General features: G+C 40.4%; 1 protein-coding gene across 1 annotated transcript; it reads left to right on the plus strand.

The window, feature by feature from the left end:
* Window positions 1–30,934: 30,934 nt before the first annotated feature.
* Window positions 30,935–119,284, plus strand: pamr1b (peptidase domain containing associated with muscle regeneration 1b). The gene is made up of 14 exons (XM_062035513.1): window positions 30,935–31,087; window positions 71,068–71,244; window positions 80,954–81,079; window positions 81,566–81,680; window positions 84,176–84,393; window positions 94,728–94,835; window positions 98,881–99,051; window positions 99,163–99,354; window positions 107,367–108,128; window positions 108,208–108,384; window positions 115,521–115,587; window positions 115,714–115,943; window positions 118,115–118,473; window positions 118,548–119,284. Exons 2-14 carry the CDS (start codon window positions 71,115–71,117, stop codon window positions 119,109–119,111), a joined length of 3,219 nt encoding a protein of 1,072 aa, XP_061891497.1. The 5' UTR covers window positions 30,935–31,087; window positions 71,068–71,114; the 3' UTR covers window positions 119,112–119,284.
* The last annotated feature ends 24,895 nt before the right edge of the window (window positions 119,285–144,179 follow it).

A 144,179-nucleotide genomic window follows, 5' to 3' on the forward strand; every position in this document is an offset into this window, starting at 1 on the left:
GTTCGAACTGTTATTTTTTGAAGCAAGAATCAAGAAAGAATGGGAAAATATTCCACCTAAAAAGCTTTAAAAATGTGTCTCCTCAGTTCCCAAACGTTTACTGAGTGTTGTTAAAAGGAAAGGCCATGTAACACAGTGGTAAAAATGCCCCTGTGCCAACTATTTTGCAATGTGTTGCTGCCAATAAATTCTAAGTTAATGATTATTTGCAAAGAAAAATCAAGTTTCTCAGTTGGAACATTACAAATATCTTGTCTTTGCAGTCTATTCAATTGAATATAAGATGAAAAGGATTTGCAAATCATTGTATTCTGCTTTTATTTACTTACGAACGTGCCAACTTCACTGGTTTTGGGTTTTGTATGTTAATTTATTTTTCATCAGTTTTTACGAGTCCCTTTTTTGCAGTATATTTGATTAGTACTTATTTTATAATCAGCTTGACCTAAGCCCTGATAATAATCTTTGTGATTAACGAGGAAACACGCACGCTCACTTTTGTCAGGTGCTATCAACGCATCTCAAGTCTGTTGTTTTGCCTTTTTGTCGCACTAGTAACAATGATGTTTAGGAAAGAAAGGTTGCCAACATTTAAGGAACACAAGTGTGACCACCTTTGGTAGTTTTGACCCAAAAGGTGGTGTATATTGACAAGACCCTGCACTGTAAAAAAAAAAAAATCCTATTTTTATGGTTAATTTACTCTAAATTTCTACTGTAATTTTTCTTTTTTTTTTTAAATAGTTTATAAAACTGTAGAATTGAAGACATCATCTGTAAATAAACAATCCCCCTGTTATTTTAAGTAGTATGCCAGTAATGACAAACTATGTATATTTCTATTTATTTTACAGAAAAATACAAAATTAAATATACATAGCATTTTCTGTTTTCTTAAATTACTTTCAAATTCATGTAAAATTACAGTTATTATCTTTCATTAAATATGTAGCTTGTTATATAAAAGTCTATGTCCATACTGACAATCTGTAGAATAAAGGTATTTTTCTGCAGAACTGTTTGCATCGTCACTTTATTAAAGGTGGTTGATCTTAACAATTCAGAAACAATCTGTAAAATAATGGTATTTTTCTGTGGAACTGCCAGCATTGTCACTTCATTAAAGGTGTTTGATCGTAATAATTTGGAAAAACTCTGTAGAATAAAGGTATTTTTCTGCAGAACTGTTTGCATTGTCACTTTATTAAAGGTGGTTGATCTAAATAATTTAGTAAAAATCTGTAAAATTACAATATTTTTCCGCAAAACGTTTCATGAAAATTTCTGTAAATATAATATTTTTGATCATTATTTGGTTTACAATGTTTTACTTTAATTTCATGGTTTTCGTTTGGCGGCCGTAGCTGCCAGTAGATGACCGTTTTTTTACAGAATTTTTTTTTTTACAGTGTGGCAGGGTGAGGGGCACACAAACAAACAAGCCACATGGAAAAATCATTTGACCTTCTCCACATAAATCTGTTCGGTCTTGTTGAAAAGAAATGCCGTTCCACATGATTTAAGCTTGTTCTGTTCAAATCTATTTCATATCTTGCAGAAATCCATATCTGTTATCTTTTCATCTTTATTCCTCTGAACTCTGAACCAACATCCCGCTTATATTTGCTGTATCAGTAAATCTGACACATTCCTATCATGCCATACAAGACCTATTTTTAAATTATGTGAACACTCAGACACAGCAGTCATTATGAATCTGCTTTATTTCACTCAAGGTTGTCTATGGTGGGTGGGGAGGAAAACTGATCGTTTATGGTGCTGGCCTTGTGGAACGATCCTTTTCCGTAGGCGTTGAGTGTATTTCTACTTCGCCATGCTTCACTGATGCCTTGAATCTCTCTTGTGATGGATTTGTGCAGCCCCCCCAGGGACAGGTTTGTATCACTGTTGGCTGTCAGAACATAGATTATGCTGTTTAAGCAAGAGTGATCACTCCTATTAACACCAAAGCAGACCCAATTGAATAATTCAATGTTTTGAAAAGGCATCGCATGGCTCGTTGCTGAGAAAAGAACGCAGGGGGAGAATTGATCAGGCTGCCTTTAAGAGATGTGGGAATATAAACAGAATTAATGAACTCAAAGTGATTAGATATGCTACCATTTCCATTTCACCCATTCTGATTGTTGTCTGAGTCTTAGCGCCGTTGCTCATGTGGCTTAAATCCGTTGGAACAGTGCAGGTTTTTATGAGGCGGGGGGGGAGTCAAGGCGTCTATTCCATATTCTTTACTGTCCAAGGTTACTCAGGATTCAGCTCATGCGCCCTTCAAAGACAGTTTATGGATTTATAGGCTCTGACTCCCTCTAGAGGGAGAGAGAGAGAGAAACCTCACAAAAATCTGATTCTCTGCACACATTCCACTGAATCTGAGTCTTTTTGGACACTAGCAAATAACATGTGTAAATGCACCATACAATTGACTGTAAAATAAAGTGTTTACCAAGCAAAGTGACCTGATTGTGTACTTAATACAAACAATGTATAACATTCATTTCAACTTCCTTGAACACTGGGAATTAAACTTAGACAAACTTTATTGATCCACCAGGGAAATTGTTCCACACAGTAGCTCAGTTTCAAAGGATGGAAAGGATAATGCATTTATTAAAGGCCTACTGAAATGAAATGTTCTTATTTAAACGGGGATATCAGATCCATTCTTTGTGTCATACTTGATCATTTCGCGATATCGCCATATTTTTGCTGAAAGGATTTAGTAGAGAACATCGACGATAAAGTTCGCAACTTTTAGTCGCTGATAAAAAAAAGCCTTGCCTGTACCGTAAGTAGCGTGACGTCACAGGTTGTAGAGCTCCTCACATCTGCACATTGTTTTCAATCATGGACGACAGCAGCGTGAGCGATTCGGAACGAGAAAGCGACGATTACCCCATTAATTTGAGCGAGGATGAAAGATTTGTGGATGAGGAAAGTGAGAGTGAAGGATTAGAGGGCAGTGGAAGCGATTCAGATAGGGAATATGCTGTGAGAGGCGGGTGGGACCTGATATTCAGCTGGGAATGACTAAAACAGTAAATAAACACAAGACATATATATACTCTATTAGCCACAACACAACCAGGCTTATATTTAATATGCCACAAATTAATCCGCATAACAAACACCTCCCCCCTCCCATCCATACAACCCACCAATACAAATCAAACACCCGCACAACACACTCAATCCCACAGCCCAAAGTACCGTTCACCTACGTAAAGTTCATACAGCACATATATTTCCCCAAAGTGACGTACGTGATATGCACATAGCGGCATGCACGTACGGGCAAGCAATCAAATGTTTGGAAGCCAAAGCTGTACTCACGGTTGCGCGTCTGATATCCAACTCAAAGTCCTCCTGGTTGTGTTGCTGCAGCCAGCCGCTAATACACCGATCCCACCTACAGCTTTCTTCTTTGCTGTCTTCATTGTTCATTAAACAAATTGCAAAAGATTCACCAACACAGATGTCCAGAATACTGTGGAATTTTGCGATGAAAACAGACGACTTAATAGCTGGCCACAATGGTGTCCCAATATGTCCGCACAATCCGTGACGTCAAGCGCAAACGTCATCACACCGAGACGTTTTCAGCAGAATATTCCGCGGGAAATTTTAAATTGCACTTTACTAATCTAACCCGGCCGTATTGGCATGTGTTGCAATGTTAAGATTTCATCATTGATATATAAACTATCAGACTGCGTGGTCGGTAGTAGTGGGTTTCAGTAGGCCTTTAAGTAGACTAAAAATGTACAATAGTAGCAATATAAAATATAACATATATGTAATACGTATACATTATATATACAGTTTATAATATATACTGTTCAGTTCAGTTCAGTTCAGTTTCAGTTTATTTCAAACATGCATACGATACAATGTAATGCATCACACAATTCCAGTTGTTTCATTACAGCACGTCCGAAAAGGAGTAGGAATGTCACGTATTGTTGGTGACGAACCCCAAGATGCAGAGAAAGCAGGCTTGGTGCAGGAAAACATGATTTAATGTTCAAAATAAAGAAAACACAAACCCGGAACTTGAAGACAAGAGACAGGAAACAGGATACCAGGAAAACAGGAACTATGGAAAAAACACACAGTCCAAAGTATTCAGCTTACAGCTACACTGACATCGACAATCACATCGACAATACTCCAGCACAGACTGGATGGCAAGGCAGGTTTAAATAGTAGCTGGCTGATTGACACCAGGTGTGGCCAGGGGCCAATCAGCCGCAGCTGAGGGAACACAGCGCTCAGGGAGACAAGCAGGAAACAACCAAAATAAAAGTGCTGACAGGAAACAAAGACAAACACAGAGGAAAAACCAAAACATAACCAAACTGTCAGGGACAAACCTGACAAGGGAAGCAGTGCTTATTTAATCCTACCCTTTTTCATACCATAGCAATTTTGTCTAATTTCCTTGTAACAGAATAGGGAACAAATACATAATAAATAAATAATATACCATAGTAAGCATACAAATATTATATACATAAATAATCTTTGTCTCAATAAAAAAAAAGGGTTCAAGATGTTCACCATAATTCTTGTTCTGCGTACTTTGTGAACACTTGTAGTTTGAACAGTCTCTTAAACTGAATTATATTGGTGCTTTGTTTGATTTCTCTGGTTAATCCATTCCATAATATACTACATTATGAGGTAATATATCAGTATACTAAAGTATAGTGATATATTATTATATTATATTATATTTTTATATAATAGATACGATACATATCATATCCCAATTACCATGTACAAATATAGCAGCTGCTGCTTATCCTTGCTTCCCAAACTTAGACTTGACCATGGAATACTATCATTTCAATTCCTCAGAAATGTAATCTTTTTGGGAACAGTGGTTTGCGCTCGTGCCTCACAGTGAGCGTGTCCTTGGGTTCGATTCCCAGTCTGACTGAAACTGACTGTTAATATCTGTGAGCAAAAATTGCACTTCAATAAATATTTAAAGGGAAACTGCACTTTTAAAAAAATGTTGCCCATCGTTCACAACCCTGATGAGAGACAAGAAGACAAAAGGTTTTTGTTTTTTTTGCATTCTAACTTGTAATAATTGCTCGTTGTAGGTGACTAGCGATGCAGCTGATGGAAGCAATCCATTCTGTCTCGAAATCCCTTTAAATATGCATCCAATCGTATAATCCAATCGTATAATAATCAAGCTGTTATTGTACGAGCCAACATTGAAAAACTGTTTTGCTAGCGTAGTAATACTGTACATTGCCATGCTATGGCTTTAGCCATAAGCTAGCTACGGCAAGGGGTAAGCTCGTTACTACGTCAACTACTGAGTGGCTTTTGAGTTTGGAAAGCACAACACAATGCGATAGGACACCAATCTGTTCTGATGTGCTGCATGTACCATGAATAATATTATTGTGACTTACTCGATGGACAGTTGTCTGTTTGGTCAAAATGGCCATGACGTTTCCAGTTGATTTGGGTAAGCACACTATTAATTTCGGCATAGCTTTGCTCCAACTTCCACAATTGCAGGGTGACCAAGTCACACCAACCTCACTCACTCGGCTTTCGTCTGCTCCAACGTTTCACACTCTCTTCGTGCTCGCTTCTAGAACCAGCAGTTCTTCCTCCGTATATTCAGGTTAAAAAAGATAAGGTTGTGAATCCTCAATTGTCCAAAAATAATCGTCTTCGTTGTCTATTACAAAGTCTGTCATGATTACAACACAGAAGTATAAACACACATTTGTTGCCGGGAGTCGGAAGTGCGCTGCTATGGAAACGAAAATAATACGTGCAGAGGAAAGAAGTTTTTATAAGGCATAAAATTACCAAAATACAGTACATTTTATACATATTGTAATGAACATGTATGTTACTACATTATATATATATATATATATATATATATATATATATATATATATATATATATATATATATATATATATATATATATATATATATATATATATATATATATACATACTCACATCAGTGACGTGCGGTGAGGCTCATGGCTGGTGAGGCACTGACTTCATCACAGTCAGATTTACAAACATATGAACCCTAAAGAGTCCAAAAATAATCGTCTTCGTTGTCTATTACAAAGTCTGTCATGATTACAACACAGAAGTATAAACACACATTTGTTGCCAGGAGTCGGAAGTGCGCTGCTATGGAAACGAAAATAATACGTGCAGAGGAAATAAGTTTTGATAAGGCATAAAATGACCAAAATACAGTACATTTTATACATATTGTAATGAACATGTATGTTACTACATTATATATATATATATATATATATATATATATATATATATATATATATATATATATATATATATATATATATATATATATATATATATATATATATATATATATATATATATATATATATATACACACATCAGTGACGTGCGGTGAGGCTCATGGCTGGTGAGGCACTGACTTCATCACAGTCAGATTTACAAACATATGAACCCTAAAGAGTGTCTTATTCACCATTTGATTGGCAGCAGTTAACGGGTTATGTTTAAAAGCTCATACCAGCATTCTTCCCTGCTTGGCACTCAGCATCAAGGGTTGGAATTGGGGGTTAAATCACCAAAATGATTCCCGGGCGTGGCGCTGCTGCTGCCCACTGCTCCCCTCACCTCCCAGGGGGTGAGCAAGGGGATGGGTCAAATGCAGAGGACACATTTCATTACACCTAGTGTGTGTGTGACAATCATTGGTACTTTAACTTAACTTTAACTTTACACATACAAACTGTAGCACACAAAAAAGCACATTTAATAAAAAAAACGTTATTAAGGTCTTACCTTTACTTATAAATGAAGTCCTTGCGCCGCTGTTGTGCCGGATAATGCACCCCCGCCGTAGAATGCACCCCCTGACGGGAGTGTTATATCAACTAAAGCCCACACTTAAAGTTTCCACGTGCAAGATTGAATCTATTTAAAAAAGTTATTTAATAAGAAGCCAAAAAGTGCAAAAACAATAATGTTTGTGTTGGAGGAGTTGTGAATGACTGAAATATGAAATTCGTGCTGCAGTCTGCAGGTGTACCTAATTTTGTGGCCCAGCAGCGACTGCAGCACGGATTTCATATTTCAGTCATTCACAACTCCTCCAACACCTCTGTTTGCTGAATGTATAGATCAAATACAAATCTGACAAATAAGAATGAGTTTGGACAACTACACGCACACGTCAATAAATGCAGTGTACCTCGCATCGAGGATGCCCTTGTACTCTGCCAGCTGTCAAATGAAACTTGCGTTCGGTCGTGTGATGCTCCTCTTTTCCTTGACAAAATTGTATGCCTTCTCTAGCGACCAGCCAAACTCTTTCATTGCATAAGCAATGACTGTGGAGGCGGATCGGCTAATGCCCATCCGGGCTGCAGTCTGCAGGTGTACCTAATGTTGTGGCCCAGCAGCGACTGCAGCACGGATTTCATATTTCAGTCATTCACAACTCCTCCAACACGAACATTATTGTTTTTGCACTTTTTGGCTTCTTATTAAATAACTTTTTTAAATAGATTCAATCTTGCACGTGGAAACTTTAAGTGTGGGCTTTAGTTGATATTACACTCCCGTCAGGGGGTGCATTCTACGGCGGGGATGCATTATCCGGCACAACACCAGGAGGCGGGATTACTGCGAGCCTCAGCTAGTGCGTCTTCGCAGCCGTTTTGTGATTACTCAGCACAAGACATACGTTACACACATACAGTTGTTGACAAAATACACTGTACATTATATGCTTCAGCTAACTAAACTATGGAAATGTATAATATAATTCATATAGCAATACGGTCTCACTGCACAGCAGGCCAGCAGTTAGCTGAGTCATTGCGCAATCCATGGTGAGGCTCAACTCAGTGACGTGTCTCAACTGTAATAATAACAGCTAGATCGACCTTGTGAGCATACATGCAACATATGCTCAAAGATGCAAACCTATTATTAACACTTACTATTTATTATTCTGTAAAGGGGCAAGTCCTCAAACGCCACTTTTCCTGACTTTCCACGGAGGCCAAGCTGCTCCAGGACTTTGTTTGTGGCAATTTTCCTCAGCATTGTCCTCACCGTGTCTGCCAAATTCGGAACGTTCAGGCAGCATTCAAACCATATCACTGACGGGGCAAATAATTGTTTAACTAAACTACAAATAAATCCACCCTTCTTCAGAAGTCATTCGTTGGTCTTTGGTCAGTTTGGAAACTTTATAACAGCCAACCTGCACGAGAAATGTATGCTAGTTAGCGCCGGCACGCATTTCTACACAACGCTAAAACCGTAAAATGGTCTGAAATTAATCATGTAGGTTGGAAATTGTTATACAAAAACATGCTTCGTATTTCACTCTTTCTATACTTACTTGTGATAAATGGATGGCGCACCAAATTGCTTTAAAATCGGGATTCTGGAAGTAGTTAGCCTTTGTCCTTCTTTGTCTCACGGAGCAGCTTCAATTGTGCATGCGTGCAGCCTTCTTCTCCTTCTTCTTCTTCTTCTTCTGATTTTTATGGCGGTTGGCAAGCAACCTTGTGTGTGCATTACCGCCACCTAGTGTGCGTGCAGCCTTGACTCAGCCGGCGTCAGATTGTTCACAAAACACAACACTTTCGCAGAAAGTTAGGGAAACGTTACAACATACTGTATAAAAAGTACATTTGCGAAAAAAACACTTATAAAAGCCTAACAGTTGCTGTTTCCATTGCAGGCAAATTATATTTGGTATATAGATGAGAACGTTCTAAGAACGTTCTAAGAATGTTCTTAGAACATGTAAAAAAAACAACATATTTTTTAATATGTTCTAAGACCGTTCTTAGAACGTTCTTAGAACATATCAAAAACTTTATTTTTTGATATGTTCTAAGAACGTTCTTAGAACGTTCTCATCTTGCATAACCAAAAGAGAACCATAAGGGAACGTTACGTTAACGTTAGGTGTTACCTGGGTCAACGCCGCCCACTGCGCTTCCCCCACCAGGAGCGGCAGCAGCTTCGCGCCCCATTCCTCCTCCGGCCACCTGCACGATGTCGCCGTGGCCTCGAAGACATCGAGGAATGTCTGGGGGTCCTCCCCTCCACCATGCGCTTCATGGAGGACATCCCTCCCGCCGCCTCTGCTCTGTCCATCAGAACCTGTAGCACCTGTGTCTGCTGCCGGTTCGCCGTCGACACCTCGGCCAGTACTTGTCCCAGCGCCTCCAGCGGGGTTGTTGTCGACATCCTTTCTGTGGTCCGCCTTGTTGGGTGCCACTGTGAAGACGTCTCTGTCTCGGGTTCCTCTTGGACCACCGGAAAAGGCACAACACTTTATGATGCCGCTTTTACAACTGTTTTAATTCTTTTCTCACACAAGTCTCTCACACAAGGATGAAATAAAGTTAATTGAGATGGGCCAATACTTATATTGACAAGTTCAATATGTGTTTAATCAGATTTAAAGTTTAAAAAAACAAACAAACACCAAAGTTTATTTTGAGAGAGTTAAAACTCGCCAATGGCACCGATTCAGTGAAATGGCCAATAAAGGTTTTTCTTAAAGCTACGTGATGCTGATTAAATGTGACCTTTAATTAACGGTGGCTCGACTCCCAGTGCCTCCTCATGGATATTCGCCAAATTATGTTTTCGAGCCTTCTCCACAATTTGTGAGAATGTCTATACATTTCAAAGAATCCATACTTCTGACTTTGTTTAATTATTTGTTCATTCTACTACTTTTTACAGTGGTGCTTAAACAGCATCCGTGACAAATAGCCACTTATTTCCGAGGGTAGGATGACGGCGTGCAGCTCTATGCATTCAAAAGCATATCTAAGCATCAGAGCACTCCTACTCTGCAGATGAGGTTTTATATGTCAGCCGAGCGTGACGTAACAGGTCTGTAAATGCAAATTTATTTGAGACAGAAGCACATTTCATCTTCTATCAAGGGTGTTCAGTTACTCGAGAGCAGTGTGCTATTTCCGGAGAACATCTGGAAATATCTCCATTTTAACAACATGTAGATGTTTTTTTTTATTAAGCATATGGCTGAGTTAGTCAAGGATTTAAAGAGCTGTCATTTCAATGTCACTACTTTTAATTCAAATGTTAAGTTTTTTTCATCCTCCCTAAAAGCACACATTTCACATTGTAATGATTTAATCTGACTTGGTTTGGAAATTCTGATATTTCTTTGTGATAAATTTATTAGGGCAAAGATGTATGCATTTCCATGCTTTGCCACAAGAGTCTGCTCTGTACATACATCAGGTGGTCATAACTTGATAGCTCATTATTTCTTATGAGTGAAGAAAATATTCAATAAATATGCCTCTACTGTAGAATAACTGTGATTATGCATTTATACGCTGACACATATTCTCATTTGGTACACTTGCACAATTTAATCAGCTCTAATACTTCATTTTTCAGCAGGGTATCACTTAACTAAACAAGCATTATTTTGTATTTTGTGTCCCATTGACATGAGTTGAAATCAATTTAATTGATGCTTGTCCCCACAAAAAAACTGCACAATTTTAACATGTAACATGCTTTTAGAAATATATATTTGGTATAAAAACAGTGCATTATCATTCACTAACAGCTACAGTATTTTTTTTATGAAGTAATGTACAGCATTTTACCTTGGAGAGTAAACTTTATTGGTATCTCCTTCCAACTGCTTTTCCGTCAAACACACCATCAGCAGCTTTTTAATATTTTTCAAGGATACATGTCCGCTGTTTAGATATTATTTCACCCGGCATTATCGACTCCTTCTGCTTTAGTATTGCGCAGACTCGCAGTAATACGCTGAAATTGCTTCACCAAGTTGGTGACACGCTCAATCATGTTTGTAATGTTTTCTTTCTTTAATTCAACAACGACCATCTACTTCTTCTTCCCAGCACTGTCCTTCACACTCACTTTCTTCCTTCCAACGGTTGGAAAAATTATGTCGATATCTCGCTATAAGCTGATGCTAGCAAATAATTTTATGTTTTGGGCGGATATTACCTGGTTTACAGTGAGATTTGCTACACCAACTTGATGTTTGCAGCTTAAAGCACAACAATTAGCAACTCCTATTTCAAAACACTCTTAAGTTGAGGTACCCCTGTATTAGAAATGCCTCTCATTATGATACATGTCCATTATATTACAAAAAACCTACCACCACCCTAAGAAGCATATTGTTGAATTATAAACATTGTCAATGTAAACCAAGGATTTTGATCTAAGACACTAATCTACTGAATTGAATGATATTGTCGGTGGTTCTCAAAGAACCATCTCAGAAAACACTCGGCTCTCCCAGTCCCACCATAATGACCAACATTAAATTACAGTAGCATAATAGACCTAAGTATTCATTAAAAATCACAAGTATATTTAATACGTTTGGCCATTGCAACATTACACACAATTTGAACAGTAACACTGTGTTTGAATATAGGAAAATAAAACACTAATGAAGTGATTATTTGACTATATGGAGTCTGTGTACTAGTGATGTGCGATAACACAAATTTTCTTTCCTATCCCATACAGAGTAAAATTCAGGCTGGTATTGACGATACCGATCCGATACTGATGATTTTTGAAAATGTGTAAGGTCAAATTTAAAAAATTGTGTATTTCAAGTGTTGCTGCTCTTGTTGAATCCTCCTCAATCCATATAAAATCACAGGGTGTTATTTTTTACTGAATGTGTTATCTTTATAATATTCAACTGTGTGTGTAGTGTCTCCATATAGCCTACAATAAAATAATACACATACTTGTTGTTTTATAATACTGAGTGACTCATTTTAATTGCAAGTCATTTTCTTAAACAGTTTTCAATGACTGATTTTTGCACGTGCTTGAAAAACAAATGACACCTTTATATTATGAATTATTTAGGATATTTAATCTCGTTTGAGTTTATTTTTTTGGCCTATAAGAGATTAGTGTTGTGTCATATATTGTACGTATTACGGTAGGGAAGGGGTTCATTTGGCCCCATTCTTGGGTGGATCTTAGATTACATTAGATTAGATTAGTTTATTTCAAAGGGGACAATGCAATTTCATAAAACACATGACTACACATGGTTAAACAAGCCAGAATTAGCCAGAGGGCTAGTTTTCATCTGTAGTCTTGCGTTCAAGGAAGAGGTGGGTTAATCCTTTTGCAATGCAGTCTGCTGAAAATGATGGTAAGTGCCACTCTAAATAGCAACTGACACTGTGGTCAAAATTGGAATTGTCACAAAACACATTATAGGATATTAGACACTCTACTACCATCTGGATAGAGCCGCATGGAGGAAAATCTATTCCCAAGTGGGCCGTAATGAAAAAATCATGGCACGATAACTTAAAAATAAAGACAACTCCAGGTTGTTTTCTTTGTTTTACTTTGGCCATAAAATAGAACAAGCACATTATGAAAATGTACATATCACCAATAATCCTCTGGACAAAACACTTCAAGTTTGTGGAAAATTCTGAGGAAATTGGTCCAGCTTCAGTTTTTGACCTTGGACTTGGTCTCACTCTATCTAAAGCCAGGATTAAACTTTAAGTCCCAGTCTTTCTGGGATTGAACAAAAAACACAACATGTAAACTCTTCTAGGTATCAAATACCTCCTTTGTCATGTCCACGTATCAATCCAGTGCTAACTCAACAACCGTAAGAAACGGAGGTAAAAACTATTCAAAATGGTTAATTTTTCTCGTGTTTGACAGAGACATTTTGGGGCAACGAGGGTTCCAAATGACGATGTGTTCGAAGCAGAAGACATAAAACGGCAGGTTTTAAGTTTCATGTTGGTCGAGGAGGAGGAGCCACAGTCCCCCTTTACTGTGTACCTCTTGCTTGGCCACGGTATAAACCGTTTGCTTGCCTAACAGAATTGCTATTGTGACATCCAGTGGACTCCTCTCTGAGCTGCCACCTTACCGTGGTAGAGGAGTTTGCGTGTCCCAATGATCCTAGGAGCTCTGTTGTCCGGGGGCTTTCATGCCCCCTGGTAGGGTCTCCCAAGACAAACAGGTCCTAGGTGAGGGATCAGACAAAGAGCAGCTCGAAAACTTCTATGGGAATGAAACAACAAGGAGGGGGGGTGAGAGCCGCCCGGAGTTCCTTAAGACTCTGGATGCTGTGGGGCTGTCTTGGTTGACAAGACTCTGCAGCATCACGTGGACATCGGGGGTGGTACCTCTGGATTGGCAGACCGGGGTGGTGGTTCCTCTTTTTAAGAAGGGGAACCGGAGGGTGTGTTCCAACTATCGTGGGATCACACTCCTCAGCCTTCCCGGTAAGGTCTATTCGGGTGTACTGGAGAGGAGGCTAAGCCGGATAGTCGAACCTCGGATTCAGGAGGAACAGTGTGGTTTTCGTCCTGGTCGTGGAACTGTGGACCAGCTCTATACTCTCGGCAGGGTCCTTGAGGGTGCATGGGAGTTTGCCCAACCAGTCTACATGTGCTTTGTGGACTTGGAGAAGGCATTCGACCGTGTCCCTGCTTAGGCTGCTGCCCCGCGACCCGACCTCGGATAAGCAGAAGAAGATGGATGGATGGATGGATGGATGGACATCCAGAGGATACATTTAGAACAGCAGTTTCTTCCGTAAAAAAAAAAAAAGTATACTTGGAAAACTCATCACGCCGGGCCGGAAAAAATCTGACTACGGGCCGTACGTTTAGAGCATAACGTTAAAGTTAAAGTACCAATGATTGTCACACACACACTAGGTGTGGTGAGATTATCCTCTGCATTTGACCCATCACCCTCACCCCCTGGGAGGTGAGGGGAGCAGTGAGCAGCAGCGGTGGCCACGCCCGGGAATCATTTTTGGTGATTTAAAGGCATACTGAAACCCACTACTACCGACCACGCAGTCTAATAGTTTATACATCAATGATGAAATCTTAACATTGAAACACATGCCAATACGGCCGGGTTAACTTATAAAGTGCAATTTTAAAATTCCTGCCACACTTCCGGTTGAAAAACTCCTTTGGATATGATTTATGCGCGTGACGTCACACAATCCACGGAAGTGTTTGTACCCCATCGACCTGATACAGAAACCTCTTGTTTTCTTCGACAAAATTCCACAGTATTCTGGACATCTGTGTTGGTGAATCTTTTGCAATTTGTTTAATGAACAATGGAGGCTGCAAAGAAGAACGTTGTAGGTGGGATCGATCGGTGTATTAGCGGCTAAGTACAATACTTACAGCAACACAACAAGGACTACTTAGTACGCCTAGCCGATGCTTGCCGCCAAACCCACGGATGAAGTCCTTCGTCGCGCCGTCGATCGCTGGAATGCAGGTGAGCACGGCTGTTGATGGGAAGATGAGGGCTGGCTGGCGTAGGTGGAGCGCTAATGTTTTATCATAGTTCTGTGAGGTCCGGTTGCTAAGTTGCTAAATTAGCCTTAGCGTCGTTAGCAACAGCATTGTTAAGCCTTACCAGGCTGAGAATTTTTAACCGTGTAGTTACATGTACATGGTTTAATAGTATTGTTGATCTTCTGTCTATCCTTCCAGTCAGGGATTTATTTATTTTGTTTCTATCTTCATTTGAGACAGATGCTATCACGTTAGCTCAGTGTGTCACCGATGTATTGTCATGGAGATAAAAGTCACTTTAAATGTCCATTTCGCGTGCTCGACTCTCATTTTCAAGAGGATATAGTATCCGAGGTGGTTTAAAATACAAATCCGTGATCCACAATAGAAAAAGGAGAGAGTGTGGAATCCAATGAGCCAGCTTGTACCTAAATTACGGTCAGAGCGAAAAAAGATACGTCCATCACTGCCTCTCGAGTCCTTCACTGTAACGTTCCTCATCTACGAATCTTTCATCCTCGCTCAAATTAATGGGGTAATCGTTGCTTTCTCGGTCCGAATCTCACGCTCCATTGTAAACAACGGGGAATTGTGAGGAATACTAGCTCCTGTGACGTCATGCTATTTCCGGTACAGGCAAGGCTTTTTTTTTTATCAGCGAGCAAAAGTTGCGAACTTTATCGTCAATTTTCTCTACTAAATCCTTTCAGCAAAAATATGGCAATGTCGCGAAATGATCAAGTATGACACATAGAATGGATCTGCTATTCCCGTTTAAATAAAAAAAAATCATTTCAGTAGGCCTTTAACCCCCAATTCCAACCCTTGATGCTGAGTGCCAAGCAGGGAGGTAATGTGTCCCATTTTTAGAAAAGATTTGGTATCGGCGGTATCAATGTTTCAGTATCGATCCGCACATCAGTGGTGTACCACAGTTTGAGCATCCCTGGTGTACGTCACATTATTGTTCACCACGAGGGCCCGAGAGAAAAATAAAATCTGCACAACGGAGTCGTGCTCCCAGTAAAAATGTCGCACAGTTTAAATATCCTTAGTCCATGGTGATGGAGGATGCACGGCGAGTTGTAAAATATGTTGTCGGCCACTAAAAAACTTTTTAAAGAGACTTTGCGCACAACTTTTATTATGGAGGCCATAGGCTGAACCCTCTTAAAAGTCACACATTTGCATAAAGTGAAACATCCACTGCTTACGTCGATGCACTGGTGCATTTTAGTGTCTCGCAATCAGATGTTTTGTTTTTTTTAATCATCACGTTGCTTGGTAACCACATACCCATGATGTACTGTAATAGTACAGTATTGCTCATTCACACGGTCTCATGATTAGGCTGATATTTACCCCATGCTTTACCCCATGTAATTACATTCAGGCACAGGGAAGGACACCTCCGGTGTTATTGTGGTGGCGAGGGAACAACAAAACCCTCCCATAAAATAAAAATGAATGCCATTATAAATACACACAGGAGGCCACACCCTGTATGCTGACATGCCTTTTACAGCGCACGCTCCCTCGCCTGTTTGTTTTTCCATGTAAGGCCTCATTAAGCGGCTTGTGTCCAATTTAAGTGTGCTTTTTTATTTTCTGTCGAGTCTTGCTCACACAACTCTTAAATTACAGAGCGCTGGTCGGGATCCTGTCTGGACAATCCTCGAGAGTTACAACCCGCTGATGTGGATGACAAAGGGAGCTCTGGGAGGGGAAACGATCCCTCGAAGGGCCACTGTTGGACAGGAGAAGAAAACTCCAACAAGGGAGGTTATGCGCTGTAAAATATGGAGTTTTTCTTCAGGGATGTTTTTTCATCTTTACAGTTGCTTAACGGGACCCGTTTTGGTTCATTTTGATATATGAATCGGCCCATTTCTCTCGTAACACGTTTGTCTTTCAGGGCAGTTAACACCTCTTTGCAACATAATGATGGAGGAATAATGCCCTGCTGCTGGAGGCCGAATAAAAAATAGATGTTCGTGACAGACTGCTGGTTGTCATCGCTCACAAACAACACATTGTCCGTGTGTGTGTGTGTGTGTGACCGTCGCCCATGTGGCTATTCTTTGCCCCAATCACCCGGCAACAGCATCTTCACAATAAACAAGGATACAGTGAAGGAAACGTGTGATAAACAACAGGAAGAGGTCTCATATCAAAGACCGTGTTGCAATAAAGGATCCATTGGAAATGTTTCCCCAGGTGACATTTAGTTCTCATTCAGTCCGAAATCCATTATAGGAGTGACATTTTTTTCCCATTCTTCCAGCTTGCTGATGTCTCTCTAGCAGGAAGCTTAGTCAGCAATCCGAGGATTTGTAGTTACGCTCATAAAACGCTGAGTATAAAACGTCATCTTATTAAACACCGCCGTCAATAATTTGAGTAAAGAGAATGAGCTTATAATGAAACTGTGGAGGGGGGCGTGGCCTGCGCAGGGACCGGCCTCGAGGACAGAGACAGGTGAATGGATGGCCCAGGTGGGCCTTGTTATCTAATCCCCTGTCGCCTTTATTAGCAGCAGCCTTAACGAGACACGGCAGTTGGAGTGGGAGCCAGAGAGAGAGAGAGAGACGGACTGAGAAAAGAGACATTTTGCTGGAAAGCAAAAGGCTGGCACAATTTATGAAAATAAAACAGTGTTGTACCCTGAAATCCGGGCTCTCGTGGCAGTGTGTGGTGGTCCGAGGAACCCACTAGAGCAGACCTGGGCAAATTAAGGCCCGGGGGCCACATAGGGCCCGTTGAGCTTTTCAATCTGGCCCGCCGGACATTCCCAAATATTTTTTTTAGATCTCTAAGATGGAAAGTGTAGCTGCCATTATGATGTGCAGGGATGTTTTCTAATGACCGTAAGTCTTCAACTATACAAAGTATTTCAATGGTTGGAATCTGCGCTTTGGGATGATATACCAGTTACTATGGTAATCTAAATAGTTACAATGGTAATCTAATTAGTTACTATGGTCATCTAATTAGTTACTATGGTAGTCTACGTCACAGCAGCTCAGACGAGGCACCAAGCAGTGTGGGCGGGAAGCGTTTCCACAGACGCGGAAGGAGATTTTCACAACAAAGTTCTAAAGCTTAGTGATGCATCAGATATATCAGATTGTCGGTGGGTTTATTTTGTACCCTTCACGTTCATATTTCACTGTTTGTTGCATTTTTGTTCCATTAAGTTTTTTAAGGCGGTCTGTCATAATGTTTTTAGCATTCAATCAGACATTATTGTGAGGTTTTGTATTAGTGTTCCTAAAAATAGATATACCGGCCCCCAGACACATTTTTTTCTCTAAATGTGGTCCCTGAGTCAAAATAATTGCCCAGGCCTGCCCGAGAGGGCAACCTCTACAGAAACATTATGCATTTTTCTTCAAGGGAGGAGCCTTACCGGTGGGTTTGACTTGGTTAGGGCTGCAACGATTAATAGGTTAAACAATTTAATATGAATAGAAAAAAAGCTTTAATTTTTATTGAGTTGCTTTGATTAATCCTTAATGAGTGGAACTGATAACAACTTATTAAATCTCGACAGCATGCAGTGCCCAGAATATTAAATACGCAAACATAGTTTCTATAATAGAGCGCACATGAGAGCGGTGGTGTGTGGCTGCTGCTAACTGCGGGGAGTTTTTATTTTTAATTGTTAATAAAGCACACACAGTAAAAGTGCAATTTCAATGTAGATGATTGTGGAGAGAGAGTGTGTTCAGCGCGCCTGCAGGAGCAAAGGTCACCGCCTCTGTCCATGGTGCTGAAGACGGAGCACCATCAGACGGGGCGTGGCAGTGCTGACGGCGAGACACAGCTGACAGGTGATTGGATTTCCCAGGTGGTACGAGTTGTCTAATCACCTGTTGTCTTTAACAGTAGTGGTCGGGAACAGCAGGAAGAGGAGGGTTGGAGAGTTTGAGAGGAAGACGACAGACCGAGAAGTCAAAACAGCAGAATATTGATGGTTAATAAAACCTTGTTCAACTCTGAACGGCAGACTACGGTGAAAGTGTGTGATCAGCGGCACTCGCTAGAACGCGACTTCCACAATGATTTACCTTTATTAGGAAAAAAAAAGAATGAATGCTAAGGCAGGCAGAACAATCAAAATACACATTGAGGCTGTGAAGTGAGTTTGATCTGTCTCATTTGCAAGTATTATATTGTAGACTTTGCCTACAGTTGCAATTTAAGACATTAGATAGCATTAGTGTGTAGTAGGGTTGTGCGGTATACCGGAATTAGTATAGTACCGCGATTTTAATGAATCATATTCAGTACTATTCCGCCTCTGAAAACTAACGATAAAGGTTGAAGTTATAACACTGCCCTCAGGAAGAGGTGCTTTAAGACATGGCTAGCTAGCTATCGGCTGAAGTCCAACCGCAGTCTGCAGTGTTTTAGCTACTTCTAAATCACTAATCCTCGCCTCCATTGCGACAAATAAAGTAAGTTTCTTACAAGTATCATCCCTGCAGGACGAGGAATAGTAAAAAATGCTTCACTACACACCGTAGCTCACCGGCATCAAAATGTAATCAAACGCCATTGGTGGATCTACACCTGACATCCACTGTAATGATACCAAGTACAGTCAATACTACTATGATTACGTCAATATTTTTTTGCATCACAACACCCTCTTTTGTTTTTTTTAAATTTATATTATGTTTATAAATTCAGGAAATATGTCCCTGGACACATGAGGACTTTGAATATGACCAATGTATGATCCTGTAACTACTTGGTATCGGATTGATACCCAAATTTGTGGTATCATCCAAAACTAATGTAAAGTATCAAACAATTAAAGAATAAGTGATTATTACATTTTAACAGAAGTTGTTAAAAGAGAAAGTAAGCAGATATTAACATTAAATGAACAAGTAGATGAATAATTAATTTCCTACCACTTGTCCTTAATATTTTTGATAAAATAATAGAATGGAAAATTACACAATATGTTACTGCATACGTCCGCAACATTTAGAAAGACAAGCGGTGGAAAAGGGGATGTATTGAGCATTTATGAAGTCGTTTTTAAAGTTTTTTTTGGTGATTATTTCCGTGCAGTTCGATGTGACCGGCTGGCTCCGTGTCGCCTTGGGAACTCTGGAGATAAAAGCGATGCCCTTTTCTTTGTAGAGGGCAGACTTTCTCACCTCCGCCAAAAATGTAATGATTTCGCCAGGGTTTGTTAGCAACACAACTCAATTACTTATGGATACATTTTGATGACATTTTTCAGGAAATGTCCACAAGAACAATTTTTCTCATCGACTGCGACGTTCCACGCCCCCACCTCGGAACCCAGCGCTGCACAGAGGATCCTGGGAGATGTAGTTTATTTTCAGACCCGGACAATGCTAAAGCACAGGAAAAAACTTTACACCAAGTTTTTGTTTGATACCGTCAGGCATCACGGTATTATTGTGAAAACTTTAAAACCGAAATGCTGCGGAATCTACTATACCATCACATCCCTGCTAATCAGTAACAAGTATATGGCAAAGCCAATGTAAATTAGCATCAAGCTAGCACAGTTTGAAAAGTGGAAGCTTACTTTACGTTCGAGCGTTTTCTATCAGGTAAACTTGATTGTTGGCATGGAAAATTGTAACATTACCCCCGATTTGGCTGAGTCCGTTATGAGGGCTGCTTGAGTGATTGTTTCCTCGCCAAGTGTTTGAGCTTGTGTTTAGTCTGCAACCGGACGTGACGTCATGTGCAACAAAGTTTTCGAAATATAGCACCATTTTATTTTATGTGAATCGATATCCGATAGTACGGACGGACTTCGATCGGTACCTATAAAAGTACTAGATTTAATACCCATCCCTTCGCAACGGTGTGTCTGAGGTTATTATGCTGGTTTGGTGGTGTTGCACCCTAATTCTAATTTTTTTGTGGTTACTGTATTGTGTGTCTTCAGGCCTGTACTGCAGCGACCTTATCCATTGTTATATGTGTGAGGTTTGATTACACAACATTTAACACTGTTTTTGTACAAAACACATATTTTTTGTTATTTTGTAACACTTACTTTGCAGTTTTATTAAACTGACAGTTGGGTGTATTTAGCATGTTTCCAGTATAAATCCAAGGGCGACGTTGTTGACTTTAATAATAAACTACTCTTGGTCGCTACACAGAGTAATTGAGTAAGTGATGTGGAAAATATTTGACCTGTATTACCAGTTGAAACACATCAAAGATGAATTCTGAATTCCTAATATGTTTCTAGTTTACCCCGATTTTCACTGGATGCGTAATGGCTGCGAAATGGCGCTGCCGAAGTTTCCATTCTTTCAGTTTTCATTCTGGTCAATGTGTGCCATGCAGGTGCCATACAGCATTTCTGTGCTAAATTAAAGTTAAGTTAAAGTTAAAGTACCACTGATAATCACACACACACACTAGGTGTGGTAAAATTACCCTCTGCGTTTGACCCATCCCCTTGTTCCACCCCCTGGGAGGTGAGGGGAGCAGTGAGCAGCAGTGTTGGCCGCGCTCGGGAATCCTTTTGGTGATTTAACCCCCAATTCCAACCCTTGATGCTGGGTGCCAAGCAGGGAGATCGTTTTTATAGTCTTTGGTTGGTACTCAAGACCTACCAATCTCAGGGCGAACACTCTAACCCAGTGGTTCTTAACCTTGTTGGAGGTCCCGAACCCCACCAGTTTCATACGTGCATTCACCGAACCCTTCTTTTGTGAAAAATGAAAAATATTTTTTCAAATTAAAGACAAAGTTATATGTTTTTTTCCTGGTGCACAAAATGAACTGCATGAACATCACCTTGTTCAAAGAACAAAACCAACAGTGCATTAACTCACAACAAATTACACACCTGAAAATCAGTGTGACTTCTGCTGTTGCCGTATCCATTATACGCCAATATGGAGAAGTTTTTATTTACACGATGAGTCGGGTGTGTCTTGACCGCCGCGGCGGGGGCTCCGCCGAACCCCTGAGGCTGACTCACCGAACCCCCAGGGTTCGATCGAACCCAGGTTAAGAACCACTGCTCTAACCACAAGGGCACTGAGCAGGCTAAATGTATACAAAGCTTCTATTTTTTGCCAGACTGCTCAACATGGTGGATCAATTCAGCTAAAATCTGCTTGTGTGGGACAGGAAGTCATGCACAAACACAAAATAAATCATCCGGTTTACTTTCAAAATAAAATACTCCGTGTTCAAGGCGGATCATATTTTTATACTTTGAAACGTCCTAATGGGCGTGGACGGACCTGACGTCAACTTGTTGAGTTGAGTTGAGTTGAGTTTTTGTCAAAGGCTTTCAGACATAATTTCGGCTCGCAGACACAAATGGATGAGGACATGCTGATTCTGGAGGTCCGTAATCAAAGAATCATGTTACAGGCATATCCCGCACCGCTATTTGGGGTCCTGTGTCAAACACCAGCTGATACAAGAATAGGAGTGGTTAGCGAGAGTGGAATGATAATTGTGTGTGTGTGTGTGTGTGTGTGTGTGTACAACACTTGCAAGGGATGATCTTACTGTTGTTGCTATTTAACAAATACAACAATTAAGTTGTCGTTCTGCAAGGCAAAACTGTCGTCTTTTTCACGAGTCAAGTCGAGTCAGTGCCATCACAGACGCCCGCCTGTTAGTATTGATGGACGGCAAAACTGGAGAGGTTTCTGCAATGTTGCCATTCAGCAGCCATTACGTATCTCTAATGACAGCACTGAGTTCATTTCATTCTGCTCCTTTGGAAGGACAGAATAAAGAGTTTGTAGTTCACTTTAGTACAACTCCACTTAACAAGTGATTACGCGCAGATTGACGAGATCTCACAACGCAGCCGCAGCAATTCGCGTCAAACGGCGGTGGGGATTGGCGGATGGCGGAGACGTTCCGTTACGCATCCAGTGGAAATCTGGGATAATGTGACATAACTTTAATATAATATGCACTTGAAGCAGGGCCAATTTTTCGAAGATTTGGATTGACCACGATGTGCAAAACCAATAGATGCTATTCTGCGTTGTCTTGCTAGAAATAACAAAACATGTTTTGGATACAAAAATTAAAAAAAAAGGAATTCGAAGAAAAAAGGGAACTATTTTCTTGGCAGTATTTTTCAATTTGTACAAGTCACGATCAGTTTGCGTTACACAACACTCACTTGAGTGATGACTAAAGGAACATCTGTTTTACTTATTCTCTCTCTCGTCTTTTCCTAGAGAGGAAAAGTCCAAGTCATTTAAAGGGAAAAACAAGATTAGTTGCAGACAAATATTCACACTTCATATCCAAATAGTTTCTAGTTAATGACTTAGTGAGTTGCCATCGCGAAACACAATAATGGAGTACAAACTTACACAATACCATCCCGTTAGACACGTCTGCTCTACAAGTCATAAAATAATTATATCACCGCTTCTGCCTTTCCTGTCACCTGACTGCTGAGTTTCCACCACTCCTGATGGGGACAGTAGGTTGAGCTGAGACAGGACGGGACATGGTTCTGTTTGTTCTTTGTTCAATGTGTCTCCATAGAAACCAGAGGGATATGACGCTGTGATCATTTTCCAAGACATTGGCATTAACAGTCCGTGAGATGCTTGCCACTGACCATGGAGACTAAAGGGAAACGTGGATTACTATGCAATGGAAGAATGCCTGCTGAAGAGAGTAATGAGGATATTTAAAAAAATGTCAAACAAAAAAATAAATAATTGTAGATGCCAAAAAGTGGACATTGCCTAGGCTAGGTCGGCCCACAGAGTAAGCCATGCCCACCATGAGCTGAAAGATCCATCCATCCATCCATCTTCTTCCACTTATCCGAGGTCGGGTCGCGGGGGCAGCAGCCTAAGCAGGGAAGCCCAGACTTCCCTCTTCCCAGCCACTTCGTCCAGCTCCTCCCGGGGGATCCCGAGGCATTCCCAGGCCAGCCGGGGGACATAGTCTTCCCAACGTGCCCTGGGTCTTCCCCGTGGCCTCCTACCGGTCGGACGTGCCCGAAACACCTCCCTGGGGAGGCGTTCGGGTGGCATCCTGACCAGATGCCCGAACCACCTCATCTGGCTCCTCTCGATGTGGAGGAGCAGCGGCTTTACTCTGAGCTCCCCCCGGATGACAGAGCTTCTCACCCTATCTCTAAGGGAGAGCCCCGCCACCCAGCGGAGGAAACTCATTTCGGCCGGTTGTACCTGTGATCTTGTCCTTTCGGTCATAACCCAAAGCTCATGACCATAGGTGAGGATGGGAACGTAGATCGACCGGAAAATCGAGAGCTTTGACTTCCGGCTCAGCTCCTTCTTCACCACAACGGATCGATACAGCGTCCGAATTACTGAAGACGCCGCACCGATCCGCCTGTCCATCTCATGATCCACTCTTCCCTCACTCGTGAACAAGACTCCGAGGTACTTGAACTCCTCCACTTGGGGGAAGATCTCCTCCCCAACCCGGAGATGGCACTCCACCCTTTTCCGGGCAAGCTGAAAGATGTTTATTCTATTTTATTTTAATTTTATTTACGGTATCTATAGAAATCAAATGATCAATAATCAAAACAAAAGGCACATAGACTAAAACGATAAAACAAGTACCGTATTTTCCGGACTATTTTTTTCTCAAAACTTGACGGTGCACCTTATAACCTGGTGCGCTTATGTAAAGAATACGTTTGGTTGAGTTTACCCACCTCGAAGCAATTTTATTTGGTACTGATAAGTGTGACCAGTAGATGGCAGACAAACATAAGTGATAAGTGTAGTCTGCACTGTTTGATGCGCTTCAACAAACGAGTATTATTATGGTGTGTGTATAATGTAAGACATATAACCTGGCATTTTGTTGCGCAATTTTATGCAAAAGCAACTTTTCATACCTTCTGGTACCTGCTGATCTGTATTTGGGATCTGCATAAATCCTGAAAAATTGCGCTCGTCCGCCTTTGTAGTCGATACTTTTTCTCTATCTTCTTGTTATGGGATATTCATCCTCTGCTGTTGCCATTTCTAATATAAAGTAGTGTAAAGTTCTTACTTATATCTATCAGTAAACTCGCCATGAAAGCGCTACATTGGTGTAGTGAGTTTACATTATTCACCCAAGGAATTTTAGTTATTAGAGAGTTCCGGTCGGACGTTTTTTCATGGGACACATTTCCGTTGTTGTTGTTTCCGGATGAGGAGATGCTGCTCCGTTATTGATTTAAGTAAAGTCTGAATGTCATTAAAACAGTTAGCTCCATCTTTTGACACTTCTTACACACCCGTCCTGGCACGCTACACCGCTACAACAAAGATGACGGGGAGAAGATGCTGCCGAAGGTGAGCCACGTAAATAAGACCGCCCACAAAACGGCGCATCCTGAAGCGACTGTCAGAAAGCGGCTTGAAGATGATCTGTAAAACATAATCTATGCAACATTTTGACCAAAGAACCACCATTACATATTATGTAGACCATAAGGACATGTTTTACATTTAGAAAAAATATATAATAAAATGACTCCTTTAATGCGCCCTATAATCTAATATATGAAAAAAGATTAAAAAAATAGACCATTCATCGGCAGTGCGCTTTATAATCCGGTGCACCCTATAGTCTGGAAAATACGGTGACTGACATGTTAGTAAAAGTATAAATACGAGACGAAAAAGTTGACAGAAACAAAATCCAATCACAATTAATTTCGTCTTGTCGATGGGTGGGACATATTTGGAATATATTCAATCACAGCTCTTAAATGGCGACATTGAATGAGGGGTGGGGATTAGGTATGAACGAGAGCCAATCAGATGCTTTTCCTTGCGGGATAAGGAAGTCACTGCTAAAAATATGTGTGGCTTTAACATGTAATATTTGTACGCCGGTGGGTACAAATAAGGACACATTTCATTTTTACTGCAATGATGCCATCAGCAGGTGAGTCATTGATTTTGACGTCGACACAAATGTAAGTCAAATCTTTTATTTGCGGCAAAAACAGATTCCTTGTCAAAAATGTATTTCCGCCAACACGCCGCGAAAGCGCATCCCGCTTTCAGGCTTCGACTGTTCACAACTGATTACTGACTACAATGTAGGACAAACACTCAGAGTTGTGGTTATCATAAGGATATGTGTTTTATCGTGTCCGTAAAATGACAGAGTTGGCCATTTCTGTGGTAATAGTGGTATTGTAAAGGACTGTTATTGATCCGATGTTCATGTGCTACGACCTCTTTCTTGTTTAGATGCTACATACAATAATATCTGATCTTTGTTCATGCACATAATACATATTAATGAAGTGTTTGGATGTATTCATTCAAAATAATTACACATATCATAATGAAGTACATATACTGTACTGTTTACGTGTTAATTTAAAAGAGTTATATATTTGATAATTAAGTACCTACTGTACTGTTTACATGTTTTATACCCACAAAAAAGTTACATATATGATAATAAAGTACCTACAGTACTGTACTGTTTACGTGTTGAACTACCCTTTAAAAAGCTCATATTTAACCTGAAACAACATCTTAGTGATTCAAAATATAATAATGATATTGACACGTCATCTGTACATCTCCTAAGGGTATTCTAGCAATGTATGCACAGATAAGATGTGTGAATATCAAAATATTACTTTGCATCAGTTTTTGGCAACCAAGAATATATTGATCAAAATCACATCTTAAGTGCACAGGAAGCCAGTGCAGGTGAGCCAGTAGAGGCATAATATGATCAAACGTTCTACATGTTCGTAGTATGTTAGTTAGCTTGTTTTTATACTTTTTGCACTTATTTTCTGCCTCTGTAGTAGGGTGTGGTTTCATTTGCAATATGAACACTTCCAGAATCGAACAGCTGGCAGACTGACTCAAAAAACAGGTTATAAAAGTGATTATGGAGCAACATTTACATAAAGCATATCCAAATACATATTATCTAGATTACAAGGAAGTGCTTTAAATGTACTTCGATTAAAATCATCATAGGTCCTCTATAAAGGGCTCACCTTAGTTTGATTGAACATTTCATGCCAGAGTTTTACCAAGACTCGAATTAGATTGTGAAAATGTACCGATTATTTTTTTGGAATTCAGTATACAGTGGAATTCTCCTGACTCGCCTGCAATTTATGCTGGATCAATCATCCACTTTTTTACGCGGTACTGACATTTTACTGTGCACATTGGCCAGAGGCTGTATCCTCTTTGACCAGTTGCAGCCACATTGGTGCCAGCTGACATGTTTCTACAACAAAGCTCAGGATGAAACTGAACCGTGGGTCATGGGAAATTGGTACCCTTCCATTGCTACAGTAACATGATGGATGACTAAGCAGCCGCGTGTTTGCCTGGCAAGGTGACCAAACCAACAGTGTGGTCAAGTTGGAACAACATCGGCATTTATGACAGTGAATGATCCAAAGTACTTTGGCGGACGTCATTTGCTTCCTGGGGGTTTTATCCATTTTAATGTTTAGGAAAATATTACGTTTATCTAAATAATAACTGTGCCGACTTGATTCGTGTTGTATTTCTTTCAACACATATCGCAACAAATGATTATATCTAGGTAATGAGTAGGCGCAGTAGTTATGCTCAATTAAAAAACAATAATGAGAGACATTCTCTGTTTACTCCTCTGACAGATTGGACTAGCTGGAGTGTTAAAAGATCTGTGTTTCACATAATACACTTGTTTGCATCTGGATAAGCACTGGAGAGGTGGTGAGAGGTAGACCTCATGGTGAAACCGCAATATTTTTCTTGACCTCACACTTTTCCCTTGTGTTTTGTTCTCCTCCCATTTCCTAACAATCCCAGTTACTGAATGTGCATCCAGCTGTAATCAAACATTTACACACAAAACTATGAAAAATACACATAACTAAGATAAAACATTAGTAGGAAAATACTAAGTACTTGTTGTGTTAACAAATCTAAAATGAATCTTAAACTACTAAGATAGCCTAAACCGTTCTTATGACATACTAGTGATTACCCATGTTTCAGTACTTCAGACAAAAGAGTACAGCCTGTCACTAAAACTTTGCGACTTTAAAGAAAAGAATGTAAGGCATTTCCATGCCTGATATTTGGGACCGGACTGGTCAGCAAAACTATTCACACCTGGGTTATTTACTTACGTTAACTCTCAATTATTATTCTCAATTATTTTCTGTTACGCCCCCTAGGAAGAAGAAAATATGTTGCACCCCACACGCTCCACCACGACTAGAAATAGTAAAATGTGTCTATAAAATTGTTATAAGTACACCTCTGCATAATATTGTATCATTATAATCATTAAAGAAAACAACGCACCAGTCTTTCCTTGTCTCCCACCATAGTCACAGTGAAGCGAAGCCTTACATAAGCTTTGCCGAATCTTAGTATGGCAAAAAATAATCATGTTCCCCGAGGTCTTTTTTCTTCTTCTTCATCACTGATTATTACTCATTGCAGACTTCATGAGAGCCATCAAACATAATAAAACTTCACTTACTGTGCAATGTCTGCTGTCATTACGATGCCGACTGCTGGGATATTCATATATTCCCATTTAGACGGGAATATATGGTATTCCTCACGAAGAAACGAGTGGGGGAGGGAGGCACCAAGCGTCTTTTTGTGTCGTTCTCGCCATTTCCGGGCCCTAAATGGCTGTCGAAGTGTGCCTACTTGCCGGACAGTGGCGTGCGGTTAGGTTAATGTCTGGTGAGGCACGACTGCATCGTCACAGTCAGATTTACAAACATATGAACCTGCAGTGCAGGTGTTCCTAATGTTGTGTCCCTGCGGTCGTTCGCGGCTCCTGCAGCGCGAGCATTGTTGTTTTTGCACTTTTTGGCTTCTTGTTAAGTGACTTTTTTTTGGGTGGATTCGGTCTTGCACGTGGAGGGTTTGGGTGTGGGCTTTGGTTGGTGTGGCCGCGGCGCTCCCGTCTGGGGTGCATTCTGCGGGGTTATGAGACGAGCCTCACACAGTGTGTCTTTGCAGCAGTTTTATGAATGCTCAGCACTTTACACACATACAGTTGTTGACAAAATACACTGTACATTATATACCTCAGCTAACTAAACTATGGAAATGTATAATATAATTCATATAGCAATACGGTCTCACTGCACAGCAGGCCAGCAGTTAGCCGAGTCATTGCGCACAATCCATGTTGAGGCACAACGCAGTGACGTGCCTCAACTGGCTGCTGATCACCGCACCGTCTCTTCTCAGTATTTGAACGGCAAATGTGAAAATAAAAATGAAAAATAATCTAAAACTGGTGAAGTTAAATGGAAAATAACTTTAGTATAATCACTGGATACATATAACAATTTAATTATTATTTTTTTCTTTTTACTTTTTTTTTTCTTTCCATGATGGCAGGGGAGGCCGTGTGCCTCTAGTGACTGCACGCCACTGTTGCTGGAATACCTCCTCAGACTTCTTCTGCCCAGGTGAGATGCATGTTTTATGATCTACAATAAACTTGCAGGGAGCAAGGAAGCGAGAAAGCAGCAGACTGCTCAATGATGTATTCAAAAGGACACATGGTATGGATCACGGCGCCGCTATTAACAGTCTATCTCCGTTAGTGCTTAAAATAACAATCTCACTAATACTTGGTTAACATTCAAGTCACAAAATGTAAATGGAGTACTGTTGGCGGTTTTTGAATGGTTATTTATTGGATTTTATGGGCAAAATAGAGGACCTACCATTGGCTCCGCTGTAATCAGGTTTTTATTTACCTCTGTAAGTTAGAATGCATAAAAAAAAAAAAAATCCATTCGTTGTCATGTCTTTCATAATCATTGTGAACAATAGGCAAATTCCCCAGCGGTGGTGGCAGCAGAGTTTGCAGCAGCAGCAACAGCATTGGCAGACTCTGCAAAGCCGAGGGGTAGTTTCTCTTGCAGCACTTCCAAGACCTATGAGATAGATGTACCACTTTGAGAGCCTGCAGAAATTGACCAAGCAGGAGCTGGTCCAGTAGTACCTGGAGGAGGAGGAGAACAACCAGCTGAGGCGTGCAATGGAGTACATGGGTCTTGCTTGTAGAAGGCTCCCTGGAACTGCTCTGGGAGCGGGAGCTGGAGAGACTGAGGGCCAAAAACATGGATGGCCTGGGGAGGACTATTGACAGGTTACCAGCAACTATAGGATGAGACTCTTGTCGGCGGGGCTCGATTGGTAGAGCAGCCGTGCCAGCAACTTTAGGGTTCCAGGTTCGATTCCCGCGTCCACCATCCTAGTCACTGCCGTTGTGTCCTTGGACAAGATACTATACCCACCTGCTCTTAGTGCCAGGCACACTGGTTTAAATGTAACTTAGATAATGGGTTTCATTTTGTAAAACACTTTGAGTCACTAGAGAAAAGCGCTATATAAACATAATTCACTTCACTTCACTTGTCAGTCTAGGGTACATCATTGACGTACAGAATCAGTCAGTGCCATTCTTTCTCCATCTGGACTTGAGTTGTTTGCTGAGAATGATGGGTTTCTTTGTTTTGTGGCAACAGCATGGTGTCTCTTTATTGTATCTTTTTTTCTTTTCTGGTTTTCGAAATGTCAAACTGTTTGGCGGCACATTTCAAAGCAGCGTCCACTTTCCAAGCTTGGGAACAGAGTACCGGGTGACAGGGAAACAGTATCTTGATTCTTTAATGTATGGAAAAAAGATCAATTAAGAATCTTTGAAGTCATTGGACTTCTCCAACATGTTTTCTTCAACCAAGGAAAAAACATTTTCTCTTCAACAAATCCTGCGCTGTAGTCAAGCACATTTTAATTTTTAATTCTAAACATTTACTGTGGTTAGAGGGTGAGTATATTATTTTTGGAATATTTTGGAAAGAACATGACTTTTATGCAAAGCGACCAAGATAACTGAAACTTTGGAGGATGATCGAACATAGACTGAAGTTTAAGGTCAGAATATTTCTTTAAATCATGGGTTCTGGTTTTCACCTCGTGTTATGAGAAAATAAACACATTGTTATTTTGTGTAACGTGGTGCACTCTAACACCTGTTATCAGAATCAGAACACTGCTGAGCTTGAATTGCTCTGACTAAGATGTTTCAGACTGCTCAAGTAGTCCACCAGACGTGAATTCCATCACATCATTTGGTGCAGTGTTCGACATACAGTTATTGTGTGTGAGAGAGTGTGTGTGTCTTTGTATGTGTGAATGGCAACCACAGTGAGTTTAGGACAAAAGGCCGGTGGATGCATTCATTCAAGAGTAATGCTTGTGGTACTGGAACTGGAGTTTTGGAAGTCTGAACTGTAACCTGAGGCCAAGGCTAATGAGAGAGGCAAGGAGACTGAGGGAGAAATGAGAGAGAGAGAGAGAGAGAGAGAGAGAGAGAGAGAGAGAGAGAGAGAGAGAGAGAGAGAGAGAGAGAGAGAGAGAGAGAGAGAGAGAGAGAATTGGAAGAAGGGGGCGGGAAGCATTGAAGGAGTTTAGGATGGTGATGTCAGCTGAGTTCAGAAAGTAAACAGAGTTCCAGACTGCAGCATGCTGTTGGCGGATCCAGAACTACAGCTGGGGCAGACCAACTGGGGGTCCCACGCAATTCCCTGGACTAGCACAATCACCAGTGGGAGGGAAGGCAGGTTCCTCTTCATTTCCCTTCTCTTCTTCATCTTCGTACCTCAAGGGACATCCTGGCCCCACAGTAAGAGAAGTTTACTTCTACAGTTCTCCCCTTTCTCTTGGGGGTGCTTCCTTTGTTCTCAAATGGCCAACATCTCTCCCTCTCTCCTAATCCAATCTTTTAATCCCTTAAGAGCAGAAAAGCAAGACATGCAAAAGAAATCCCAAGGAAAGCACTTTTCTTAACAGAAACTGACATATTTTGGTTATCGTTCATATTGTCTCTTGGATAGTTGAGGTAAAAAGCAAGGTTTCTTCTTTGCTTTAGACAAAATACATTGATGATGTTGTTGAGCTTGTTTATGGACTTTTGGATACTCAAGAACAGACACACATTCCTTCAGGTCTACCACTGCTCACATTTGGCAACAATCCTCCTTTGTTCAGCAATATCTCTTTGAAAGTCAAAGGTTGTTTTTGAGGAGCTCTTAAAAATAGCCTTGATGTGTTTACCCCATATGACCGCGTGCATTTCTGCAGGAAGTGGAGAGTCTGATTCAACCATGCTGACTGCGATAATGTCTGTGCTCCTCTTTGCAAAACTCTCAAAGAGTCAATATACTCTGAAGTCATGCTGTAGGAGTTCCCTTTTCATGAATTGTCGTCATCTGAGTCACCCTGGAGACGGCTTGTTGCATAATCGGGTGTAATTATCCGATGATGGATACTTTCTATGGCGTAAATAGATATTTTTATTTATTCATTTCTCTGCATGTTGTCAGGTCCCAAATGGTTGATTCCCAAGTGTGGGAATCAACAGCCATAAAACCTGAAAAATAAAGTTAGTGGAATTGTTCTTTTAGAGCAGGGGTGTCAAACTCATTTTAGATCGGGGCCCACATGGAGAAAAATCTACTCCCAAGTGGGCCAGACTGGTAAAATCATGGCATGATAACTTAAAAATAAAGACAACTTCAGATTGATTTCTTTGCTTAAAAATAGAACAAGCATATACATTCACTGTACAAGCACACATATACACATACTGTACATATACAAGTACACATGCACACATACACTCATGCACATAATCACGTTTCATCAAACATATATTAACGTTGTTGCCCTAGGGTAAACTGGGTATAACACATGGCACACTGACAAAGCTCAACCTATTGTTACTATAACAATCTACAAGGTTAATGTAGGTTGCTTCTCTTTCTTCCCCTCCATTTTTCTGCATTCTTTCATATCTCAAGTTATCATTACGTATATGTATTGTTACATTTGAACAATTGTATTGTTGATAATAAAGGTAAAGTATTGGTATTGTTTATTATCAATAGCGCTATTTCTATTGGTATTCATATTGCTTAATTTTTAATGTAATAATGCTCATTGTCATTTCTGTATTATTTTTCATTTTCACTAACTGCTTATTTGCTATTACTTTTACCATCATATTTGTACATGTAGTATTTGCTGATGTTGCTCTGTTGTTGTTGTTGTGTTTGCTGTTGTTGTTTTTGTCTCTCTGTCTAATCCCCCTCTTGTCCCCACAATTCACCCCTCTGTCTTCCTTTTTTTTATCTTTCTATCCCCTCCTGCTCCGGCCCGGCTGCACCAAATGATAATATAAATACATTTAATAAAGTCAAATACAAATAAGTCAACAAGAGAAGTATCCTACACTTCTCTTTTGTAAAGTAAATCTGAACAGCCGATATGGGCATCTACATCTACTATATGATTTGCCTGAGAAGCTGGGCAGGACATTATTTAAAAAAAATAAAATAAATAAATAAATAAATAAAAAAATAGAACAAGCACATTCTGAAAATGTATAAATCATAATGTTGTTTTTTTTTACACTTTTTTTTACACTTACATGTTGCGGTTAATAGTATTCTATCTTTATTTGTCGTTATTTATACTTTCTGAATAAATTGTGGCATAATGTTCATCAGTCAACTCATTTGGTGTTAATTTTCAATCTATCAAGATAAAAAAATTGTATCAAAACCAAATTACAGGATGTTATTTATGTAGTTTTCTCATTTTCCTTGGCTGGTGCACTAACATCATGTTTCAGTGTCAGTTTATTTCGAACATGCATACAATACAATGTTATGCATCACACAGTTCCAGTCGTTTCATTACAGCACGTCCGAAAAGGAGTAGGAAGAAGCAGAGCTTATTTAATCCTACCTCTTTTCATGCCATAACTATTTTATCCAATTTCCTTGTTATCTGTAACAGAACAGTGAACAGACAAATAATAAATAAATAATTTACCATAGCAAACATACAAATATTAAATACATGTGGTTTATTTTATTTTTTACATATGTAGCATAATCTACAAAGATACAAAGAATTGCTACTGCAGCATCTAGTGTACACATTTAGAACAACAGTTTCTTTCATTCAAAAATTTCCCCTAATTTTTATACTTAGCAAACTCATCCCGTGGGCCGGATAAAACCTGTTCGCGGACCTGATCCGGCCCACGGGCCATACATTTGACACCCCTGTTTTAGTGTAAATATTGTGGATCACTCTGGAAACATTTTTCTCCAATGCGGTATATTGCGCTCTTATATACAATATGTCTTACATACTGTATATATATCATTTATCAAAGTGCATAATTGGGTGATATGACACTTCATTAGTGGTTTCCTAGCAGGGAGAGAGGTTTATTGAGAGCAATCTGCAGGATGAGCCTATGCTCAGATGTGTTACCCACAGAGGTCCCCCGGGAGTTTCCCCCTTTTCCATGATGGCTAAATCACTCTGACCTCAAAATACCAGGCAGCTGCTGCTGTGGAGACCATGTAAAAGGAACTGCACACTCAAAGCTTCTATTCAAAATATTTTTCCACAATGTGTCATGGTTAAAAAAAAAGGCACCTTTTTGACTTGAGGAAATCATTTCATTATGTAAATATACTGTATACTGTAACTGTGTAATGGCACCCGCTTGGCAGGGCCCAGTTTGGAGGGTTATTTTTTTTTGCACAGCAGCAATTTTAACTCAACAAGAAAAAGAGCAGTCTCCTAATTGTGACACAAGGGAGAAATTGCATGTACTGTATACCATATTACATAAATTATCAATCACTCCACATAATCAAGTAAAAAAGGAAAGATGTCAGAGTGGGGGGCTATTCCGAATGTTGTCACACCCACACACACATGCCGCTGGGTTTGGTGCCTTGCCCAGGTGCATCATGGAAGTGAGCCAATAGGGCTTGAAAGTGTGTCGTGGAAAAGCATTGCATTCTGGGTCTTGCTGGACTCTGAATAGCTAATTTACATGGCGGAATACAAGACTCTGTGCTTAAGTCTTGTTCTTTTCTTTAACTACAATTAGGGATGTCCGATAATGGCTTTTTTGCCGATATCCGATATTCCGATATTATTTTTTTTATTTCAGTAGGCCTTTAATAAAAAACAAAAAAATAAAAAAAACAAAAAAAAACAGATAATTTCCGATATTACATTTTAAAGCATTTAGCGGCCGATAATATCGGCAGGCTGATATTATCGGACATCTCTAACTACAATTGTTGTCACGATCGCTTCAAGGAAAAAAAAAAAGACTTGGTGCGATATTTGTCATTTTAAGCATTACAGCAAAGCTGGAGGAAATTGAGTCAGTGAGCTAATAACAAGATGACGAATAACCTGGAAAGCAGCCATGAGATGATTACATTTGATTGACAGTGCTGTAAATTGTATTTTATTGGTTATTTAAAGAGGCAATGTTGACAATAAATGAATGAGAATAATGGTTATAATAAAAAATAAACCTTTTCATTAAGTGCATACACGCCGTGACCCCTGGGGGTGAGAGGCGAGGGGATGGGCGCGTCAATCCAATTATCAACAGTATCGATACAAAGAGCAGTATTGGATCGACACCAACGTGATGATATCGATATTTTTTGGTTCTATGTTTATCTTCACAAATAATTATTGTTTAATGCCCATATTATATTTTATATTGTTTACAAACTGTATATATATATATATATATATATATATATATATATATATATATATATATATATATATATATATATATATATATATATATATATATATATATATATATATATATATATATATATATACATACATATATAAATATATGTAACACTCTTTTTTTTTATGATATAGTGATTGGAGCACATACTTGTTTGTCACAAAAAACATTCATGAAGTTTGGTTCTTTTATGAATTTATTATTGGTCTACTGAAAATGTAACCAAATCTGCTGGGTCATCTGACATCACATGGACAAAGATAAGACCTTAAGATAAGGAAAGTTCTGTCGTCAGATGAAACAAAAATTGAGCTGTTTGGCCACAATACCGAACAATATATTTGGAGGAGAAAAGGTAAGGCCTTTAATCCCAGGAACAACATCCTACCATCAAGCATGGTGGTGGTAGTATTATGCTCTGGGCCTGTTTTGCTGCCAGTGGAACTGGTGCTTTACAGAGAGTAAATGGGACAATGAAAAAGGAGGATTACCTCCAAATTCTTCAAGACAACCTAAAATCATGAGCCCGGAGGTTGGGTCTTAGGCGCAGTTGGGTGTTCCAACAGGACAATGACTCCAAACACACGTCAAAAGTGGTAAAGGAAAGGCTAAATCAGGCTAGAATTAAGGTTTTAGAATGGCCTTCCCAAAGTCCTGACTTAAACGTGTGGACAATGCTGAAGAAACAAGTCCATGTCAGAAAACCAACAAATTTAGCTGAACTGCACCAATTTTGTCAAGAGGAGTAGTCAAAAATTCTACCAGAAGCTTGTGGATGGCTACCAAATATTAACATTATTGTATGTATACTTTTGACCCAGCAGATTTGGTCACATTTTCAGTAAACCCATAATACATTCATAAAAGAAGCAAACTTCATAAATGTTTTTTGTGACCAACAAGTATGTGCTCCATTCACTCTATCACAAAAAAAAAACAAGAGTTGTAGAAATTATTGGAAACTCAAGACAGCCATGACATTATGTCCTTAACAAGTGTATGTACACTTTTGACCACGATTGATATAAAAATATATATCCAGATCTTTCTGTGTGGAATTTGCATGTTCTCCCGTGACTGCGTGGGTTCCCTCCGGGTTCTCCAATTTCCTCCCACCTCCAAAGACAAGCACCTGGGGATAGGCTGATTGGCAACACTAAATTGGCCCTAGTGTGTGAATGTGAGTGTGAATGTTGTCTGTCCATCTGTGTTGGCCCTGTGATGAGGTGGCGACTTTTCCAGGGTGTACCGCGCCTTCCGCCCAAAATGCAGCTGAGATAAGCTCCAGCACCCCCCGCAACCCCAAAAAGGGACAAGCGGTAGAAAATGGATGTATGGACATATATACAGTATATAAATATTCGTTTATGGTCAGTGTGCATACATTACTCACAGAGAATCAGAGGGTACACCATGCTGTCAAATAATCCGCAGTCCTTAATTTGACACCACCTGACATACAAGATACATGTGAGCAAACAAATAACATACATTTTCTCAAACTCACATATTGGCAGTCAGCGTGACACCATGATGCTGGGACAGAACACGGCGTGCAGGGAAGTATGCTAGTTGAAATATCTTTGCAACAACAAAAACACGCAAGTATGCAAAAGATGGCAACACTTTGCAAACCACCATCACAACAAAACAGCAACACAACAAAACGTACACACGTTGGATTATAAAGAACTCCGATGGTGATAGTCAACAGGTGCGTGTCCTAATAACCAAGCGGAGGCGGGAGTGTCAATCAGCGCTCCACACTGGCTGTGACAAGGCAGGGGAAGCGCACGGGAAGTGGAAAAACAGGGAGGAAGGAGCGCTGACACTAACTAAACACTGCAAGATAATCCATAAACCCCCGGTGATGTCAACTTGTGAGCAGTGTAGGGCGGGGACAGGGACAGAAACACACTGTTTTTAAACTTTAATACGATCATCCAACAGCACACCTGTTCTCAATTCGTTACTAGGCCTATTTAAGGTTCTTCTATTTAACCCTTGTGTAATGTTCACATTTTTGTTACTCAGCCAGCGTTTGTGGGTCTGATGGACCCGTTGCATTTTGTTGCTTTTAAGGCCTCACAATCAAACACTTTTATGTTAAAATACTGAACAGATGTTTATTGGGATAAGGTTGCAACATTGTTTGTCAACACTGTCTGCTCTCATTTTCTCGCACATTTGACCCTCTGATGTTCTGTGTACCTACACTCTGTCCTCCTCCTGTCTAGGCCTGCTGTGTGTGTGTGTGTGTGTGTGTGTGTGTGTGTGTGTGTGTGTGTGTGTGTGTGTGTGTGTGTGTGTGTGTGTGTGTGTGTGTGTGTGTGTGTGTGTGTGTGTGTGGTACACAGAACATCCATTTCCACACTTCTATTAGCCCCGGGTCCAGTGGACCCGGACATCTTATATTTAATAGAAATGTGTAGGTGGGGTGTATGGTGTGTGTTCATTAAATATGTATTCTGATATACACTACCGTTCAAAAGTTTGGGGTCACATTGAAATGTCCTTATTTTTGAAGGAAAAGCACTGTACTTTTCAATGAAGATAACTTTAAACTAGTCTTAACTTTAAAGAAATACACTCTATACATTGCTAATGTGGTAAATGACTATTCTAGCTGCAAATGTCTGGTTTTTGGTGCAATATCTACATAGGTGTATGGAGGCCCATTTCCAGCAACTATCACTCCAGTGTTCTAATGGTACAATGTGTTTGCTCATTGGCTCAGAAGGCTAATTGATGATTAGAAAACCCTTGTGCAATCATGTTCACACATCTGAAAACAGTCTAGCTCGTTATAGAAGCTACAAAACTGACCTGCCTTTGAGCAGATTGAGTTTCTGGAGCATCACATTTGTGGGGTCAATTAAACGCTCAAAATGGCCAGAAAAAGAGAACTTTCATCTGAAACTCGACAGTCTATTCTTGTTCTTAGAAATGAAGGCTGTTCCACAAAATTGTTTGGGTGACCCCAAACTTTTGAACGGTAGTGTATGTTCTTCACAGAAAATGATCCAAAGTCAGTGAGTCTCACTTTGAAAAATTAATTAAATGTATCATTTTTCTTTTAATAAAAAATGAAAACGGGTCCCACAGACCCGAACACCACACAAGGGTTAAGTGCTGGATAGTTGTATTGTGTTACTTTTTGCTTTTGTGCTGCCTTACCTGGCTGCCACTACGTACTCTGCACTAGCCTGATGTTTTATACCTTTTGTTATTTTTACCAGGTTAATTCAACTTTTTTACCTGCACGTCGCCTACCGTCTCTGTATTTTGGGGATCACGACACATTCAAATGCGTAACAACGATTCCTCATCCTTGCGGCGGACCCTAAAAAATGCCGCCCTGAGCAACAAGCCTTGTGGCCTACATCCAAAACCGCTACGGCTGTGCCATGAGAGAGAACATGTGATATATTGCAATATCAATATGTTGTTCTATACTGCTAGCTACTAATGTATTTATCTACTAGAAATAATATAACACATGATGATGCAAAGTAACACAGGGAATGTTTGAAGTTGAACCCAGCAATGAGAGGAAAATGTCAAACTTGATAACTGTTGCAAATGCCACTGATAGCAGGGTGCACATGCAGACTTCAATTATGCAAATTGCAACTCTCGAGGCAGCCATGTTTTGTTATAAATGTCATCTGATGCAAAAGGCAATTTTCTAGCTTAGTAGAGAGCAGCTTGTAAATAGTGGCAGATTTAAAGTTGGGTGCAAGCTTGTGAAGCCCAACTCGAAACCTTTTGGATACACAAAATCTATTATTAATCATTTCTTATCAAGAAAATGTGATTAAAAGGAAATTACACTCTATAATGGAGCATGTATAATTTGGTTAGCTGGACCAGACTTAACAACCTGAAAAGAAGAACAACATTTTTGTCGCCAACAAAGGTCAGGGTTCTAAGATCGTTTGACACGTAGTGCCTTCCAGGTCAGCCTGGACTGATCCATGAAGCAAAGCGGCTCATTTCCATGACCACTTCCTGGCATGTTCAGCAATGATGTCATCGTCTGTATTTATTTTTCAAAGGTATGCAGCTGATCTACTGTCTGCTTTTTATAATCGGATCCTTGTGTTGTGTGGCACAGGACTCGGTGGAGAATGTGACGATGAGTCTTATTTCTATGGCTTTCTCAAATTTTCATAGAGAGTTTCCAAAATCTGGAAGAGGAAAAGCAAACACCACTTACAAAATCCGCAGCAGCACACACGTGATCTGCAGCCAAGATGAAGTGGAAACAATCAGAGGGGGGGAAAAAAAGAGATATTTTTAGTAAAGATTGCACAATGTTGAGTTGAGTTTGTGTTTATTTCGAACATGCATGCAACATAATACATCACAATTTCCAGTTTCTCTATTCAACATGTTCGAAAAGGAGTAGGTTTAGTAGTTTATTTAATCCTACCTATTTTCCTTTACATAGCAGATGGTAAAACTTTTGTTCACTTCCTGTTCTCAAAGTATTCACAATATACTCCATAAGTAATAACAATACAAAATAAATAAATAAATAATAATTAGTGAAATAAGTTATATTTCATATGGTGAGATAAGTACGATTATCTAGAAAATGAATGTTACGTTTACATGTGGGTGTTCCAACAGGACAATGACCCCAAACACACATCAAAAGTGGTAAAGGAAAGGCTAAATCAGGCTAGAATTAAGGTTTTAGAATGGCCTTCCCAAAGTCCTGACTTAAACTTGTGGACAATGCTGAAGAAACAAGTCCATGTCAGAAAACCAACACATTTAGCTGAACTGCACCAATTTTGTCAAGAGGAGTATTTGTATTGCTCCATTTGTAGTGTAATAATGCTCATTGTCATTTCTGTATTATTATTTATTTCGCTAACTGCTTCTTTGTTATCACTTTTACCATCATATTTGTACATATCGTATTTGCTGATGTTGCTCTATTGTTGTTGTTGTTGTTGTTACTGTTGTGTTTGCTGTTGTTGTTTTTGTCTCTCTGTCTTATCCCCCTCTTGTCCCCACTATTTCCCCCTCTGTCTTCTTTTTTCTTTCTTTCTATCCCCTCCTGCTCCGGCCCGGCTGCACCAAATGATATTATAAATACATTTAATAAAGTCAAATACAAATAAGGCAACAAGAGAAGTATCCTACACTTCTCTTTTGTAAAGTGAATCTGAACAGCCGATATAGGCATCTACATTAACTATATGATTTGCCTGAGAAGCTGGACAGGACATAAAAAAAAAAAAAAGACGAAAAAAAAGAGGAGTGGTCAAAAATTGTGAATGGATACCAAAAGCGTCTTATTGCAGTGAAACCTGTCAAGGGACATGTAACCAAATATTAACGTTGCTGTATGTATACTTTTGACCCAGCAGATTTGGTCACATTTTCAGTAGACCCATAAGAAAATCATAAAAGAACCAAACTTCATTAATGTTTTTTGTGCTCCAATCACTCTATCACAAAAACATAAGAGTTGTAGAAATTATTGGAAACACAAGACAGCCATGACATTATGTTCTTTACAAGTGTATGTAAACATTTGACCACGACTGTACCAACTGGGACCTTGATTTATTACACTGCTGAGTCTCATTTGCAAGTACTCTAGGATAGACTTTGTATGCAGTTGCAATTCCAAGACGTTAGATGGCAGTAGTGTATATGTTATGATGTGTTACCTGGCTAGGAAGTAGAGGTATTATCAGAATCAGAATCTTTTTTTCTGCCGAGTACATATAAACAAAGGAATTTGTCTGGTGTATTGGTGTAAAAACAACTAACGTGAGGAATAAAGCCAAAGTAGAAATAACTTAGGTAAAATAAAATATAAGAAGCAATTGACAATAAATACAATATTATATTTTTATAAAACATAATTACAAAAAAAACAAAAACACACAAAATGTACAAAAGTTGCAATGGGGTGCAAGTAAGTAATAATGTAAAGTCCAGTGAGCGTTAATGTAACACATAAAGGAAACCGTTTCAGCCTTCACATTGTTGGGATGTTTTGTGACTGTGGGGCTGATGAGAGTTGTGTTATGTGGAAGGAGAGGGACGTGCAGGGACATTGTTGATTAGTCTGATAGCAGAGGGAAAGAAACTGTTTTTGAGTCAAGAGGTTTTGTCTCTGATGGACTGCAGCCTTCTGACCAGAGGGAAGGGTCTCAAACAGTCCATGTGCTGGGTGAGAGGGGTCGGCCCACCTCAGGGTCCTGGAGGCGTACAGATTAGATTGCAGCCATTGACCTTCTCTGCAGAGAGGATGATTCGTTTTAGTCTCATGCACTTGTCTATAGCTGTGGTGCTTCATACCAGACTGTGGTGTAAGAGTGTGCCATCATGGTCATTTGCAAGTTGAACTTCTTCAGCTGCCGCAGAAAGTACATTCTCTGCTGTCCTGTTGTGATGAGGGAGGTGATGTTCAGCTCCCACTTGTGATCCTTGGTGATTGTTGTCCGCTGGAAGTGGAAAGACTCCACAGTAGACACCGTGAAGTCACCAATGACGATGCAGCTGCGGATTGCAGTGTTTTTTTCTAAAGTCCTCAACCATCTCCATTGTCTTCCCCACCAGAGGTGAGTCCAATGAGGGTGGTGTCGTCTGAAAACTTGAGGAGCTTGATAGACTGGTGACTGGCGGTGAAGCTGTTGGTATACAGGGAGAAGAGCAGAAGGGAAAGAAAGCAGCCTTGAGGGGAGTGTTAATGGTCCTGCTGTCCGAGACATTCTTCCCCAGCTTCACCTGCTGTCTCCTGTCAGAGCGGAAATCTGTGATTTACCTGCAGATGGGGTCATGCACGGTTAACTGAAAGAGCTTGTCCTGGAGCAATGCCGGCCGGGATTATTGTATTGAAAGCAGAGCTATAGTCCACAAAACCGATCCTGACGCACGTTTCTGCTGTGTCCAGATGCTTGAGGATGGAGTGGAGGGCCAATTTCACAGCGTCATCAGCAGACCTGTTTTTTTGGTAGGTGAACTGTAGGGGCTCCAGGAGGGGGTCGGTGACTTATAGACTCAGATTTAATCACCCCACAGGTCAGGGCGACAGGTCTGTGGTCATTAAGTCCAGTGATCCTTGTTTTTTTGGGGACACCAATGACGGTGGTGGACTAGAAACAGGCTGGCACGTGGCATGTCTCCAGTGAGGTGTTAAAGATGTTCGTAAAGACTTAAGACCGCTGACAATCACATTGCTTCAAGGCGGAGAGACAGAGTCTGGACCAATTGTTTTGCAGGGGGTTCTGCCTCTTGAAGATCAAGTTTCCATATCTTTCATTGACTGAAAGAGATGTCGCTGGAATAAGGTGTGTTTAGCATCCTCGGTGAAAACCAACCCTTCCCATCCAACCTCAGAGGAGTTGCAAAGAGATAACTGCCCAAAGATAGGTGTGCCAAACTTGTGGCATTGTATTCAAAAAGTCTTGAAGCTGTATTTCCTGCCAAAGGTGCATACACAAAGTATTGAGCAAAGGCTGGGAATACTTATGTATATGTGATTTCTTAGGTTTTTATCTTCAATACATTTGCAAAATAAAAAAATAAAAACGTGAATACTTTCCAGATGCACTGTATGTGGCACAACCAATGTAAATTAGCATATAGCCAGCAAAGTTTTGTATAAGTATAGCCTTACTGTACAGTCAAGCGTTTTCTATCAGGCATACTTGCTTTGTTTGCACTTACAATTGTAGCATTAGCTTTAGAGGCAATACGACTAAGAGCCTGATTTACTAAAGGTTTGCGTGTACTAAAACACGTGGAAACTTGATAGCACACGCAGACCTGATCTACTAAATGTGAGCAAAGTGGATTGCAATCCATTTTGCGTCTCTGTCTTTAATAATATGCAAAATATAGGCTAATTGTGTAAACACCCTCAATACTGGGAGGAGAAGATGCAAGTATACTATACAGCACGTGCAATGTGATTTATCAACACTCGTCACTATTTTGCGAGCACTATTTTGCGTTTTATTTAGCACGTGTCAGAAAGCCGTACTACCTGACACGGACGCACACCGTTATGAGACAAGAGGTGCTACCGCTGCAAAGACAGACGATGGACAGAGAATCTTCTGTAGTACGTGTGTGTTTCAACATATTTGGACAGTCAGAAAAAAAAAGACATATCGTCTATTCAGCAATTTCCTTTTATAATGTTATAGCTGCTGGATGAGTTAGGGGGCTAATTAAAATTAGTTTCAATTGATGCATTTTAAATGTCTGCTGTAATTTAATAAAAATTTTTTCAATGTTTTTTATTTAGGAAATACATTACTATAATATTTCTGCGTTATAAAAATATGTCTCTCATTACGTATTTTCTGCCCACTGGCTGCCCTGTCTCTAATACTAGTAACTGTAGAATACCCGTGTTTCCGAGACATGTGAGCAGTACTTGAGAATTTTAACTTGAAAGTATTTGTACAACTTTTCACAGCCTTCCGCAACATGTTCCTTCAAGTGAGCTATTAAAAATGAGCCTTAAATGCTAATGTAACACGCCCCAGGGGTGTGGCTATGTTGACAGATTATATTTTACAAACTGCTCTGCAGTGTTGTTCACCTGATAAAACAGGACAAAAAGGAGACAGAGTCAGCTTGTGTGTTGTTACGTTTCTCTTTCCTTGTTCATCTCATTTATTAAACAATTATCAACTTAATTCACTTTCTTTCTTTCTGTTTAAAGAGTTTCAGTATTCAATTATCACATTCACAAAATTACAATAAACCCATATCTTCTTCTTTTCTTACACATCATCATCAAAATCACAATAAACATCATTTCCTTCATATTCCCATATGTTTTATGTTCACAGTATCAATCAACTGGTTCTTAACGTTGGCATTTACCAATTATATTTTTAGAACGGAGTTGTCCTTTAACGTTCCACATAAACATGGACTTATTTATCCAAACCATGAATTGGCATTTATCATGAAACCACAATTCACAAAATATGGACCCCAAAAGGTAGGCTAAATACTGCATTGGCATAACACAATGGACTAGTAAGATTCATTACAAGGCACTTCAGTAGAGAAACAACTAACTAAATCAAAAACGAAAATATACTGTCTCAAATGCAACAGGCATCACTCATATAAAACACTAGAAAAACGGAGCTTCAAATACTGCAGGGAGCAACATAATACTGTCACAGAAACAAACAAAAGGACACGTTTTTAAGCAGCAGTAACATGGCTGCCATGAATCTGTATGTTTACACTGAGATTCACTTCACACATCAAAGTTCTACAAAATCACGACATTTCTGGTAAAGAACCAAGAGAATCTTTGCTTTACACCATAAAGTGCTCATAGAGAACATGTAGTATGTTCTAATATTGTATTTACCTGATAAAACAGGACAAAAAGGAGACAGAGTCAGCTTGTGTGTTGTTACGTTTCTCTTTCCTTGTTCATCTGAAGAGAAGACGTCACGTGACCACCTATACTACCTGTCTCACAGAAGGGGTTTTGCCACCTGGTGGCGAAAGGTGGAATAGGCCTGTGCCTGAATTATCAGTTCACTGCTCATTCTACTGAACACTGAGGCTCTTAAAAATACAAAAGCAAATACATAAAAAAACAAAAATGTGACAACACATTTGTGTATGTCACACACTCCCTGACAAAATAAGAAGTGGCTCCTGACATTTCAAACCATTTTTCTTTCAAAAGATCTCAAAACAAAACTTCAATAACTCAAAAGTGTTGTTGGTGTGCTGAATGCATAGGGTGTATGGGGGTAAGGGGTGTAAGGCGAAAACAGGAAAGGTGGTGGAATCTGGTAGGGATTGTATGGTGGGGAGTAGGGTGTTGTGTATGTATGTACTGCATTGACAACGTGGTGTGGTTGCAATGACGGTTCACCAAGTGTCTGGTATGTGAACATCTGTCTTGGTCTCCTTTCTCTTGCGGATCGCCTGACCTCATCGGGTGTGTCACGTACAGGGGAAGGCAAATCAACCTCTTCTTCCACAGGAATGACATGCTCATCCTCTTCACTTCCAGCTTCAGGTAACTCCGGATCAGGTAGGTATGCGTTTGGTTGTGTCTCCATCGGTCTTTGTTCTTCTCTTGTGAGTGTTTCATCAACTCTTTCTCTTCTTACTGGTATTGTCACTTGTCTCTTTTCCCTTGCAGGTACTCGGCTTGGACCACTGACTTCTTCACGGACTGGATTCCTTGGGGTCGAGGTAGTTATGGTATGGTAAGTATCCTCTCCTGTTTGTTCTCTTTCTCTTACAGGGAATCTCAACCAGTACCCTCCGTATTCTCCTTCAGAATCGGAATCACTTGAGTCGCTCTGGTGTTCTCTCACATCGGCATGACGTGGTTGACAGTGTTTCTGTTTAGCTTGTCTCTTAGGTGTGGGTTCAACTGGATGCGCTGGGGCTTCAACAGGTAAGTCATTGACGAGCAACAACAGGTTCCGATGGAGAACTCTGGTCCTCTGTCCATCACCACCTTCAGGGTGAACTTCGTACACAGGGTTGTCTCCTACTTGCTCTTTGACTACATAGATCTTCTTTTCCCAGTACGATCTGAGTTTGCCTGGGCCGCCACGCTCGTTGAGGTTCCTTACTAGGACTCGGTCTCCAGGACGTAGGACCACACCTCTCAGCTTCTTGTCATAGTAGGACTTGTTCCGCTCACTTGACTGTCTACTGTTCTCACTGGCGATCTTGTATGCTTCAGACATCTTTCCCGCCCACTTCTGTGCATAGCTTTTGTGGGACACAGTGTCTTTCTCTTCCATCAGACCAAACAACACGTCTACAGGGAGCCGGGGGTTGCGCCCGTACATGAGAAAATAGGGCGAGTACCCAGTAGACTCGTGACGTGTACAGTTATAGGCGTGTACGGTATGTTGGAGGTGATCTTTCCATCGCTCTTTTTCCTTCGCACCGAGTGTCCTTAACATCTGCAAGAGTGTTCTATTAAACCTCTCGGCCGGGTTGCCCTGAGGGTGGTACGGCGTCGTTCTTGAGTGTCCCACTCCAGCTTTCTGACGGAGGGTCTTAAAGAGCTCGTTTTCAAACTCACGGCCTTGGTCGTGGTGTAGACGACCTGGATATCCCCACCGTAGGATGAAATCGTCAAAGATGCGCTCGGCTGCTGTCCGTCCGGACTTGTTCTTTGTCGGATAAGCTTGAGCGAATCTTGTGAAGTGGTCCACAACGACCAGGATGTACTCGTACCCGCCTCGGCTGGTCTCCAGGTGCAGATAGTCTATACAGACAAGATCCAAAGGTGTGTTGGATGTGATTGCGCCCATAGGAGCACGGACATGGTTGACTGGCTTCTTCTCCTTTATACACGGACATCTCCTCGTCACATACTCCACCACTTCCTTCTTCATAGACGGCCAGTAAAAGCGTTCTCTTACCAGGGACAGTACTCGCTCTGTACCGACGTGTCCCATATCGTCATGAAGGCACTTCAAGACCTTTGGTTTGTATTTGGCAGGGAGAACCAGCTGCTTTCTGTCAGAGGTCAGTCTGAAAAGAAGTCCACGCTCCAGGTGCAATTTGTTCCATTCACGGAGGAGCTTACTTGCTGCTCTACTCACAGTATGTCTGGTGTCATTGGTTAACACTGCATTTGTCTCTCTCAGCTTAATGATTTCTGCAATCACTGGGTCTTCCCTTTGAGCTTCAAACAGCTCGTCTCGGCTGATGGGGATGCTGACAGGGGGTTCGGGAGCAGTATCTGTGGCGAGAGTGAGGGCTGCGATCCAGGCTACATCTTGCTTCTGGGCTGCTGTAGTTCCATCCCAGGTAGCACGCACCACTTCCTGTGATAGCTCCTCACTGCACTCAGCTACATACTTGTCCATGTCGAGGGGAAGACGGGACAGGGTGTCAGCATCTATGTTCACCTTTCCAGGTCTGTACTTGATCTCGAATCGGAAGTCAGACAACTCTCCGACCCAACGGTGTCCAACGGCATTGAGCTTTGCCGTGCTCATAACGTACGTGAGGGGATTGTTGTCCGTGTAAATGGTGAAGTGTGGGGCATAAAATAGATAATCTCTAAACTTTTCGCACACCGCCCATTTTAGAGCCAAGAATTCCAACTTCCCACTGTGCAAGCGATAGTTCTTCTCTGCTTGTGTCAAGGTTCTGGAGCCATAACCCAGTACTCTCAACTTGCCGTCCTGCCGCTGATAGAGTACAGCGCCGAGACCCTGTTCTGAGGCATCTGTGTGCAGTGAGAATGGCAGGCTGAAGTCGGGATAGGCCAGGACAGGTGGGTTGGTAAGTAGGTCAATGAGTTGTTCCAGTATCCTCTGATGTTCACTGGTCCAGTTCACAGGGGTTCTCGAGGCCAACTGAGGACCTTTGCTCTTTCCGCGCTGGGGCTGGACTGGTGACGTGACAGATCTTCCTTGGAGTAGCTCATACACTGGTTTTGCGATGCGTGAGAAGTCCTGTATGAAGCTGCGGTAGTAACTAAGGAAGCCTAGGAGTCTTCTTACATCACCAACAGTCTGTGGAGTCTTACTTTTGAGGGACTGCACAGCCTCCAGGTCTTTTGGATCAATCTCCACTCCAGCTGCCGATACAAGGCGACCAACATATCTGACTTGTCTGCGAAACAGTTCACACTTTTCGGGTCTCAGCTTCACACCATGATCTTGGAGTGCTTTCAGGACTTTGCGGACGCATTCCACGTGTTCCTCAAACGTTTTCGCATAGCAAAGGATGTCGTCCAGGTATGGTATACAGGACTCATCTCTGAGTGAGCATAACATCTCTTCCATGCTCCTTTGGAAGGCTGCGGGTGCGTTTGAGAGGCCAAAGGGTATTCTCACCCACTCATATAACCCCCAAGGCGTTATGAAGGCGGTGAGATGCCTTGAACCCTCGTCAATGAAACCTTGATGGTACGCCTTGCCTTGATCTAGGATACTGAACCAAGAATGGCCACCCAGTGTGTCGGTCAGATCTTGAATCCGGGGCAACGGGTGCCTGTCAGGAACAGTCTTCTGGTTCAGAAGTCTATAATCGATGCAAAGGCGCAGTGAGCCATCCTTTTTGCGGACGCACACGACAGGAGCTGAATACGGAGACTTGGATTTTACAACCCATCCCTTTGCTAGGAGATCTTGAATGTACTCCTTCACTTCAGCAAACAGGGGCTTTGGTATTGAAGAGTATGATCTCTGCACAGGAATGTTGTCTTTCAGGTTGATCGTCATCTGTAGACTTGGGATGCACCCGATGTCATTGGTGTCCCGGGCGAATGCTCCTGACTCCTCATACAGCATGCTTTTCGCAACCCTTTGTTGTTCCTCATCTAGGTGACTTATGTCAACTGGTGGTTCCCATTGTGGCTGTGACAGGCTTGCATCAGCAGGGGAGGAAGTGACACTGTGGACTCTCGTGTCCTTTCCAGGTGAGTCAGTTTCAATTATTTTCTTAATTGGCTGGACACTACCAATAGCTGATTTGCGCGGCAACGTAACATCATGCTTCCGGTGGTTTCCCACAGGCACAGCTACATATGGGCTCTTCTCATTCTGGATCTCAAGCAAACCCTCACCGACATCCAGCTGCTGCAACTGAACGTTACTCTCATCCGGCTCAAATAACACCAGGGCATCAGATGGGTCAAGATTAGGTGGGAGTCTGCACTTTACCCACATTACACTGCCAGCGGGGATGACCTTGTCCTGTTGACCTGTTCTCAGACGTCCCTGAAGCGTATTGGGTTTCTTTGATTGGACAAAGTGCACAATAGTCTCAGCGGTGTCATCAGGAATCGACATAGCTCCCCCTAGCAAACGGGTTAATATGGGGAGTAGTCTCTCTGGCTTCCCCTTGATCAGTTCTTCCACCACATTGAACCCAATTAGTGGCGTATCTAAGGGCAAGTGGCTTACAAGGAACGGGACTTTAATAGCCAAGTCGGGGTCTTTGTTTTCAGGCAAGCTCACAGTTATAGTGACCCATCCGGTGAAAGGAATGAGGTCTCCATTCACAGCATATACTTTGAGCTTTTCTTCATCCCCCATAAGCTCTGCCAGCGGTCTAATGTCAAGCTCAGGCAAGTAGGTCTCTTTCCAAGAATGGTTGATAATGCTCACCTGAGCCCCTGTGTCTACAAGGACACTGACTGCTAGGCCATTCAGGAGACAGTTGGTTAAGGCCTTCTTGCCTATCAGCTTGGCAATCGGTTCATTAGGGGGTGAGGGGTGGGGTGAGGACAGGGCAGTCGCCTTTCTGTGACGCCGTCCTCTGTTCACAGTAACTGCCTCTGCAGTTGTTCTCTGAGGGTTATCTTCACCACAGCTGTGGTTGTTGTGAGCCTCAAGCTTTTGTACATCTTCAGACTGGGACTTTGAGGTCGCTCCGGTTACTGGCTGTCCCTCTTCAGCAACCGGCTCTCGTTTCCCTGGCGCTTAGGTTTTTTCAAGCAGCCTACTGCTCGGTGACCCTCTTCGCCACAGTAAAAGCAGTGTTTACAGTCCTGTAGACCCTTCTCAAGACACTTTGGACAGCCATACTGTCTCTCTTTCCTACCTGCTTGAGGTTTAGGTGACGAACATCGACAGGCACGATTTTTCTCCACAGTTGCAGCCAATGAGTCAACCAGCTTAGTCAACACATCGATCCTCTCTGTGAGCTGTAGTACATTGTCTGTCTTGGTTTTACGATCAACAGTCTCTTTCTTCGGGTTAGACTCTTTTGCAGGTTCTACCTCCATTTGGGCACTATGTGCAGCTGTTTGCTTCTGCCGGGGTAGTGATCCCAATCTGCGTCGCCGCTCACTCTCATCGCTTGTTATTTTCATGACATGTTTCAGGATTGTCTCATCGGTTACTGTGCTGTCAGAGAGTAAGGGCTTTAGCTCTCTGCGGATATCGTTGTGCTTGTGTCCTATTCCTTGGTACACGGTGTGCAGGAAGACACCTTGGACTGTCTCTGGGCTGCACTTAATCTCAGTTTCAGCTTGTCTCGATGTAAACAGGATTCTCTGCTTCAGACCAATTACACGATACAGGAACTGTTGAGGGGTCTCATGTTCATTTTGCTTAGCACACATTAGCTCTTGGAAAAGTTCTGTGCTGCTCTTTTCTCCCAAGTGAGACTGAAGGAAACCCTTGAGCTCTGCTACGGTCATATCCTCCTTATTCATGAGCATGTCCTTGAAATCTCCAGGCTTAATGATCCGTAGTACACCTCTCACTATTTCAAGGTCACCGAAGTTCTCCTTTAATCCTTCGTCGATCTGCCGGCATACGCTAGTGTAGCTGATGTCAGAAGAATGATCACCGATCTGGCCCCCTTGCACTTTAAATTCACGGCGGTGAAGGTAAGACAAGTCTCTCAGGGACACCATCTTCTCGTGTGTATGGTGTGGGGTGTCAGGGTTCTGGGGAGGAAGCTGTAAAGGTGTGGGTTTTGAGGTAAGGTGTGAAGTGGGCATGGGTATGAATGGTGGGTTGTTCAGTGGAATGTGCTGTACAGGTGCAGGTTGTGGGGGAGGATGAGAAGTGGGCATGAGCAAGAATGGTGTGTTGTTGTTTGATGGAGGAGGGTGTTGGAGTGTGGGTTGTGAGGTGGGCACACTCTGGAGTGTGGGTTGTGAGGTTGGATGTGAGGTGGGCACACTCATGAATTGGCGTAGTTTCTTACTCAAATCCTCATAACTTTCAAGCATTTTCTGAATATCATCTGGCATAACATTTACTGAGTTAGCTGTAGTAGCAATACCTGAGGCAGTGTGTAACTGAGAATTATCATCAGAGGTTACACTAACTAGACCAGTTACATTAGCTGTGTCTGGCTGGCTGACCCCACCAGAGGCTAAATCAATGAGCTCTGGCTCTTCACGTGCATGTGAATCAACTGGTAAAGTAACATTACTGTGAGATTCCATGACCTTATCAATAGCATCCTTCAACAAAAGTAATTCAACCATACCGGTATCTTCAGACTCAAGCAGTCGCTTACTGTGCATGAACTCATGGATGTGGTCGAAACACCCATTCACGTCTTCACTGTCGAGCTGTGACGGATCTTCGTCTAGAACTGGGCCGACACCATTGGCAATTTGGAAAAGTTCTTCAGGTGACAACGAAAGCAGGCCTTTCCTGATCTCCCAGACCAGGTTCTTCCTCGCTCTGTCCGCCATGACAAGTCCCTTTCCCACCACTCGTCGCTCAGTCCAAGTCTCTCAAACAGTCTCTGCTCTCAGCGAATGACAGTTCTCCTTCGGCTCAGGGCACCACGTGTCGCATCAGCAGCTTTCCCTCTGGGCCACGCACTCAGCACGTCGCATCACCAGGTCTGTGTAATACAGGTCCGACACGTCGCATCGGCAAGTCTCTCTCTCTGGGTCACCGATGTAGATTTTGGGATCGACTCCAGGTCGGTGGGAGGAGCCAATCCCGGACGAGCCCCCAAGAATCTGTAACACGCCCCAGGGGTGTGGCTATGTTGACAGATTATATTTTACAAACTGCTCTGCAGTGTTGTTCACCTGATAAAACAGGACAAAAAGGAGACAGAGTCAGCTTGTGTGTTGTTACGTTTCTCTTTCCTTGTTCATCTCATTTATTAAACAATTATCAACTTAATTCACTTTCTTTCTTTCTGTTTAAAGAGTTTCAGTATTCAATTATCACATTCACAAAATTACAATAAACCCATATCTTCTTCTTTTCTTACACATCATCATCAAAATCACAATAAACATCATTTCCTTCATATTCCCATATGTTTTATGTTCACAGTATCAATCAACTGGTTCTTAACGTTGGCATTTACCAATTATATTTTTAGAACGGAGTTGTCCTTTAACGTTCCACATAAACATGGACTTATTTATCCAAACCATGAATTGGCATTTATCATGAAACCACAATTCACAAAATATGGACCCCAAAAGGTAGGCTAAATACTGCATTGGCATAACACAATGGACTAGTAAGATTCATTACAAGGCACTTCAGTAGAGAAACAACTAACTAAATCAAAAACGAAAATATACTGTCTCAAATGCAACAGGCATCACTCATATAAAACACTAGAAAAACGGAGCTTCAAATACTGCAGGGAGCAACATAATACTGTCACAGAAACAAACAAAAGGACACGTTTTTAAGCAGCAGTAACATGGCTGCCATGAATCTGTATGTTTACACTGAGATTCACTTCACACATCAAAGTTCTACAAAATCACGACATTTCTGGTAAAGAACCAAGAGAATCTTTGCTTTACACCATAAAGTGCTCATAGAGAACATGTAGTATGTTCTAATATTGTATTTACCTGATAAAACAGGACAAAAAGGAGACAGAGTCAGCTTGTGTGTTGTTACGTTTCTCTTTCCTTGTTCATCTGAAGAGAAGACGTCACGTGACCACCTATACTACCTGTCTCACAGAAGGGGTTTTGCCACCTGGTGGCGAAAGGTGGAATAGGCCTGTGCCTGAATTATCAGTTCACTGCTCATTCTACTGAACACTGAGGCTCTTAAAAATACAAAAGCAAATACATAAAAAAACAAAAATGTGACAACACATTTGTGTATGTCACACTAAGTACCTGTTAAAAAGATGCTTGCAATCAGTTCCAACAGTCTTAAACACACAGCGTGGTTCATTTCCATGCAGTTTGTAATGAAGCACAAAGACATAACCCCTCTATGTCTGAAACGACTAGTCACAAAAATACAAGAAAACATGTTGTTAGCTAGGAGTTAACTAATCTAATGCTTTAAAGGCCTACTAAAACCCACTACTACCGACCACGCAGTCTGATAGTTTATACATCAATGATGAAATCTTAACATTGCAACACATGCCAATACGGCCGGGTTAGATTAGTAAAGTGCAATTTTAAATTTCCCGCGAAATATCCTGCTGAAAACGTCTCGGTATTATGACGTTTGCGCGTGACGTCACGGATTGTAGCGGACATTTTGGGACAGCATTGTGGCCAGCTATTAAGTCGTCTGTTTTCATCGCAAAATTCCACAGTATTCTGGACATCTGTGTTGGTGAATCTTTTGCAATTTGTTTAATGAACAATGTAGACAGCAAAGAAGAAAGCTGTAGGTGGGAAGCGGTTGCAGCAACACAAACACGTAGCGGCTAAGTCGTAGCCGGTGTTTCATTGTTTACATTCCCGAACGATGACAGTCAAGCTGAACCATTGGCCTGTGGAGAACTGGGACAACATAGACTCTTACCGGGAGGACTTTGAGTTGGATACACATTGGCCTGTGGAGAACTGGGACAACAGAGACTCTTACCAGGAGGACTTTGAGTTGGATACGCGCTACCGTGAGTACGCAGCTGCGGCTTCCAAACATTTGATCGCTTGCCCGTACGTCCGTGCCGCTGTGTGCATGTCACATACGTAACTTTGGGGAAATATATGTGCTGTATGAACTTTGCGGAGGTGAACGGTACTTTGGGCTGTGGGATTGAGTGTGTTGTGCGGGTGTTTGATTTGTATTGGCGGGTTATATGGACGGGAGGGGGGAGGTGTTTGTTATGCGGGATTAATTTGTGGCATATTAAATATAAGCCTGGTTGTGTTGTGGCTAATAGAGTATATATATGTCTCGTGTTTATTTACTGTTTTAGTCATTCCCAGCTGAATATCAGGTCCCACCCGCCTCTCACAGCATCTTCCCTATCTGAATCGCTTCCACTGCCCTCTAATCCTTCACTCTCACTTTCCTCATCCACAAATCTTTCATTCTCTCTCAAATTAATGGGGTAATCGTCGCTTTCTTGGTCCGAATTGCTCTCGCTGCTGGTGGTCATGATTATAAACAATGTGCAGATGTGAGAAGCTCCACAACCTGTGACGTCACGCTACTTCCGGTACAGGCAAGGCTTTTTTATCAGCGACCAAAAGTTGCGAACTTTATCGTCAATGTTCTCTACTAAATCCTTTCAGCAAAAATATGGCAATATCGCGAAATGATCAAGTATGACACATAGAATGGACCTGATATCCCCGTTTAAATAAGAAAATCTCATTTTAGTAGGCCTTTAACACAAACCCCTAAAACAAGGTTTGCTGTAAAAGTAAATGTACAATCGACAAAATCTTTAATTTAGACAAAATGATATACTGAACAAAAATATAAACACAACACTTGTGTTTTCCCATTTTTCAGGAGTTGAACTCAAAGATCTTAAACTTTTACAATATACACAAAATACATATTTCTCTCAAATATTGTTCACAAATCTGTCTAAATCTGTGCTGGTGAGCAATTCTTCTATGACAAGAAAATCCAACACACCTCACAGGTGTGGCATATCAAGATGCTGATTAAACATTGTGATTATAGAACAGGTGTGCCTCAGGCTGCTCACAATAAAAGGCCACACTGAAATGTGCAGTTTTGCTTTATTGTGGGTCTGGGGGGTCAGAAAAGCAGTCAACATCTGGTGTGACCACCATTTGTCTCACGCAGTGCAACACATCTCCTTTGTGGCCAAACAGCTCAATTTTGGTTTCATCTGACCACAGAACTTTCCTCCAGAAGGTCTTATCTTTGTCCATGTGATGTCAGATAAAACAAACATTTAGCTGTTTGGCCACAATACGCAGCAATATGTTTGGAGGAGAAAAGGTGAGGCCTTTAATCCCAGGAACACCACCCCTACCGTCAAGCATGGTGGTGGTAGTATTATGCTGTGGGCCTGTTTTGCTGCCAATGGAACTGGTGCTTTACAGAGAGTAAATGGGACAATGAAAAAGGAGGATTACCTCCAAATTCTTCAAGACAACCTAAAATCATCAGCCCGGAGGTTGGGTCTTGAGCGCAGTTGGGAGTCCCAACAGGACAATGACTCCAAACACACGTCAAAAGTGGTAAAGGAATGGCTAAATCAGGCTAGAATTAAAGTTTTAGAATTGCCTTCCCAAAGTCCTGACATAAATGTGTGAACAATGCTGAAGAAACAAGTCCATATCAGAAAACCAACAAATTTAGCTGAACTGCAGCAATTTTGTCAAGAGGAGTGGTCAAAAATTCAACCAGAAGCTTGTGGATGGCTACCAAAAGTGCCTTATTGCAGTGAAACTTGCCAAAGGGACCAAATATTAACATTGCTGTATGTATACTTTTGACCCAGCAGATTTGGTCACATTTTTAGTAGACTCATAAGAAATTCATAAAAGAACCAAACTTCATGGATGGTTTTTGTGACCAACAAGTATGTGCTCCAATGTGACCAACAAGTATGTGCTCTAATTACTCTATCACAAAAAAATAAGAGTTGTAGAAATTATTGGAAACTCAAGACAGCCATTACATTATGTACTTTACAAGTGTATGTAAACTTTTGATCGCGACTGTATATACTTGCAGCTTGTATATAAAACGTTGATGGAGAGTTTTACAGTTGTTTTAGAGGGCTTTGAAGGCTGCAATGATGACTTCCATTAGTCGCATCTTGCAAGCGTTTTCCTAGAAAAAAAAAGATGTGTGTTTTTGTCACACATAATGATTTTGAACGATAGGCAAAACAAAACAAAAAACACATTTTGAGGTGGGGTAAATGTTTCGTTGTATTGCAAAATCTTTATAAATGCAATAAAATGTGTTGGGTTCTTGCATCTTACAACATGTAGCACTCCTTTACAAAGTTTTGTGAGAATTTGTTTTTGAGTATTCCTAATCATAAACAAACCCGGACTCTTGTAAATATTACTTCTTCTCCAAGCCTAATGCAAGAGTTCTCACTGAAGTATCCCAAAATGCAGCCTCTGGTCATCTCTCTGTCGGGACTTTAATGACATTACCAGGCTACCTCTTAAAAGCCTTTTGGCCTTTTCATGTTTACGTCCCATAATTCAGCTTTTAGACTGCTCTAGTGTCTTTTAGCAAGCTGAGGCAGCAAATCCCACGGGAAGACAAACTGTCTTCTCCTCCTTTATCCTCATGTGGCAGCCATCACACTTTTTAAACTGTTTTCATTCTGCTGGTCTTTGCTGCGTGTTAAAGGTCAAAGTCGACAGTGATTGTTGACAATGGCCAGTCACACGCTTAATGACACTTTTCAGATCACAATCTGGGTCTTATTACAAACATAACATCAGTTTGAACTGCAATTGGTAGTAGTATTATGCAACTGGTTTGATTTAGATCTGTGTTTTAAGCAAACAACACTTACTCCGTTACTGGGTCAATGCCAGGTTGAACATTTTCATCAGTCTTTTAGTCTGAAAACAGAAGAGAACATTTGTTGTACAAAAGTATTTTTTCCTAGCCACGACCTGCCTGACCAGATGATACAAAAATGACCATCTGGACAAAAAGCACAAGTTTGGTCAAAGGGAGACAGAATATTATAAATTCAATAGGACTACGCAATGACAGCAGTACAAAAAAATGATGCGGTTGTGAGTTTGTTTGTTGCCACAACAAGAATCTGTGGAGTGCGACCGCCTGGATAGTAAGTGTGTTGATGGTTGGCATGAATCACACATTCCTGAGAAGTCAAACAGATGGTGACAAAGACTGGTGGCGCTTTCAAGGTTAAAGTACAAATTCAACGGAACCCACATTGTCAAATAAATGTATGACTTCTGCAGATGGCGAAAAAACTTGAGACGGCACAAAATGCACAAAATCTGCTATTGAAAAACCTGCATAGAAATTTTACCTACTGGAACCACAGCACCCAATTTCCCTTTGATTAATTTCCTGTGCCTTTGTTGACTAAGACAGAGTAGCAGAACATTTACACGTCATAACATTTTCGATATAAATTTGCAATACAACCATCATAAAGTAGGGAATAATGGGTTTGGTTGTCACACTGTTTACTCTCGTGTGAATTGCTCATCATCAAAACATCTTTCAATAGTCATTCCTACATTCAGGAGTTAGCTTGAAATGTGTATCCGGCTCATTTTCTTTCTCATTGTAACAAAGAGGTAATACATTTTTAAAAACACTCTGACCCATCGTGACAACTAACCCCCGTCACTGGGTTGGTTGTCTAAAAAAGTGCTAAAAAAGCAGAAGTAAATGTGAAAGCTGAATTGCACAGACAAGTTGACAAATACATAACTTAATGCAACCAAACGCAACACAAGCAATGACAGGAAAAGACATCTTCAGGCCAGACTACTGTGACATGTATAGATACAGTATATGAGTATATGTGACACGTTTGACAACCAACCCCAGAAAGAATGTGGCGTCTAACCTCAACTGGAGATTGTAGCTAGCGTCAAGGTTTACCATTGTTCAACAACTAGTTGTGGTTATGCTCATACTTGCCAACCTTGAGACCTCCGATTTCGGGGGGTGGGTGGGCCGTGGTCGGGGGAGGGACGGGGGCGTGGTTGGGGGCGTGGTTAAGAGGGGAGGAGTATATTTACAGCTAGAATTCACCAAGTCAAGTATTTCATATATACTGTATATATATATATATATATATATATATATATATATATATATATATATATATATATATATATATATATATATATATATATATATATATATATATATATATATATATATACACACTACCGTTCAAAAGTTTGGGGTCACATTGAAATGTCCTTATTTTTTAAGGAAAAGCACTGTACTTTTCAATTAAGATAACTTTAAACTAGTCTTAACTTTAAAGAAATACACTCTATACATTGCTAATGTGGTAAATGACTATTCTAGCTGCAAACGTCTGGTTTTTGGTGCAATATCTACATAGGTGTATAGAGGCCCATTTCCAGCAACTATCACTCCAGTGTTCTAATGGTACAATGTGTTTGCTCATTGGCTCAGAAGGCTAATTGATGATTAGAAAACCCTTGTGCAATCATGTTCACACATCTGAAAACAGTTTAGCTCGTTACAGAAGCTGCAAAACTGACCTTCCTTTGAGCAGATTGAGTTTCTGGAGCATCACATTTGTGGGGTCAATTAAGCGCTCAAAATGGCCAGAAAAAGAGAACTTTCATCTGAAACTCGACAGTCTATTTTTGTTCTTAGAAATGAAGGCTATTCCACAAAATTGTTTGGGTGACCCCAAACTTTTGAACGGTAGTGTATATATAACAAATACTTGACTTTCAGTGAATTCTAGCTATATACTGTATATATATTTATTTCATATATATATATATATATATATATATATATATATATATATATGTATATATATAAATAAAATAAATACTTGAATTTAAGTGTTCATTTATTTACACATATACACACACATAACACTCATCTACTCATTGTTGTGTTAAGGGTTGAATTGTGCATCTTTGTTCTATTCTCTGTCACTATTTTTCTAACCATGCTGAACACCCTCTCTGATGATGCATTGCTGTGTGGAACGCACAAAAGTGCTTTCATCAAATGCACTAGAGTCTGGAATCTTCCATCTCTCCCTAGCATGGCCCAAAACCGGTCAATCTTTGCTTCCTGAGGAAGATCTTCACTGCTAAGAACCTGGTAGTCCACTACTTCTTCCCGGAGGCTATCCAGGTTCAATCGCAGCTGCGGCTTTGAACTTACAAGCTATTTCTTCATCTAACTCGTCGTCGGCGTCGCCATGGCTGTATCTTCCTCGTTCTTCTGCTTCGTCTCCTTGTTGTGTGTGCAGTTGTGCACTGCACTCTCTAAAAGCCGTAGATGTTATTGTCACATATGCATGTACAGTAGATGGCAGTATTGTCCTGTTTAAGAATGTCACAACATTGCTGTTTACGGCAGACAAACTGCTTTACGGTAGACGAAAACGTGACTGCTGTTGTTGTGTGTTGTTACCGCGCTGGGAGGACGTTAATGACACTGCCTAACAATAAACCCACATAAGAAACCAAGAACTCGCCCTCGATCATTCTACAGTTATAACGTGATTGGGCAGGCACGCTGTTTATATTGTGGGAAAGAGGACGTGAAAACAGGTCAGGTCCACATGGAGCTGGAGGGGGAGCGGCCCCCAGCTCAGCCTGAATTTCGGGAGATTTTCGGGAGAAAATTTGTCCCGGGAGGTTTTCGGGAAAGGCGCTGAATTTCGGGAGTCTCCTGGAAAATCCGGAAGGGTTGGCAAGTATGGTTATGCTTATGGTGTTAGTTTATTTTTAACATGCGTACAATTACAATATGATATATTATATATTTCCAGTTTCTCATTACGGCATGTCCAAAAAGGTTATCTATTTAATAACGCTCTAAAACAGGGGTGTCAAACGTACGTCCCGCGGGCTTGAACAGGTTTTATCCAGCCCACGGGTTGAGTTTGCCAAGTATAAAAATGGGGCAGCATTTTTGAATGAAAGAAACTGCTGTTCTAAATGTGTCCACCTGATGTCGCAATAGCAATTATTTGTATCTTTGTAGATTATGCTACATATGTAAACAAAAAAATAAACCACATGAAGTTAGTGCACCAGTCGAGGAAAATGAGCAAACTACATTAATAACATCCTGTAATTTGATTTTGATATTGTTTCATCTTGATAGATTGAAAATTAACACAAATCTGTTGACTGATGAACATTATCACATTATTTATTCAAAAAGTATACATAACGTCAAAGATAGAATACTATTAACCGGAACATGTAAGTGTAAAAAAACCCAACATCATTATGATTTGTACATTTTCAGAATGTGCTCGTTTTATTTTTAAACAAATAAAAAAATCTGAAGTTGTCTTTATTTTTAAGTTATCCTGCCGTGATTTTACCAGTCCTGCCCACTTGGGAGTAGATTTTTCTCCATGTGGCCCCTGATCTAAAAAGTTTGACACTTTTTAAGTCTAGTTTAGTTATAAACTACTGTGTGTAAAAGCCTAGAGGACAAATACTGAGGAGCTGAATATTTACAATTTGACATGAACAAATAAAAACGTCCTTACACCCCAAGTTTAGCTTTTTTACTCTCGAGCACGGGTCTTCAACGTTTTCCAGTCCTGAGAAACCCAAACTGATGGAGAAATGGAGCGAGTACCCACCACTTATTTATGCTGTATACATTTGTGTTGTAAATTAAACCAGTCCTAATGGTACCTTGTTATTGTACAAAACTAAGATATTTCAATAATACACTATAGCCCCGCTATTAACTAGCTGGAAAATAAAGTGCTTATCGTTACCTGGCAGCTAATAGTCTTGTCTCAAGATGGCAACTAGTATGCTAGTCGGCACCTATTTTAAACGCTAACATCAATATAATAATACTGTAAAACTATTTATTCATGTTTTTATTCTACAAAACTAACCCCACTGCAGTACTTCTGTGGACACCATAGGGGAAGACCTCTGATCTCATCTCACCCTTTTGGGGAGTGAGTGGGGGACCCTCAACTATACGCGACCGGGCAATGGAGTTGTTGTGGCTGGTGTGGTCATGGTAGTCATTGTTGTTGTGGTGTTGTTGTACTCGGGGGGGGGGGGGGGGGGGGTTGTGCAGGAGTTGGGGTAATTTAGCCGGGCTGTGTGTGTGTGGTTTTTTTTTTGTATGACTGGGTTAAGTGGCCGCGTGGTATGCTTTCTTGGAGAAGGGGTCATTGGATGTTGTTCTGTCTTCATGGGGGTCTTGGTGTTTTTGTCTGTGTTTGGACGTGTGTCTTTTTCCGTTTTGGTTTTGAAGTGTTATTTTTGTTTTTTTTAATGGATGTTTATTGGGCGGTCGCTTGTTTCGTTTACGGTTTGTGTGGCGCCGCGCAGTTTTGCAGAGTCCGTGTTCGTCTGTTTCAGCTTCGTGCTGTGGGGTTTGTATTAATGGCTTGATGCAGGGTTTTTTTTTTTGGTGTGGGGGCTGTGGTTCAGTTGTTTGGGCGGTGGTGTGTTTGTGATGGTCTGGATTGGGGAGTGGAGTTTCTTGGTGGGGGCTAGCGTTGATGTCTCTTGTTTGCATGTTGGCGTTTGGGCTGGCTGCCGGACTGGGGCTGGCTGGTCTCCAAGGTTTTGTTGGCATGTGGTTGTCGTTCGCGGTTTTTCAGTCGTTTTGATTTGGAATGATGGTGCTGGCTGTCGGTAAATTTTTGCAGCGATTGTCTTTGCTGCCGTTTGTTTGTGGTGCGGGCACCCATGGCTGCTGAGTCCGGTGCGGGGGGTGGTGGCTGCTATTGTGGTCCGTGGAGGCGTGTGGTGGTTGTCGGGGCTGGTGGACTTGCCGGCTTTGTTTTCGTTTGTCATCATGTTGGTTGGCTTGTCGTTTGTCGGCCTGGGCCTACCCTCGCACTCTGCCTCGCCACCCTTTGCGCCCTATGTCCTGATGTCATCTGGGTGCGGGCTTGTCAGGGGTTGTACCAATACCGATACTTTTCATTTTAACAACAAATCTATACGTTAAATATTAAAAATATGGTTCTTATTGCACTCATAGAACAAATTTAGAAGATTAACATAAAAATGTACAGGCATTAAACACATTGGGCTTTTCTTGTTGCACTCAAAGAACAATTTACAATTGTATATATTACATATAGTCTGCAATAATCTAGATTAGGTTAGAAGAAAATAGAAAGCTTTATTGACATAAAGCTTTTTGATTTGCGGTTGCCACTCTTGGTATGTGATTTAAGACAAATACAATCATTAGTATATACTAAAAACAATAATTTGGCTAAAACTACAGTTAAGACATGAAGCAGGTAAAACACACATTGTGAAGGATAAAAAACCAATTGAAGGAATTTGTTACAAAATTCAGTCGTTTCACAAGCATTAGTTTACGCTACATTGGCGGTTTTAACTCCGCTAATATTTTGCAACAAGCTAAGCAGCTGTGTGCGTGTCTACGTATCTGCATGTGCACAACAGAGGAGCCAGTTAACTATATTACCTGTTGATCTGACTGATGGTTATTTAATTCATTAGCTACGTTCAAAGCTAAGGTAATAATACCAGAATCATGCCACTTTTTGTAAGGCATGTATTAAAACAGCACTTACAGTGTGACGCTTCTGTGTTTAAAACATCATCTTTATCGATAGTTTTGAAGCCCAATTACCTTCATATTGCGCTTCATGTGCCCTCTTTATTAACCAATAGAATTGCCTTTATTTGCCAATTTTTCTTCTTCACACTCTCTTCTTGTGCGCTCTGTGAGTGTGTGTGTGCTAACACACTCAACATCATGCTCCTCCGTTCTGTACATCATCACCGCAAAACAGCATAGGGATGACAAAAATCAATCAATCAATCAATCAATGTTTATTTATATAGCCCTAAATCACAAGTGTCTCAAAGGGCTGCACAAGCCACAACGACATCCTCGGTACAGAGCCCACATACACAAATACCGGTATCTTTCAAAGGCAGTATAGTACCGTTTTCAATTCTTATTTCTTAGTACTGGTATACCGTACAACCCTACTACATACATCCACTCGCACATTTACTGTACAAACATATACTGTATACATACTGTACATACACATACATAAACACATGCATCAAACATATATAAACACTGTCACACGCTCTCAGGGGGAAACTGTGTAGAAACACAGCACACTGCTAAAGCTTAACCTATTTTTTTTCCATAACAATCTATAAGGTTAATATAGTCTTTCTTTTGTATTTCAAGTATTGATTATGCCTATGTATTGTTTCATTTGAAGTTATTGTATTTGTTGATAATAGAGGTAAGTATTATTATTAATTATCAATCATGTTATTTCTATTGGTATTTTTACTGCTTCATTTGTAGTGCAATAATGTTTATTGTCATTTCTGTCTTATTACTATCTATTTCATTAACTGGTTCTTTGCTATACATTTTGGTATCATATTTGCTGCTGTAGTTTTTGTTTTTTGTTGTCTTATCCCTCTGTCTTATCCCTCTCTTGTGCCTGCAATTTCGCCGTCTGTTCTATTTTTTTTTTCTTCTCCTTTCTATTCCCTACTGCTCCGGTCTGGCTGCGCCAAACATTAAATAAACCCATTTAATAAAGTCAAATACAAAGAAGGCAGCAAGAGAAGTATCCCACACTTCTATTTTGTAAAGCAATTATGTACAGCAGATATTGGCATCTACATCAACAATATGATGTGCTTGAGTGGATGGACAGGACATGTTAAAAAAAAGAAGAAGAAAAAAAAGATGACCCCTGCTCTAGAGAAGAGAATGTAGATGATTTGTGATCTAAATTGATGAGAAATAATGAGTGTGACAAGCAACCCTGTATGTATACATTACAGTTTAGTGTAAACTAAAATAAGCAAGGCAACCATACAGAATAAAGGTTGCATCTTAGGCCGTTAACTTAGATCCAAATACCACGCGATAATCAGCGTGTGTATACCATAAAATTGTGTGTACTATTAGGGGGCGTGTTTTGGTGATCTACTGTGCACAATTGAAATTTGGTGCAGATTGCGCTATTTAAATGAGAATTTGTTATGTACTATATGGTGCTTTCCCCATTGAGACACTCATTTACTGCACATTCATGTTTTCATGCTCATACCTGTGGCGTTTTCAAACATGCTGCAGAGATGTATCACTTTTTATGGGCATTTTAGAAGCAGTCCTGTGGTGCATCTACAATAGAAACCACTTGTTTTAGCACGCTGAAGTTGCACTCACAGGAGAGGCTGGCATTGACTGCAACTGTGCTCACCAGAGTTTACACACAAGAAAATGCACACTGCAATACTTTTTTTTTTTACATAGGAAATGTGTTAATAATATGTATTCTATATGAAAAAACGAATGTCATTAAAAAAACCTCCAGACACAAAAATGCGTCAATTTGTGTCAGCCCCTTACGTCATCCAGCAGCTATAAAATTATAAAATGATATTGCCAAAAAGACAATACATTTAATGCTTTTAGTCCATATGTGTTAAGCATATGTAGGACGGAGCTAGTCCACAACCGCCTACTTTCTCACAGCCGTGTGTGTAACTGTGTCAGTTTGCACGTGCTTTTCAGACGTGCTGAATAAAGACGCAAAATAGCATGCGCTGTTAAATTTTAGTCATAATAGATCACACTGCTTGTGCTAAATACCGGTAATTATAATTGCATTTTTCTGTTCCCAGTATTGTGGGTGTTCTGATGATCAGCAAATATTCTTCATATTAATGAAGACTAGGGGTGTAACGGTACACAAACATTTTGGTTCGGTACGTACCTCAGTTTAGAGGTCACGGTTCGGTTCATTTTCGGTACAGTAAGAAAACAACAAAATATAAATGTTTTTGGTTATTTATTTACCAAATTTGTAAACAATGGCATAACATACATATACACACAAGGTCCATTGCCAGGGTAAATGTGGTCAACATATATAAAATAAAAACTAAATAAGATAAGGCTCAGAATGGTTTCTTAACAAAACCTTTCTACATATAAAGTGCTTTGTTTGATTGATTGATTGAGACTTTTATTAGTAGATTGCACAGTACAGTACATATTCCGTACAATTGACCACTAAATGGTAACACCCCAATAAGTTTTTTCAACTTGTTTAAGTCGGGGTCCACGTTAATCAACATTAAACTGCCTCAAGTTGTTGGTTAGATTAAATAAAATGACAAAACGTTTCTTCTACATATAAAAAGTGCAACATTAAACAGTTTCAAGTCAACTCAGCCTCAGGATAACTCCCCCCCCTTCCCCCGGCCTAGCTAACTTGGCAGTAAAAGGATATATATATATATATATATATATATATATATATATATATATATATATATATATATATATATATATATATATATATATATATATATATATATATATATATATATATATATATATATATAAAAAGGGACGGCGTGGCGAAGTTGGTAGAGTGGCTGTGCCAGCAATCGGAGTGTTGCTGGTTACTGGGGTTCAATTCCCACCTTCTACCTTTCTAGTCACGTCCGTTGTGTCCTTGGGCAAGACACTTCACCCTTTGCCTCTGATGGCTGCTGGTTAGCGCCTTGCATGGCAGCTCCCGCCATCAGTGTGTGAATGTGTGTGTGAATGGGTAAATGTGGAAATACTGTCAAAGCGCTTTGAGTACCTTGAAGGTAGAAAAGCGCTATACAAGTATAACCCATTTATCATTTATATATGGGCTTATTGTTCTTTCACCATAGAAGTGGGTCAACATCTAGTTTTTAATGCAATATGGACTTATATCTGCTGCTATAAAAACATTTGTTATTGCTCTAGCCCTGTCTGACTCGCCGAGGAGAGGCTGCTTGAATGCGGTGGTGACGCTTCAAATGGGTTAGCATGTGTTATGAGAGTAGCGTGTGTGTGTGTGTGTGGCCCTTTAATATGTGACAGCATGTGAGGTGAGTGTGTGGGCGAGCGAGGTGAGGGAGCGGCTGCGGGGAGTGGCGAGTGTTTTGTTGGATTGGCTGTGTGCAAGACCTCAAAAGCCACGATTTGCAACTAATCGCCGGACTCGTCATTTACCCTGGAGTCCGGAGCTGTGGAGACCCACTGCCGGGTAGAGTGAAGGGTGTTGCCCCTGAGAATACATTGGCTCTGGAGGAGTGTCTCCCCTGCGCTCCTCGACTACGGTCTAGGAGCCGGAAGCAGGAAAGGTGCAACACATGTTTGACGTGTTGTCAGAAGCACCTGCTGATCAATGTCGGCAAACCTTCCGTCCTCCATTGTTGTATCGCGCAGCCAAAGTGTTCCCAAACGGGAGATCTTAACGAGGCAGGAGGGTCTTCCAGCTCTGGCTTTTACATGTTGTCCTAGCCCGGTCGCTGCTAGCATTGTGTACTCGTTCGGTACACCTCCGAACCGAACCGAAACCCCCGTACCGAAACGGTTCAATACAAATACACGTACCGTTACACCCCAAATGAAGACAGACTCACTAAATGGATTGCGCTCTTCTTGTACTCACTAAAGTGAGACAATCCTTTGCGCACACATTTTGTAGTATCGAGTTTGCACATGTTTTAATACATGCAAATCTTAAAGTACATAACTGGGAAAAACACGGCTTGTTAAGATTTTCAATAATTTTTGCAGAACATTTCGAAATTATTATATTCAAAACTTTATCATCGAAACTGTAGCTGCCAATACAATGTTCTGTAGAAAAGTGATATTATATCAGATTGGAGGTAGGGTTTTTTTATGTATATATTTTGCCTGGTTTGTTGCGTTTTGCTTGATTGTAAAAGATGTCAATCAAGTGGGTGGTCTGAGAAGTTAAAGATGAGCGACAATCATGTAATGAATAATGTTTTATCGTTCATAGCTAATAAAGTAAATATTTTTGTTTTGATGTATATTTTGGTTCAGTTTCGTTCAGTAATAAAAACGTATCATTCCATTCTGCTTTTTTAGGTGGTTGTGCATAACATTTTTAGTATTCTTTCAGACATCATGATCTGTTTTTGAATTAGAGTTCCTAAAAAAGGGGACCCAAGCCCACATACTGTACAGCAGATGTTCACATACACACACACCCCCAGACACATGTTTTTCTTTCAATGTGGCCACCGAGACAAAATAAATGCCAAGGTCTGCCTTAAAAGTTTGAAGTAATGTTGTGTGGGACTTGATTGCCATGATGGCAACACATATATTCTCCTGAAAGGTAACATGTTACCTTCCTGTATTGCAAAAGACTGAACAAAATGATGTCTGATTTTCTTGTTGTTGTCAGCCGCTAGCAAAGGAATTCATGGGAAACACTGAATAATTTAATGTCACAGTTGTTTTCTGCCGTGAACTGCTTTTAAATATGCAGAGAAGATAAAGCCGTATCATTCGGAGGGCATACATATGGTCTTCCCGGTGCCACAGCGAACCAAAACAAGCCTTCCTTACAGAGGCTAAACCGGCAAGGAGCCAGTGTTCATGGTAGCAATTGAGAGCATGTCATCCGATATAAAAAAGAAAAAGCGGTGAAAATCAACGACGCTGCACTCAAAGCCGGTCAGCGCAAGCTTACAACAAATAAATAAGCTTCATTAATCGGATAAAATCAATCTAGAGTACACCCTGCTGACACACCGCGAGTATGTTTGCCAAACATGCTGGTGACATTTAGTCATCCAACAAAAAGAAAGCTGTCAAAAACTCTGAGTCGCCAACCACGAAGTGACCATCTGGCCACCCTGTCGGTTTAAAGCATAAACAAAAACTGCCAAAAACCATAACCACAGATAACAAAGTACACAATGTTATAGTATAGAAAGCCTTTTTTTCCGTACCTGATATTACATTTTCACTGCACGGACGGAATTGGTTGATAAAGGTGCTCTAAGGTGCTCTCTTGCCTGTTTTAAAAGATATATTTTAGTGACATCTTTTGAGATCTTTGTTAATGTGGTCAAATTAAGTTCAAGCATCCTCTGTCCCATAGTCTGACCAACTGACAAATAACATGATAGATGACCAGTTAATACATTTTTCTAGTAACGAGTAATTTCAATTATTACTTTTACGTAGGCTACAACTCCATTACCGTTACATATGATGTAATGTGGCATGCTACTTTTGACAAGACAGCTTTAGAAAACCAGCAAATTCACTTTAGAAAGTACTGTAGTTCTTTTTAAGTAGAAGCGGCGCACACACACACACACACACACACACACACACACACACACACACACACACACACACACACACACACACACACACACACACACACACACACACACACACACACACACACACACACACACTCACGCACACTCTACTACTAATACGGTGAATAATAAAGTGACAATCATCAACAATAATAATCTTACAATATCCCGTTTGTGGACAAGGAGAGACCCTACCTTTGGCCCCGTTTACACTGCACACCAAATCTGATTTTTTTGCCCTCGAGTGACACAGATCGGATATTTTTTTTTGCCAGTCCAAACGCTCCAAAGTCCTTTTGGCATCAGATTCAGGCCACATCCAGTGGTAGTCCAGAATGCGATTGGAATCCGATATTTTTAAATGTGACTTCAGTCTAAACGCAGTGCAACCCGAATCTGACTTTTTCGTCAGGTTTGGGCGAGAAAGTCACAGTCTCCAGCAGAAGCGGACCACATTTTCGGGGCATCACTTGTCAATAGTGCGCAAATATTAGGCTATATGTAATATATGAATATATTTTTTGATTCTGAAGAAATTGCGATTGTTGAAAGACCAGAATTGACGCTGTGGCGTATTTGCTTACATGTCAGTTGAAAAATCCAATCTGTAGATCCACACTGATGTCCGTGTCTCCTCTACTTAACAGCTATAAAAAGATTACATCCCTCCCAAATATATTACACTGTATACATTCATTCACACATTATAATACTTACTATTTATTTTCACATAAAAATCACTCATTTTAAGGTGTTGCAACTTTTAAATTCCTTGTGTTGCGACCATTCAACTTCCTTTGTTTTCACTTTATGGAAGGGTGCATGCAAGTGATGTTGAGGTCTGTGCGCGTTTACACTGGAGTCTGATAAAGCAGTCAGCTAGAAAAAATCTGATTTTGGCCACTCCTGCAGTATAAACGTAGTCATTGACACTCGCTCAATCACTTTATTTACTATTAGTGAAAACATTCCACAGGTGCTACCAACAACAATCTACATCCAGTCCATTGACTACCCATGCTGAAATGAGTGCGCCCTCGCTAATGTCAGGCTCCATTTGCCAACAGGCAAATGCCTTTTATTTATTATTATTATTATTAAAACATTTTTTGTCCTGTCCAGCCACTCAGGAAAATCATATTGTTGATGTAGATGCCCATATCGGCTGTACACATTAACTTTACAAAAGATAAGTGTGGGATACTTCTCTTGTTGCTTTATTTGTATTTGACTTTATTAAATGGATTTATATTATTATTTGGTGCAGCCGGAAGGCACCGCCTTTTAAAGGGCCGCACTCACACACTCTTCTCTCATGAAAAATCTCTTGACTGCATACACCGGATGTACTGTATATGAAAGTTAAAAAACTAACACATTATTTACTTTTCTCACTAATTAAGTACATATTTTAAAGAATAATTCAGTTAGTAATTTAATTACCTTTATTGGAAATGTAACAAGTAACTGTTGTCAATTACCTTTTAAAGTAATTTTCCTAACACTGTAAATGAGACACCTGCTTTCTATCCTGCCATTATGGCGATGCCGGGATGTGTCTCCTGCAGCTCTATACATTAAGTTACTGTATTTATGGGACTATAAGGCGCACTTAAAATCATTTCATTTTCTCAAAACTCGACAGTGCGCCTTATAACCCGGTGTGCCTAATGTACAGAATAATTATGGTTTTGCTTACCGACCTCAAAGCTATTTTATTTGGTACATGGTGAAATAAGTGTAACCAGTAGATGGCAGTCACACATAAGAGATACATGTAGACTGCAATATGACTCAAGTAAACAACACCAAAATTGTATACATTCCATTGAAAATATAGAACATTATTTTCAAAAATCTATCAGAATGTTTTAGTACGACTTTGGTAAGCTATGAAGCCACACCGCTTGATGGATTGTACTGTGCTTCCACATACAAGTATTATTATGGTGTATGTGTACGGTAAGACATATTATCTGGCGTTTTGTTTTGCAATATTATGGAAAAACAACTTTTCTTACCTTCTGGTACCTGCTGATCTGTATTTGGGATCTGCATAAGTCCTGAAAATGTGCACGCATCCGCTTTTGTAGTCCGTGGCGACACCGTAGTCGATAAGCTTCTTCTTTTTCTCTATCTTCTTGTTATGGGACATTCATCCTCCTCTGTTGCCATTTCTAATATAAAGTAGTGTAACATTCTTACTTATATCTGTCAGTAAACTCGCCATGAATGCGCTAAAGCATCCCGGTGCAGTGAGTTGACATTATTCACCCAAGGAACTTTAGTTATTAGAGAGTTCCGGTCGGACGGTCTTTCACAGGACACATTTCTGGCGTTGTTATTGCACTAGTGAGCCATGGATGAGGAGATGCTGCTCCGTTATTGATTTAAGTAAAGTCTGATTGTCATTAAAACAGTTACCTCCATCTTTTGACACTTCTACCACTCCCGTCCTTGCACACAACAAAGATGACGGGGAGAAGACGCTGCCAAAGGTGAGCCACGTAAATAAGACCGCCCACAAAACGGCGCATCCAGAAGTGACGGTCAAAAAGAGGCTTGAAGATGATCTGTAAAACATAATCTATGCAACATTTTGACCAAAGAACCACCATTACATGTTATGGAGACCACAAGAAAGTGTTTTACATTTAGAAAAAAATAAATAATAATATGACCCGTTTAATGCGCCCTATAATCCGGTACGCCTTTTGTATGAACATAGACCTGACTAGACCCGCTCATCGGCAGTGCGCCTTATAATCCGGTGCGCCCTATGGCCCGGAAAATACGGTAGTCCAAAAGAGATCTTCCGCTTGCATCTACTTTTGTAAAAAAAAAAAAAAAATGAATGTCTGTTTTTAATGTGAAAAGGAATATAAGTCCAGAACTGAAATGATGAGCTAAATGCTGGCAGAACTCTCTGCCAAGTTCGAAAGTGCTGCATCTGTTAACGCTTCTTTTGCCACAAGGAATTTCCACTTCTCAGTTTCAGCACCTAAATTCACTAATGCATAATCTCGCAAAATGCTCAAAGGGTGTGCGTGTGTGTTTTTATTTAACCCATTTAAACAGAAATAAAATCAAACATTAGCGCATTGTAATTCACCAGATTCCATTTTTTTTTTTTTTTTTTTAACTTTCCTACTGCTGCCTGTTGCTTGATTAATTAAGTTTTAGCAGAATGCAAACACAGAGATGACGACCTGCTGTGAGACTTGTGATTCTAAAAGAGGAGCTAGAGGCCATATGGCTGCAGAAATAACCAAAGCACCAGTAGGCAGACGCTCCCACAAACACAGGATGAGCAAACACAGCATCCCTCTGCGGACATTAAAGCAAGTCTGCTCACACAAATATTACATCTTTCCTCCTATTCACCCACTCTAATCTTTCACTCTATTTGTGTACACATTTGTACGTAGATATATATTTTTACAGTGTCAGTCTGAAGTATTATCTTTTTTAGATTACAGGTATTTGTACAACGACTGCCCCGGTCCTGAGTGGAACGCTATGTGTTCGGGCTGTTGTGAGTATGATGTGATCCGCTGCAAATGCCCCCTGCAGGGGACTTCGGTGGGCTATTCTGTGCCCTGCTGCCGCAACGCCATCAACGAGTGTGACCCCTGCATCATCCATCCAGGTACGCCATTAGGAATGAGTATCAAATTGGATACTTTTATAGGCAAATTTAATCGGTACTACTGGGTATCTATTCACATACACCCAAACAGTGCAAATTCTACCATATAATACTTGCAAATGAGATTCAGAAATGTAATAAACAACAAGATATAACAACCTTGCAACACACTTATCACAATCAGCACACAAACACAAAACTACCGAACATTGGTAAAAGTGGTACCGTTGAGTATTGATTCTCAGGTATCATGAATTGGTACTGAATCGGTTCTAATGTGTAAGGTACCCTTCGTATACGCCATGTATAAAAAGTGTCATTTTGCTATAATTGATTGATTGCTTAGGTGATTTTTTTGTGTGGAAATAATTGTTTAGTAACTGTGTCTTACAGCAATTGAGGTACAACTAAATGCAATGCTTAGCTGCTACCAGCAGAGGTGCTGCTGTTTCATTTAATGCATCCATCCATTTATCCATACATCCATTTTCTATCGCTTGTCCCTCTCTGAGTCGCGGGGGGTGCTGGAGCCTATCTCAGCTGCTAATGCAGTGACTCGCAATTACTTTTCTGTCATGTCCCTCGACTGCAACCCTAGACTTTATAAGAATGTAAAGAGAGTAAGTGTAGTTTACAAAGTTAGCACACAGACTAAATAGGCTAGCGTGCTAGTAGCATGTCACCATAACTGTTTAATGTGGAAAATGTGGAAAATTATTATTGGAATACAAACATCTATATAAAGTAGGGGTTCTCAAAACATCACATTCATATCTTAATTGTGATTCTTTTTTAACACGATTCTAAACAGATCAATAATTTTTGAGAGTTGACATTTACATTTTCAATACAACATTGTTTAGACCATCTCTGCGCTTACTTGCATGTATACGCCAGGAACCAAGAGAAGGTTTTGTAACCTGTCGTAGGTCAATAAAGAGTTTTGAAAAGGTTTTATATGTTTTTTATTCCAAAGAATAAATTGCCCAAATTGTTTCGATTCTGAAGATAATCGGCACCCCAGGAATCAGAATCGGATGGTGAATTGTAGTAAGATTACAACCCCCAATATACAAATATATGTCCAAAATATAATATGAGAATAATATTTAGGGTAAAATCCCACTAGACAATGCATAGCAGGCCTTAAAATAAGATACTATTCACAATACAGTAAACAAATTTCCGCAAAGTAGGATTTTTATTAATAAATTGAATATTTTCATTGTTATAGCATTAAATAATGACCTTCTAAATTAGATATTTTTAACATAATTAGAGCCCTATATACATGAAGTAATACCCATATAGTCACCTTTACACTCGTCTCACCCAATATAGTAGCTTTGAGTGTGTTCTACTGCGATTACAGTACTCATCGGTCGCCTGGAGGATCCGTCAAGCTTCTTTGCTATGGCAGTCGCCCGGCCATTAAAACATATTAAAACATAGCCACAATGTATAAATACTTGGGTAATTCCTCTATGTTAGAACTGGGTGTGCTAAGACCATGTGCGTAAATTGTTCTGTCAAAATTTGGTCAACTTCACAGTGACAGCTATGAACATTTGCTGTGTTGTTAGCATTACGTTGTCATTCCACATTGTTTATGCCAAAAGCTCACCAATGTCATGTGGAGCTGATAATGTCGAAGACGCAGTGCATCAACAAAGTTCATCTCCACGTAGCAGTCTTGTAAGCATTCATTGACGCGCCAAGTCCTGGAACGTCTTGCGTCTCGTCTTTTGATATCGTTCACGTCAAAGTTTCATCAGTGTGGAAATGTGGTATTGATGAAGCAAGAAGTGAAGATTAAGTAAATTAACAAGTTATTCTGTCAAAAGTTGGTCACAGTGGTGGTCACAGTGAGGATACAGTAGCAGCAAGATTGGCCGCCGTGTTTTGGTTAGCATTGTTCACTCTTAACCCGGCAACAGAAGTCCTGCTTGGTTGAATATCTGTATCGATCGCCACAACCCTATAATTCAAAATAGGACAAATACTGCACTGTAATACATATAAGACATGAATAAGATTTATTTTAACACCTAATTTACAGCATCAGTTTATATCCAAAAATCACAAAGCCAAGCAAAATCACAGTACACTGTGCCACGCTTATTGATAATATTTTTACCAATGAGTTTGACAATAACACTACAAGTGGTCTACTTATAACCGACCTTAGTGATCATCTGCCAGTTTTTACAATATATGATGGACACTACAAGAAGAACATGGAAGACAAAAGGACATTTCGAAGACTGTGCACAGAGAAGAGGATGACTGCTTTCAAATTGAGCTACAAAAGCAAGATTGGGACAATGTGTACAAGGAAAAAGAGGTTGATGAAGCATATGCACATGTCTTAAACAAGTTCATAATACTTTATGACAAACATTGTCCATGGATACAACTCAGTAATAAACAGAGAAAGAATAATCAACCATGGATGACAAAAGGACTAAAAAATGCTTGTAAGAAGAAGAATACACTATATAGAGAATTTATAGCACAAAGAACTATAGAGGCAGAAATTAAGTACAAAAAGTATAAAAACAAGTTAACAGACATACTACGATCATGTAGAAAAGAATATTACAGTGAATTATTGGACAGGAACAAAAATAATATGAGAGCAACATGGGGCATCCTCAATAGCATTATTAAAAATGGCACAAAGAGGGACTACCCTCAATACTTTTTAGATGGAAATAAAAAAAATGACAACATAAAGGAAGTAGTTGAAAGCTTCAATAATTATTTTGTAAATATTGGACCAAAATTGGAAGAAAGGATTCCAGACCCAGTTCCAATTGAGGACTATAATGATACCATAGAGCGAAATCCCAACTCCATGTTCCTCAGTAATGTGACACAGGAGGAAATAGTTACAATCGTGAAAAAATGTAAATCTAAGACTTCAACTGATTGTAATGGAATTGATATGGAAACGATAAAAAAGGTTGTAGAAGAGATCTCAGGACCATTAATGTATATTAGTAACCTATCATTTCAAACAGGTACATTTCCAAACAAAATGAAAATAGCTAAAGTTGCACCAATTTATAAGACTGGAGATAAACATCAATTTACAAATTATAGACCTGTTTCTTTACTTCCACAATTTTCTAAAATCATTGAAAAACTGTTTGATAACAGATTAGAGAGTTTAATAAATAAAAATAGAATACTTGAAGAGAACCAATATGGATACAGAGCTAATTTCTCAACTTCAATGACTTTAATTGAAATTACAAAAGAAATTACCAATGCAATAGACAGTAAAAAATGTGCAGCAGCAGTTTTTATGGATCTAACTAAAGCATTTGACACAATTAATCACAATATTTTAATCAAAAAACTAGAACGATATGGCATCAGAGGGTTAGTCTTAAACTGGATAAGAAGTTATCTAACGAACAGGAAACAATATATGAAGCTAGGCGAACACATGTCTACAACGCTAAATATATCCTGTGGTGTACCTCAGGGATCAATATTAGGACCTAAATTATTCAATCTCTATATAAATGACATTTGTAAAGTCACAAAAGATTTAAAGTTAGTATTATTTGCGGATGATACAACAGCGTTTTGTTCAGGAGAGAACACACAGGAGATAATACAAATAATAACAGAAGAAATTAACACATTAAAAAGATGGTTTGACAAAAAAAGACTATCGTTGAATCTCAGTAAAACTAAAATAATGCTATTTGGTAACAGTAGAAGAGAAAGTCAAACACAAATACAAATAGACGGAATAGAAATTGAAAGAGTAAATGAAACCAACTCTCTAGGTATAATGATTGATGATAAATTGAACTGGAAATCTCACGTAAAAAATATACAACATAAAGTAGCAAGAAACACGTCAATAATGAATAAAGCAAAACATGTTCTAGACAAAAAATCACTTCATATTCTCTACTGCTCACTAGTGTTACCATATCTGAGTTACTGTGTAGAAATATGGGGAAATAATTACAAAAGTACACTTCATTCATTAACGGTGTTACAAAAAAGATCAGTTAGAATAATACATAATGATGGATATAGAGAACATACAAACCCTTTATTTATTGAATCAAAGATACTGAAATTCCACGACATAGTGAATTTGCAAACAGCTAAAATTATGCACAAAGCAAACTATAACCTGCTACCCAAGAATATACAACAATTCTTCTCAACAAAGGAGGAGAAATATAATCTTAGAGAAAAATGTAATTTAAAACATTTGTACGCACGTACAACACTTAAGACCTTCAGTATATCAATATGTGGAATTAAATTATGGAATGGATTAAGCAAAGCAATCAAACAATGTACTAATATGATACACTTCAAGAAACTCTTCAAACTTAAAGTGTTTACAAAGTACAAAGAAGAAGAACCATGACAAACATTCTCAATTTATTTCATCCATCCATTCATTCATTCTTAAAGTTATCTTACTTATCTCATTATATGAAATATGACTTTCTTCACCAATTATTATTATTAAATTCTTATTATTATTTATTTATTTATTTTTATTGTGATTACCTATGGAGTTTATTGTGAATAAATTGAGAACAGGAAGTGAATAAAAAAGTTTCAGCAACTGTTATGTAAAGAAAAGGGGTAGGATTAAATAAGCTCTGCTTCTTCCTACTCCTTTTCGAACATGTTGAGAAGAGAAACTGGAAATTCTGATGTATCATGTTGTATGTTTGCATGTTCGAAATAAACTCAAACTCTAACTCTAACTCTAATTTTGGCCAAAAAATATGTGGAATACGCTTTTTAAAAAATCTGCAAAATAGTGAAGTTACATTATTTGAAGCGCAACAATTATCTGATTATTATTTTCGCACAGTGGTTTAAGAAAGTATAGTCCATTAGGAAATAAATAAAACAGAAAAATGTGATATTGTGTAAAAGCATATGTATCCCATCCAACACCGTACAAGCCAGGGGTATCGTCGTAGTCGTTTGATTCGTGTGAAAGTGGCGGGCAAACCATTTCGCCACCGGTGTGATTGCCTGCCAAAAATTGATTTCCTTTGCGGGAGCGCGCACCGCTCGCTAAACCTGCATTGCTTGGCTTCGTCTGTCCACAGCGGTTTACTAGGTGTAGGACAAACACTTCATCTTTGTGGTTATTGTACCAGTGAGTTTTTTGTGGCTTTCTATGGCTCGTATGGTTCCGGTGCCACTTCCTGTTTTCACAACTTGTGATTGGATACTCACTTGGGACTCCCAATCACAGCGTTAGGTAGGGATGATGTTCGAAAACCGGTTCTCCCGATGCTTCGATAAGAAAAGAACCGATTCCATGCATTCAAATCCCTTTTTGAGAACCGGTTCCTGTTATCGAAGCCACTATACCATATTTTTGCGACCATAGGGCGCACCGTATTAAAAGGCGCTGTGTCAGTTACGGGTGCTATTTCTGTATTTAAGGCATACATAAGGTGCAGCGTATTTTTGGGCGCAGGCATGGTTAAACATACCCTAGCTTAAAACATACGCTAGCATGCATGGACGCTGTTTTAAAAAGGCAGCAGGAGCAAAGCGGAGTTCGGTTGTACTTTATTGAAGTATTTATCAATGTACTCACATTATTTTTTGATCAATCCTCATCCACAAATCCATCAAAGTCCTCATCTTCTGTGTCCGAAATGAACACGCCAGATTCCCTCTCGTCATTTTCAAAGTCTGTCTCGTTGTCCATTAGCATAGCAAGCTAGCACAACAGTAAAAGCCGACTTCTCTTGCCTCGTTGTGCTTATCGATTCGCTACCGTGCTAGTCCCCTTCTTCTCTACAGTGTGCTTCACCGGGATGTTGAAAGTGAGCAGCACCTCGTCCATGTTGGTGATGTGTTTGTCGGCAATTTTTTTAATTTACAACGCACATAGCAGCACTTTATGCTTACTGGGGGCATGCCTTTAGCGTCCTCTCTCACCTGAAACCTTCACCCCTTTAACTTCCGCATGCTGTCCTCAGTCACGTACGCTTTTCCTCCATATAAACAGCGTGCCGGCCCAGTCACATAACATCTATGGCTTTTGGAACTCAGTGCATACACAACAACCTATCTGGATTTGATAAGAGATTCGATAAGGAATCGGTCCGATAAGAGGATTCGATAATGGCATCGACATCGATAATTTCTTAACGAACATCATCCATAGCGTAAGGCCTGACTCACAACAACTCGTGATCTGATTGGCTATCGCAATTCTCTATCACCTCTGTGTCCGTTCACTTACAGTGCATTGTTGATTCTGAAGGCTCGGGGCAGATTTGGTACAGCATGGCAACATAAGCTAGCTGAATTCTGATTGGATACAAACTCTCAACTAAAAACAACAGCATTGGAAGGAGTATAATATGACTTGAAGAGAATATGATTATGTTTAGATATTTAGGGGAAGAATATAAAAAAATTACTTTTATCTTTAATCATGATCATAATTTCCGGTTATGTTAGGCCAGCAGAGAAGGCCTTTCTGGCCCTGACGGCACACCACTGGGTATTTATCTTTCAGAAACAGAGTGGTGGTTCCAGCTGCAATGGCGCCCAGTGCGAGGCCCCACTTGTGTGCATTTGGCCAAGAAGTCTGAGTAAGATAAACAATTATGAGTCTGTGGAATTTTAAGGTTCCTCCTACATCCCTCACTGATTGATTGATTGATTAGAAGGTGTGTCCAATTGTAATTCTTCTTAGTGTACTTTAAAGAATGCATCCAAAAGTGCCAACCATCCAACTCTGGCTAAAAACAAATATTATACAATGGAAACTGGATTTTTCAACAGTTTATCATTGGAGATACTTTAATTTGGCTATTCTGTAGCACAGCATTAGTCATTTAAGACACTTTGAAAATAAGCTAAACTTAACAGTGTACTCACATAAGTCAGACTGAGTCAATGCACCATGACCAGCTGTTTGACTTGTGAGTTGCATGTTTTAATGCAAAAAAAAAAGAAAGAGAGAGACTGAGAAGCTTTGTGATTGTAGACAGCTTCAACATCGAGTTCAGTCTTTCAGGACTGCCTGCCATGTTCTTGGCTCATCCCCAAGAGCTGTCTGCCTCCTTGCCTGCCCTTTACACCGCAGAGAGACGAATAAGTGTGATGGAAAACCTGAAAAACAACTTCATTATGTCTGATCTCATTTGCTTCCAGGGCAACCTCACATCACAACATCTCTTCACGTATGAATCTTTACTGGTGAATAGGAGTCAGTGTGTTTATATTTTATCTCACACAGAAGGAACATACTTTTTTATACAGGCGCTTATTTCACTTTATAGCTAAAGTTTTGTTTTTTTCTCCATGTTGTTTTCTAAACTACTATTTTCCCCCAGAATATCAAGTTTTTTTGACATAGCATTAATGCACTCACTTTTATAGAGGAAAACAGATGTTTGGAATTAGGATGGCTAACTTGTGTTTAACTGTAAAGCCCTCAAAAATACTAATAGTCTTAAATCCCCATGTGTGTCCGCATTTGCTGTTTAAATTAGAATCTGGGATATTTTGACCTCTAGCCCCTCAATTGATTAAGCAGCCGTTTGAGTGTCGGGAAAACATAATGGTTTAGCATTAAATAGCAGCGGGAGATGAGTGTAAAATATTTAACAAGGTTTATTTAAAAGAAGGAAGGAATGATGTCCAAGTACGGTCTGGGTCATTTGTATATTGTGGCGTTTATTGTTTTTTTGTTTTTTTTTATGGGGGGTTGGCCCACAGTGCATTCTGAAAAAAACAATTAAAAGAGAAAACGGGGGGGAAAAAACCAGCAACATTTTAAAAGCTTAAAGGGGTACTGCACTTTTTTGGGAATTTTGCCTATCGTTCACAATCATTATGAGAGACAAGAACACACGTCTTTTTATTTTTAGGATTCTATCAATCAATCAATCAATCAATCAAAGTTTATTTATATAGCCCTAAATCACGAGTGTCTCAAAGGGCTGCACAAGCCACAACGACATCCTCGGCTCAGATCCCACATCAGGGCAAGAAAAAACTCAACCCAATGGGATGACAATGAGAAACCTTGGAGGGGAACGCAGATGTGGGACCCCACCCCCCGGGCGACTGGTGCAATGGACGTCGAGTGGACCTAGCATAATAATGTGAGAGTCCAGTCCATAGTGGATCTAACATAATAGTGTGAGATTCCAGTCCATAGTGAGGCCAGCAGGAGATCATCTCGAGTGGAGACAGGTCAGCAGCGCAGAGACGTCCCCAACTGATGCACAGATGAGTGGTCCACCCTGGGTCCCGACTTTGGACAGCCAGCGCCTCACCTGTGGTCGCCGAATCTGTGCCCCCCCTCTCCACAAAAGAAAGGGTGCAGAGCAAAAAAGAGATGGCAGATCAACTGGTTTAAAAGGGGGGTCTATTTAAAGGCGAGAGTATACAAATTCTAAAGATAAAAAAAAACTAAAATGTTTGCACGATACAGCTAATGGGAGTCACCATTGTAGCCTTCAAAGTCCTCTAAAACAACTTCAAAACCCTCCATCACTGCAAGTATATATATAATGTAGTAACAGACACGTTCGAACAATATGTAATATGTTTAATATTGACCGTATTTTGGACATTTTAAGCATTACCGGGACTTATTTCCTTGGCGCATTTATTTCGGCGCTCATAGCAACTCACTTCCGACTTCCGGCAACAAATGTGTCTTCCTACGTCCGGAAACAAACACGAGTGTTTCTAATCGTGGCAGACTTGGTAATAGAGGATGAAGATGGATATTTTTTGGACAAATGAGTATTCACTACCTTATCTTTTTGAACCTGAATATACAGAGGATGAACGGCTGGTTATAGAATCTTAGCAAGCGTGAAGAGAGGGTAAAACGCTGGAGCAGACGAAAGCCGAGAGAGTCAGGACCGGCGTGACTTGATGGTGTAAATGTGGAGTATGGAGCCAAGCTATGCCAACAGAAATTTAGTGCTTACCAAAAATCAACAAGAAAAAACATCCCCTCAGCCAGCTGAACCAAACAGACAGATGTTCATCGAGCGAGTCACTATAATAGTGATCATAATACATGCAGCACATCATGCTTGTTTGTACAATTACACACGCTGTCGAGCAAGCCGTTGACAAACAAAACATGAAATGTGGGATAATACTTTACAGATAATGTAATATGATTGTCCATGTTTTTTAGTCAGTACAGATTGGTGTTGTATCGCATTGTGTTGCGCAGTACAAACTCAAAAGCCATCCAGCTGCTGACGCAGAAGCTAGCTTAAGACTAATACTGTAGCATGCCGTCGCATGGCTATGTGTTACTACGCTACAAAAACAGTTCCTCAGTGTTTGCTCTTACAATAACAAACAACTTGGTTATTATACAGGTTACAGAACATAAATGAAATATTGTCGGCGGTTTTTGGATGCATTTTTAGAGTGATTTAGAGGCAGAATGGATTGTTCCCATTAGCTGCTTGCTAGAATGTAGAATGAGCCCAGTATTACAAATACAAAAAATAAAAAAAACATAGATGTTTTTGTCTCTCATAAAGATTGTGAACAAAAAACAGATGAATGGACATAGCATAGTTAACAATGCAGTTAGCTAGCAAGGTTATACAACAACTTCTAATAAGCGGAATGTAGTTTTCCATCCAAGCCGACTCCTTAGAGTCTTTTATGGTGTGATGTCATGGTTGTTTTCTATCAGGTTGCAGCATATTTGAGAACTGTAAGCGGTGCAACAATGGAACGTGGGGTCCCAGGGATGACTTCTTCGTCAGGGGCCAATTCTGTGCTGAGTGTCGTCCTGGATGGTCTGGTGGAGATTGCATGAGTGAGTGAAGTCATTTTCTTCAAGATCCCTTTGTGTATGCTTGGGGCATTGAACTGATTGCAACTGGACTGTCTGGGTTTTCTGAGGGTCATCTGAGTAGTTCCTGCTCATAGACTAGACAGGACTGCTCTATTTTGTATACTTCTCCTGCATGTGTATTTCTGTAAGATGTAGTCAATGCGCTTTCTTTTCCTTTCCAATATTTTTTTGAATGACTATGCCGACTTGGACCAATGCCATGCCCAGGGGGCTGTCTACATCGAGCTGACAAAGAGTGTCAGTCAATAACCTGGATACACATTAAACGATTGGAAACAAAAACAAATGGGTTTTATACATGTAACTGAGTCTGTTTGGGGAGCATACATAAACAGTTACATACATATAGACCAGCATGCTGTAGTAGTTAGGGTGTAATTAAAAGGCTCTAAAATGTTAAAGGCGAACCACCTAATGCTTCCTAACAGACTCTGTCTGTTCTGCCAGAGTGCGGTGGGGTGATCCATAAACGACAGGGCCACATGGTGCTGGAGAGCTACCCAAACAATGCTCGCTGTGAGTGGACAATACAGGTGGACCGGCCTTTTACGATCGAACTCAGGTAAGATAGCACTGGAAGGGGCTGATTTACTAAAGTTTTGCATGTGTTAAAACACATGCACACTTGACAGCGAATCCGCAATCTGCAAATTATATGCAGAATATTAGAACACCCACAATTCTGGGAGAAGATGAAAATATAAAGACTAAAACTGTTCTGCGTCTGTGTTGCGTCTATATTTAGTCTATTTGAAATGTGAATGTTGTCTGTCTATCTGTGTTGGCCCTGCATGAGGTGGCGACTTGTCCAGGGTGTACCCCGCCTACCGCCCGAATGCAGCTGAGATAGGCTCCAGCACCCCCCGCGACTCCGAAAGGGACAAGCGTTAAAAAATGGATGGATGGATGGATGGATGGATGGATGGATGGATGGATGGAAATGTGTGCTCAAACTGGCACAGTTACGCACAAATGTGTTTGAGAAAAGAGGTGCTCATGCTGCAAAGAAGGACAATGAAAGTGAGAATTTTCCGTCGGTGTCCGTGTTAACGAATTTGAACTGTCTGAAATTAAAAAAAATATTGGACATTGTCTATTCATCAATATCATTTTATAATTGTATAGCTGCTGGAGGACTTAAGGGGATGGTTAAAACAAATTCAATTCATTCGTTTTGGTGTCTGATAGCATTTTTTATAATGGTGTTCGATTTTTCATATAGGAAATATATTACTAATAAATTACTAATTAATAAATTACTAACAATATGCATTTTCTTGCATCTGGATCATTTTACACAAGCCTCCCAGAGCGCACCTTCCGCGTGCTAAAAATAGGTTATTTTGTCTAGATCATGCTTCCATATAGCCCAAAAAAAGGTGGTACATATTATATTTGTATGCTGCATGTCAACAACATGACGAAACGCCACAGGTTGGCCCATATGATGCTATAAATGTGGAGGTAAATGAGTGTCTTCATGGTGACAGTCAGGAGTACACACAACAAACACATTTAAATAGGGCAGTCTGCACCACTTTTGCACTTGTTATCACTGCAGTTTTAGTAGATCACCCACAACACGGCCATTATTAGTACACACAATTGTTTTTGTTTTTAACATATTTAGCACTTTTTTGGGAGGGTGATCTTAGCAGATCAGGCCCTAATGCTAAAGCTAAAAGATTAAAAAATAATGTCAACATAAAATAATAATAATGAAACATATTACCATTCAACAAGATTCAAACAGTGCTCCTCTGGTTTAGCAAGCAAGCATCATCAGCCATTGAGCTATCCGACCACTCACAATAACATCCTCCATTAATGAGCAGTTGAATGTAGAAACCTCATCTGGCATGACACCCCACCTTAAAATATTCACCGCCCGTCTGTAATAGTGATTAACAGCTGGTGGTGGCTCAAATGTCTGCTCGACTTTACGTCTGTCATTAATGATGGCAAGTCTACAGCAAAGTTAGGAAAAACTTTTTTTTTTTTTTTTTCAATAATCACTTTCCAGCTCAGTGATAACCTCCTGAGTCTGTCATTTTCTCCATGACACATCCAAATATTTTCACGGTCAAGTATTTACGCAGGCTTTGAGGGATAACATGTAAATTGAGGAATGGTTTGATTCAGAACACTTTTAACAATGTGTCGCAGCTTCAATGTTGACCTTTACCATGTTAAATGAGGCTTGCGGCGATTTCAAAGGCCATGCAGGATAACTAATACATAAGTATATTTTATTTATTTTTTCTGTGGCACGGAACCTACAAGAACTAAATGAAAATATAGTATCAATGAATTCTAAACATGTTTAGTGTATATTTCTCTGGATGAGGTTTGAATGGAGTGCAGCTTACTCGCATCAGACAACATCCTTTGCATATTCAGTGGGTTAAAGCCAAACTACTGGCTACAAAATGTGTCCGGAATTTACTGTCCAAGTTTTATCGACATTTAACAGCCACTGATCAGATGTAATTAAGAAGTTTATCCAGACTGGAGCCGTGATGCTCGTTTATCAGCGGTCATTATCGTCAATCAAACAACTGGAGTTGTATTTATGAGTGCATTCTTCCTGTTTAATAGGCACACAAGGAGCGTCCGTCATACATATTGTTGTCATTTTTAGGGTGATAAAGTTCCGAAAGCTTTCCGAAGCCACTGCGCCACAACTGGGCTTTGTTTTTCGATACGTTCATTCATGGCATCAACTGACAAGAGAGTTGATGACAGAATAGAACAGTCAAGTGAAATATAATGCATTTAAGTATTTAATTTTAGTGTCATGTAGAAAGTGAATCACAGCAGCAAACCGTAATTTAGCAGTGCCAGTCACCCTCCGCAGCTGTTGGAGTAATTACCGTCATTCATTGCTGTTTGTTGCCCGTTTCCTTTCTGAGTGTTCTGAAGCGTCAGAACTGCGATGGCAGCTGGTGGAGCACTGCCAGATTACACAGGTGCTCCCAAACGACAGTAGACCGCAATCTTTGCAGTTGCTAAGGTGTTTGAGTTGTGTTTGTTTTCCCTGCATTTTCATGCCCACAGGTTTATGATGCTGAGTTTGGAAGCACATCCCACATGTCGCTATGACTACGTGGAGGTCAGAGATGGCGACAGCATCAACTCTCGTGTCGTGGCTCGGTTATGTGGCAACAACAGACCTGCTCCCATTCAGAGTTCTGGAAACAGTCTACACATTCTTTTTGAGTCGGACGGCTACAAGAACTTCGATGGCTTCTTCGCCACGTTCCAGGAGAGCTCAGGTATGTCTTGTGTGTATAAACGCTAGAGGTGTGACGTCCGCAAACAAATCAAGTGTTTAAGTGAACGATGAGAACCGATTCACTGCAGCATTACTGCTAAGGCACAGGTGTCAAACTCAAGGCCCGGGGGCCAAATCTGGCCCGCCACATTATTTGATGTGGCCCGCAAAAGCCTGGAAATAATATGCGTTAATAAAATGCTTCATCTTATCTTACTAAGTATATTTGTTCTTTCTCTTTTGACATTAAAAATCATGTACTGCATGCAATTGCATATATTTTGAAATTCAATATTATCAAAATCAAAATATCATGTTATCATGTATTCCAAAAATATTTTTTGTTAAAATAAAGATAAATACTGTACTTAAATATCTGCTTGACTTATGATTTCAAAACAAATTATCAATCAAATTGTAGACTGTAAAATTGACAATATAATTTACTGTTAAATTCCGCCGACTGAGTTTTTTACCGTAATATCAACTTTGGTCCTTTTTTTTCCCATATACAGTAAAACACTAAAACATAAAAAACAAAACAAAAGAAAAACATTAAAACAACAAGAATTTCAAAAATAACAAAAACTGGCAGCTCTGTTGCTTGAATTTTACCGCTAAAAACAATGGTATTGTTTCATCATTCCATTCCATTTATTTGTATGCTGTAAAAAATCCACTGCTTTTACTGTAAAATTCTGGTGACTGAGCTGCCTGTTTTTAAAGTAAAATTTTGATATTTTTTTGCAGCTTTTGTAAAAAATATATTGTCAATGTATTATTTATATATATATATATATATATATATATATATATATATATATATATATATATATATATATATATATATATATATATATATATATATATATATATATATATATATATATATATATATATATATATATATATATATATATATGTATATATATATATACATGTATATTCATATATTACTCATTGTTAAAAGGGGCCCTCTGAGGGCAACCATAACTGCGATGTGGCCCTCAATGAAAACGAGTTTGACACCCCTGCTCTAAGGTGTGCACATGCGCAAAAGCGCACTACCCTCGTGTCATCTGCGCACAGCAAATCTATGCCACGCACAAAATCAAATCACATTTGAACTGTAAACAAAATTAAAGGCCTACTGAAATGATTTTTTTTAATTTAAACGGGGATAGCAGATCCATTCTATGTGTCATACTTGATCATTTCGCGATATTGCCATATTTTTGCTGAAAGGATTTAGTAGAGAACAACGACGATAAAGTTCGCAACTTTTGGTCGCTGATAAAAAAAAAGCCTTGCGTATACCGGATGTAGCGTGACGTCACAGGAGGAAGGACTCCTCACATTTTCCCATTGTTTACAATGCAGCGAGAGAGATTCGGACCGAGAAAGCGACGATTACCCCATTAATTTGAGCGAGGATGAAAGATTTGTGGATGAGGAAAGTGAGAGTGAAGGACTAGCGTGCAGTGCAGGACGTATCTTTTTTCGCTCTGACCGTAACTTAGATACAAGAGTTCATTGGATTCCACACATTCTCCTTTTTCTATTGTGGATCACGGATTTGTATTTTAAACCACCTCGGATACTATATCCTCTTGAAAATGAGAGTCGAGAACGCAAAATGGACATTCACAGTGACTTTTATCTCCACCACAATACATCGGCGAAGCTCTTTAGCTACTGAGCTAACGTGATAGCATCAGGCTCAAATGCAGATAGAAACAACATAAATAAACCCCTGACTGGAAGGATAGACAGAAGATCAACAATACTATTAAACCATGAACATGTAAATACATGGTTAATAATTTCCAGCTGGGCGAAGCTTAACAATGCTGTTGCTAACGACGCCATTGAAGCTAACTTAGCTACGGGGCGGCGGCGGGCGTTGTAGCTTTCGACGACACCCCGGTCACCATCAGAGTCGGCAAGAAACATATATTTCCCCAAAGTTACGTACGTGACATGCACAAAGCGACACGCACGTACGGGCAAGCGATCAAATGTTTGGAAGCCAAAGCTGTACTCACGGTAGCGCGTCTGCTATCCATCTCAAAGTCCTCCTGGTTGTGTTGCTGTAGTCCGCCGCTAATACACCGATCGCACCTACAGCTTTCTTCTTTGCAGTCTCCATTGTTCATTAAACAAATTGCAAAAGATTCACCAACACAGATGTCCAGAATACTGAAGAATTTCGGGATGAAAACAGAGCTTTTTGTATTGGATTCAATGGGTCCGAATATAGTTCCGTATCAACCATTGACGTCACGCGCATACGTCATCATACATAGACGTTTTCAACCGGAAGTTTCCCGGGAAATTTAAAATTGCACTTTATAAGTTAACCCCGCCGTATTGGCATGTGTTGCAATGTTAAGATTTCATCATTGATATATAAACTATCAGACTGCATGGTCGGTAGTAGTGGGTTTCAGTAGGCCTTTAACACATAACACATTTTTCTGTATTATTTTGCAACACAACTCTGTGATTAACAGGTGACGACAAGCGGCCACAACAGGTAACATTGCTCGTCAGCACTGTTCAATTATTGTAACGTTTGTCGAGACTCTTTTAAGGAGGACAAGAATGCCATTGATCACTTTATTTAGCAAAACTGTTTATATTTAGTAGTAACCAAACCAAACTTTAGTAAAAAAACGTATATTTAGCCAAACTGGTCATCGTCTGTTGTACAAAACCAGACCACGTCAAAGCACCTTCTGTCACGCACACACACTTTCAGCTTCACCTCACATTCGGTCCAACTGCGCCAACAAAATTAAAAATGGCTTACATTTGTTTAAACAACTGGTTAAACTAAGGAAGAGTAAATGCAGATGTAAATGATGCACTATGTAAAATTTGTGTGTCTTTATTACATTACTTAATAATATAATGTACATCTGGACCTAGTTTGCAAATACTTTCAAAATGTGCACTTAATTCTTACTATACTTACTGTCACCAAGTTTTGAGCAAATCAATGACTTGCAGTTCAGTAAAACATTTAAAAAACGTTCCTTAAAGACATCCTGACTACATGCATTTGTGTCTAAATATTGGGGTATTTTATTAAGCATATTGTATTCATGCTAGGAAATAATAACCTGTGACTAATCATGATTAGTCCCAATTCAAAAGTGGGATTTTTTTTTAAATTTACTTTTCTGGTTCATTTTTCCTGATATGTAAGGTTAGTTGAATCATACTCCAGCAGGTAGGGTAGTACACTTTTGTATTTTTATTACACCATATTTTTGGTTCTACTTTGATTTATACTATATATTATAAATACATACATTTTATTCTAAAATTATTACTTGTGTTGCGCTACAAATTTTTTTTGGTGAGGGAAAATTCAAAATAGTGATGTCACTGTCAAAGCATGGGAATATGGCATGTTAACACTAAAAACGCAACAAAAATAAAATTATTCAATCAATATTTTAGAAATATTTCCACTAATAGAGTAATATTTGTATAGACTTAAATTAGTCTCATCCACATCCTGTATTTTAACCGCTAAAAAAAAAAAAAAAGATTGCAATAATGAGCCAGTCTTCTGAACGACTCTTTGCAAGGAATGGCTCCTTTCAAAAATTCCATCTCTAATGCCCGCACATCTGGCAACAACAACAAATGCGACATTTAAAAGGGTGCACTTGATTGATGAGTCAGTTAAAGGGAGATGGTTTTCTTTTTTGCAGAGTGAGCCATTTTAAATATCATGTTCAGCAACAAAGATCATCCCGAATGGCTTTCTAACAAATTAAATTACAGCCTGTTAAAAGCTCTCTTGTGAGCCAGTTTGTCACCCTAGATAAATTGGGATGACGGGATTTTCACAATGATTGTGGTGTCTTTTCCTACTTTAAACATTGTGAAGATCTCCATTGAATTGAATGTGATGTTTGAATATTCACATTGAATCACAACAATCCCAAGTGGATCCCTCCTGTGGGCCAGTAATTAGTTGGTATCACGTTGGCGCAAGGTGAATAAGTCAGTTGTCAGATTCTATGAGTAAATGTTCCGACTTGTGCCCGTCCAAGATTATTTTGCTCCAGAGATTCAATCTAATGAAAAAAAGAGGTATTTCAATGGGAACACTTTACTTTTTTTAAATAACGTCTGTTTTTTGTAAATTCCTTTGGTGATAGGACTGTGGCCAGGGCAGAGTTTCAACTGAGGCTTAAGTAGAGTTTATGTGTTTTCTCATACTACTTTCACACTTTTGTTCCAAGTTAGTTCAAAACAACTACTTTTAAATGTGTTTTAAACAGCAGATTAAAAATTGAAATTAGGTTTTGGAAATTCCACCAGTGCCATCCATCGACATGTTATCTTACTACAGTTCTCAGACCAAACAGAATCTCACAAAAGTGAGTGCATTTTACATTCTCAATACAGTGGTACTGTACCTCAATTTCCGCGTACATTTAAATACAAGCTATCTATCGAAACTTGGTAATACCTTAGTAATCAGCTTACAGCTCTAAAATCAGTCCACACACAGCCATTATTATCTGAATAGCTGGCACCACAACTGAGTTCACTTCACTGTAAACATGTTCCAACTGGGCCAAACATATGAATATTTAGAGTGAGCACCATTGACATCTGGCACTACCTTTGGCATGGAATTCCATCACCTTCCCCTTTCTCACCAAACATGCTTGACTGTAAGCAAGACAGAATCATCTTGGTACTCATTATCTTGGAACCCATGTTAACTTCGGTGACTAAAAATGTTTGTCTTCGTTATCGTCAACATCCTATTTACTCCTGACAAAAATAGGACGATAACTAATGAAAACAAATACACGTTGACTAAGACGATGACAAAATTAACTGACATTTTTGTCGACGAATATAAAGAAGACTAAAATGTTGACGTAAATGAACCCAGCACGGAAGAAATATTCAAGGCGAGCCGTGGGTGTTTGGAAATGTTTTGAAAAGAGGAGCCGTCATTCACAGCATTGGTGCGGCATGCTCAGACAATGATGCCGCTTCAAGGATTTTATCGGCAAAGAGGGCTTTCTACCTTAGCAAGTTTTTAACTGTGATAAGACCGGACTTTTTTGGAAAAACATGCTAGAGGGCAGTGGCGTGCCGTCACTAGAGGCAGGGGAGGCACGGCCTCACCTGCCATCATGGAAAGAAAAAAAAAGTAAAAAGAAAAACAATTAATTAAATTGTTATATGTATCCAGTGATTATACTAAAGTTATTTTCCATTTAACTTCACCAGTTTTAGATTATTTGTATCTTTATTTTCACATTTGCCGTTCAAATACTGAGAAGAGACGGTGCGGTGATCAGCAGCCAGTTGAGGCACGTCACAGCGTTGTGCCTCAACATGGATTGTGCACAATGACTCGGCTAACTGCTGGCCTGCTGTGCAGTGAGACCGTATTGCTATATGAATTATATTATACATTTCCATAGTTTAGTTAGCTGAGGTATATAATGTACAGTGTATTTTGTCAACAACTGTATGTGTGTAACGTATTTCTTGTGCTGAGCGATCATAAAACTGGAGGCTCGTCTCATAACCCCGCCTCCTGGTGCCAAGCATCTCCGCCGCAGAATGCACCGCCCGACGGGAGCGCCACACCAACCAAAGCCCACACCCAAACCCTCCACGTGCAAGACCGAATCCACCCAAAAGAAGTCACTTAACAAGAAGCCAAAAAGTGCAAAAACAACAATGCTCGCGCGGCGCGCCGGAGGAGCCGTGAACAGGGACACAGCATTAGGTACACCTGCAGACTACAGCGCGGATTTCATATTTCATTCAGTTACAACTCCTCCAACACGAACACTACTGCTCCCGCACTTATAAGTAAAGGTAAGACCAGAATAACATTTTTTTAATTAAATGTGCTTTTTTTGTGTGCTACAGTTTGTAAGTGTAAAGTTAAAGTTAAGTATACCAATGATTGTCACACACACGTTAGGTGTGGTGAAATGTGTCCTCTGCATTTGACCCATCCCCTTGTTCAACCCCTGGGACGTGAGGGTAGCAGTGGGCAGCAGCGGCGCCGTGCCTGGGAATAATTTTTGGTGATTTAACCCCCAATTCCAACCCTTGATGCTGAGTGCCAAGCAGGGAAGAATGCTGGTATGAGCTTTTAAACATAACCCGTTAACTGCTGCCAATCAAATGGTGAATAAGATACTTTTTAGGGTTCATATGTTTGTAAATCTGACTGTGATGAAGTCAGTGCCTCACCTGACATGAACCTCACCGCACGCCACTGCTAGAGGGGTACCCCGCCTTCCGCCCGATTGTGGCTGAGATAGGCTCCAGCGCCACCCGCGACCCCGAAGGGAATAAGCGGTAAGAAATGGATGGATGGATGGATGGATGCTAGAGGGGACCTTTATTACAGCGAAGGAGAATGCAGTACCTGGACATAACCCAATGGATGATTGACTTACACCGCTTTGCTTGTTTACCACTCCCAAACTGTTGATCAACTGCCACAAATATTCAAAGACCCAAGGTAAAATGATTTTCCATTTTTGTGTATTGTTTTGTAATGTTCTCCTTTCTGAGCTGCCACCTTATCGTGGTAGAGGAGGTTGCGTGTCCCAATGATCCTTGGAGCTATGTTGTCCAGGGGATTCTATGCCCCATGGTAGGGTCTCCCAAGACAAACAGGTCTTAGGTGAGGAACTAAACAAAGAGCAGCTCGAAAACCTCAATGCAAAGCAAACTCAAGGACCCAGATTTCCCTTACCCGGACTTGGGCCACCGGGGCCCCCCTCTGTAGACAGGCTCAATGGCAAGCACCATGTGTCCGAAGAGGCAACGCAGGTCCCCCCTCCAATAGGCTCACTACTCATAAGAGGGGGCATAGAGGTCGTGTGGAATGTGAGCTGGGCGGCAGCTGAAGGCAGGGCCGTCGGTGGTCCGATCCTCGGCTACAGAAGCTAGCTCTTGGAACGTGGAACGTCACCTCCCTTGGGCGGGGAAGGAGCCTAAGCAGGTGTGCAAGGTGGATAATTTCTGGCTTGTAATAGTCGGACTCTTCAGCACAGCAAGGGCTCTGGGACCAATCCTTCCTTGCAAAGAGTTGTTCAAAAGACTCACTCATTATTCCAATATTTTTTTTCCCACCTCCGGAAGAACTTTGAACATGTCAGGAGGGAGGCGCTGGACATTGAGTCCGAGTGGACCATGTTCCGTACCTCTATTGTCAAGGCGGCCAATTGGAGCTGTGGCCGCAAGGTAAATGGTGACTGTCGTGGCGATAATCCCAGAACCCGCTGGGATGCCGTGTAACTAAAGAAAGAGTCCTATCGGGTCCTTTTGGCTCCTGGGATTCCGGGGGCAGCGGAGAGGTACTGACAGGACAAGCGGTGTGCCACTTCGGCAGTCGCGGAGGAAAATCTTGGATATGAGCGGGGTTCAGGGATGCCATGAAAAACGACTTTCAGACGGTTTCAAAATTATTGTTGACCACCATCCGGCGCCTCAGTAGGGGCAAGCAGTGTACTGTCAACACAGTGTATAGCGGGGACGGTGTGCTGCTGACCTCGACTCAGGATGTTGTGGATTGGTGGAGGGGATACTTTGAAGACCTCCTAAATCGCACCTATAAGTCTTCATATGAGGAAACAGTGCCTGGGGAATCTGTGGTGGGCCCTTTTATTACTGGGGCTGACGTTGCAGAGGTAGTTAAAAAGCTCCTCGGTGGCAAAGACCCGGTGGTGGATATGATCTGCCCGGAGTTCCTCAAGGCTCTGGATGCCGTGGGTCTGTCTTGGTTGACAAGACTTTGCAACATTGCGTGGACATTGGGGGCGGTACCTCTGAATTGACCGATTGGTGGTTCCTCGCTTCTCAGCCTTCCTGGTAAGGTATATTCGTGTGTACTGGAGAGGAGGCTGCTACGAATAGATGAACCTCGGATTTGTGTGGGTCATCCTGGTCGTGGAACTGTGGACCAGCAGGATCCTTGGGGGTGCATTGGAGTTTGCCCAACTAGTCTACATGTGCTTTGTGGACTTGGAGAAGACATTCGACCGTGTCCCTCGGGAAGTTCTGTCGGGAGTGCTCACAGAGTATGGGGTATCGGACTGTCTGATTGCGGTCCGCTCCCTTTATGATCAGTGTCAGAGCTTGGTCCACATTGCCGACAGTAAGCCGGACCCGCATTCAGCGAGGGTTGGACTCCGCTAGGGCTGCTTTTTGTCACAAATTCTGTTCATAACTTTTTTGGACAGAATTTCTAGGCACAGTTCACGAGTAAGGGATGAGTGGATCGTGAGATCGACAGGCGGATCGTTGCGGCATCTGCAGTAATGCGGACACTTTATTTATCCGTTGTGGTAAAGAAAGAGCATTAAATTTACCGGTTGATCAACGTTCCTATCCTCACCTATGGTAATGAGCTTTAGATTATGGACCAAAGGACAGGGATCACAGGTACAAGCGGCCAAAAATGAGTTGTCTCCATCGGGTGTCAGGGCTCTCCCTTAGAGATAGGGTGAGAAGCTCTGTCATTCAAGAGCTCAAAGTAAAGCCACTGCTCCTCCACATCGAGAGGAGCGAGATGAGGTGGTTCATGCATCTGGTCAGGATGCTCCCTGGACGCCTCCATGGGGATGTGTTTGGGCACGTCCGAGCAGTGGGAGGCCACAAGGAAGAACCAGGACACGTTAGGGTTGGCTGGCCAGGGAACGTCTCGGGATCCCCCGGAAGGAGCTGCATTAGCGCTTATTATAAGCATTAATGCAGACCCTCTATGTATTTTACTTGTATTTTAAATTGCTTATCATTATGTAATTTCAATTTTGTTGTGTATTTTTAATCCTGTGTAATAATTGTGGATGTTAAATGCGCCATAAAAGGACTACAAATGGAAATTAGCATGGTGCTAAATCTGGTGCAGCCATCTTCTTAATGTAACTGCACATTATCCTTCAAATAAACAAATACAAACAAACAAACTATTTATAGCGGCGCCGTGATCACAAAGAGCTAACTAGTTTATGTAGCTATTTTGACATTATCGGCCGGTGAGCTGCTTTCTCGCCTCGGAGCTTGTGAAAGTTTATTCTTGATCATAAATAATGCCTCTTACCTTGATAGTAGAAGGATGAGGACATAATCCGACAAGTTGGCCAACTTTTGGCATCCAACTTACACTTAGAAACGGCGAGAAAGACACAAAAAGACGCTTAGTTCCACTTCACTTTTCTTTGCGAGGATTATGAATCATTCTTTATCTAAACAATAATACATCAACATCTAATCAGTCGCCATTCCATTGACAGCAGACATTGTACAGTAAGTGATGTTTTATAATTATTTTTGTCTCTCATTAAGTCTGGAGTGAGTAATAATCAGTGATGTGTTTGTGAAATGAATGCGCTGCCGTATGCTTAAAATAAGCAAAATTCGTAAATATTAAATGTTATAATAAATGTGCCTGTTTTTAGCGTACATATATATATATATATATATATATATATATATATATATATATATATATATATATATATATATATATATATATATATATATATATATATATATGTGTGTGTACATATATATATATATATATATATATATATATATATATATATATATATATATATATATATATATATATATATATATATATATATATATATATGTATATATATATATATATATATATATATATATATATATATATATATATATATATATATATATATATATAGGCAGAATAGAGCAACTCCTTTAGGCTCCATCATAAGCGAGCTTTTGCTCGCATTTAAAAAAAAAATGCATAAAATAATAACAATATATTTGTTCTTGTTTTAAATAAGGATTTGGAATGATGGGTAAAAATAAAATATAAATACAGAAGAAGTGCAGTTTTCCTTTGAGATTAAGTAGTGGGCGTTGTCAAAAAGCACATCATACTAGCACTAGATTGTTCAGGTACTGAATGATACCTTTTACCAGAACATGGCTGAGAGCTGATTCTATCACAAACTTCTAAAAACTCATGTACTAATTCCATATCATGCTGCCAGCTTGTGTTTGTTTGGCTTCAATACAGACACACACATTTTACTACCTGCGTTTACTAGCTGCAAAGCCAGATATCATAAACTGAGCGTTGTGTCTTTCCAGACATGCCCAAACATTTAAACTGAAAGTGAAAATGACATTGTAATGGTGCCAAATTTGAGTGCAGCTCCCTTCCTAACATTACAGGCTTTTTTTTTTTATTGTGAATGCTGATTTTATGTTGTTCCTTTAAATCGATTTTTTTAATGTACCCTGATATCATATATTCTTTTCTTACAGCCTGCAGCTCCTCTCCTTGCCTACATGATGGAACTTGTATCCTAGACAGCTCTTTCGCGTATCGCTGTGCCTGTCTGGCTGGCTATGCAGGAAAGAGGTGCGAAAATGGTGAGTGTCGAAAATAGTGTTCGTTGTGACAACAGTAGACCGAACCCAACAACATCGGCTTTTAATTTACGATGGGTGGGTACAGTCGGCATTCATTCCCAGGTCAAATGACTCATTAATAGCCACGGGGCATCCCAGAAACTATAGCCCTATTATTGAATAATATTATATCTTGTCTGCACAAAGACACTAAACACCTGCCCAAGCATACTGCTCAAACAGAAATACAGCAGCTATCCTTAATTCTCAGTTCGTATACGGTATATTGAAAGCCAATATTGGGGGATTGCACTTTGTAAAAAAACAAATTACAAACATAGGGTTCATCACTTCTGGGTAATTAATTAGTTTGGGAAGGATTTTTCAGGAGCTGGGATGTTACTCACTTTTCTTTTCCTTCCCTGGAAGACCTCCTGCCTTACCCTTTTTGTGGCCTTAAATAAAATGTTATATGTGGCCCCATTTTGGCGCTTTAATACAGTGGAACCTCAATTTACAAACTTAATTGGTTGTTGAACATGGTTTGTAAATAGAAAGGTTTGTATTGTATAGCGGAGTTCCCCATAAAAAACAATGTAAACATGGACAATTGGTTCTAGCCTCAACAAAAGTTCCTATTTTAGGTTTTAGGACCTGGGGCGGCGTGGCGAAGTTGGTAGAGTGGCCGTGCCAGCAATCGGAGGGTTGCTGGTTACTGGGGTTCAATCCCCACCTTCTACCATCCTAGTCACGTCCGTTGTGTCCTTGGGCAAGACACTTCACCCTTGCTCCTGATGGCTGCTGGTTAGCGCCTTGCATGGCAGCTCCCGCCGTGAATGTGTGTGTGAATGGGTGAATGTGGAAATACTGTCAAAGCGCTTTGAGTACCTTGAAGGTAGAAAAGCGCTACACAAGTATAACCCATTTATCATTTATTTATAACTATTTTACACACACACTCACACACACACACACTCACACACACACACACTCACACACACACACACAGGTACACAATCAGTACAATGCAGTGTTATCGTTTTTGTATCTAAAACTATTGTACTTGATCAAATGTCCTAACTTTTTGTTGTATGCCTACATTGCCAAATTTCTACAACAGCATCACTCGGAATAAATAGCAAAGCATGACAGTGTCAATAGTCTGCATATGGACTAAACCCTACGCAGAGCAGCTGCAGCTGGTAGAAGACTAGGGCTGGGAGTGAGTTGATTGGCCGACACAGTATGGGCAGTGTAAGCTAAGGAGACCAAGACAAACTGATAACACACCAGCACACAACACAAATAGAGGGAAAACATGTCCGGTCAGTCTTGAAAGGGCTATTTAGATGTAATTGTTTCAATAACTAATTTTTCCAATAAAGGACACTTTTCAAGTGAGATTGTTTCAATTGGAAACTGTCATTCAGTGTAAAAAGGGAGAGGCTCAGACTAGCCTTTTTTCGTTCTCCTTCTTTTGTTTTGGTAATATCACCAATAGTTTCCCCAACATAGAGAGGAAAACATTATTTATGTTCCTTCAGACAGGCCAGACTCATTTTGGCCCTTTACGGTCTTACATTATTACGTGTCTGGACCCTAACTGGTGTTTTTCGTACCTTATACATCTTGAACATTTTGGAAAAAAATGGTTTGTTATGTTTTCATATTTGATGCTATAAAAGAAAGAAAAACAATTTATGTATCCCAAGACAACCATTCATCCTATAAAAGTTGCTGTTCATTGAAACGTTTTCCCACAGGGAATTTTAGGCTGTTCATTTTATTTCAGCAACCAGAGTAATGCTACGATCTAACATTCTGTCGTGAAATTGGAAAAGTGTCTACCCCAAAGAGAAGTATGTGAAATTTGTGTTATTTACTTGCTTTAATAATGACTCTGATCTACTGGCAGCTTTTGTGTGTTAATATGACTTGCTGTCGTGGAAACCTCAAGACACTGTGGCTTCAAAGTGTTGCAATTATGACAGGAATGTTGAGCTGCAATTGCTTAACTTCAAGTCGTTGATTTTCAGTAGACAAAGGGGAAACTCTGGTCATCAAAAGATATATATAATAAACACCCAAGCCTTGAAACTACAAGTATATTTTTATTTAACTACTGGTCAGGTTACCCAAAAACATTTACCTTTCCTGGAAGAAAAACGCAACATTGCATTGCAACATTCCAAATTAGGGATCTTAATTTTGGATCTGTAAAACCACAGTAATGTGCCTGGTGTACATATTTTTGCACGCCAAACTTGAGATGTATGAAGAGTGAACTGAAAGTGGAAATGTGCGGTGCCTCACGCCAACTTCATGGCTGCCGTACAAACCTTTCTTCATGCTGTGGATATTTGGGCAACACATGGAGGTGGTCGTTCGGGCATTGCCAACATTTGATTTCAACAATCTAACAGATCGAGGCAAGGACACAAAATTCACTTTGGGGCGGCATAGCTCGGTTGGTAGAGTGGCCGTGCCAGCAATTTGAGGGTTCCCGGTTCGATTCCCGCTTCCACCATCCTAGTCACTGCCGTTGTGTCCTTGGGCAAGACACTTTACCCACCTGCTCCCGGTGCCACCCACGCTGGTTTAAATGTAACTTAGGTATTGGGTTTCACTATGTAAAAGCTCTTTGAGTCACTAGAGAAAAGCGCTATATAAATATAATTCACTTTACTTCACTTTTTCGCCAATGCATTTAATGTTTCATATTCATATTTGTGAGGACGTCTAATAGTTTATCTACGTGATCATTTATGCCACAAATTTTATAGCTTGTATCCGTATTTGTGAGGATGTTCTCTGAATCATTTTAGGTGACCATTTGCCACCTATTGCTGTCTAAATATGTTCTTAAGACTCCAGCATAGCTTAGCCAATTTGGTGTACAGCTACAGTAACCGGTGGAGGAATGGCCCGTCTTTGTGTCACTTGTCTGCTATTGCAAGTAGCTCTCCTGGTTTATATTAATACATTGAGTAACCAAACAAGGGTCAAAGTATTTTGTATCCTTTTTGATATGTTGGCATGTTTGAATTGAAAAGATTTCAAACAAAATATTAAATATTGATCAAATAATATTATAATCTGGCTGTGAGCAGGCTACTGTATAAACACATTTTGTCGTAAATTATACAAATTATATTTATCATTGAGGTACTGCCATCTCTTCTAAAGTTGTATGTACCATTGCAACAACTATCTTTTCAAACTGGATAAGCTCTACTTTATTGCCGGTGCCAGTCTTTCCAACATGTTCACTCAATTCCACGTTTGTTGGGATGTACAAAAGAAATGTGTTTGGATTAATGCATATTCACACTTTGTGTTTGTGCCTATAATGTTTTCTGGATTTGAGCCATTATTTAGTAAGAAATCCCTGCAAGCCTTAACACTTGAGGCCCCTGTTTCTAATGCAAATGAAAAAGTACTCATTGACACACAGTAGTAAGTAGATTTAATTTATATTGCACTTCATTGGGGAGTGCATTCCACCATTATGAGCAACTAACAATAGGTAGTAAAAACAGTTAAAACACTAAATCAGAACCTGTGTTCATAAGATATTTAGCAGCCATTGCATTTTAGATTTCAACAAAATTTCACTCTGTTAACAGCCAAAATGTCGTAATTATTTAAACACATAAAAGATATCATCCTTAAGCTGTACACATAATAAACTGTTCTTGAACACTTAATAAAGTCTGCGTTTACGACTGAAAACTGGAGGAGTTCGGCTGAAATACTTTACTCCATCTGCTTAGTTTAGCATTTAAAAGCCATGTGTTGAAGTCCAGCTGTGAGTCGCTCATACCATTCAATAATAAGACTGATGCTAAGTTTTAGAATCCTCCATCTTCTTGAACTAAGATGAATAAGTCTAAAAGTGATAGCTTCCTGTGTGTAGAAATCAGCATTTGAGTGCAGGGGAGGTACACCAAATTGATGCGGTGAGGGATGCTGCCGATGCCTCCACACCATTTTATGAGCGAGCATTCTGTTTACAGACAGAACATGTGTGTTTAGAACTGAGCATGTTCTTTTTATTTCCACTCAGTGGTAGGATGCCATAGGCCACCTGTGCCTACCCACGGATCCACACAGGGAGTGTTTCATCACTCAGGGGCGCGCGTCACTTTCCAGTGTGATTCAGGCTTTGAGTTGCGGGGGTTTTCTACTGCCATCTGCTTGACTGATGGCACCTGGAGTGCGCCTTCCCCGCAATGTGGTAATACTTGCTTTGAATTATTTTGTGCAAAATCAAAATCTAAAAGAAAAATAAACATAACTTCGCCTAAGATTTGCCATTTGTTGATTTCTGCTCTTTTTCTGTTCCAAGTTCCAGTGGAAAGGGTCTGTGTTCTACCACCAAAGCCAGCACACGGGGACCACTTCTTGGTTTATGGGCCCAATGATGTTTTAATCGCTCTTCAGTACCTTTGCCACCAGCCTTATGAACTCACTGGAGTCTCTCAGAGAACCTGCCTATCTAACAATTCCTGGAGTGGAAGTCCACCTGATTGTAGGAGAGGTCAGGCCAAGTATTTAAAAATACTCTCTTTATTACTCGATATGAATACCTTAAAGAGCCCCTCTAATGCTGACAAAATTGACACTTACTATTTCTAGTTCTGATGTCTACATGTAATTTCTCCCAAAGTCAACACAGTAGTGATTTCAGGCTTGTTTTCTAACGAGTTTCAGCACATGTTGGAACGCTCACTTTTAGCTCCAAAATGTGGGCGGGCCTGTTTCAGTCTGCTGACGTCACCTTCAGAAGACTGGAGCCAATTTCATAATACGTAGTATGTGTTTTGGTACGATTTTCATCCCGAATCACGATATTTTCTCAGAAATTTAAGATATAATCAAATATGTCTGCCAGATGCATTGTTACAGGTTGTAGCAATACAACTAAATCCCATCATTCCATTATTTCCAAATGATGGGAATAAGAGGAAAGTATAGACCTCTCCAGTCATATTGACTCGCGGAAAATGGAACAGACCAAGCGGGAGGAGTGTCATTTCCAGTGACTATTCAATAATTCTGACTTTGAAGAAGAAAGGTTTTAATCGGAATTTGGAAGGAAAACATTTTTAAAACTCAAATAGAATGTGATCCTGAAAACCAGTAGCACCCTCGGTGAGAGAAAAATGAACCCGCGGAACAAAGAAGGGGAGACCAGGTGCTCAAAACAAGATACATTTTGCGTCCTCTTTTACTGATGTTTCTTCAAGATGCATGAGTAAATTTTGAAAAAGCATGAGGAAACACAGGCTATGGTGTCTGTGGAAGAGAAAACGGAAGTATTATAATGTTAACCATATCAGTTTTGGAGTAATCATGGACCAGGGCGACATAAACATTCAATGAAGTGATCAAAATAAGAGTTTTACATGGATTTATCCACACTGCCTTTGCCGGGAAATGGGCTCCAGTTCTGTAGATGACGTCACACAAAGAGGGGAACTCTGGAGATGGAAACGGGGCATTCCAAGTACAATTAGTTATCTACCAATTACTCGAAAACATTATTTATATCATTAGAAATTACGGACAAATTCGTTTTCAGGAGCAAAATATACATAACGGGAGAGTGTGTGTGTGAAATGTCGGTCATCTGGACACAGAGGGTCATTTAAGGGCACATCGACTGTGCTATGGAAGCAGACAAGGGTCACTCAAATAGCAATTCCCATTTTTATACTCTAGTCTAGGATTTAAACCTTTGACCAACCCCACTAATGCTGTATTTAGCCTTTAGTGGGTCATGAAAATCAGGAACATCATGAAACTGTTGAAAGTTACCTGCACATATTATATGACGTGCAAAAGACAGAAACAGCTAAACACCAACAAAAGCCAGGCATAACCAGAAATAACAAACATTCATCACCAAGCAACTAAGTACAAAAGTCAAAACTTTAAAAGCCTTGACAACTAAATAACTTTTGTAATTCACATTCACTGACTCCATCCATACTTGACAGCTAAAAAATCAAGTCCTAAAAGTCTCCATTTTACTCATCACAATCTGCCACCCAATCCTGGGACCTTTTAGAAAAGGCTGGCCTCAAGTATAAGTTTTTCTTTAAAGGGGAACTGCACGTTTTTTGGAATGTTGCCTTTAATCCACAATCTTTATGAGAAACAAGAAAACATGACTTCTTTTTTTAATGCACTAACTTTTAAATAAATAAAAGTCTACTTACAAAGGAGCCAATAGGAATCATGAAGTCATGACGCCATTGCGTCTATTCTGACCCTAAAAACCACTACTAAAACATCCAAAAAGCGCCTATAATACTGAATTTACATTTCATGATCAGATTATTAACCAAGTATTGGCGATATTGTTGTTATAAGCGCTAATGTAGAGGACTTATTTTTGGCAGAGCATTGATCAAGAAAGGTAACTTCCTTATGCTGCTGTATTGACATTATCAGCTGGTGAGCTGCTGTCTTGCCTCGGAGCTCGTAAAAGTTTATTTTAGATTATAGATAATGCCTCTACCCTTGATAGTAAAATGATGTAGAAATATACAGCGAAGTTGGTACACTTTGACAGCCAACTTAGACTTAAAAAACCTGAAAAGACTCATGGTTCCACCCACCTTTTTTCCTTGTGTGGCTTGTGAGTTATTCTTCATCTAAACGGGAATATATGAACATCCTAACAGTCGGCAGTGAGAGAAGACATTGTATAGTAAGTGTGGTTTTATTATGTTTGTTGGCTTGTTTGTCGGAAGTCTGCCTTTATGTTTTAAAATTTAGATTTTTATTTATTGTTTTAATTCAGACCTGGGCATTCTTCGGTCCCTGTCCGGCCCGCGTGAGGCCAATCATAAATTTCAAAATACATTTAAAAAAGTATCTATGTCGACTGTGCAATACAACAGTGCTGCTTTTTTTTGAAAAGCGTTATTTGTATTACTTCCGTGTTGACGTATACGCGTGAGTGAATGTGAACAGCGGCAATCACTAATTACAAAATAAAGTTGAAAAAACATCTATGTCGTGCGCGCAATACAACTGTGCTGCTTTTAATTAGAAAAGTGTTATTTATGGCCGTATGTCCGTGTGTAACCTGTGAGTGAAGGTGCACAGCGACAAGTGATGCACGGTTTACACCCGAGACGCTAAAAAGAGAAAAGTTGATGACGAATGCCGTGTTTTCAACAAGACATGGACTGCAAAGCAACGTTCCCTCTAAGGTGCGCGCCTGCGCAATTGCACACTGCTCAAGCGTCCTCTGCGCACAGCCAATATATGCCGCGCACCAAATCAAATCCCATCTGAATTCTAAACAAAATAAACACATTTATTCTGTGTAATTTTGCAATGCAACTTTGAGTGACAGTGACAACAAGCGGCCCTAACGGTGTTCGTCAACACCGTTCAATTGAACACCATTTAATTATTGTAACGTCTATCGAGATGCTTCAAGGACAGGAATTATATCGATCACTTTATTGAGCAAAACTGTTTATATTCGGCCATAACCACACCAAAAACATGAGTAAAACACTTCTATCTCGAAAAACTAGTCATTTTCTGCCGTAAAAACCAGGTCAAAACCAACTTGTCATCTGTCACCAACACGCATACCACTAAACCACTGGTGCGTTTATGGCCACACAAAAAGTTGGACAACTCAAACACCACACAAAGTTACACTGCGAGCTTATTTTACTGTCATTTATTATTAATGTTAATTTATTTATATTAATCATGGAATGCTGTTACTAGAGAAAGTTACAGGAATGCACACTTCATCCTATGCTTACATTTCATTGTGCAACATGAGGATGTTAAAGGGGAACTAAATGTGATCTCCGAAAGGGGTACAAATGATTTCCAAAGCAGTGCTTTTGGTATAAAGTTAAGTTAGGTTAAATGAAAGTATTATTATTATTATTATTATTATTATTATTATTATTATTATTATTATTATTATTATTATTATTATTCATTATTATTATTATTATTTATCTTAAGGTATATAACAAAAATAATATTGAGCAAAATGTAATTGAAATATTGTTGATGTGGCCCTCCAGCAGTGCTCGGGTTGCTCATGCAGCCCCCGGTAAAAATTAATTGCCCACCCCTGTTTTAATTGGTTTTATGAATGAATGAATGAATGAATGAATGATCTTTATTGTCATTGTGCATGTACAGGTACAGGTCCAACGAAATTTAGATTGCTTCCCTGAGGTGCTTTGCATTTTTTTTAAAAAGAAGAAACCACACAATATACAAAAACAACACAATATACACAATATGCAATATACAATGTGGCCTAAGACCACTCTAGGAGGCAATGTAAAAGAAAACGAGACAGTAAAAAGTATAAAGTGACTAGAGAGGAGTAATGCTGAATCCCAGTGTGCTAAGGGGGTGGGAGTCAGCATTTCCTACCTCCTATGCTGTGCAGGCTTTTTATTGTGGATTAATTGTGTGAATAAATATGATAGATATTGTCCAGTTGGCATGTAATCGCTGATTGCACAGTCCCGGATCGTGATTGACCGGTGGCTTCCTCATGTTGCACGTGAGGGAGTTTTTTTTTTTTTTTTTTTTTTTTTACAATTTAGCTGCGTTTAGTGCAGTAATGTTCCTGAGTCTATTTGTGCGGGTTCGCATGGTTCTGAAACGTCTGCCGGAAGGCAGCCGATCGAAGTGGCTGTTGCCGGGTTGGGATGGGTCCTTGAGTATGTTGGCTGCCTTCTTCAGGCAGCGGGAGTTATACAGTTCTTCCAGGGAGGGGAGGGGGCACCTGATGATTTTTTGGGCCGAGTTGACGACCCTCTGGAGAGCTTTCCTCTCTGCTGCTGTGCAGCTGCAGAACCATACGCAGATGCAGTATGTGAGGATGCTCTCCACAGAACAGCGGTAGAAGGACACCAGCAGATCCTGTCTCAGGTGGAGATTCCTGAGTACTCTCAAGAAGTAGAGCCTCTGCTGTGCCCTCTTGACGATGGCCGTGGTGTTGGTCCTCCAGGACAGGTCCTCATCCAGGTGAACTCCCAGGAAGCGTAGGGATGAGACTCTTTCCACACAGCCCCCGTCGATGTACAGGGGCTGTATGGTAGTTTTTCTCCTCCTGCTGTCCAAGATCACTTCCTGGGTCTTGAGCTGGTTCAGCTTCAGGTTGTTCACCCTGCTCAACACTGCCAGCTGCTCCACCTCGTCCCGGTATGCCGTCTCGTCGACCCCAGAGATGCAGCCCACCACCGTTGTGTCATCGGCAAACTTTATGATGTGATTGCCGGGGTGGGTGGCTGTGAAGTCGTGGGTGTAGAGTGAGTAGAGCAGGGGGCTCAGCACGCAGCCCTGAGGTGAGCCGGTGCTGAGGCTGAGGGCTGTGGAGGTGTGGGTACCCATCCTCACCCTCTGATGGTGGTCAGTCAGGAAGTCTTTAATCCAGAGACAGGTGGGGTTGGATATTCCGAGGTCTGCTAGCTTGGTCACCAGTCTGTCAGGTAAGATGGTATTAAATGCAGAGCTGAAGTCTACAAAGAGCAGCCGTACATAGCTCCCCCCCCCCATGTGGGACATGGCGGAGTGGAGAGCCGTAGCGATGGCGTCCTCTGTAGACCTGTTGGCTCGGTAGGCAAACTGATGGGGGTCCAATGCGGGCGGTAGGGATGAGAGGATGTGGGTCCGGACCAGTTTCTCGAAACACTTCATTGTGATGGAAGTGAGTGCTACTGGCCGGTAGTCGTTCAGACAGCTGACAGTGTATTTCTTTTTGGGGACCGGGATGATGGTGGAGGTTTTCAGGCAGGATGGGACGGTGGCCTGGGACAGGGACCGGTTGAAGATGTCGGTGAGGACACCAGCCAGCTGATCAGCGCAGTCTCTCAGCACCCGTCCGGAGACGGCGTCCGGTCCCGCAGCCTTCCTCGGGTTCACGGCTTTCAGTGTGCGTCTGACCTCGTGTTCCGTCACTGAAAGGGTGAGGCTGCTGTGGTCTGCCGAGTGAGGTGTGACTGCTGATTGAGGTGTGGCTGTTGGGTGAGGTGTTGCTACTGAGTGAAGTGTGACTGCTTCCGATGGTGTTACCTCAAAGCGGGCGTAGAAGGAGTTCAGCTCCTCTGCCAGCCGGGAGTCTCCCCTGCCGGCCGGGAGGTTGCTGGGCCTGTAGTTGGTCATGTGCTGGACCCCCTGCCCTACCCTCCTGGAGTCGTTGCTTTGGAAGCAGTCCTCAATCTTCGTTTTGTAGTCCTCCTTAGCCTCCCTGATACCACGCTTCAGGCTGGCTCTGGCAGTGCTGTAGAGCTCCCCGTCGCCAGATCTGAACGCGGTGTCCCTCTCCCTCAGCAGCCTCTGCACCTCTCTCGTCATCCATGGCTTTGTGTTGGAATAGACTCGGACGCGCTTATCCACAGTAACAGAGTCTGTGCACTGTTTTATGTAGCCCAGTACTCCTGATGTGTATTTCTCCAGGTCCTCGTCTACAAAGACCTCCCACGCAGTGGTGTTAAAGCAGTCTTGCAGCTTTTCAGTGGCACCTTCAGGCCAGGTTTTGATGGACTTTGTTGTGGTGGGAGCACTTATCCGGGTGGGGGTGTATGCTGGGATGAGTAGCAGGGATGTGTGGTCTGACTGGCCCATGTGTGCTAAAGGTTTAGCTCTGTAGCCCAGTTTAATATTTGAGTAAAACTTGTCCAGTGTGTTTTTGCCTCTTGTGGCACATTTTACATGCTGGTGCAGTTTGGGGAGCACTACCTTCAGATTAGCATGGTTAAAGTCTCCTGCGATGATATGAGCAGCCTCCGGATACATGCTTTGTTGCTGGTTGATTGTATCATGCAGCTGACCTAGCGCCGTGCTAGCGTTAGCATCTGGCGCTATGTACACTGCGGTTAGCAACACAGCATTGTATTCCCTCGGCAGGTAAAAGGGTTGACATTTAATAGTCAGATATTCTAGATTAGGGGAACAGTGGCTACTCACAATGCTTGTGTGTGTTCCCCATGTGTCCTTTGTGAATATTAATAGTCCTCCTCCACGCGATTTCCCTGTAGCCTCTTTTGTCCTGTCCATGCGGTGTAGAGTGTAGCCTGTTAGCTCGATAGCTAGGTCCGGGATGGATGAATGGAGCCAGGTTTCTGTGACTATTAGCACGCAGCTATTCCTCACAGTGGTGTTCGTTGCTACCTGTAGCCTCAGTTCGTCCATCTTGTTTGCAAGTGATCTTGCATTTGTGAGAAATATACTCGGCGGTGGTGGTCTGTTCGGTCGTTGTCTTAGCCTCTCCAGCAGACCAGCTCTGCAGCCTCGTTTCTGTTTACGTTCTCTACGCCGCCTGCGGCGCTTTGTTCCGGGTATAGTGTACCATGGAGATCCGGGTTGTCTCGCAATTTCTTCCGGGATGTTGTTTACACGGATAAACTCGGCCGTGACGGCGCTTTCTCCGGGAGATCCGACTTCTATGAGATCCTGCCTGGTGTAGACGTTGTTTGCCCGACAGGATGTAAAAAGTAAAATAACAAAAACGTACATAAATAACATAAAAAAGCACCGAACGGGAGAGCGTTGAGCCTCTGCGACTAGTCGCGACGCCATCTTGAAATATGTATTACCCTTAAAAATCATTTTTAAACATATTTAATTTTATATTGGTTTATATTTGTTTATTTTTTGTTTTCATTCAGTCATTGGTGGAGCTAAGGATAATATTTGAATATTGTTTTTAATATTGTTGAGCAGCACTTTGGAAACATTTTTGTTGTTTAAATGTGCTATACAAATAAAGTGCCATGATTAATAGTAGTTGTTGGGGAAAAAAAAAGCAAATGTGATGCGTTTTTTAAATCAGTGCGCTGCGGTATGCTTAAAATGAGCAAAATACGTATATATTACATGTTATAATGAATGTGCCTGTTACTAAATTAAATATATACACAGCAAGTATGTAAAATGTTAATGGAGGTTTTTGGATGATTTTTAAGCGCTTATAGGCTTCACTGTAGAAGGACTTTTGCCAACATTTATTTACCCGTTAGAATGCATTAAAAAAAAAGTGTGCTTTTCTTACATAAGTATTGTAAATGATAGGAAAAATTCCAAAAAAGTGCAGTTCCTTTTTAAATGTATAAAACTTCTTAGCAGGAGTAGGTGTTTGCTTGTTTGGAAAAATAAAACATCCAAATAGCCCACAATCTTTAAATTTTTCAGCAAAACAGTCCTTGGTGGAAAATGTTTGGACACACCTGACTTACAGTGTGGCATAAAGTTGTAGCACTGCCCACTAGTGGACAGTCTGATGAAGTAGCAATGTGAGGGTCTTGTACTTACTGTAAGTTGGGTTGAAATGTCTCAATAAAACATGCAGTTTTACAAATTTGTATGTTTTATGAATTATACATTTTTTTCCCCAATGCTGTAGTTGTGTGATATTACGTTCGTAGGTCTAAGGTTTTGCTTTTGGCTGAGAAATTAGTCAGTGTTCCACTAATTTCGGAACAAAATATGTTTGGTCAATCCGCTTGAGAAGTCACTAATGATCCTATACCTGTTCTTTATCCACAGTGAATAACACACTCACACAAGCTGGAAAAGAAAGGGAAGAAGCTGGAGGGGAGACAGGAAAAAGAGAAGACAAAGAAATACATGGTGATAAAAATGTCAGCAAAGACACAAAAAGCGTTGAAAAAGAAAGTGATCTCAGGAATACAACGAGAGAAGACAAAAACACTGGTGTTCGTCCCGAGAAAACTGGGTCTGAGGAAAAAAATAACGGTCGGGATAAAGCGACGAGCAGCGGTGAAGACCAAGAAGACAAAGAACCTGAAATAGTCAAACCTGGGAAGGGAGAAGACAGCCATTCCCCAAAGTCGGAGACAGATATCACTGAGATAGAGGTGATAAAAGACAAAGGGCAGGAAGAGAAGGAAAGAAAAGAGGAGCAAGTGAATGGAAAGAAAAACTCAGGGAAGGTCGGACCAAACGACACGAAGCTGAGGACGGTCGTCTCGGAGGAAATGAACACAGTCAACATATTGGAACAGGGAACGGCGAAGAACGACACAGTCAAGGACGATATCAATGACATCAAGAAAAAAAGCAATAACACGACAGGTTTTCCAGAGAGGAAAATCCTTCCCTCGCAAGTCAATATTACACAGTATACTTTGTATAGGTCAGGGGGAGAGGAAGGTGGAAAACCAAAAGAAAAAACAACCATCGGAGAAGGCAAAGCAGAGACAAGTCCTACTGAAACACCAAAAGAGGAACCTGATATGGACGGGGAAGAGGAAGAGCGATGGAAGGACATCAACCAAAGTTTCACTGGTAAGGGATTTAATTTTAATGGGAAGCAAAATTCCCTGAGCGCTCACACTGCCTTCCGACATTAACCGCCCTTTTCCAGAGAGGATGTGCCCTCCTCCCCCTCGCCTCTATCACGGCTATCACAGATCGGTGCCAGGGACCAAGCCTGAGACAGTAGAGTTCTTCTGTAATCACTCCTACGCTCTGAGTGGAGACTTCCAATGGAGCTGCCAGCCAAATGGTACCTGGAGCGGCAAACAGCCTCTCTGTGTTCGAGGTACTCGTGCACTATTCCTTGTCATGTTGCACTTTGCAGGCTTTGTCATGAGAATAAATGATATAGGATGGTGTAGACCAGGAGTCACCAACACGGTAAGGACCAGATGAGTCGCCCGCTGGCCTGTTCTAAAAATAGTTCAAATAGCAGCACTTACCAGTGAGCTGCCTCTATTTTTTAAATTGTATTTATTTACTAGTGTGACAGTCCTAACTGTCGTGCGGGTTCTCAGGACCATCCAGGGAAGACATTGTCGTGAGACGGTTTAAACTTCTTTATTATTTCAATCACATAGTCTTTTGCGTGCTTTTCAGCAGCTGCCTTTTTTCTCACGTGAGCACACTAATGGTTTCCTCCCGTCCGCCGTCTGCTTTTCAGCAGCACGTCGCCGTAGTTTGCGTGGCAGCAGAGGATGGTTTCCTCCCGTCCGCCGTCTTTCTCCGTCTCCTCCCTTGATGTTCACGTCTCTCACCCTTGTATACGGTCCGAGAGGGTGATTGCACTGTCCACAGCTGCGCGCTCCACGCACGCACCTTATGCTGATTGCCGCGTCGCTCCAAGCGCGCCCCGCCTTGCCGCTCGCTCGTCCACGCCTCCTCGCCGCCATCTTGGAACGGGCGCCGTCGGTCCGCCGGCCCCGCCTCCCCACAAATAGCAAGCTGGTCTCGCTTTGCTCGACATTTTTAATTCTAAGAGAGACAAAACTCAAATAGAATTTGAAAATCCAAGAAAATATTTTAAAGACTTGGTCTTCACTTGTTTAAATAAATTCATTTATTTTTTTACTTTGCTTCTTATAACTTTCAGAAAGACAATTTTAGAGAAAAAATACAACCTTAAAAATGATTTTAGGATTTTTAAACACATATACCCTTTTACCTTTTGAATTCCTTCCTCTTCTTTCCTGACAATTTAAATAAATGTTCAAGTAAATTTTTTTTTTTTATTGTAAAGAATAATAAATACATTTTAATTTAATTCTTCATTTTAGCTGCTGTTTTTTCGACAAAGAATATTTGTGAAATATTTCTTCAAACTTATTATGATTAAAATTCCAAAAAAAAATTCTGGCAAATCTAGAAAATCTTTAGAATCAAATTTTAATCTTATTTCAAAGTCTTTTGAATTTCTTTTAAAATTTTTGTTCTGGAAAATCTAGAAGAAATAATGATTTGTCTTTGTTAGAAATATAGCTTGGTCCAATTTGTTATATATTCTAACAAAGTGCAGATTGGATTTTAACCTATTTAAAACATGTCATCAAAATTCTAAAATTAATCTTAATCAGGAAAAAATACATAAATTATTTTTGTATTTTTTTAAATTTTACATGAGTTATTATTTGTACAAACATGGTGCAAAGTAATTCATGATTTGTTAAACAAATGTTAGTGGGTAGCTAGTTAAAATGGGATATTGTGATTTCACAAGACTGTCTTAGAAGTGATCATTTGAAAATGTTCAATTTGAAAAATGTGCACTTAGAGAAAATATAAAAATAAAGTGTTGCATATTGATATTTATCTGTTTCTATATATATTTAATGTGAGAAATCATTAAGATGATCAGTGTTTCCACAAAGATAAATATAATTAATTATTAATAATAACATAGAGTTAAAGGTAAATTGAGAAAATTGGCTATTTCTGGCAATTTATTTAAGTGTGTATCAAACTGGTAGCCCTTCGCATTAATCAGTACCCAAGAAGGAGCTCTTGGTTTCAAAAAGGTTGGTGACCCCTGGTGTAGACACATACAATGTAGTTATTTTGCGGGCTTCTTTGGTGATTATGTGGCCGAAAATGCAGCTTTTTCGGAAAGTGGCAGCCAAAGTTGCAATGTTTTTATGCGTATTATGCCATTCTTGCTTCGTCTACACAAGAAACAAACATTTGTTTTGAATACACAGTTGGTGTGAAATTTTAAGTGGCACTCAAATTTGATTGTTGAAAATGACGCAGATTAGCCAAAATGTGCATTGGACAAAGTTGTGAGGCCAACTGAATCTTTGCGTGAATTGCCGCGATTGCAACGTCACACATTCCTGGTATGACTGTTAAGGGATGTCTATATAACATCCATGCGTTTTATGACAGTGTTTTCCGAGATTGGAATCTAAAACAAAACAATTATGTTACTTCATGTTAGTCTGTGTGTCAGGAACTCAAATATGGTGCTATCCTTTAAGCTTTTTGAAGATGAAATATTCACAAGCGTTAAAAGGCTGGCATGTAATCCGCTACATCAGTGGTTCTCAAAATGTTTTCAATCAGTACCACCTCAGAAAAAACTTGGCTCTTTATGTACCACCATAATTACTAACAATAAAATACAATAGTGTAGTAGGCCTAAGTATTCATTAAAAACAGAGGTTTTGTTTAACAAGTATATTTAATGTTTGGTTACTGTTAACAGTTTGAACACAGGAATAAAAAAACTACTTTAATCAAGTGATTCTTTGGCGTACCACTAGATGGAGCCCGTGTAACACTTTTGGTACACGTACCACAGTTTGAGTATCTCTGAGCTACAAAATTGCAACTGTACCTACTGTAATATATGCTTCCTTAGAAACATAATCAGGGTTGTTTTTTATACAAACCCTTCGAAAGCCTTTTTTGATGATATGATTAATACTGTAGTTGTCACTGGCAGTGGTGTAATGCAGAGGTTCTCAACCTTTTTGACTGCGGGGCCCACTGAAATTTTCACACACAAAAATAAATGTATATACAATTATAAATAAATACAGTAAATTAATATCAAATCTGTTTCTTAAATACATTGTAAAGTAAAGTGCAAATGAAAATACAGCATGATCACTTTAGTCATATTTTTTGCCCTTAAGAAACATCTCTATGTCTTTCGCTCCAGACTTCTCCTGTTTGTTTGATATTGTAATTACTGCCACAAGTGGTGGAAAAGTGTATTACAACTGAGTACCGCTGCAGCCCATACAAACCACAGTCAAGAAACATAATGTTTTCGCGGCACAAACAATGTGGTTAAGAAAAACTTTTGTAATGTGTCATACTGAAATGTGTTTTCAAAATCTGTCCACTTATCATGTAGCTAATTAAGATAACTAGAAAATAAATACAAAAGGACTAAGTGGCAACCCCACAGTGGACTAGTGGTTAGCATGTCAGACTTATAGAATGAAGGTCAAAAAACATAGTATCTGTAGGTTGTCTATATAGGTGTGAATGGTTGTTTGTATATGTGCCCTGTGGATGTCAGCTAAAATAGGTTCCATCCTGTTTGTGACCTGAGGACAATATTCCCTTACAGCTAAAATGAAAATGTTAATAACTGCACAAGTATTCCTAACTGTCATAAAAGTGTAAAAGTAAGTTAATTACTGCTATTTGTCATAACTTTTTATGTGACATCGCAAATGCATCACAGACATCAATCTTTTAAAAACATAAACATATTGGTTTGGTACAATAAAGTACAAATTGTGTTTTATAGCTTTGAATGTGTTAAAAAATTGTTTACCTCAGCTTCTGGTTTATGCTAATCTTCTCTGTGCAGCCTTTGCGAAGGTCGCTATTTTTGGAATAATAAAAGTTGCAAGAAAGTGATTGATGCTGTTGAAGTCATGCAGAATGTTATGCAAGTTCAAGCTGTAAAAATTGTAAAAATGTAACATTTGGCCAAATTATGAATTGCATAAGCTCCCAGGGGACTTTCGTTTTACACTCTACTGTGTCATTTTTCAAAATTAAACACATGTGGATACACATTTTGTTGAGGATTACATTCATGTGGAGGCAAACAATAGCTTGAAAGTGTATGAGGATGTTTTATGTATCCATGTCTTTTCTACTGAATAACGCCTCACATCATGAAGGCTTCGGCTGGCCTATTCCAGCCAACCCCATATCTGTTGCCAGTAAATCACATGCCACGTGTGTAGACACAAAAAAACAACATTCATATTCACACCTATGGACAAATTAGAGCCGCCATTGGGTTAAAAAAATTTGGCCGGGGGCCGGGCTGTATATATATATATATATATATATATATATATATATATATATATATATATATATATATATATATATATATATATATATATATATACATTGAAATGTCCTTATTTTTGAAGGAAAAGCACTGTACTTTTCAATGAAGACAACTTTAAACTACTCTTAACTTTAAAGAAATACACTCTATACATTGCTAATGTGGTAAATTACTATTCTAGCTGCAAATGTCTGGTTTTTGGTGCAATATCTACATAGGTGTATAGAGGCCCATTTCCAGCAACTATCACTCCAGTGTTCTAATGGTACAATGTGTTTGCTCATTGGCTCAGAAGGCTAATTGATGATTAGAAAACCCTTGTGCAATCATGTTCACACATCTGAAAACAGTTTAGCTCGTTACAGAAGCTACAAAACTGACCTTCCTTTGAGCAGATTGAGTTTCTGGAGCATCACATTTGTGGGGTCAATTAAACACTCAAAATGGCCAGAAAAAGAGAACTTTCATCTGAAACTCGACAGTCTATTCTTGTTCTTAGAAATGAAGGCTATTCCACAAAATTGTTTGGGTGACCCCAAACTTTTGAACGGTAGTGTATATATATACTATATATCTATATTTATATAGATATATATGTATATACACAGTATATATATATGCATATATACATTGTCTTTATATTCCAGCGAGTTAATCCGTTTTGTCATTTAACATCAATTAACATTGATGTTCATCAACATTTAACATTGTCACGTTATCGATGGGAAAATTCATTTTTAGACAATATGATTTGCCTGAGCGGCTAGGAGACACCGAGAGTAACAAGCGGTATAAAATGGATTAAAAAAGAAAGATAAAATACAAATACAAAAAATTTAAAAAAAAATTAAAACACTTTTTTTTTTACTTGGGTCTTCCCGTGGGCCGGATTTTGGATGCTCGGGGGCCAAATCCGGCCCGCGGGCTGTAGTTTGGGGACCTCTGATTTAGAGTCTCCTGTCAACATGCATGCTTTTGGGATGTGCAAGTAAGTCATGTTACCTGGAGAAAATCAACTCAAAGCACAAGGAGAACATGCAAACTCTACACCAGACCTGGGCAAATTAAGGCCCCCACGTTAACCATTTCAATCCGGCCCGCCGGACATTCCCAAAAAATGTTTTGAGGTCTTTAAGATCGAAACAATAGCCGCCATTATGATGTGCAGTGATGTTTTCAAATTACCGTAAGTCTTGAACTATACATAGTATTTCAATGGTTGGAATCTGTGCTTTTGCATGATAAACTAGTTACTACGGTAATCTAAGTAGCAGCAGCTCAGACGAGGCACCAAGCAGTGTGAGTGGGGAGCGTTTCCACTGAGTGTTTCCAGAGCGGCCAGCCTGAAATGCGGGTGTCAGGCACAGCTTAATGTTATATCTGATAATAGGTGGGGGTTTTTTTACCTTTTGCGTTCATATTTTGCTATGTTTCTTGCATTTTTGATGCTTTTTCGTTTGATTGTAAAATATGTCGATCAAGAGGGGGTGTGATGTTCATATGTTGTCAATATGCAGCTCTTGCCATCCATATCGCTGCCGTTGTGTCCTTGGGCAGGACACTTCACCCTTGCCCCCAGTACCGCTCACACTGGTGAATGAATGATTAATGATGGGTGGTGGTCGGAAGGGCCGTAAGCGAACTGGCAGCCACACTTCCGTCAGTCTACCCCAGGGGCAGCTGTGGCTACGAAAGTAGCTTACCACCACCAGGTGTGAATGAATGATGGGTTCTCACTTCTCTGTGAAGCGCTTTGAGTGTCTAGAAAAGCACTATATAAATATAATCGATTATTATTATTATTAATATTAATATTCAATGATTTATCGTTCATAGTTAATATTGTTAATCCCACATTCTTTATTTTCATGTACATACCGGGTGTCTCATTAAAATAAAAAGTACAATTCCATTCCGTTTAAGGCGGTCTGTCAAAACGTTTTTAGCATTCAATCAGACATTATTGTGAGGTTTTGTAGTAGTGTTCCTGAAAATAGATATACTGGCCCCCAGACACATTTTTTTTCTAAATTTGGCCCCTCCAGTCAAAATAATTGCCCAGGCCTGTTCTACACAGACGTATTCCAAGAGATTTCTCCTCCTGACTGTGAGGCTGACATGCTAACCACAAGGTCATCCTGTGGCCTCGATGTTGTGTAATGATGCTATAATAATGAAAAGACAGTTTTATACAGTGATATTTTATTTTATTTTATTTTTTTATTTAGCCTTTATTTAACCAGGTAAAAATCCCATTGAGATCAAGGATCTCTTTTCCAAGGGAGACCTGGCCAAGAGGGCAGGATGCAAGGTTACATTAAAAACAGTAAACAACACATAAAACATCACATTTACAACATTAAAACTTGCTCACATGACACATGTGCATACAGACAAGGTAGACTGCAGTCCTTTCACAGAAGCTTTAAACTCATTCAACGTAACAAGGGTTTGAAGTTTAATATTCGATTGTAGGTTATTCCAAGCCTTCGGTGCTGAAAACCTAAATGCTTTCTTGCCCAGTTCAGTTCTTACTTTGGGGACGACAAATTGCAAAACATTCATTGAACGAAGATTGTGTCTTCCTTGTTTCTTTGTTAAAAGACAAGACAGATAAGATGGAGTGATACCTAGAATGGTTTTGTAGATGAAAACATACCAATGATTGAGGCGTCGAGCACATAAAAATGTCCAGTTAACCATTGAGTATAATACGCAATGGTGACTAAGGGGAGCGCAGTTGGTGATGAATCTCATTGCCCCGTGGTACACACTATCCAGCTTGTGGAGACAACCAGCAGTAGCATTCATGTACAACACATCTCCATAGTCAATAACAGGTAAAAAGGTTGTTTCCACCAATTTCTGTATCACAATAAGGAAAAGCAAGACTTGTTTCTATAATAAAATCCCAGTAAAAGTTTCAGTTTTTTTTACAACATACTGAATGTGCTCCTTAAATATATATAACATATATATAATGTATGGGAAAATAATAATACCTGTGAGTAATAACATTTAATTGGTCTTGTGCAACATACTTACTGGAAATTGCTATTTCTATTTAATTGTCCTTTTTTTACTTTCCATGCTATATGCAGCTTGTCGGGAACCCAAAGTTTCAGAATTGGTCCGACAAAGAATTCACCCACCTCAAGCACCATTCAGGTACGTAAAATGCAAATACAATCAAAAAGTAAAATCATATGTGAAGATGTAAATACCATTTTTTTTTACAATGGAAATGCCCTGAAACGGTTATGTTTCATTTGCTTTTTTGGACTTCCTTTCCAGAAAGACACCAGTACACAAGCTGTACTCCTCTGCATTGGGCCGACGGGTCCAGTCAGAGGGTCCCACGACAAGCCCACCAATACTCTCCCAGCTGGCTCAAGGCTTCCATCACCTCTACACTCATATAGAGTATGACTGTGTGTCTCCTTTCTACCAACACAATGGCAGCCCTCGGCGGACATGCCTGAAAACAGGCAAATGGAGTGGGCGTCATGTCTCATGTTCACCAGGTGAGGGCAGCAGAGGTCCATAATATTAAGTCTTATGACTACAAGGGGATTGGCAACACTAAATTGGCCTCAGTGTGTGAATGTGAGTGTGAATGTTGTCTGTCTATCTGTGTTGGCCCTGCGATTAGGTGGTGACTTGTCCACCTTCCGCCCGAATGCAGCTGAGATAGGCTCCAGCGATCCCCCGCGACCCTGAAAGGGACAAGCGGTAGAAAATGGATGGATGGATGGATGACTATACTTGCTCAATCGCTATTATACTTGGATTATTTTGAGTATTGTCATTGGTAATCAATTAATAAGCAAGACCTTATATTTCTGCTTTCTGTGACTCCGGGTTTAGTGAAGACCCTTTTATGTTGCAAAAGGACCTATTTCTTATATTCTTCTTCTTTTTTTATACCTTTCATGTGGGTCATAACCAAGTGGGACAATATTTTTGTCCGCATAATTAAGTTGTGTCAGCATATGAGTCCAAAAAATGCAATATTACGAATGGCATCCTTTCTGGAGGTACTGATCACATGGTTGGAGTCAAGTTCCAAGGAATTTGTAATTATGCCGTAACAATTAGATTCACTGCCATAATCCCTGATCTTTGTACTTTATTTATACACAGTCTTGAATGCCAGTTTTAAAAAAAAGAACACAAACACAAAATTGACAGCACAAACACACATTGAGCAAAGCAAAGACCAACTTCCAAATAAAACAAAAACAATATCATCTGACCCCGACATACATAGTAATGGAGAAAGAATTCAAATTGTCAGCCAATATGAATATCTTGGGTTAATAATATATTCAGAGCTTTCCTTTAAAGCCCATATTGGCAAATTGTGTAAAATAATCAAGTTTAATCTTGCAAATTTTAGTGCAATTCGAAATGAAATGTCAACTGAAGCTGCAAAATTGTATTTGCATTCGATGATTTTCAGCCACTTCAACTATTGCCTTACCAAAAAAACATTGGAAATCTTGTACAAACAAGCAATTAAAGTTATGGATAAAACACCTAGGCACTATCATCACTGTGCCATTCTAAAAAAAAAGTACAGTATTTTAAACTGGGACAGTCTTCACACATTTGCAGACTTAAAACTGACCTATAAAGTACTGCATGAATTGGCTCCAGATCCTCTGGCAGAGTTCAACAGCCGCAAGTGTGTCACTCGAGGCTCTGTCAGAGGTGACTGTTATATTCCTCTGCGCAGGAGCATTTTCAGTAAGTCGGCCTGGTCAGTAAGGAGTGCAAATGTGTGGAACTCAGTACCTGAGGAGGTTAAACTGGTCACAAGGCCTTCACAAAAAAATTTCAAATGTGGCTTATCAACGCCTAAAGCTGCCAGCACTAAAAGATGAGCCTGTTTTGATTCTAAGATAAATGTTATGTTGTGATGTTGTATTTTATTTTTTATCATATTGTATATGTATTGTGTGCTTTGTTTCTTTTTCTCTCTCTTAGTTGTCTTTTTCTTTTGAATTGTAATTGTACTGCCTTTTTTTTTTTACATCATGGCCAGAGATGAAAACTAGCCTTCTGGCTAATTCTGGCTTTTTTAACCTTTGTAGTCACGTGTTTTCTGAAATTGCATTGTCCCCTTTCAAATAAACTAATCTTAATCTTAATCTTTAAGCAAGCAAAACCTTCTCTGACAATCTCCGGAGGAAGTGAACCGTTATCTAAAAATATGCAATTTCACTTTCAATGTGATATTTAGATTGAGGTAAACTTAGGGTCACTGTAGCTGCTGGCTGAAGTAGTCAACAAATTTAGTGACTTTAATCACAAAAATGTGATTCTGAAGAGAACACTTCGTACTGCCCATCCTCACCCCAACTACATCTCCAGCGACCCTAATAATACATTTGGTTTGAGACCTTTGATACAGATGGAAACAAAGCTTCCTTGATAAGTCAGACACACAGTCAGGCATTTGTGCGTTTCATACGTTTTCCCATGTAGAGCTTCTTTGCATTTGGGTCAACAAGCTTAAAAACAACCTTCCCAGGTTCTTTACAAAGTAAAAACATTCAGAAAATAACTGAAAGAAGGTTCAACCACACTTTGTGTTGACACAACTTCAATGTAAGTAACATTTACTCTATCCTTCCTCTTCATCGTGGTCTTCCCCTTATGCCCTCGTTTCCTGTCACCTCCTCTTTGGCAGTGTGTGGGAAGCATCCAACCTTTGATCCTGAGAGGCCGGGAGAGGTTCACTGGCCTTGGCTGGCAGCCATCTACCGCCGCACCACCAATGGTGCAGGGACCAAGGTGACCAAGGCAGACAGCCACTCGGGGTCTGTGAAGAAGGATGGTGGCGCAAAATCTGGCAACCATATTCGTGATTCTGACTGGCAGCTGGTGTGCAGTGGGGCTCTGGTTAACCAAAGGAGTGTTGTAGTCGCAGCCCACTGTGTGACAGACCTGGGGAAGGTTTACCCTCTGGATGCAGCCAAAATCAAGGTGGTGGTTGGGAAACACTATCGTGATGATCACAGAGAGAGTAAAGGTTTCCAACATCTGAGGGTAAGCTCTAAGGACATATCCTTTGTGTCGTAGCTCTTTAACAATGGTAATGACTTGTCTCTTTCCCCCCAAAGGTTGCCTCCATCAGCGTTCACCCCAACTATGACCCCCATATTCTTGACTCAGACATAGCTATCATCAAGTTAATGGACAAAGCAAAGGTTGGAGAGAAAGTGTTGCCCCTCTGTCTATCAGACAGTCAGGGTGAGGGGGAGATCTCCGGACAAGGGCTTGTCACCGGCTGGTCTCCACTTCCTGACTCAGATTTAAATACTGATGAGAAAGCAAGAGTCGGACTTGTCCAACTCGCTGACATTGTCCCATGCGAGCAGCAATATGCCCGAAATGGTGTGCCAATCAGTGTTACAGACAACATGTTGTGTGCAAGCCAGAAGCCTGACTATGGACCCTCTAACATATGTCCCTCTGACACTGGGGGGATTCTTGTCCTTCCTGCTTACACTGACAACAACCAGAATCCCTTTGTTGGCAGCAATCATGTTGGGAACAAAGGATTTTGGAGACTTCTGGGACTTGTGAGCTTTGGCTATGACCAAGGAGAGTGTGATCCTGACCTCTATACGGTCTACACACATGTAGCAAACTTCAAAGTCTGGATCGAGAGTCATATGAAATAGAAATCGTAACATGTGACTCATAATATTTAAATGCACATGCTTATTTCTGTTCCTTTTTGTTTGTTTGTTCAATCTGGTCACCCAGCAGTCTCATTTTTGTAGTGTTTTGCACAAACGCAACACTGGACAACACTGCGCTTTAAGTCAGGGGCGTCAAACATATTTTCAAGATACTGATCAGTCCCTTCAGGATTTTGTAATGTTGCGAGGGCGACAATTCACGCAAATTCAACTAATCTCTGCGAATAACGCGTGGCTTTGCAAATGTTGCACAATCCCCGCGAATACAATGCACATTTTGGCCTCGCATAGGCATATTTGCCAATCGGATTTGTCCCAGCAGCACTCAAACGCAACACAACATCAAATGTCTGCCTGCATCACTAGGGGCGACTTTGCCGCAACTTTTTGAAAATGCTGCAGTGAAACCATGCTTTTTTAGGTCTTAACGATCACAAAAAACCCTGCAAAATTCTGGAGGGACTGATTATTACATAATTGCCCCTTCAATTGATTACTATCATTGTTTACCAACAACCTAATGGAAAGATTGTGAATTATAGACAAAATTCTCCAAAAATCACAGTTCCCCTTTAAGAACTGCATTAGTATTGCATTGAAACAAATATCTCTCTAAATTTAAAAACATACGTACAAGAAAGATGAAATGCCTTATTGACGTACATTATTTCCAGGCTTATGAAATTAAATTATGTGGCAAGCCAGATGTGGCCCTCGGGCCTTGAGTTTGACCCGTGTGCTTTAAAGGGGAACTGCACTTTTTTTGGAATTCAGCCCATCGTTCACAATCATTATGAAAGACATGACGATGGATGTTATTTTTTATTGTTTTTGCATTCTAAATATTAAATAAATGCGGTCAAAAGTTCGCTCACAATGGAGCCTATTAAGCCCTTAAAAACAACTGCATTGAGGTTTTATATACATGATGTAACTACTGTATACATGTAATGTAGGAATGGGTACATTTATAGTAACATTTAATATTTGCATATTTTGATAATTTTAAGCATCAAAACGTGTTGTTTTTTTTCCTTCATCACTGATTTTTACTCACTGGAGACTTTATGAGAGCCAACAAACATAATGAAACATCACTTACTGTACAATGTCTGCTGTCATTAGGATGCTGACTGCTGGGACGTTCATATATTCCTATTTAAATGAAGGATGACCATAAGCCTCATGAAGAAACAGGGCGGGGAACCACGCACGTCTTTTTGTGTCTTTCTCGCCAGTTCCAGGCCCTAAATGGCTGTCAAAGTGTACGAACTTGTCGGATTACCTCCTCAGACTTCTTCTGTCCAGGTGAGAGGCATGATTTATGATATACCATAAACTTCCAGGGAGCTAAGAAGCGAGAAAGCAGCAGACCACTCGATGATGTAAACGTAGGGACACGCGACTATAAATAGTTTGTCTGCGTTAGCGCTTATAATAACAATATCACTAATACTTGGTCACAGGTCACAAAACGCAAATGGAGTATTGTTGGCACTTCAATATTTAGAATGCATTAAAAAAAAATCCATCCAATAGGCAAAATTCCAAAAGAAAAAGTGCAGTTCCCCTTTAAGCGAAGAGATCAGTCTTGAAAAAACAACCACCCATGAGTGCGTCTTCAGGTGAGGAACTAATGTACTGTATTTACTATTTACAGTATATTGTAATGTACTGATTTTTCTGTATGACAATGATCTTGATGTAAATATTGTATTGAAAAAGACTGGAAAAACTGGATGTTTTTTTAATTAAAAAGAATAGGTGGTAACTGTGGTTGTGTTGTGTTATATTATACTTCTGCTTTACAGCCATTCATGTCTAGTAAACAAAAAAAGAAACTCAAATTGCATTGAATATATAAAAATAAAAAAAAACCTGCCTGCTCGGTGAAGCATGGTCTGTGTTATGAAGCAAATGAATCCAGGTCAGAGCAGCACCATTTCCACAACCGTAAACGGAGCATATTATTCACATATCATTTCACTCCTCTGTGCTCAAATTAAATCAATTACTTCCAATCTGACCCTCTTCCATTATTCAGTGTGTATCCTGTGCAAGAAAGCAAAAACAAGAACATCTCCATCCGTTGTTCAGAAGCACAGTGAAAGGTGCTGGAATGTGATTAAAGAGACACATTAAAAATGCAAACCTCAGGCAGAATGTTAAAAAAAGCCTGGTCATTTATTCTTTGACTCCATTGTGCAAAAATGTGTTTTAAGGGACAAACGCCCATCATTCTTCATTAGATTTTCAGATACAGTGTAAATGACATTGTGTAGCGTTATTGCCTTTTTCTTGGAGGTGGCACAACAGCTTCATATTCTAAAATAAGCTTGCTCTATATGTCACTTGGGAATACAGAATTTGGCGTCTTGGATATAGACCCTTTTGAAAGCAATTTTTAGTTGCTAATCAGTTGCCATCAACTTGGATTACTGAGATATAATATACCTCTAAATAATTCAGCATAAGGGTGGACGTCTACAAATTGTTAGCTTTTTTCATTAATAAAACAACACCTGCATGTATTCATATGTATATGTATTCATATATGATCAAATTACATCTTAAAATATTGCATACAGCGTTAATATTGGCATTACACAAAACATACTGGAATATCAGGGGTACAATAATTGATAAGTGATTAAAAACATTATTAGATATTCGTGTGAGCACACAGTTGTTGTGGTTGTCTGGGATACAATCCAAATATGATATAGAATAAATCCATAAAGAAGGTGAGAAACATTATTTAATTCAAAACAACGTGTAGGCAAATAAGTGTCAACTGCGTGGCTCTCGCCTCCCTTTCTGCATTTTCACTCATCGCCGCCTTTGCCAGTAAGTCTTCAATAAAAGGTAGAAATTATGTAAAATGTTCATTTATCAATGTTATTCTTTATTTATGTTTATTCTGCATTGGGTGCTGCATGTAAAACTATAGTTATTGTCTAAAAATGTGTTTTGTTTCAAATTGGTCCCCTTTTAAAACAGCAAAATGCGTGAAAACTGACTGTTTGAGTTTGAGTTTGAGTTTGAGTTTATTTCGAACATGCAAGCATACAACATGATACATCACAATTTCCAGTTTCTCTTTTCAACATGTTCGAAAAGGAGTAGGAAGAAGCAGAGCTTATTTAATCCTACCCCTTTTCTTTTACATAACAGTTGCTAAACTTTTTTGTTCACTTCCTGTTCTCAATTTATTCACAATGTACTCCATAAGTAATCACAATAAAAATAAATAGATAAATAATAATTGGTGAAGTAAGTTACATTTCATATGATGAGATAACTGTAGCATGGATAACGGTTAGACTCTTCTGCAAAGACGATCCATTATTTTATTGATATATCTTCATTAATGGAAACATTGCAAGAGCTAAAAATAAATTGTGTCTAAATATAAATCTGACTGTATGCTATTAGTCAATACTATTTCTTCAACTCTATATTTATATCTTTACCTTGAGGCGGTATAGCTCAGTTGGAGTGGCCGTGCCAGCAACTTGAGGGTTCCAGGTTCGAGCCCTGCTTCCGCCACCCTAGTCAATGCCGCTGTGTCCTTGGGCAAGACACTTTACCCACCTGCTCCCAGTGCCACCCACACTGGTTTAAATGTAACTTAGATATTGGGTTTCACTGTGTAAAAGCGCTTTGAGTCACTAGAGAAAAGCGCTATATAAATATAATTCACACAAAAAATTCACTACACCTTAAATTGTACATACCTAAATCCATGGAGTTTAACCTTTTTACCATTTGAATTAATCTCCTTTGCGAGTGCAGGACAAAAACCTTTATTTTAAATGACAAGATATTAATTGATTATGAAATTCTTATTTATCACAAACTGAAACACTAAAAATTACTAAATCATGTGGATTGTGCCTTTATGTCTTAGTTAACGACTGTACACTTGTCATACAATTAGCGTAAATTGTGACACGCGTGGTTTTGCAGTGCATTCATGTCGATGAACGTGTGGCTCAGATGGTAGCGCAGCCGTGCCAGCAACTTGAGGGTTACAGGTTTGATTACAGCTTCCGCTATCCTGGTCGCGGCCGTTGTGTCCTTGGGCAAGACACTTCACCCACCTGGCTCCCAGTCAAACTGGTGTATAAATGTGAATGAATGATAGGTGGTGATCAGAGGGGCCGTAAGCGCAAATTGGCAGCCACGCTTCCGTCAGTTTACCCCAGGGCAACAAAGGTAGCTTACCATCATTAATTAAAGTTAAAAAGTTAAAGTACCCATGATTGTCACACACACACTAGGTGTGGCGAAATTATTGTCTGCATTTGACCCATCACCCTTGATGACCTCCTGGGAGGTGAGGGGAGCAGTGAGCAGCAGCGGCTGTGCCGGGGAATCTGATGCTGAGTGCCAAGCAGGGAGGTAATGGGTCAAATGTGTGAATGTGGAGTAAATAAATAATGGGTTCTTAGTTATTTCTGTGAAGTGCTTTGAATGTCTAGAAAAATGCTGTATAAATCTAATCAATGGTTATTAGTATTATTATTATTGTCACGGCCCGGGCGCATGCCAATGCGCACTCACTCGTGCGCGCTGTTGATTGCGCCTCCAAGAGCGCACCTGCACGCGTCACTCCAGCTGCAGCAGGCAGCTGCAATCAATCTGCAATCTGCACACCTGTTGCTGATGAGCTCCCTGGGCTTCTTAAGCCAGTGCAGACCTGTGTTCCGGGGGAGAACGTAGCACCTGTCCTGTACAGTAAGACAACCTGTCAAGCTCCTTGAGCATTCTCGCATCCAGTGTCCTCCCGCTTCCTTGCTCATTTGTTCCCTGTCTGCTCCCTTGTGCCTCACAGTGTTTCCTTCCGTTGCCTTGGATTCGAGATGTGTGTCTCGTTCCCTTGGACTCCCCCTGGATCTCGACTGCCTTCCCGGATCTCCACACCCTCGCATGGACACGGACTCTGACGTCTCTCTCTCGCCCTGGATCTTCCACCTCTCGCTCAACACTACCGGTAACACTCAACAGCTAATCATCACACATAGTCACACACCACACACTTTTTGGATTTAGTCACACTCCATTTTCCTTGGTTTATTATATGTATGTATGTATTTATGTATGTCCATCCATCCATTTTCCACCGCTTGTCCCTTTTGAGTTCGGAGGGGGGGGGGGTGCTGGAGCCTATCTCAGCTGCATTTGGGCGGAAGGCGGGGTACACCCTGGACAAGTCGCCACATCATCGCAGGGCCAACACAGATGGACAGACAACATTCACACTCACATTTGTATGTATGTATGTATGTAAATAAATCTAGAGCTTAACTATGCCCCCTTGTGGTCTGTGCCGTCTACTCCTCCTGTGTACATAACAATTCCATCCATCCATCCATTTTCTACCGCTTGTCCCTTTTGGGTTCGCGGGGGGTGCTGGAGCCTATCTCAGCTGCATTCGGGCGGAAGGCGGGGTACACCCTGGACAAGTCGCCACCTCGTCGCAGGGCCAACACAGATGGACAGACAACATTCACACTCACATTTGTATGTATGTATGTATGTAAATAAATCTAGAGCTTAACTATGCCCCCTTGTGGTCCGTGCCGTCTACTCCTCCGGTGTACATAACAATTATTACTATATAAACAACACAGTAGGACATTTAACAACAAATAGCTTAATGTTAAGGCTAACATTACATACCTTTCTTTGTGCCTTTTCAACATGGATTTAACTAGTTTTGGCCTTTTTGAAGACCAGTGTTCATAATAACAGTGTTATATTACTTTTACTATTTAATCTAATCACTTACTTTTACGTACGTTACAACGCCGCTACCCATACGCTTTTTGATGTAACGTGACACGCCACTTTTGATGTCGTTGTATGTCAACATGACAGCGTCAGAAGCACAGCAAGATCAATGCAGGAAATATATTTATATATATATATATATATATATATGCATATCTAAACTTCAGTGTCTGTAGGTATACGTTTGTGTTATCCTCTTGAGTGTAAGCCTTGAGTCCCTTATAAACTATTTTTATGGTTTTAGTTGTTGTGTCTAAGGTCCGGGGTCATGTTCTGGTCTCATCTCAATTTTGTCAAGCAGCAACACTTGTGATGTCCCAGTTGCCCTATAGCTACTGTATGTACTTGGAAGTATATCATGCTTGTTACTCGTATAAATGAGTGAAATGCTGTCGTTTGCCATTAATGGACTTTGGCTTAATTCAATCAGGTCTTTTTTTTTTTTTTTTTCGTACTTGAGGCGATTGCAATCAGTTGCCTATACATCTTGGGGAACACACCAGTAGAAGAGGACTCAAAATAGATATGTAACTAACACTTACCTTCTTTTTCTCTCGTGTTTGAGCGTCAGCGTCTGCTTTTTTTTTCTCAGCAGATTTACTACTTCTTTCCACACCGGTCTGTTGAGTTTCTGGCACTCTTATCGAGTTAGCAAAATGGACAAAACTTGTCAAAAGGCGGAAAACCAAGGAAAAGGCGCACATGTTGGAAGTCAAGCGGACGCACGGCTCCGTCTCTGCAACAATGTTTCGCTTAAATGAAGCTTTTGTACAGAGAGACATGGTTCACACATAGAGGCATATTTGGCGCAGTCTTAAGGTTCATAAACCAAAAAATTTGCAAATAGAGAGGTCCGTAAATCGAGGGTCCACTTTATACATATTCATATACATTGTTAATGTTTACATACAGTCATAGTCAAAAGTTTACATACACTTGAGTAAATGGGATAAGGAAAAATGACGATTACCTTCAAATTTTTCAGGACAACCTAAAATCATCCGCCGGGAGGTTGGGTCTTGGGCGTTGGGTGTTGCAACAGGACAATGACCCCAAACACACGTCAAAAGTGGTAAATGAATGGCTAAATCAGGCTAGAATTAAGGTTTCAGAATGACCTTCCCAAAGTCCTGACTTAAACGTGTGAACAATGCTGAAGAAACAAGTCCATGTCAGAAAACCAACACATTTAGCTGAACTGCACCAATTTTGTCAAGAGGAGTGGTCAAAAATGCAACCAGAAGCTTGTGGATGGCTACCAAAAGTGCCTTATTGCAGTGAAACTTGCCAAGGGACATGTAACCAAATATTAAAATGTCTGTATGTACACTTTTGACCCAGCAGATTTGGTCACATTTCCAGTAGACCCATAATAAATTCATAAAATAACCAAACTTCATGATTTTTTTTTTTGACCAACAAGTATGTTCTCCAATCACTCTATCACAAAAAAATAAGACTTGTAGAAATGATTGGAAACTTAAGACAGCCATGACATTATGTTCTTTACAATAGTATGTATACTTTTAACCACGACTGTATATATTATTCTGCAAAGCCTGGCTCAAAATGGCTTCTAATAGACAGGTTTGACGGGCCTTCAATAATGTCAATAAAGTAATACCGTACATTCAGAAATATAAAATACAACCCACAACATATTTCCCTACTTATCACAGCAAAATGATCATCAATGATCTCAAACAACATTTCTCTGATGCTAATATGAAATGTTATGCTGACGATACAATTATTTATTGCTCTGGATCATCTGTTGAACACTCTGTTAATTCCCTGCCGAAAGCTTTTGTCGCTGTGCAGGAGTCACTTATTGACTTAAAACTGGTTCTCAAAGCTGACAAGACAAAACGTATGCTGTTTTCTAAGCATAGGAAGGTGCCTGAAACTCCCCCGGTAGTGTCCACTCTTGAATGGTAAATGGGTTATACTTGTATAGCGCTTTTCTACCTTCAAGGTACTCAAAGCGCTTGGACACTATTTCCACATTCACCCATTCACACACACAATGCCTTGATGTTTTAATTGATGACTCTCTCACTTGTAAACCTTTTATTGATCAACTGGTGAAGAAACTAAAACTTAAATTGGGTTTTTTCTTCCGTAATAAGAGATGTTTTTCTTTTGGTGTAAAAAAAAAGTACCTTGTCTCTGCCACATTGTTTATCTGTGCTAGATTACAGTGATATTTTTTAAATGAATGCTACTCGTTCCTGTCTTCAGATGGTGGACTGTGTTTACCATGCTTCTTTGAGGTTCATCACAGACTGTAGAGCCATGACACACCACTGTTACTTGTACTCTCGGGTGGGATGGTCTTCTCTGTCTACTAGGAGGCAGTGTCATTGGTACACTTTTATTTACAAGGCTCTTCTGGGACTATTGTCCGAATATATTTGTGCATTGATTTCACAGAGAAGTACAAACTCTTATGCACTGAGATCCAACGATCAGCTGTTGCTCTCTGTCCCTTTTACTCGAACGTAGGTGGGGGAAAAACCCTTTGTCTATGCAGCTCTTTGTGCTTGGACCATGTTACAAAGAGACTGGAAGCTGACTCAATTTTTATCCTAAAATGCTTTTAAAATCTAAACTGAGAGCCCAAGTTATCTGTAACTGTTTTAGTTGATGTCCATCCTGTCATTTTAATGTGTAATGTGAATGGGATTTTATGTGTAACATTGCTGCCTCTTGGCCAGGACTCCCTTGAAAAAGAAGTTCTTAATCTCAATGAATTTTTTCCTGGTTAAATATAGGTTAAATAAAAAATAAAAAAAAATAATTACAGAACAAAGCTAAATATACTTGTGTACGCTATTTTACTGAGATCCTTATTTTGTCAGACAGGATTTGGTGTGCAGCGCTTTTATTGTGAAAGCTGTAAGTGTGCTGTTGGTCCTTTGGGCTTTTAATGACTGCTATTTTTTGAAGATAGACAAGGCTGTTTTCAGATGAAAAAGTATCAGTCGTGTTCCTGCCTGTCAAACATCAGTGGTCATCCTACAAACCTTTAGTCACATTTGTGGTCATATTGTTAAAGTTCAAAGTTTTAACGTTAGTGAATACAACTCATTTGAGGACGTCTTGTGTCGTTGTGGCGAGCGTTGCAACAAAATGTGTGTGGTGGTTGATCTGATGGCTGCTGTTGTTGTGTTAAAATAGGTACTAAAATCTATAAAGAGCATCAAACTAAAATGACAAATATTTTCTCGGTCTATTTACCACCGTGTAGGTCGGGGGTCAGCAGCCCGCGGCTCTAGAGCCACATGCGGCTCTTTAGCTCCGCCCTAGTGGCTCCTTGGACCTCTTTCAGAGATGTGTGAAAATGGAAAAAGATGATGAAAAAATATATTTTTTGTTTTAATATATTTTCTGTAGGAGAACAAACATGACACAAATCTCCCTAATTGTTAGCAATCCCACTGTTTATATTAAACATGCTTCACTGATAAGAGTATTTGGAAAGCACCGTTTTATCCTATCCTCCTTGAACTCATCGTAGTTTGTTTACATGTACAACTTTCTCCGATGCTGCCACAGTAAGACGTGTTTTATGCCACCTCTTCTTTGTCTCATTTTGTCCACCAAACGTTTAATGCTGTGCGTATATGCACAAAAGTGAGCTTTGTTGATGTTATTGACTTGTGTGGAGTGTTTATCAGGCATATTTGGTCAATCCATGACTGCAAGCTAATCGATGCTAACATGCTATTTAGGCTAGCTGTATGTACACATTGCATCGTTATGCCTCATTTGTAGGTGTATTTGAGCTCATTTAATTTCCTTTACTTATGTCCTCTGTGTATTTAATTTATATTTGCATGTCTCATGACACATTATCTGTATGTAATATTGGCTGCATTTCTGATAGTTGTCTGTGTGCCATGTTGTTCCAGACCACAGCAAATGTTACCCAGCTTGCAAATATTGTAATAAATCCATTAGAGGAAGACAGCCTGCCGTTTTCTTGAACTTGGACACACACATCTATACCTTTGGCCATTCTAAGACAGTAATTTCCAGAAGTTATCTCATCCTGTCAGAAGTCTCCATTTTACTAATGATTTCCAATGTTGCAAAAATGTGTAGAATAAAAATTTAAATATAAAATTTCTGTCAACGAATATTTGCAACAGCCTTTGATAGTAGGCTAATATAGACATTTACATCATGTGTTGCCTTCATTATAACACTTATATAAGGCTTTTATTTTTTTGCGTCTCCAGACAGATTTTTTTTAATTTTTGTTCCAATTTGGCTCTTTCAACATTTTGGGGTTGCCGACCCCTGGTGTAGGTTATTGATTTGTGAAATAACTACAGTGGTACCTCAACTTAAGAATGCCCCAACTGTTTTGAGATAAGAGCTGTTGCTCAGCTAAATTGTTAAGCTACATTTTGAGATACAAGCATGTCCGCCATTAGTTGGTGTAGCAAATGTCACAGTAAACCCTGTGCACTCCCGCAACTCAAACATCTGGTTTTATAGCTAAAGATTGACATAACTTGGTTTTCCAACAACTGGAATGAAGAAAGCGAGTGTAAAGGAGAGTGCTGAGAAGAAGAAGTCACGTTGAGTTGAGATACAAGTGTTTTGACTGAAGAGCTCTGTCACAGAGCCAATTAAGCTCGTAAGTTTAGGTACTACTGTATCCTCTCGTCATGTAATCTTAAAATGTGTCATTATGCTGTACTTTCCTCATCATGTTTAAAGAAAAGCAATAGTTGTATGATTTGTTCCAATTTATTCTTGCAGTTGGTTCATAAACCAAAGTTTGCGGAGAGTTGTTCTATATAGTATGATAATTGGAATGCAACACTGCTCGCCTGCCTGGATCATCTCATGCTCAGCATCTTCAAAGCACGTCCTGTCTTTTCTGCATCCATTTACTCAAGTTGAACAACAGCTTAGTATATTCCCATGGATGCCCAGAAGGGTCCTCCTGCCTACTTGGGCTGGAAAGGGGTCTGTTCACAGACTCTTGGTGGGTCAGACAGCTTCAACAGAACCATGGGGCACCCCACAGAATGTGGCTGGCCTGGGAACGGGAATAGATACCCTCTACCTTAATACAATTTAACAGATAGAAACACAAAGGCATCATGCTTGACCCAACATTCACACGCGTTTGTCAAATATACATTTGCATAAGATTAAGATTAACACTGGATTTTATATCCATCCATCCATCCATCCATCCATTTTATATTTATTTCATATTTTATATATAATCATCAGACCACATAACACTTTTACACTTTACATCAGTCCATTTTAGATGAGCTCGGGCCCAGCAAAGCCGGCGGCGTTTCTGGGTGTTGTTGATAAATGGCTTCCGCTTTGCAAAGTAGAGTTTTAACTTGCACTTACAGATGTAGCGATGAACTGTAGTTACTGACAGTGGTTTTCTGAAGTGTTCCTGAGCCCATGTGGTGATATCCTATGTTGGTTTTTGATGCAGTAACGCCTGAGGGAGCCAAGGTCACCGGCATTCAATGGTACGTGCAGTGATTTCTCCAGATTCTCTGAACCTTTTGATGATATGACAGACCTTAGATGGTGAAATCCCTAAATTCCTTGCAATAGCTCGTTGAAAAATGTTGTTCTTAAACTGTTCTGCAATTTGCTCACACATTTGTTCAGAAAGTGGTGACGCTCGCCCCATCCTTGTTTGTGAATGACTGAGCATTTAATGGAAGCTGCTTTTAAACCCAATCATGGCACCCACCTGTTCCCAATTAGCAGAGGTGTGGACTCGAGTCACATGACTTGGACTCGAGTCAGACTCGAGTCATGAATTTGATGACTTTAGACTCGACTTGACAAAATGTAAAGAGACTTGCAACTCGACTTAGACTTTAACATCAATGACTTGTGACTTCACTTGGACTTGAGCCTTTTGACTTGACATGACTTGCTACTTTCCCCAAAACCTAAAGCTTAAAAAGTTATTTGGGAGCGAGCTTAATAAGTTATTTGGGAGCGCTCCGTAGCTTTCATTTTGTACATGTCTGTCTATCAGCGTGTGTGCTGCGTGTCAGCGTGTGTGCTCTCAGTACAACAGCCAATCAAATTAGATCTACATTGTTTTCATCACACAGCATTCAGCCAATCAAATTGCAGGACAACCAATGAACAAGAGTTGTCAAACAACGCGCCAGTGAGAAATATTTATACCAAAGTTGGTTTCGTTCGGGTATAAAAACTACGACTTGGTCAACAAAAAACGAATTGCCGTATGCAAATTACGCAGTTCGAATATTACAGACAGAGACACAACAACTTCCAACTTCGTTCGACATTTGAAGTTGCACAAAGAAGGGTAAGTTTTGAATGTAAGATAACGTTTATTGGCTAAGTAACATGACTTTTATTTGCTGTGTAGTTAAATCAGTGAGGCTGTAAACTCACTGCTAACGTTATAACCATAGACTTCTTATAAGTAGACGCAGCATCGAGGGCTACTGCCTACTGGCGCAGACGAGACGCGGGGCCGCCATCTTGGAGTGGTGATCCGCTCCACTCAGTGCAATTCATTTGGCAGGAGCAATGAACTGTCAGTGCATTTAATTCATTTTACCTCACTGAATACCACTCATTTTCACGCGCTTTTTTGTCATACGTGTAGCTATGATAAAGGACACATGTTTTATTATTCATAGTTTGCTTAACAGTAATATAATATTCTTATATGCTATAAGTGACCAGACGTCCGAGATCAAAAGTAGGGGCTGAAAGTTTGTAAACCAAACCCCTGTAGGGGCGTCATCCTCCCCCAGAAGATTTATTTGTGATTTTCACATACAAATATTGAAGATCTTTGCTCCTTCTCAACTCTGTGGTAATGTTATTTTCATAAAATACAACCAATAGTACCAATAGTACATTAATGTTAAATCTTACTTGTGAAAAGTAATCCCCCGATTCCTATTTTCAACAGTCCGCTCATTTGATCAGGAAAACGCAGAACACCATCTTTGTTTTCTACCTGTCAACTGTCAGTTTAGGCTGCTCGCCGGCTCCTCATCACCACTTCAAGATGCAATTCGCTCGCGTCACAGCAACCAATACTGCGTCTACTTATAAGATATCTATGGTTATAACGTCATTGCAAACACGGCAATATGTTGCGTCCACTGCAGTTTGCTACCTTATTCATACTTTTTATCAAGTGATTTTTTTTAAGCAGGGTTGCATGAGGTACCTACAATTAACGTTACGTTAGTCAATGTATCACACACAGTAACGTAACGTTAGACGGCGGTCAGCAGCACCGCGTATTTTAGCCACCTACAAAAAGACAAACAGTCAAATAAAGGTCAGTTAAAATGTATACTATATTAAGAATATGCGTACATATTGCATAGGGCCCTGACATCTAAAAAGTACAACTCTGTTCATTGTTATGTTCATGTATTTGTTATGTTTTTCATGTGTACGCACACATCAACACACATACAGTATGAGATGAAATCAATGAGATAAGGTAAGAACAGAATAGAAACTGCTGTGGAACTAGTTACATTGCAATATGCCATGGAAATACAATGTTAACACTTTTGTACAAATAAGTACAGCTGCACTTGTTTTTGCAAATGTGTTTATTCTGTAAAGGAATGAGTTAAATGTTTAAAATTGTTTAAACTATTAAAATGACTGGTTAATAGTGCTATTATGAATTGCAATGTCAGTACTATTTTTTTTCTTGCTATTTCAAATGCACTTGTTTTAATAAATAAATACAGCGTTTTAAAAGCATACACAATCTGTGTAAAAATATTGATCTGTGGTTAAAAGGACTTGAAAGGACTCGAAACTCAAAATGCAGGACTTGTGACTTGACTTGAGACTTTCCAGTCTTGACTTTGGACTTGACTCGGGACTTGCCTGTCTTGACTCGGGACTTGACTCGAGACTTGAGGGCAAAGACTTGAGACTTACTTGTGACTTGCAAAGCAATGACTTGGTCCCACCTCTGCCAATTAGCCTGTTCACCACTGGGTGATTTTCCAAATAAGTGTTTGATGAGCATTCCTCAACTTTATTTTCTTGCCACTTGTGCCAGCTTTTTTGAAACATGTTGCGGGCATCAAATTCCAAATGAGCTAATATTTGTAAGAAACAAAGTTTTCCTGTTCGAACGTTAAGTATATTGTCTTTGCAGTCTATTCAATTGAATATAGGTTGAAAAGGAGTTGCAAATCATTATATTCTGTTTTTATTTACGATTTACACTTTGAGAGGAGCCAGATGAGGTGGTTCGGGCATCTGCTCAGGATGCCACCCGAATGCCTCCCTAGGGAGGTGTTTACGGCACGTCCGACCGGCAGGAGGCCACGGGAAAGACCCAGGACACGTTGGGAAGACTATGTCTCCCGGCTGGCCTGGGAACGCCTTGGGATCCCCCGGGAGGAGCTGGACGAAGTGGCTGGGGAGAAGGAAGTCTGGGCTTCTCTGCTTAGGCTGCTTCACCCGCGACCCAACCTCTGATAAGAAAATGGATGGATGGATGGACAACGTGCCGACTTCACTGATTTTGGGGTTTATGTGTATATATATATTTATATATATATATATATATATATATATATATATATATATATATATATATATATATATATATATATGTGGGGGAAAAAAATCACAAGACTATTTCATCTCTACTGGCCTGTTTCATGAGGGGTTTTCCTCAATCCTCAGGAGATATATATACATCTATATATATATATATATCTATATATATATATATATATATATATATATATATATATATATATATATATCTATATATATATATATATATATATATATATATATATATATAGATATATATATATATATATATATATATCTATATATATATATATATATATATATATATATATGTATATATATATATATATATATATATATATATATATATATATATATATATATATATATATATATATATATATATATATATATATATATATATATATATATATATATCTATATATATATATACACTGTATATACTATATCATATATATATTAGTCACGTATTTTGAAACAAATGCATTCCGTATTGAGCTGTCAAGGGGCGCACTGTCCAGTATTTTTGTTAAGTAAGTGACCAACATTACCGATGATTTAGTTTTCCAAGTTCCCGGGTTGGTGCGCCCTGTAAAAGAAAAAGTTAAATCGTGACGTCACACGGCAGTTTTGACACGACAGTTTCGCTACAGTAGCCAACACGCACCAAGAAGGCATCTTGTCGGTGCAGCAGATAACTAAAGTACGAGTATGAAAATTACAATACAATTCTTCTGCTATCTATGGTTGCAATAAGCGCAATGTTTATGTGAGCGTGTTTGTTACTGAGTGCAGTTGGTCCAAGGTCGAGTACAAGTAGTCATTCAATGAGTATATTTCACATCCTGTTTGCACCTTTCTGTAGGATAAGAGGTATGTGGCTTCAACTACAAGTGGTGTGTCATTTATTCCACTTTAATGAGCTATAAGTGTGTGTGGTACTTTTATTTATTTATAAATCACACAACATACGGTAGTCGAAAGACAATCATCTCACTGAGTGGAGATCTCCTTCATAAATAAAGCACCATTGAAATGTTGCCAGTCATAATAGTTAAACAAATATCTCACCTCGCTTTTTGTCACAGTAGTTTTCATAGTGGGTATGCTAAAGGCCTGAAGCTGCCTTCTCCACCTGCTCTGGCAGCACTGGACCAAGAGTCCTCCAGTGATGGCAATCTGTGATTGTTGGTGTCTGAAACACCTCCACCGCCGCCTGCAGCTGTTCCTGATGATTTTGGTTCTACAAGCGCACCTATCCCGGGACCCTTGAAGACCAGGCTCGCCCCGGCGACATGTCCGGTATCTGAAAATCCTTTTCCGCCAACTCTTTCAATGTCTCCAACTGACCAGCCTAGTACTAATCAGACGGCCTTGCATAGAACCATTAGTTCTACAACAGGCCACCATTCCAATGTTCATCCAGACAAATTAGTTGGAGTTCAAGGTCCTGTGTCTAATGCCCAGTTTGCCATTTTCAGACCTTGTTGTTAGTTCCAGTGTATTCTGCATATGGTCGTGCCGATGATACAAACATGGGGGGTAAATGTTTGTTTACCTCCTTGTCCATCTTTCCATCCACTGATTGCAACTGATTTCTGGGCGGTGCCATGCGCACCTCTAGAAGCAGGTGTGTGGCCGCGGCCCACGCTCTCTTTCGCTCCTTGCTGACTCCCGTGATGGCTGTGGCTTGTGGTGCCAGCTTCACTCAGCTTGGCAGCTTGTATCCACTGTTCAATCCTCGTTTGGTGTGGCCTTCTGTGACCACTTTTGAGGCACACAAATCTCCTTTACCCTACACTTGACTGCTTGGTCCGGTGGAGACGGGAACGTCCTGCTGGAGCCGTGCTCTGTCCAGCTACCTGTCCGCTCCTGCGGTGTGTTAAAGCTGCGCTCTTAGAGGCTCGCATCCTCTGCATTGTTTGAGTTGCTGTGCACGCCTAACTGGAGGCTAGCTGGTGTTTGGATGTCTTTATTTTTATTTTGTATTTTATTTTGTTCCTTCAGTTTGGCTCTTTATTCTCTGTTTTGGATTGTGTTTATTTTCGATTATTTCTGTGGAGCGGACCACGTTCGGGCCTTGACACTGATTGCCGCCTGGGCCTGCTCAGTTCTCTGGCCAGTGCCATATATAAGGGCTGCTCTTGGGGCCTAAGACCCACGCCCAGAAATGATCCTTCCATCCATTTTCTACCGCTTGTCCCTTTTGGGGTCGCGGGGGGTGCTGGAGGGTACACCCTGGACAAGTCGCCACCTCATCGCAGGGCCAACACAGATAGACAGACAACATTCACACTCACATTCACACACTAGGGCCAATTTAGTGTTGCCAATCAACCTATCCCCAGGTGCATGTTTTTGGCGGTGGGATGAAGCCGGAGTACCCGGAGGGAACCCACGCAGTCAAGGGAAGAACATGCAAACTCCACACAGAAAGATCCCGAGCCCGGGATTGAACTCAGGACTACTCAGGACCTTCGTATTGTGAGGCAAATGCACAAACCCCTAATTTGGATTAGTTTAGTACATTTCCTTTGTCATTTTTTTGGTTAAATTGATTTTGTTATATCTATTTATTTACATTTGATTCCAATTATTGTTTGTTAATTACTTATTTTGTCAATTATTTCATTGTGTTTGGTTTAGGCCACACCGTTTTGGTTAAAACCCTTGGGCATGTTTTTTTAATCCCTGTTTTGTGTTTTGTTTCAGGTGTTGGTGGTTTACAGCGGTTTACAGTCCCCTCCCATTTTGCTTTTGTGTGTGCATGTGCATGCAGTGTCATGGGTGGCAATTTTTGAGGATCCCTTCTCCCTTTTTGATTTCCTGCCGCCTGGTAAGCCCCAGCCTTGACCTTTATCCCCCCCTTCTTGCCCAAGTGTCTGTTTTATTGTTTGGTGTGTGTGTGATACTAATCTCAAGCTTTGTATTTCCTGGGGTGCAATTCCCCGGGTGGTGTTGTTGGACACATACATCCTGGTATTATACCGCTCTCTTCTCGCCACATATATATATATATACATATACACCAGTGGCGTGCGGTGAGGTTAATGTCTGGTGAGGCACGACTGCATCATCACAGTCAGATTTACAAACATATGAACCTGCAGTGCAGGTGTACCTAATGTTGTGTCCCTGCGGTTGTTCGCGGCTCCTGCAGCGCGAGCATTGTTCTTTTTGCACTTTTTGGTTTGTTGTTAAGCGACTTTTTTTGGGTGGATTCGGTCTTGCCCGTGGAGGGTTTGGGTGTGGGCTTTGGTTGGTGTGGCCGCGGCGCTCCCGTCGGGCGGTACATTCTGCGGCGGAGGTGCTTGGCACCAGAAGGCGGGGTTATGAGACGAGCCTCCAGTTTTATGATTGCTCAGCACAAGAAATACGTTACACACATACAGTTGTTGACAAAATACACTGTACATTATATACCTCAGCTAACTAAACTATGGAAATGTATAATATAATTCATTTAGAAATACAGTCTCACTGCACAGCAGGCCAGCAGTTAGCCGAGTCATTGCGCACAATCCATGTTGAGGCACAAATCAGTTACGTGCCTCAACTGGCTGCTGATCACCGCACCGTCTCTTCTCAGTATTTGAACGGCAAATGTGAAAATAAAAATAAAGATAATCTAAAACTGGTGAAGTTATATGGAAAATAACTTTAGTATAATCACTGGATACACAATTTAATTATTATTTTTTTCTTTTTTTTTTCTTTCCATGATGGCAGGTGAGGCCGTGCCTCCCCTGCCTCTAGTGACGGCACGCCACTGATATACACACATATAGATATATATCATGACTATTTACGTTGTAGATTGTCACTGAAGGCATCAAAACTATGAATGAACACATGTGGAGTTATGTACTTAACAAAAAAAAGGTGAAATAACTGAAAACATGTTTTATATTGTAGTTTCTTCACAATAGCCACCTTTTGCTCTGATTACTGCTTTGCACACTCTTGGCGTTCTCTCGATGAGCTTCAAGCACACCTTTGAAGTGAAAACAATTTCAGGTGACTACTTATTGAAGCTTGCATTCTCCAGAAGCAGGCTAATGGTGTCTACCATCAAGAGAAGCAGTTTGTGGATTTGGGGGCCACTGTCAATAATTTGGTCACTCGCCAAAAGGCTCGAATAGAGTCACTAGAAGCACAGCTCGTCTCTGTCATGTCCGCGCTTCAGCCCGGCACTTCCTCTGAGGCCAGCCAGTCAGCCGCACCAGTGGCCTTGGCCACCTTTAACGTCAGTACCCCTGTCTCCAGACCGCTACTGTCGTGACCCAAGTGTTTCTCCGGCGACACAGTCGATGTTTGCCCTTTTCTTGGTCAATGATAGCTACATTTTGACCTTGAATTCCCTACGGAGGGTTCCTGAGTGGCCTTTTCTATTTTGCATCAGTCTGGCAGAGCAGTGGCATGGGCCATAGCTGAGTGGAGTTGACAGTCGCACATATGCAACTCTTTCACCGCTTTCAATCAATCAATCAATCAATCAATCAGCTTTATTGTCCATTCTTACATGTACAAGACACATAAGAACTGAAATTACATTTTCGGCACAATCCCGCTAAGAGCAGACATACGTTACAGGGAGACAAGACGGGACCGCCAACGGATCAGCCTCACTTAGGCGCTCCTTAAAAAGGTGGGAAAAAGGTGACATTGGGGGAGGGGGGAAGTAAAAAAAAATATCAGTCTGAGGCTGGACCCTCAGGAATGGTCCAGACTGAGTCCGAGGAAAAAAACCTCACATAGCATGGCACACATAAACAAAGTACATTTAATCACAACAACTCGCAACAGAGTCATCCAACAGGACCTTGGAGGCCAGCAGCTGCTGTTGAGCGCTGCTCAGCCCCCACAACCCCGGAGGAATAAAGCAGTGGTGAAGGCGTTGATTTGGGGAGGGGTATGTGCGTGCATGTATGCCCAATTAACTTGGGTGAGATGTTGGATTGTCTTTATGGGCCGAGGCCGGCCCCAAGAGTTCAAGAGTTCAAGAGTCCGACCCAGGTGCTTTTGAAAAAAAGGGAAAGGTCAAAAGCGTCCATCTTTGAGGAGTCCTCGGGGGAGTGTTTTCAAACAGCCTGTTCCTCAAGGCCATTCGAGGGAGTCAAATCGTAGATTAAGATGTTGTTTTTTCTTCGAGCAGTCAAAACAATGACATTCCTGCTCTATATGCTGGCTCTGACAATTCCAATTTATTCTTTCTGTAACATCATCAAGATGGAATCTACCTTGCGATTCAAATCAGCAATCGCTCCAGTCTGTGATCCCACAGCACGACCCAATCCTTCCATTGCGTTGAACAGCCTGTTGGCCCCTTGAGTGGCTGCCATCGTCTTCCGAATTTGACGATACACCAGAGCAATGCCCAGCCCAATCAGCAAATGCCCTGCGATCACAGCTCCAAATAGGTAGATGTCTTCCACGTCCTCGATGGAAAGGACTGAGAGGCACATGATTCTCCAAGTATTCCAGGAATCTCTCACGTACCCCGCAGCAATGGTTCCATCAGGGCAGCCAGGCTCCCCCGAGCCTCTTTTCCTTGTCGAAAAGACTGTGTCAATTGCGTCGAGAGTCCAGTTGATCAAATTCATTTTGATGTTTAGATTTGAGGACAGCTCAAGAAAAGAGGCTTCAAAATAGTTCAGACAAGACAAAAAACAAAGAGAGCAAGCAGGGAAGGAGGGAGCGGAGAAAGATGCGACCGCCCTCACCAGAGGGATATGAAGCAGATCTTCCAGTGGACCCCCACCCAGGATGCAGAGCAGCTCGCTCACTGCTCCGGCTTCGTTAGAGAGAATGCAGCGTGTCGTTACTCAACTGACTTTTGCACCTTGGCATCAGAGAGCGACTGGAACCCTGACGCTCTTTTGGATACTTTTTTTTCCAGGGACTCGACACCCGCATCAAGGGTCACATGGCTCCAGTCGATCTTCCGTTAGATGTTGGCTAATGATAACCTCATCTCCCCAGCTGTCCGGATTGACAAACGACTCCGCAAACAGGAGGATGACTGGAGCCAGCCACGGTCACGGTTCAGTGTGAAAAATTAGTCAACCACGCCTCTCCCTCGCCAAATTGTACCAGAACAACTGCGATACTGTTAATGGAGTAGCCCATGCAACTTGGCAGCAATCTGCTCACGTAAGAAGTTAACGTCAGCGGCTCCATCTCTGCCTCTACTGTGGCCAAGTGGACCATTTCCTGTCACGCTGTCCCATTCGCCCAGCCAGTCAAGAGCCACGAGGAATGCCAGCCCCCACATCGTTGCTTGCGCTTCCACCCCTGCTTTCCTCATCGGCATCTTCTTCAGGGAGGCTTCAGCTCCCAGGTACCATTTCTTGGTTATCAACTTTGCTCTACATAAATGTTTTCCTAGATTATTGGGCAAATGACTGTTTTTTTTAATGGACATTTTGTGAAAGCGCATATTATACCTACACATAAACATCCCCCAAAATGGTCCACTTTCTTGATGGGCACCTGTTGGCCAGTGTAAAGTTACAATCAGAACTTCTCACTCTCCGTCTTTCTAAACGATATCACAGTAAAGAATAACTATGCGCTACCCTTGCTAGACTCTTCTTTTAGTTCCCTTCATAAATCCGACCTTTGTAATGCCTATCACCTCGTTCCCATCAGGAAGCCGGAAGAGTGAAAGACGCCGTTAAACACTCCCATTGGACATTTTGAATATTTAGTAATGACGTTTGGATTAACCAATGCTCCTGCCTGATGTACTTGGGGATATGCTCGGCAGCTTTGTGTTTGTATATCTTGATGATATACAATTTTTTTCTTCTACGCTGAAAGAATATACACAGCAGGCCCGCCTTGTCCTCCAGCAGCTGTTGGAGAATAAATTGTCAAGGCAGAAAAGTGTGAGCTTTGTGCATCGTTGGTGTCTTTTTTGGGGTTTGTATTGGAGCAGGGACAGCTTAGACTCAATGCAGCTAAGATCCAGGCGGTGGTCAACGTGCCCTCTCCTACATCTAGGAAGCTTCTGCAGTGATTTCTTGCCTTTGCTAATTTCTATCATCGGTTAATCCGTGATTACAGCCGGCGCGCTGCCCCTGACTAAGCTTGCATCCACTAAGATTACATTTTAATGGACCCCAGAAGCTAACATGCTGTTTTCTAGACATTCAAAATTATATATTCCTGTTCCTGTTTTGGCTCATCCTGATACTGCTTCTACCTTTTTGGTCGAGGTTAATGCTTCAGACTGGTGTGGGGGCCATCTTTTCTCCACCATTAGTGAGCTGCACCCCTGCGCCTTCATCTCCCGTCGCCTGACACCAGTAAAGATCAATCATCATATTGGAAATCGGGAACTCCTGGCCGTTGTGTTTGCTCTGCAGATATGGAGGCACTTGCTGGAGGGCTTGCAAGAACAATTACCACCTACACTGACCCTTAGAACTTAGCTTACCTGCGCTCTGCCCAGAAACTGAACCCCAGACAAGCAGGGTGAGCTCTTTTCCTGTCCCGGTTTAACCTCTCCCAGACATTCCACCTAGGATCCCAGAATGGAAAGTCTGACACCCTACCTAGATTACACTGTAGTGGAGGACAGCCCCCACCTACAGACACTATTGTTCCATCTTCTTGGATCTTCATAGGTCTTTAGGGATTGTAGAAAAGGTTGTGTAAGAAGTACTTAAACGTTCCCCAGCACCTGATGCCTGTCCTGCAAATCGGCTGTTTGTTACACCTGAACTTGGTTCCAAGGTGCTGTCCTGGTGCGCACATCTTAAACTGTTTTCCTTCTGCGTAAGGTTTCTTACGACCTTCCATGAGAAAGAATATTAGATAATTAGAGTTGGCTTTTCTCGATATGTGCCTGTAGTAAGCCATCTCATCAGGCTCCTGCTGGACTTTTGAGGGTGTTGCCCATCCCCCAAACTCTTGGTGTCATACCTCTTTAGATTTTGTAACGGGTATTCCGCCTGTCAATGGCAACACTGTCGTTCTTACCATGCTTGACCGTTCCTCAAAGATGGCACATTTTGCAGCTCTACCCAAGCTCCTTTCTTCCCTGGAGATTGCCGACTTCATGACTCAGCATGTGTTCCAGTTGCACAGCATCACGATTGACGTGGTATCTCACAGGGGTCCACAATTCTCGACTGCAGTCTGGAAGGCTTTTTCAGCCAATCCCTGGGAGCATCACCGAGTTTGTCTTCAGGCTACCATCAACAGACAAAAGGCCAGGCAGAACGAACTAACTAAGACTTGGAGGCTAACATCAACCCGCTTCGTGGTTGTTTAGCTTGCCGTAGATTGAATATGCCCACAACTTCTTTGTCAGTTCTGCCACAGGGGCCTCTCCCTTCCACGCCGCCTGCAGTTTCTAGCCACCTGTGTTCCGGTCTCTGGAGTCAGAGGCTGCAGTGCAATCAGTCGCCACTCATCTAGGTCACGCATGCCTGGGCCCTCCTGTAACAAGCTTGTGTATGCATTAAAACCTGTTGTACACCCTTTACACAGCAAAGATGAGATTTATCAAGACTGATGTTGACATGGAAATAAGCGCTGCCTCTCGGCAACTCCAAGGCTGTCGTACGCTCATTTCTACAGGCTGTGGATTCTTTAGCGACACACAGAGATAGGTAACAGTTCACATAAAAAAATGCCAACTTTTACTCCTCTGACTGATATGCCCATAAGAGACATATTAACAATCACTAATTTTCCTGAGTCAGTTTTGGCCGCGCACATCTAACTTTTTCTTCACTTTCTTCCTAACACAACAATTTTTGTTTTCCGCCTGCGTTCAGTTCTCGAAGACTCGGAAATGTCAGGCTGACAATGTCTTTGCCGTTCACTCGAAACGCGAGGAAGAAGCACCTCCTACTGTCTTGTGACTGGTCAGACCATGCCGAGATCAAGCACTTATATATCACTTTTTCTCAAGTGACTCAAAGCCATTATATACATTTAAGCTACATTTACATTAGTGTGGGTGCCACTCAGAGGGGTGGGTTATGTGTCTTGCCCAAGGACACAACAGCACTGACTAGGATGGCGGAAGCTTGATTGGAACCAGGAACCCTCAATATTACCATGTCGTGGCCATGTTGTCGTAGCCGGGTGATGGCCTCAGTTGTTTCATGTTTAGAGGACTCTAATAATGTTAAACATTTATTTAGGAGGTCATAAACAGTTATTTTATGCTCTCACTATGAAAATATTGTATTTTTTGATAATAGGCTCCTGCACCTTCCACGACCCTGAAAGGGACAAGCGGTAGAAAATGGATGGATGGATCCTACTTCATAGAAGTCATATCACAGTCATGTCCGGTCCTAATTAACTGTGATAAACGAGGGACAACTGTCAGGAAAGTACATCAAAATGACTGGCAGGAAAGTACATCAAAATGACTGTCAGGAAAGTAAACATTGTAAACAGTGTTAATTAAGCCTTCGCCAACGCCACTGTGGTTATACATGTGGGTGATATATTCTTCTACGAGCACCTAAAGACACATCACACATGTCGGTCTTCTGTCATTGTTCTCAATAAAACCAAACTCTTTAGAACTGTCCTCAGAATGTCTGTTAGGCAGTTTGTTCTGTTTAGATCACCATTAATTTACCATAACAGTCTTTCTTCATTCATTCATTGTTTAATCAACATCTACACTACAATAAAACGTAATGTTAATGTACGCTATCACCGACCAAACACTATGCAAAATGGAGGAAATCCATTCATACACTTCAACCCGACTGTGAATAATCCCACAAAGAAACACACAAACCATTTGTCCTATATCGATGTAGTGGTACATATGCAGCCGTATTTTCATCTTTGTGCATGCAGCTTCAAACCAAATTGCACACACACACACACACACACACACACACACACACACACACACACACACACACACACACACACACACACACACACACACACACACACACACACACACGGGCATTCACATGCACACAGGGGCAATAATGTGATTTAGCAGGGACCCTGAATTAAGGTATGTGTGAGGGACTGAAAGGTGGGGAGTGTGAGGGGTAGGGGGGGGGGGGGGCAGTCAACACAACAATATCAGCAGAAAAAATGGAAGACGCAGCCATAAAAATCCATTTTGAAAAGATGTAAGGCTTCTGCGCTCGGCATGACAATGAAACAGAATAAAGGAATGTATAGACTGTATATTATAACCATTGTTCACGTTATTTGCCATTGTTGTTTTCCATCTGTTGAAACTGATTAAAAAGAGGAAAGAGTTGGTCATTTGCGTTGGCACGTTGGTATTTTTTGGAATATTTCCAATGGTTTGCATGTGATGTGTGCAGGTGCAGTTATGCTACCTAGGAAATCACAACCAAATATCTATCATCCGTTGTCAATGTGCATTATTAATACATTGATTCCCACTGCAAGCTCGTATCGCTTTGAAACGCTGTAATGCTGGGGCTTTGTCTGTCCACAACTGATTACTACGTGTGAGGCCAACACTTGTATTCCTGATTATTGTAACAATATGTGTTTGAAATGATTTAATCCTTTATGTTGTCCGATTAATGAAAGAGTTTGCCATTTGTATGGTATTAATGTGACTGTAAAGTACTGTTGCTAATCCAATGTGTTAAACCTCTTCCTTGTTTAGAAACTACATAAAATATA

The sequence above is a fragment of the Entelurus aequoreus genome, linkage group LG24, assembly GCF_033978785.1.
Source record: "Entelurus aequoreus isolate RoL-2023_Sb linkage group LG24, RoL_Eaeq_v1.1, whole genome shotgun sequence".
NCBI lineage: Eukaryota > Metazoa > Chordata > Actinopteri > Syngnathiformes > Syngnathidae > Entelurus > Entelurus aequoreus.

What these genes read in the sequence shown, in the direction of transcription:
- pamr1b (XM_062035513.1), top strand. Translation starts at nt 71,115, where the DNA reads ATGTGTTCGGGCTGTTGTGAGTATGATGTGATCCGCTGCAAATGCCCC. An exon ending in TGCGCCTTCCCCGCAATGTG is followed by an intron (nt 99,052 to 99,162) that starts GTAATACTTGCT and finishes TTCTGTTCCAAG; the next exon opens with TTCCAGTGGAAAGGGTCTGT. An exon ending in CCACCTCAAGCACCATTCAG is followed by an intron (nt 115,588 to 115,713) that starts GTACGTAAAATG and finishes CTTCCTTTCCAG; the next exon opens with AAAGACACCAGTACACAAGC.